This window comes from Gallinula chloropus (assembly GCF_964237585.1).
Source record: "Gallinula chloropus genome assembly, chromosome: 12".
NCBI lineage: Eukaryota > Metazoa > Chordata > Aves > Gruiformes > Rallidae > Gallinula > Gallinula chloropus.
This window is the reverse complement of record NC_140097.1, coordinates 6,736,533-6,880,711: the sequence shown is the minus strand read 5'-3', so window position 1 is coordinate 6,880,711 and position 144,179 is coordinate 6,736,533. Positions and strand designations below refer to the sequence as shown.

Here is a 144,179-nt window from a genome sequence, read left to right as displayed (position 1 = left end):
GAAGTAACAGGAAAACTTTAGCAGATGCTTCCTCTGTCTAATTTTCCCTCCTTCTCTTCTCATGTGCAGCTTTGCAGAGATTTCTCTGCTTTCTAAAACCCCTTCTGTGTGAAGGGCCTGCATTAAAACGTCAGGTTTTATTTTTCCAATAGACAACTGCCAGAAATGAAACCCTAAATGCTCATTTCATAGCCAGGAGAGGATCTCTCGGGAACCCCCGGGAATCCCACCCCGATTTCTGATTAGATTTTTCTCAGCAGCGTAGGAGCCAAATTCTGGGTTGCCCGAAGGCTTTCATCTCGATGAGAATCAGACTTGGAGGAGCTCTAAGGTATCAAATTGTATTTACTGTCTCTGTTAGTTATTGGCAAGGCGTCTGGAAATACCTTGGGGTTAGTGTTTTGATTAGAATTTGATCATAACTTTATAAAACACAGATAGAAATGATCTTGGGTTTGAGCCAAGAACCCAGCAGATTTGAGGAAGGAATAACTTTTAGCAACAGTTTATACAAAGAGCTTGGGAAAGGATCAAAATCTTCTGCTGAGCAGAGCGAAGCGATCCCTCACAATTTAGGATTAGGCCTTTTGTAGATTAATTACTCAGCACACCCCCAGCACGATTTGCTTGAGTATCCTGTAATGCTTGTGGTCATAGCTGGAGCTGGCACACCAAGGTCCATGGGTTGTAGCCCAGTTCCTGCACTTCTATGGCGTGCAGGATGTCCTTTGCTCCTGTTGATCTCAACAGCAGCAGTGGGTCAGGCTGGCCCTGAAAAATGCCACCCTGAAAAGTCCCCCTTTGGTGTGCAGACACAGTGACAGTGAGTTATTCATGTGCAGAAATTTCTAGGTGGTGGTTGGGGTGAGCAGAAAAGCAACAAAGTGCTGTAAAGTGAGGGATGCTGTAAGGCAGCAGAGTATGTCAGAGGGGCTGAAATACGCTGCCCCTCCTTGGGTGGACCTTTGGCTATGCTCTTCCCCATGTTCACCCCCCACTACCCTTTGTCTGCTCTACTCCAGCAAGTTTCCTGCTCTCCCAGCTGAAAGGGTCTTTAATCTCACACCATGAAACACAACACACAGAGGAAAAGCTAATGGATGGCAGATGATGCGAACACCCTGCCCGGTTACCAAGAGTGCTGGCCCATCCATCTAGGAAAGGGCCCTGTTTTCCAAACTGCATTTTCCATGTGTCATTCTTGGGATCTGGGAATAATTCACTTTGTTTTTTAGGGAAGCAGCGGTGTGAAGCCGGGAAGGGGTTTGGGACAACCCAACTGCTGCTGGTGGCTTTGCCCTCTGCTGGAAAAAGCCAGACCTGCTGAAGCTTTTCTGGTGGTGCACGGTCAGGAATCATTGGGTTTAGTTTTGCTTGGAGGAATGTTGCCATTAGAAAACAGTTCCAGCCCAACAAACAGTTTCAAACCTACAATCTTACTCTGTGAGGTAGCTGCTAGTTTGTGTTCAAGGTCTGAATGTGCCTAGCAGGAGGGGGTCATGGATAGAGGCTGAAGGATGGAGAGATACAGACACTGCATTGCACAACAACAAAAAAAGGGAAGAGTGGCAGGTTGTGCCTGGTGTTCTTTATTGCTCCTGTCCTTGCTTCTCTGCAACCTAATATACTCACACCAATTTCAAGTGAGCGTTATCAAGATGGCAAATCCAAAGTACAATTGAGAGTTATTGATTTAAGTAAAGCAAATCAAATACATCTTACTTTGAGACCTATTTGCAGTAACAGGATATCCCATCTGCTCCTTGCAGGGTAAAGGCCAGAGACTTCAGTGCCAGAGACATGTGGAACATGGAGATTTGTACCTGTTTCTCTTGACTGGGAAGCTTCTTTCAAAATCCCTTGGAGGGTGAGATGCTGGAAGCACCGGTGTGACATTCCCCTGGGCTGGCTCCAGCCAAGCACTGGGTTGAGTCAGTCCTGCCAGGGCTGGGCATGGAGGAGAGGGTGCTGGGGCTGTCCAAAAAACACTTGGCAGGTTGCTGCAGAGGCAGGAGACCATGGGCAAGGGTGATGTCCACCCCTGGTTGTGCTGGTGTTTTGGGGAATCATTAGAAGACACAGTGGCTGGGACCATTGTTGGGCATTTTGGCTGGGAAAGGAGGAGGGCCATTCTCCAGAAACAGAAGTTTCCTACTTCTCCTCTAATGCACTGATTGAGCCCAGCATGCTATTTTGGTTGGGTTCAGCGGGGAGGGCTGCTTACCCCAGGCACAGCAAGCACCCCTCTGTATCCATAAACAACATTTTTCTCCTTTCATTTGTACTTTAAAAGCTCTTCTTAATTTTTGGGTTCAATCCAACAAGTTCCTGAAGGGTAAACAGAGCCCTAAGAGGGTAAATGATTTATCTAAGGTCACCCATGGTGGCACTTGCAGAGAGAGAGATGAAACGAAGTGGCTCAGACCGCCCGTTTACTCCCACCAGAAGAAAACTGCAGTGACTGTGTTTTCTTATCATTCATCAACCCCAAAGATATAAACACAAGCACAGCTAGAGTATCACCTCCTTTTGACTGAGTCCAGCCCCGTGCCATTTCAGAGAGCTGCAGTGTGAAATCCAGTTACTTCACTTTGGCTGTGCTGCACTTGGGAAGACAATAACATTCATTTTTATTGTAGCAAACAGCCTTAATTAAACTTGCAAAATAAATACATGGTCGTGCAGGCTTTTTCTGTGTTGGAGCTTAGCATTAATCTTTATTATTGTTATTAAGTGTTAGGAGAGGAGAACATTTTGATGAATAATAACAGCGCGGACCCGATCGATGCATATTTAAAATACATGTTTACAAAAGGCAATGGCATGAACATATGACTTGTGAGCTCTGAGGCTGTTATGGCCAGATAGATTAATGCCAGCAATTCATCATGTGCCGCAGGGATTAGAGAGGGGAATATGAATGCTTTTCATGGCTCTCTGGCAAGCAGGCGGCAGCGATGTTCCTCGCCCATGTCCCAACCTCTCTGCTCTCACACTTCATCCTCAGAGTCATGAGGGGAAATTCAAAGATAGAGTTAACCCTGAAACTTTGCTGCCTGCTTATGGTCACTTACACAAATTGTTTCGCTGGGAATAAAACCAGGAACAAACTCAACGTTACTTGTGCCTGGTCCTCAGAAGAAATGAAGCCTTAGAGAGTTTCAGCTTGCTCTCATTTTTCAGTGATTCACAACTGGAAAAATAGGAGTTTTTACCCATTTAGTTCAAGTTACTGTTAGTAACAGCCCTGAACTGAAGCCAGAGGTCTTTAAAGTGGAAGTTCAGCCAGCCCGTGGTCAGGGTCTTGCTCAGGACTCAGAAGACCCCCTGGGTTTGTACATCTGGAGGCCATGAGGTTCCACCACTGTCACCCAGCTCAAGCTCTCATGTAACAAAGACCTCTGAAATGTACCCAGCACTTCCCAGCTTTAATGCAGGAATTTGTGGATGATGCAGAGCATGTCTAGGAGAAAGAAATCCATCCTTCACTCAGAGACTACAGTGAGCACAGAATTTACCACATCTCTTCATAAGCCATTCCAGAGTTTAATTAACTCTTCATTTACACATCTGTTGAAAAGTGTTTGAATGACTTTATAGTAAAAAAATGAGACTATTTTAGGCCAAACTCATTTAAACAATCTTGTTGTCCTTAAGGTCTGATTCAGTCCCCAGCTCTGCGACACACCTCCTCTGTCACCCTGGGAAAACGACCCCCATCCTTCACACCTCCAGGCCCATGTCCCTCTTCTCTTGTTTGATTACAGCCCTCTTCCAGCTCGGGATTTTCCTGCAGATACACAGCACTAGCAATTTGCTATCAGCTATGGCTTCTAGTTGCTATACAAATATTTAATAACAATTAAAATGCTGGACTTCATGTTGAACTTAATCTCCTCAATAGACTGGATCAAATCTAGCCAGCTGTGAGATAACTCAAATCTGATGTGTTGGTTCAGGCTCACATCTTTATCTTTTACAAATAAAATCATATATCAATTACCATATATTTGCATTCTTAGTTTTTTTTCTCGTTTCAGTTAACTACTTCAAGAGTCAACCCTCCAAGTTTTATTACACACCATCTGAAAGGGCTGGGAGATGGCTGCAATCCCTGTTAGCTCCACAGAAATACTCACCAGCAGACAACAGTAAGAGCAGGAGCTGTACAGGGACTTAAACTGTGCACACTCAGCACATCTGGATTTCCATACCGCCCATGGCTTACACCAAATTTATACAACCATGGCCTGGGAAAGTGAATAGCTCCTCTGCAGCCTCTCAGTGCATATTGTATGTATATACGTGCCAGCACCTGGGTGGCTGATGAGGGCTTCACCTGCCTTGGTGGCACATTGCATCCAGGCTCTCACACAAGGCTGATTTCGAAACACTGGCAGCACTGTGGCTTGTGGTGAGTGGTGGCACGGAGAGGAGGTGACCTGCAGGCCCTTCCAAACCTGACACACTGCACAGCTCCTCCTGTGAATGCGCAGAGTTTCCCTTAATTATGCAGGGGTGGCTTTGAAATCAGTGCACATATGACACAGCTGGAGATTGGGAGCAAGACCCAGGAGGGCAGGCTGCAGAGGTGTCCTCGTGCTGCCCTTCTGAACCCTCCTGCAGCACTGCAAAATGCTGGCTAATAAGCACATTGCTTCTCTTTCATTCTGTGCCCTTCCTGCTCCGCAGTGAACTTTTTCCAACCACTTTTAAGGTACAGATATGATGTCTTTCTTCTCCTCTTCCCTCTACCCCTGCCTATTTGGCTTTTCAGTGTAGTCATTCAAATGCTCACAGAGTTGGGGCAGGCTGGGGGTGTACGTGTGCATGTCAACCCAAGAAATCCCCTTGCAGCTGCACCATACCATTGCCTACCCTTTTGGAAAGGGATTAAACCCCCTCAGACAAGAGATAGCCTGACCTGGCCGACAAGAGTCCTAACAAAAGCAGAATGCATCCCTCAGCAAGAAGCCCCGCTGCCTGAAAACAGTGATTCATAGGGAAGGTAAAGTCACTCTGCATTTTATCCTCCCTCATACCAGTTATTATGAAGCGGTTACGCTGATGAATCTCACAAAGAATCTCCTGGCCATAATATAAATCAGCGTAGCTCCAGTGAAGTGATGGAGCTGCACATATTTATATCAGCAGTGGAGCCAGGCCTGTATATTTTCTGGAGAAATAGCAGGACTTAAGACAATGAAGCAAGGTCTGAATGACTGAGCCAGAACCAAACCCCAAAATACAGGGGATGCAGAAAGCATGAACAGTGCTGCTGGTTCTGATACCTGATCATACCTTTTGATACAGACAGGTCATTTCCATTAATTTATAACAACAGCAACACTGCACACTCAATGGTATGTAAGGAAATTTCACCACAGACGTCACTGTGGTCAACCCAGTATGATTGAGTTTCAGTAGGAAACAACAAATCCAGCTAAATCACACCTACAATTTTCTTATGGGATCTACGTGTGAATTTTACCCACCACAGGCATCCTCCCCCCGAAATACACAGTTTATATGCCTCTGGTATTTTTCATGGTTCATTACTCAAGGTAATTTATGACAAGTTTATGCTGCTACAGTACATCATTTCGTGATTTTCTGCAATAAACCCATTGCACTGACTGGTCTTGGTTCTTTATTACATTTGAGGTCACTTGAAAGGGTAATTTCATCTACTGAACATTAAATCCTGCAATAATTCAATACTTTCAAGATATTTGAAAGCAGTACTTCTCTTCTATAGCATCATGTGGTTAGCACTGAGTGTAACCATGGCCAGGTATGGCATACAGTTTTGGCTGGAAGAAACTACTGCCAAGGTTGCAAAAGGCACCTTGGTGGTCCTCTCTGAAATGCTAAACGTGGCTGAAGTACCTTGTATGGATATGTTGAATGCCTAATTTTTTATTAACAGACATACATGCACAAGGAAACCTCAGTGGACAGACTCACATTTATAGGAGGGGCTTTGGGATGGATGGACCAGACTGTGGTCCAATCTCAATGGAATTTGCTTCAGTGAGAGCTACCCAGGCATTTTCTCCATCACTTTGCACAGCCAAACCATTGGGTTCCCTTGAGACTCCCTAAACTTGATGGATTTGCTGCTAAAAAGCTGAAGGAAACATAGCTGCACAGGAACTGGTTAAGTAGCAACGCTGGGAAAGCTTTCATATTGCACCATATCCTACAGCTTTACCTCAGATGCCCAAGGACTCCAGGTTTTCCCACACTAGTGAAGAGCACTGCTTTGCATTCAGGGTGGTCAGTGTGGAGTAACAACCATTGTGGTGAAGGAAGGGATCTTGGAGATCAACACACCAGTATTTTTCCTCTGCAGAAGCCATAAGTGAGTTGTCCCAGCCCTGCCAAGAGATCCAAGTCTTCATTGCCATTGTAAAATCATGTTACCATAAACCTTTAACAAACAACGTTTAAATCATCCAGCACCTTGGGAGGACTCAAGAAAGAAGGGAATGGGAAAAACAATATGCAATAACCTCTGAGAGGTCTGAGCTACAGACAAGTCAAGCAGGAAAAGGGGATGCCCTGAAAAACCCAGCGCAGAGGTGGGTGATGCTGACTGCCAGAATGTTGCTGAGTGATGTCCCATCAAAGCGAGATCATCAGCCCATGGCTGAAGAAGCCATGAGTTCCTGCACAGGAGAACCTGGAAGTGGGATTTCCGGGGGGGGGGGATCTTCACTTCTCCCCCCACAGCTCCTCACTTAAGGTGGGAAAAATATCCTTGAACATGGACTTTTGATTCATGAAAAAAAGAACCCAAATACACTCTGCTTGTTCCAGCTGAGTTGTTAGTCTTTGAAATAATTTGTGCTCAGTCTCCAGCGACTCACAACTTCTGCTATAAAAGCCTGCATTGCTGTTTCTTTCTGAATTTCAATCAGGTGTCATTACTGGGCACTGCCCACCTTTTGCTCAGGATAGATGCTTCTCATAACATGCTGGAATTGCTCAATGCAGTGAACTTGCTCTCTTTAAGAACCTGGATCACACTAAGTGGCTTTACTTACCATCTGCTTTTTTGATTTGCTTACTCTTCTGCTCACACTGCCTGCAAGAGCCGTTTGTTTCCTTGCCTACAAATTAGTGGGCCAGAAGAAACTGCAGTGTTGTCAACAGATTACTGAAATACAGCTCTGAGAACGGACCTACAGAGGAGGTTGGAAGCAAAACCAAGCACAGAGCCAAACTATCTGTAATTGGATTTCGAGACCAAACCATTATAATGAACAGAGTGAAAGAAATAAACAGCATCATTTATTTCCTTTGATCATTAGCAAAAACTCCTCGGTTGCATGTGATAATTACTGGCAAAGATTTACATACAGAAAGTGTGCCTGAAAATGTTTAAGCCCATTTCTTTATAGCAGGTCTGCTACCAGCATACCAATTACATGACATAAAATGCATCGAGCTGGGAGAAATCCCACAAGGCTTTCAACAGCATAACCTGCTCGCCCTTCCCTGCGCTGTGCTCGGGATTGCTCGCCGGATGCTCTGAGTTAAGCAATGAATACACATTCTCAGCAATCTGTCATGTATGTTTACAGAATCATCTCTAGAGAAGCTTATAGGTTAGCCTGGAAATGAGAAGTGACACGAGATCAAGATCTTCAGTCCTTACTCTGGTAACATACTAATGGATCATAATGGGTGATTTTGTGTAAACAAGGTATGCCAGTACGTCTCCATTAAGAACCTTTCTTATCATCCTGTGTTTTTAAAAAAGCAGAGTTTATAAATTTTCTAGAGTTTGTGTCCATTAAAATAAAGAGTGAAGCTCCAATGTGTTTCCCTGAGACTGTACGATCCTTGGGGTTGATTCAAAGGCCACTGGTAGAAAGAGATTTGTTGACTTCAGAGCTGGACTCAAGTGGGTGAAGAGCCAAAGTACAGTAAGGTAGATGCAGGGAGGAAAAGACACAGCCATGCCCATGAGGATGTGGGGATTCACCTTTGGAGGAAGGGTCTGCATATGAGAAATATGTCTGGCGGCTCATTTGGTGGACTGGGTTTTGATATTAAAGGGGTTAGAAATAGGAAAATACACTTATTTTCCACTGCTCCTGCCTGTTTCTAGGCTGGCCTGCCTATCTGGTGTAGAAAAAAAGCATCCAGGCTTTGGCTGTGCAGCCCCTGCCAAAAAATCCCTTCCTCATTTGAGCACCCCTGATTCTCCTGTAGCGCAGGGAAATGGAGCGGCAAGAGGAAGATGGACGTGACAGATGTCCAAACTTGAGCCAGGCAACTCAGCTTTTGCATGAAGTATCTGGGTTACAGAGCCTGTTGCCCAGTCCACAGTCCCTCCAACTCCTGCAGCAGTTTCCAGCGCTCCAGAAAAGGAACATGTTAAGGACACCGTTGCATCTCCTTTCCCCCAGGCAGGCATGGCAGAAGCATACCCCACCCACAGGGCAAGGCTCAAGCTGGGGTTGGGTCTAGAGAGGGTGGGCAATGCTGCAGTTCATGGGTAGTTGGGAAGTACCTCTTCCTGGGGTGGGAGATGGCACTATAAGCCATAACTCCCCCAGTATTTACAATTCAACAGAGAGCCACGGAGATGCCCAGGTCTTGTTCAATTTTCCCAGTGTTTGCTCACCAAATTCAGGGGACCTGCATGAGATGAGGAGGCAGTGTGAGGCAGAAAGCAGTGGGGGAGCAGGATCAACACCACTGTCCCCAGAACTGAAGGTTTTTTCATCTCCAGGGCTAAAGATCCCAATCCAGTCACAGAAGAACATCTGGGCTGAGTTTGGATCTGATGCTGCAGGGCTGCCCACACATGAATTCATCAGCCACGCTTATCTGTAGCTAAGACCTTGCATATTGTAATGCAATGGCATTACTCAGGCTGTTACTAAGGTTGTTTTTTCTCTACAAATGTAGCATAATGATCTATTATTTGACACTGATATTATTCCCTCATTGCTGTTTATAAAAGCAGCAGGAGAGAGACGTGGATACTGCAGAGTGACTGACTGAATGGGCAGAAAGACCTTGAGAGGGAAGTGAGTCTTTTACTCTTTGGGGTGTTGAGAGTCCATACCTTGACTCTTCCTGGACCTGAGGATGTGGGTGGACCTAAGATCTCCTGGATCACAAAGCTTTTGATATGAGCTCTATGGCTTAAAAACTCCTTTTCCTTAAGAAGTTTGCAGTCACAGAATCAACTTTTTATGTATTTAGAAGTGACCTGTGACATCAGAAAGACAAGGAGAACTGGGTACCATCAGGGAGCTAGTGTGACAGGCTGGTAACAGCCAAACAGCATTTTATAGCTCGGAGACTGCTGCAGGCTTCACAGGGAGGGGGTGTGCTGACAACACTTGATGTTCCCTGCTCTGCCTGAGCCTTATCCCAGCCCCTGCTGCCAGCCAGTCCTACTCAGTCTGCTGAACACACGTCTGACCTTTCTGGAGGAGGCATGAAGGCAGATGGATGTGACGTTCGCTGAGGATGCTGCAACACAGCTTTTGGCTACTCCATGTATGTGTCTTGAACACACTGGGGTGGTGAAGCACCTAACTAGTGCTGCTGGCTGGAGTGTTTGTTGTGTTGCAAAGACACTGCACTTGCATGCCGTGAGTTCTTGTCTGATGATACCCTGGGAGAGATGGAAGTGGGGAAACACAGATAACCTTGCTAAAAACAGCATAGAAGGTCCCTGGGTGGAAAGGGGCAAGAATGCACGCAGCCTGTAGTAGTACATGCTTCAAACCCTGCCATGAGGCATTCTGCAGCCGTGCTAGGTCCTCCAACTCCCCCCCCCCCCTCCCCAACTCACAGGCATGCCTGCTTAGATGCATTAGCCTGGATCTATTTTCAGCATTCACAGCCAGCCTGGATCGGTGCTCCATCATGCTGGACATGTTGGAAGAACCACAGAGCCAAGACTCCAAACAATGGACCCAAACAGCAGGGCTGCAGGTGAACAAACCCAGCATGGCACGGACTGCTTGGATTTCACCTCCCAGCCAAACTTGGCTTCATTTGAGTCATTCCATTCCCTCACGTTGCTCTCTCTGTTCGTTGGAGAGGCACATCTTGTGCCCTTTCTCCCATTCCATTTTAGTCCTAATATTGCCAGTGGAATGGATGAATGGCACGCTATTTTCTAGTCTAGCAATCTTTGCCACAAAACTGAGTGAAAACATACAAGGAAAATGAAGACCCATTAGCTCACCCACCCAGCCGATGGCTCAGTCTGATAGCCAACGCTGAGATGAGAACAGGAGATGAAAAAAAGCCACGTTCCCTTTCTTATTTCAATACCAAGAACAGTACCCAGCACCTGTATCCATCTTTTTGACAAAGGCTGTAATGAAAATGGCAGCATGCAGGAATGTCACCGTATCTCTGTGATGGGCTGTAATTTCACACCCCTCCGCAGAAACCACAGTCAGGACTCTGTCTGGAGGTCCTTGGGTTAAAAATGCCTGTCACTCACTCTGGGTATTGCATCTTGGCATCACCTAGATGGTATTTCAAGCCATCACGCATCCTATTTTCTACTAGTTAATTGGGCAGGGACACAAAGTGCAGCATGCTTTGTATTCTCAGAGTCAGTAACTAGCCACACTCGACGCATATGTTTTTTTACACCTAACACCAGCTACAAAACTAGGTATTAAAATGAAATTCACTGCACACATCTTCAACCTTCACACCACAGGTGTGTTCTTCACTGACCTTTTCCTCTGTTCCGCCTTTTAGGCACACCACAAGCCTCCATGAAGCTTTACAGGAGCAAAAAAAAGGGTATTTATTTTCTGTATCTCCTGGCAAATCTCATCTTTACTATTCCCTTTCTTCAAGCCAAAGCCAAAGCTGGACACTACATGGTTAAGGTGTTATTATCCTAGGAAGGAGGAGAGGAGGAGGAGGTGGGTAGTCTTGGGATTGCCCTTCTGATATCTGAATGCAGCATTGCCAGCAAGGGAGGTGGCTGGCCCAGGACACCTTCTCCTCCAGCTTTGGCAAAAGCAAAACCCATCAAGAATGAACCCATCAAGATCCTGGCACTGATAGGCAGTGACAGTTCTGTGGGACTCACTCTCCTTAATAGGATGGGGCATTTGGCAGCAATTTGGGTCCCTTTGTAAGGGATCAGTCCTAACCTTTCCGAAGCCATTGGCTTACTAATCCTCACTTGATTGTTTCCTGCTCAGAGCAATTTACATAGTTATTAGACCAAGCTCCCATTCTCTTCCTTAAAATACAGGGAGGACAGGCCTGAAGGAGAGGGGAAATTTGATTGCTTAGTATTTTATCTGCCTGTTACTATTGGTAAGGAGCAGCTACACAGCCTGGCAACAGTCTGCAGAGAGCCTGAGATGCTCCAAAATTAAAAAGACCCAGATTCACACTTTTCCTGACTCCTCAGTCTCACAGGCCAAAAAGAAAAAAAGGAAAGAAAGAAAGACAGAAAGAGAAGATAATTGGTTTGCAGGGTATTTCTCTGTGTGTGCACTTTGCAGGTTTATTGGAAAGGGTGTTTCTATGCCAACGAGGGCGGAGAACAGACGGCTGAATTTGGAGAAACATCCACCCCCGAGCAGACATTTTGGATGCAGGGATGATGTGGCCCAGTGGCCAGCACATGGAGCAGGACAACAGGAGATGGGACTTATGGACCTCAAGCCTCCTTGCCTGTGAAGCTGGAGGAATTACTTGGCTTGTCCTGGTAGATCCAATGAGGGGGCGGGCTGACTGCTTCTCTGGTGGGCTTCAGTCCTTGGTTTTTGGCCCTTCCTCTTACAAGCCATGGCAGAAGTTGGCAGCACTGGGCTGAATTGGGAACCAGCAGAGGACAAGACAGGTTCTTCCCATCCTTCTCACCCTGCGCAGACTTGGTCTCCTCAGAAGGGGTGAAAGGAGAAGCTACAGAGCAGTTCAACAGCCAAGTTGGGAGCCTCTGGAATGGCTGCTCACCCTCTCCAGCAAGGGGAAAGCATCCAGGGATGGAAGTGGTTGCTCAGGTGTATGGCTCTCAGGGACTGGGTGATGTTTTGATGTTTCCATGGGGCAGCGGAGCCCTGGTTTTCACTGCAGGTTTTAGAAGCAAATGCCACAAGTCATTAACACTTTATTAATCTGTGAGATATTCAGATTATACTTAGCTGCTCCCCTCAAGCACAGACAACATTTTAAAAGGAAATAATTTTAATAAATGCATATCTGCAGATTAACTTAAAAAATTATTATGAAAATTTGGCTTAAAACTACTCAAAGGAGGCAAAGTATTTTGTGGCTCTTAGTGACTCACTTTTCATACAAGACCATAATTTAAGATGGCTTTCAGGATTGTCTTGGGAGGAAGATCCTGCTCCACACACTTTAGCATTCTGAGACATTTGAAGTGCAGATGGGGATGGAGGCGGCTTAGGCATGCCTCTGGACGAGATAGCAGCTACAAATAGCTCTGAATGGAAGTGTAAGTCATTCCTCCTGAGTTTCTGGGGTGAGTTACATCATCACAGAGGTAGACAGGTCTCTAGGACATTCAGATCATTCTCTCATAGCTGAGGTCAGTACCTTTGCACAGGTCTTCAAAGCCAAAAATAAAAAAGTGCCTTGTAAGACCAGCTGAGATCTTTCAGCTGGACTCAGCAGCATCCCTTGGATCAACACACATCTCCCAGCTGCAAGGAGTATGTTAGAGAGGAAAAGATTCCTTATTGTGAAATAAGGTGGTGAAAACAGCTTTGAAACATGCATCAAGTGTGCCCCATTATAATGCCAGAAAGAAAACCAAAGCTTTAGAGCAACTGAGTGGCACGTACCCCAGCTGACTACAACCTCACTGCAGCACCACACCTTGCCAGTTTGTAGCTGAATTCACTTGAATCATCAGACGAACAGATTTCTGTGTAGTTTGTTCCTCCTGATGTTCCCACATGATCCCACTCCAGAGCCCACAGGGAAGGAGGGACTGCAGTGAGCACACATGTGTCAGCAAGGTACCCTGGGCACAAGCTGCAAGAGACACCGAGCAAGAGAGCAACACGAGCACACACAATGCATTACCTGTCCTGGTGACACCACCACAGACACCTTCACCTCCCTGAAACCAAAGGATTATTTCCCCTGAGCTGAGTGGGTAGGATCATCACAGACCTGCAGCCAGTCCCTGCCTTCGAGCCAAACTCCTCAGGCTGCTTTTGGAGCTCACCGTGCCTTTGCTCAAAGCCATTTCTGTCTCTGCCCATGTTTGCAGGGATTACATCTACTTTTTATTTTTCCCAAGTTAATATCAAAACACCCGACGTCACTTCAATAACTTGAAAGCTGCCATTTCTTTAAACCTGCCTTGGAAAGAATTACCAAGAGATGGGAGAAGCACAAACCTGTACCATACTTAATGGCTAAGCCACTTTCCCTACGGGGTGATGGAGAGCCTTGTTGTGTGCCACAGTTGGTAACAAAGGCCCCTGAACAGCTCCATTCCTTCCCTTGATCTGCGGCACCCACTGAGCTGCCTGCCCAGGGAGCAGGGTCAGTGTGCTTCACAGTGGTAACACTTGCCAGAGGATAGTTAATCAGCATCCTTAGTGGTCATCACAGAAGTACCTGTCCAACGCTCGTGGTGTGAGCCTGTGTATCTGTTCTTAATCAACGCAGGCCCTGTCTGCTCTGAAAAGCTACACTGAGATAACTAAAACGATGGCTTAGTTTATTCCAAGAAATGATGCAAACTGCACCAGCAAAGACACACTGTCTGGAGTTACAATTTTCTCCAGGACTGAGTTATGGATACAAGTTTCACCAGCATACCAATGCTCCTTAGGGAGACCATCTTTTTCGTGACATCCCTACGCCAGCAGAAGCCACGTGGGTGCAGCTCTGCCAGCATAAAATTTCTTCTGCCAGCAAAGAAGTCTTCACCAAAAAGAAATCTAAATTCTTATGTCTCCCTGCTTCCTCAGGAAGAGTTTCTAGTGTAGGCTCAGCTGCAATTCGAGCACTGGGAACAGAGTAATGTACTACATTGGAAATCACTTCTCTCAGCAAGGTAGGCAAGAGCTTCCATTCTGCACAAGGTCGTGCTATTTGCAGTGCTCCAACACCATGTTCATTGTCTCGTTTGCTTCTACAGCCAGAGCCTCTCTGCTGGAGCTCTGCACCAGAGAAAATGTGCCAAGCAAATAATTTAGGAGATGAGGAACTTAATTTGTGCATGAGGAAACAGGGGGATGGTGCTTGGTGCAGGGTCATATGTGGTATTCTGCACCCGGACCCAGGAGCTGCGGTAGCTACAGCTGGTTCTGCTACAGCAGAGGGGGACATGAGAGACAACCTACCCCACTGCCATAACCTGGACCCTAAGCAAGTGCCAAAGGGATTTCCAATAAATACCTAAACTATGGGACCATACTGCCCAAGATGACTGGCTCTTCAGCACCGTTTACCTTCTGCTTACGCTGTGAGCTCTGCTGAGCTGGTCCTGCTTGCCTCCATCAACCCAGGGAGGGAGGGAGAAGGGAGCACTTGTGCCCTGCTTGAAATTCCTCAAGAACACACTGGGATGTGCTGCCTGTGCTTTTGGCCGTGCTATCTGGATTGTAATGTTTGTGTTTCTGCTATCCTCTAGATGCAGGGCAATAAAATTAGCATTCGCATTCAGATTTATAACCCAGTAAAGGCAAGTTCCCTCTAATAAAAACAAGCTCATTTATGAGACCAGATTTCAGGCATGACTTGCAAGAGGGAAAATAACATCCTGTGTAATTCCAATGGCTCACACCTCACCGGGCAGACACAGCAGACAGTTTTCTGCAGCTCTACTTCTGCTCTCAGCCTCCCCTCATCTGCAATGTCTGTGGGTCACTCCCAAAGTCCTGGGTGCCACTCTGAGCTGCCAGCTTGACACCAGCCCTCCACAGTGACCCCAGTCCTGTGATCTCTGCAGGTACACCCTGGGTGAAGGGGAGCAACTACAGACCCTCCCTCTGCTTCCCATCACGCATGGCTGAACACCTCATGCCCAGCTTTCTGGCTGAGCTGCCAAATGATGGCTACAGAGGCTGGGCAGGGAGAAGAGCCCATATGCTCCTGCGCTGCTGTCAGTGCCCTCACAGTCATTTAATATTAGCAGGTGGCACTCCTGGGACTGCACGTGATACACATTTGCTGTGGCATGCCATGCCTGGGTACATCCCCATGCAACGAGGCATCTTCTGTCTCCCGTGGGTAAATGCAGAGCGAAGACTGAGCTCTCACCCACCCACAAAGCAAAAGGAAGCAAGGAGCCATGAGTTTAAACCCTGCTGTTGCACGTGCCCTTCCTCGAGGCACCAGGGAAAGGGTTGCTGCCTGTTACTGAGGCGTTTCTCATGCTCCTTCTGGCTCCTGTCTGACAGATCGCTGTGAGGGACTTCACTGCTTTCACCTGCTTCACAGCTTCTGTTGTGGCCCTTCTGCTCCCACACTTTCCTCCTGTCCCTCAGCCACCTGCCCAAAAGCAGAAGTCCCTGGAAGCAGGTAGGAGGGAAGCACCTAAGGGTGGGTTTGGTCTGGCCAAGCGAGGGGAACAAGGGGACACCTCAGAGCATTCACCAGGATAGATTTTAGCCTCTGACATGAAGAGTTAGGAATGACAGGGCAGGAAAGCAACTAGAAGACTAAACGCCACCACTTCTCTCTCTGTATTTACTATAAGAATAAAATACCTTCATAGCAGCTGGCTGAAATGTAAATCCTCTTTAAGGACTAATGGCTGTGCAGGGGACCATTAAAAAAACAGCAACATCATTAAGGCTGTTGGTTGGGAGGCTGCCTGTGCTGTTACTCTGCAGGGAAGACCAGTCTGCAAGGCTGCTTGGAGCCGCACAGAGACTGCTTTGCTCTGGGCTTCACTGCTGAGCAGCAAACCGGCTCCCTGGCCCACGCACTGGGTAATTGCTGGATTTCAGGAGGGACTTTCTGTCTTCAAATCAATGCTACTCACTACAAAACAACTAAATCAGCTCATCTTTGTAACAAACGCTCACCGTGCCCTCCTCTGGCTGCAAGCTGCTTGCTGGCCATGGAGCTGGTGGTCTGCCGCTAAATACAACCCTACCATAGACTGGGAGGAAGCTGGGGGCACACAGATGGGTCTGAGCAGCACTCTGAGCCCAAAGACCTTCATGTGCTGCAGCGCAGGGCCAGTGCCGACTGCAGCAGCGTGGGTCCTGCTGAATGTCTGTGCAGTGCTTGTAACACTCTGATCGCCAGCAAACCCCTCCTCGGGCAGCCTTTTCCCCCACCAGCTCCCGAACGTTGTGTATACTTTCAGGGCCTTTGCAATGCAATGCTTTCATGGATACATGAAAGAAAATAGAATAAAAATCAGCTATCACCTGAAAAACAGTTAATTAGTTGCAGTATCAGGTCCTTTTTGAAGCAGTAATATAATCGCCTCTCTCTTTGTTCACGGGGCATCTGCCTTTAATCTACCACCTTGTGGGCTTTCCAATCAGTGCCTGGCACTGCGGTGCTGATTTCCTGGCATGCTGCATTCAGAGGATGCTCTTCTACACTGCCTGAAATGGAGAGACCCCTGTCCATCCCAGGGTAAGACTCGACTTCTTAGTGCCATATATCTTGAAAGCTGTGATGAGGTAAGCACAAGGCACGCGTAGGAGCACTGTGGAAGTGATCAGAGCAGAGAGCCAAGCAGCAAGGCTGCCCTGCTTGGTGGTTTCAGTATGATTTCCCCTGTGTAGGAGGGTATTGGGACAAAAAGCAATGAAACCAAAGCACACCTCAGGGCAAGAGCCTAGGGCACTGCACTGATCAAATAGCTATTACTTCTCTTTCTTTGAGCTAGCATCCTTCCTCAGCTGTTATTCTGAGTTTCGGGGTTAGTGTTACACACTAGGTCACACAGTGTGTTGGTATGGACATCACCCAAGCCCATCAGGGTACATCAGCCCATGAGTAGTGGGACTGACACGCTGCATCCTGGTTAACCCTCAGCTCCCTCCATCTTTTAACCTCCGGTGGGTCAGGCCGAGGCAGCTGTGCCAGATGTGATATGCTCCCTGCCTGGCTGGCAGCCCACACTCGTTTGCTTCTGCCCAAGCCAAATTAAGCATTAATATAAGATAATTGCCAGCCTCCTGCTGTGGTCGGTCCTGTTGCAGTAATTTGGGTCACTCTGCTCTGCATAAGATGTAAATTCTTTAACATTTCTGGGGTGTCCTCTCTGATCTTCAACTTGGCTGATGCTGGCCAGTGGCTTCAGGAGGTACTGGGGAGGAGAAGGAGAGGGACAGAAAGACAGTACAGTCCCTTCAATCTTGATTTCTACCTTTCTCAGCCAGAGAGGAGGCTCTTTCCGTAAAGCTATAGATGCTGTGGGGCCATGGGCTGACAGCCTTTGCAATACCATGGCTTGCACTAGTAACAGTCTGTTATTTTTCAGGCGATGGCACAGATGGTGAGCTCAGCACCTTGTGACTGCAACTTCTCCCAGCAGCTGGAGCCGAACCCCGTGAAATGGGCTGAATCTATCGCAGAGCTGTGGGTTCATATTCATGCTTCAAAATCTGATTTCAAGCGGAGAAGTTGGCATGAGGAGCATCCTCTTGCAGAATTCTGGCTGGCGGCTGCCTGGGAGAATTTAATCAGTTATGTTCATTACGTTTGAGTCAACCTGCACCTGCTGACCTTGGTCCCAAGACTTGCAGAATGTCAAATGAACGCAGGGTCATGCATCCGTTTCTAAGAGCTGGTAATAACACCCATCCAGCGTGTCTTGATGATCTTCATGCAATTAGCATACAGATTCTCATTTGTGCTTTTCAGATATTCAGAGAGGAAGAGCATCTTGTGTAAAAAAAAGAGAAAAGATCATCCATGGAAGAGGCAAATGAACAAAAGCTGCATCTCTGCACAAATTCTCTCCTCTGCTCCTTGTGTATAATTACTGTGTAGTTGGTATCTCCCTGTTCCTCCACAGGTGTAACAGAGAAGACAGAAGTCTGGGTTGCTCACTAAGAACCAAGAGCCCTGGTTCCTTCCTCTGAAGCCTGGATGGTCTCACTCCTCTAAGACCAAATCATCTCAGTGACCATCCAAGAAGGAACTGGAACAATGAGCTCAGCACTGGTGAGAAGACACAGCGAGAGCATTTTGACATGGAGCTCCTTGTAAAAAACCCACATCTGCTCCTGAGTTGGCACATCTGGCAGAGGAATGTAGCCTTTAGGAGGCGAAGTAAAGAAAACCAGAATGGGAGCGTGAAGGTAGCCACCCAAAGAGGTTTCACTGAATATTAACTACATGAGGAGTTCGATGGGCTCATATAATTCTGTTATTGAGATATCGGAGATAAATAGAATGAGCAGCAAAGGGTGGGATGAATGAAATGAATGAATGAATGGATGAAAGTCGATTTACTTATGTACATAAAGATTAGCTGAAAGCACATGGCACGCTCCAGGGCTCTGCAGCATCGCTGGGAGGAGGACAGTTTCCACACCAATGCAGGGGATCCTCCCTTCTTTTTCCAAACTCATCAGATCTTCCCTACAGATCCCTGCTTGGTGCATCCACAAACAAGAATGTCTCCTGGCTGAGTGTCCCACCTTGGCTATCGGCTGTTCAGGTTTGTTTGTGATACAGCTGCACCCAGGGGTAATTCCAGCATATATTATCTCGTGTTGACTCTGCTTAAAGTGTTTACTGCAGGGAGAGGGGATGTTGTAATTCTCTATTTTTACAGCCTACCCAAGTTTTCACCTTGATCATTAGAAACCACAGCACACAACAGATGGCTGATTGACGCCACATAATTTGGCTTTATCACAGCATTTCTTCTGACTTTTTTTTTTTGGGGGGGTGTGGGGTGTGTGAATATTTTAACATTTCAAATATAAACTTCATTACAAACTGTGTAGTAATTTTGTGACTGAAAATCCATAATCACATCCTAACCTTGGAATTAAATGTTCTCCTCAGAAGTCCCGACTTGATAAGACATTCCTACCTTCCCATGCGTGGTGAAACTCATCATGTGAGTAGGCAGCCACGAGTTTTTCTGGGTCTGCTTCCCAAGCTTGGCTAATCACATAATTTTAATAGCAATAAATCACTATTTCAACAAAGGGTTGTCTCTTCAGTGCAACTTCTGCTCACAAAGGTGTGGATTTATCATGTTTATTAACAGACATGCGCTATGGCTTTGTCTTGCTTTGAGTACTGCAGGTGGTGACTCAGCCCCCTGCCACAGGCACACAAACATTATTAATAAAACCTTATTCTGCAACAGTTAGACAGATTATGGACAAATGATAAGGAGGGGGTTGCATACAAGCAACCCCATCAGAAGTACGTGAGAAAGGATCGGAGTTTCTAGTGAATTAGATATGTCATTTCCTCTTGGGAAAAAAATAATCTAAAATTCAGGTGGTCTATCAAGAAGTGTGTTATACCCTCAAATAGGGTAAGTACTAGCTGCCAGTGTTCACTGTGGTACCTTCTTCTGTCAATAACTGGGACATGCCAAGATACTTTCAGAGGAGGATTTGCAGGGTTATATGGGGCTCACAATGGGCAACCAGGGCCATTCCTGGGAGGAGCTGTGCATGCTGCAGAATTAAGGATTTGCTCACCAGTTTTGGGCTGTAGCTATTCATTATAGGCAGCAGATTACTTGTTGGAATTAAACCCCAATCATTCATGAGTATCATAGAATCATAGAATATACTGAGTTGGACGGAACCCGTAAGGATCATCAAGTCCAATTCCAATCTTTTTAAACCTGGACTCACTATTCCCAAGTGTAAGCAAAGCTGCATGAAATAGAATTTCTTTCCTGCCCTCAGAAGTCAGACCCTATTTGTATATCTAGTGCAGTATTCATTCTTTGCAACTTCATCATATTGTGAACTCCTGTCTCATTTGCTCTCCATCACCCTCAGGTCCTCCTCTACATTACTGCATTGTAAAACTTATGATTATGGAACTGCCCTTAATCCCCTGACCTCCTAAGGGATCAGGTCTTTACAGGAGACCCACTGCTACCCCGTTTTAACCAGGGTGCTGCTGTAAGAGCTGCAGCAGGGATGATCCATTGCACAGTGAAGCATTTCACTTTGAAGCCTTCATCTGCGCTTCGTGGCAACGGGGCATCCCTGATCAAGCCCCAAATCTTGCTGCCAGCACGGAAACCCTGTGTGAAGACATCTGGCTCCACGGATATTTCCGTATTGCAGAGCTCTGCTGCCAAAGGGAAGCCAGCCAGCATTGCTGATGGTTGTCAGGTCCCCAAAAACTCTCCATATGGGGGTGCTCTCATCACTTGTCTCTTTGCAAGCCTGATAAGCACCACCAGCATAAGGAAACCTACAAAATACTACTAAACAAGGCTTCCACGGAGAGGGATAGACTCACCTCCTACCCCATCCTACTCTCTCTCTCTCTGTGTACAGGCAAATTTAGCAGTGAGCCAAGATTTACAGCTTTAATTATGAACTTTAGCCCAAGCAGTCATTCTGGCAATATCCTTGCCAGGGACCTGGGCGTGCGCAGTGAGGTGTAGAGCCATGTCCCCAGTTAATTGTACTGATTCTGGTCCTTCATTAAGATGATTTCATGTGAAGGGATTTTATCTCCCCCTGCTACTGCTGGTGACAAGGGAAAGAAAATGGGGAAAAAAAAGGAGTCTCAATCTGTCTTGTACTGTATTATCTAATAAACCAGCAAAAATTAGCCTCAGCAGCAAAGATTAGCCTCCTTCAAGCTCACACACCTTAATTAAACACGCTGAGCTCTGGCGGAAGGAAACTCCAAATATTTTACACTATTAAAAAGTGTTCATTTGTTTTACTATCCAGACATTCTAATTTTTACAGCCAAAGCTGACCAGGGGTCCTAGCAAGAACCCGACCTGATGGGCCACAGCGCAGAAACCTCCTTGCTTGTCTCAGAGAGAAGATTTCAGGTAAGGAGTTAGGTAGATTTTGAATCATTTTGCAGACCACTGCCACAGTGACCCATGGGCTTTGTGCTGAATTTACTCTGGTTTGGATAGGCATCCCCAGTTAACAGCATAGCTAGTGCAGGTTCATCAGTGCAGTGATAAATGAGGTCTGGCTCCATGCTGGAAGAGTAGCTATGTCATGACATGCTCTCTCATCACAGCCCACAGCTCAGCCATGGCCAGGGCTCTACAGAGACTGGGGTTCTGCAGGGGAGTCAAAATGGGAATTCAAGCCATGTAGAAGACCTTTGTGGTATTGCCCACCTAGGCTTGTTAATGAAATAACTCTCTGTGTAAGACCAGCATGATTCCAGAAAGGTGTTATGGTACCAGGAGGCTTGTATGAACTTACACAAATTAATGACAAGATGCTGTAATTCCCTTTTGTGAAAAATTTGAGTATCCTGAAAGCCCAACTACAGGGAAATTCACAAAATTTGGCTGCAGTAACCTGCCAGCTGGAGGCAGAGTGTCAGAGGACACCTTGCTGGCAGTCAAAGAGCTGAACCCAACCTCTGGGCTGGCCACTCAGAAGTCACAATCAATTTTTGAAACACGTTTTTCATCATATCCATTATTCATGTGACACCATGGAAAGGGGGCTGGGGGTTCCCTGCAGAGTCCAGCGTGGCCAACACCATCTCTGGAGCTGTTACACGCACACCATCCACGCTGGGCACACCGCCGTGAGCCTGATCCCAGCACAGAGGCAGAGGGGAGCGTTATGGCTGCAAAAAGACAGCCTGCTGGGAGGTTTCATCATGGTGCATTTGACCTTCCCAGCTTTCCTAATAGGCTCCTCTTGTCATCAGGCCCTAGCAAAATACATTACCTTGCTGGCATTTGCTGCTCAGCACCAAGTACAAATCTTAACTCCACTAGCCTAATGTGGGGGTCCAGCACTCTGATTTAGAAAGTAACTTTGGAGGCTAAAAGGCTTAATTTTTTTTTCCTCCTGAAAGATTACATATTAAATCTCTTTGTAAGAAGACATTTGCAGCTGAGCAGTCCTTTCAAACTAAATTTCTTTCTTGATAGGAAAGAAATTGAAGTGTATTAGAAAATGTTCAAGCAGATCAGTATTCTAAAATATTGGTGTGCAGGAGACAGGAAAAGCACCTTGTCCTCTCTGTGTGGTTCAAGAAAAGCCCTCCAAGGACTTCTGAAGCCCTTGCTCTGCACCTACCATGCACCTGTGCATCCCTAATGTCCTCCTCATTATTCTTTTAAGACTCCTGGGTTTATGTTTCAATCTTTAATGCCACACCACAGTTATCTCCTAGTTGGTGTTTGTGGCCTGTCTCACTGAAATTCAGCTGTCAGCAAGGGAGGTCATTTTTTCAACGATGTGCTGTAAGTATTGTATCACTTCTCAATGTCCCTTTGATCACAGTTTAATTGCACTGAGGATAGCTGGGAACAAGGAGGTTACTAATCTTGAACTAATTCTGTTCTCTGAAGGTTGCACAGCCCTGTCCTTCTCTCAGCCTCTCCTAAACTCTGTTAGACCCAAGACCATCCTCATGGTTTCACCCTGGGGTGGTTACATGTGTTGTGGTTTTGTGTGGCTGGGTTCTGGTGGAGGAAGGGGGGCTGTAAGGGGGAGGCTTCTGCAAGAAGCATCTAGAAGCTTTCTGCAGGCCCCAGAGAGTAAACACCAGTCAGCTCAAGTCAAACCACCACAGCGTGTCAGCAAAGAGCATAGGAGCATCACTACCACTGGTATCGATGGAGAATTATCTTCATCCCAACTATACAGCCACAGTCTCTAACCCACAGGTCCTTGACAAGCAGAGACATTGCTGGGGGAATACCTCTAAAGGCAAACATCCACCTTCACCTCCCTCGTAGACAGATAGATACATGTACTTTCTCTCTCAGTTCCTCTTTCAAGACCTGGCATGAAATTGCATACAAATGTTGTATTCCCTTTACTAGGAAAATTATCTGAGAAGAAATATTGTATCACCTGGAGTTCACTAATGCACAGCCAAAAGCCGTCATTAAGCGATACATCATGTGTTCAGGATAAAGTTATGGGCTCTAAAACAGATTTGGTAAAGGAAAATTTAACTTACACTAAATTACCTGTGGAAATAACTTAGCTAAACACTGACTTAATTTATTATGATTGGTGCCATTATAATAAATATCAGATATATTCATAATTGCATGGCATTTATCTTCAGTTAATGACCTGTAGGAAGGTTATTATATAGGTTTCATCCTTTGGTTACTGCAAATGGGAATACTCACCGAGCTGGCTTGCAGTCTCATTCTTCATCCTGAAGAACAGGTATTGCTGAACCCTCCTGCAGCGTGACTGAGCATGGACAGCTGGTGGCTCAGCACTTACACAGTGCTGACATACCCTGCCCAAGGGAAGAAGAGACTCATTTTTGGTTGCTCTGGCCAGGAGCTACAAGGAGAGGCTATGACTCCACTCCACCCTGATGCTGGTCCCTTCAGCATGGTTTATGTCTGAAGAGCAGGCTAGCAACAAGGCTACTCTTGCTTTATTTCAGGCTTGTTCTTATATCCCAAAACTTCAGTGCTATCAGTGGAAAACACAGGACAAACACATCCTACCCCTAATTAATGGTTAGATATAAGTCTACTACTGCTTTCAGAAACTGGAATTAATATTGACCCTGGTGGCAAACGGGTCCATGCAGGGTCAGAACAGTGAATAATCAGCTCTTCTTCCTGTTTCCAGGCTGTGCAAAATGACCATAAATTAGTAGAAGGTGACAGCAATCCATCCATCTCCCATTAAGCTTGACATGCAAGTCACTAATCTGGTTCTCCTTACCTACACCACTTGCACTGGAAGCTGCTGCATTGCCAAATCCTAGAAGAGAAGGGTGACCTTATCACATGGTCAGGTTTTAGGAGTCATGGTCCAAGGAGGTACTTAGCTCTATGCTGTGCAAAAGCCCTCTTCTTCCATGGCTGCTCCTTTAATCTTAGTTGTAAGTGTCCTTGGTTTTCCTCAGCCTCATGGAAGCAGAGGGTGACCCAGTGGGCTGAAAGACCTTTCATTGCTCTTAATTCACCTCCAGGTGTTTTAGTTTTCCCAGGATCTCTGTTCAAGGATGGTGGTTCACATCATCTCTGATGTGAACCACCTTAATCCAACTCTTCCTGTCTCTAATCACCATTAACACTTGCAGTGCAGAGACAGCTGCCACCTGTCTTGACAGTTAATGGCTTTTCCTTGTCTGGTGTTTCATCTATCTGCCTTTCCTCTCTGCATTAATTTTAGAAGCTGGATTCAACCCCAGCTTCACAGATGATCTTTTCATTTCGTAAAAGTGTTTGGCTTTGTTCACCAATAACTTAATTAGATGTACTCTTCACATTCCCTCCCTGCTTACATAACCCTCACACTCTTTCTTTTCCTTCTTTTCTGTCATACAGGTATGTCAGAGCTCAGAGGACCCAGGGTAATGAAATGTTGGAACACTAACAAGTCTGTGGGAGGAACAAGGGCTGCAGTACCTGAGGAATGGTTGGCTGAGAGTCTCTTCCATGTGCAGCCCCACTAAGAATGTGTTTGGGATGCTGGGAGCTTAAAGGAAGAGGGGGACAGCCATTTCACAGGTAATACAAAACTGGGAGGGCTGGTAGTACACCAGATGGTTGTGCTGCCCTTCAGAGACCTTGTCAGGCTGGAGAAATGGGCCAACAAATGCAAAAGCCCGTGTCTTGGGAGGAATAACCCCAGGCACCAGGTCTGGCTGGGTGCTGGCTGGCTGGAAAAGAGCTTTGCAGAGAAGGTCCTGGTGGACACCAAGCTGAACATTAGCCAGCAGTGTGCCCCTTGAGGCAAATAAAGCCACCCCAGTTCTGGGCTGCTTTAGGCAGAGCATTGCTAGCAGGTCAAGGGAGGTGCTCCTGCCTCTCTGTCCACACTGGTGAGACACATCTGAAGAGCTGGGCCCAGGGCTGGGGTCCCCAGTACAGGAGAGATACGGACATTTTGGAGTGAAGGACGGCAAAAATGATGAAGGGACTGGACCATCTGATACATGGGACTACTCAGCCTGGAAAAGAGGAGGCTCAGGGTGATCCTATCAGTGTGTATAAAGTAAAGGAAGCAAAGGAAGTAAAGAAGACACAACAAACTCTCCTCTGTGGTGCCTGCTGAAAGAACAAGAGGCAATGAGCACAAACTGACATACAGGAAATTCCACTTAAACATATGAAACAACTTTCGTACTGTGAGGGTGGTTGAACACTGACACAGGCTGGTCAGAGAAGTTGTGTTTCCAGCCCTCCAGATGTTCGAAGTCCAACAGGACACAGTCCTAGGCAACCCTCTGCAGGTAACCCCGCTTTGAGGAGGGTCTAGTTGATCTCCAGAGCTGCCTCTCAGCCTCAGACACTCTCTGATCCTGTGATTTTTGCTATCTCTAAGGCAAAACATCTGTTATTTCCAGAAGAGTAGACGTTATCTGTTGAATATTCCAACATTATCTGAATTTCTACCAGAACCTGGTGTCCCTCTTTCTTTTCAGGAGCAATAATCATCTGTCACAATTCCCTGAATGAAAGCTTTTACCTTCTATCAGCAGGCATGGTAGGAAAGAAACAGCAAGGACTGAAAGCAGCCTATTGTTTATTAATGTTTGACTGAGTTTATATCCTTTCTGGAAGTCTGCAGTCTTGTGTACACTGACTATTCTCCTGGATATCCTTCCTATGGGTATAAATGTCTCTTTTTTTAAGACTCCTTAACAAATTCTTGGCCTCAACAGGAATTCTTGGGGGCAAGAAGTCCCTGAAAATGTGTTATATTAATACAAAATATATTCCTTACAAAAAAGCCTGAGTCCAGGTGTGATGGATTGTGCAAAGATTTCCTTGGGTTTCTCCAAAAACATGAACCAAGGCCTTGGGATGGAGGAGGGTTGTGAGTTGACCAGCATGGTTACCTGACCCTTGACAGAAGAGTGCGATCCAGGGAGACTGACAGCAGCAGCCTTTCATTCCAGCATCACTGTTGTTCTGGTTTTATTTAAATTGGAAAGGCAAGAGGGCTTGGGCAGCTGCCAACGTTAATGCTATAGTCACTGACAAGGTAAAATGTGCCTTGAAAAGATATACAGCTCTCCTTTCACAGCCGCCTTTGCTTTAAAGTTGGAGCTAAACCTCTCTGCAGAGAGGATGGGGGAGTGTAGATTGCATCGATTCCTGGCCCTCAGAGGTTGGGAAGAGATCTGGTGCCTAACACCACTGGGTCTAGCCCTGCTGCAGGAGGGGTGGTGAAGGGACTGGCTGCTGTGGATGGCTTCGTTACCCTCAGCACTGCAATCTGCAGCAGTTTGCTAAACTATGGCTAATGTTCAGCTTTGCTTCTTTGTAAGAAACAGCAGCCAGGAACGAAGGACAGCATTTAGTCAGTGGTAAGAAATAAAAATAATTTCTTTCTTGACCAGAAAAAAACAGAAATAAAGGAGCCATAGCTAGGTGACCAGGCTCTTCTGTTCTTCTTAGAAAACATCACTGACAAACAACCCCAAACCAAGGAATTTTAGGGATTCAAATGCCCACACAGAAGTTTCTTGGTGTGACAGAGCAGGTGCTTCCCTGACTTGGCTCTGTCATCTTATGTTTGAAACTTAAGCCTATCAGGCATGCATTATAAAAGAGATTTTAGTTCTCTGCCCACGTAACACTTTCTTCCCTCTTGCTTGAGCCTCCTGCTCTTGGCAAGAGCGGAGTCTCCTACAGAAACAGATGTTTCCCTCTTGCCTATCAAGGACACACCGCTCTTGGGCTGAGGCCTTCCACTTGCCAGTACTTCCAAGGCCCTCAGGTAACCCTCTCTCCCCACCCGAGCTCAGGAAACCCCTGTCCCTCCTGAGCAGCCTTGGGAGAAGAGGCTGCAGTGGGAAGAAGTTTCCCAGAGTATGTCAAGGCTTTTGCTGTTTATCTGCTCTCAAAAGCAAGTGGGGTGTCCTGGGATGTGGCCATCCCCCTCTATCAGTGACCGATTTGGCTCTCTGTGGGTGTTTTGGCCATTTGCACTATCCTTAATGCTGTCACAACCAAAAACACCTACTAGCACCTCTTGGAAGAGCCAAAGGAAGGTCAAGAAGAAAAATACCCAGGCTGACAGCAGAAACCTGCTCGTGGCCCCACCAGCAGCTCTCACTGGGATTGGGGACCTTCATGGTCCAGCCTTTGATTGTCCAGAAAACCTTAAACTTTATGTAGAAGCTGAACCAGGTGACTGAGATGCCAGGTAAGTTCTTACTGACTGTATAGCAGCAGTTTGTAGGGGCTGTCATGAAGAGACCAAATGTCTAGGGATGCTGCTGGCTCCACCTGGTTCCTGTGTATTGACTCACTAGTTCTTTGTGTGCTTTTCCCTGCAAGGCACCACTATCAGTGTTTGGAAAGATGGTATGTACCAGTTACTACACTTGGCTTCCTCTGCTCTGTGCCTCATTAGTTGTAGCTCTTGGCATGATGATAAAATGTTATCTCCCAGATAAGCTGAACACACTGTGCGGTTGTCTCGACTTGTGCAGCAACACTTGGCCTCTGTTTCCATGGGAAATAGCTGAGTGGAAAGGGTACCTCCTGAGATGTGATTAAATTATCTCCTCAGAGGTATTGCCTGCATACTACCACTGTGAAGAGACCCAAAGACAAGCTGCTGCCAGGTGTCCCCTTCCCTGACAGGCACCATCAGCACACAGCGATCCAAAGCAAGAGCAATGGTGCAGTTTCCTGGACTGACAGCTGAGTGGTGGCAGGGACAGCACCCAGCCTGATTTCATGACCAAGTGTGCTGCACGAGACCAGGGAAGGTGAGGGCTGGACAGGGGCAGTCATGCTGAGTGGGTCTAAGAGACAGGCACCACACAAAAGTTCTCCCTGGCTTGGAGACACATTGTATGTTCCTGTGACTTGGGGGATTTGGTACTCTCTGGGGCTGCTGGACCACTGCAGCACTTAACCACTGCCCACTTTGCAGCCCATCCTTTGAAAGGATGCCCAGGGCTACCTTTGATCTTGTCTGGTTTCTGAGCAGTGAGAGTGCCTGGGGTTTCAGTAAGGTCCAGAGCACATCACGGAGTAAGATGAGGCTCACTGCTTAGCTTTGAAATGATGTTCTAGGTATCTGTCTGTATTTGTACTGTGTGTCAGTACAGCAGCACAAACCATTGCCTTCAAGCCTTTCATCTGCTTTCTCTGCTGTTCCCAGTGCAAACACACCACATGAGGGATCTTTCCTGCAAGCCTCTCAGTGATACGTAAGTGTCAGCATTAATATAGCAGGAGAAGCAGCATAACCATCTGCAGCACTGACAGGAACCAGGCTTAATCCATGAGAGCACTGGGTATTTTCAACAAGGATCAGAAAACCAGCTTACCAAGGGGCAAACCTAAAAAGCTCATTGCTTAATACCCTTGTCTTTTTACCTCCTGCTCCGGGCATGAATCTGGACCCTGTGATGTTCTGGCTTCTATTTTATTCAGCTCTCTAGAAGATGAAATGACAGAACCCCACTCCAATGAGATAAACATGGCTAATACACAGGTAGTGCCACCACCTGCAAAGGGCCCAACCTGCTCCAAGACCTCTGAGCGATCTGTGCTGGGTGAGCTCTGCAGATGGTTGAAGTGGCTTGTGTCTCATAGCAGAAGTGTTTTATGCTCTCCATAGGGGGGAAAAAGGGAGAAAAACTGCATAAATTACCAGTGGAAGCAATCTCTTCCCTGACAGTCTTCCCTGTCTGCTCTGCTCCTAAAGGACCACTATATACTGACTCTAATCAGGCTTGTCTGCTCGTGTCAGGAATTTCAACAAGAGGAGGGAGAGGAGATACTCTTGCTTTCCAACCTGCAAAAATTCTCCTGCAGCAGAGATTGCTCCCAGGGGCTTAGGCCCTTTACCTTCATTGATCAGAGGAAAAAGCTGCCCCAAGGCATTACCTACTTACCTTGGCCTTTGTTTTCAGGAGAAGCAAGACCATAGCTGCCTCCCGCTGAGCACCAGGCTTATATTTTAACAAGGCTGATTTTCAGCTGGGAGGTGCTCGGTGCTGCCTGGATATGGTGCTGCTTTTCCCACTGCCCAGGCAGGGCTGAGCATGCCCATCATCTTTGTATCACATGGCAAAGCAGCAGTGCTTCACTCTCTATTTTCATTTCAGAAAAACGTGATCATTAAAGTGTCCTTCACAGGTTTCCTGTCCTAACCCGGAGAGAAATCACTCTCATTGTTCACTGAAGTTAAGGAATTGCAGGGGTTTGTACATTCTTTAAAGAGCCTGCAAGCCCTGCAGAGGCAGTGCCTGTATTCCATGGTTTAGCACCTGCAAAAACTACTCAGATCAGCAACTTGCCAGAGCTACAGAATACATAAACCTGATATTTTTGCATCTGCTTAGTACATGTTGTTAGTGGGAACCAGCTGAGAAGGTACATGTCTTTTTTTGCAGGAGAAAGCAGATGACAAAATCCCTTTCCTTGTCCTTTTAAAGGAGGCCAGGAGATTTTTTTTTTTTCTCCACATTCTTTGGTGCAGAAGTCTAGAAACAATGATCAGGTCTGGGAAGAACTGCAGCCTATCCCCCACAGGATGCTCAGGGGACTGACCTGTCCCCTCCCGTGGTTTCAGCTGAGGGGGGACCCAGCAGCCCCTTTGGACTGGGTGCAGATGTAAAACTGTTTTCCTTGGCATTGACCGGTACTTCCCAGCCTTCTCACACGCCGTGAGCATCTGGGGGCTGCTTGGCAAGATGGGATGAAGCAGAAAAGAAGAAAACGCCAGTACTGATTGCTAAATGCTGCCTGTATGGCTGGGGCACGACTCGGGAAGGAAACCCCAGCCCACAGCTGCACTTTGGGTGAGAAGATCCTATTAAATCCTTTTCTTTTTCTACTTGGGCACCACCTGCTGGCATGGAGTTAAATCAGCATCATCACCCAGGTGCCAAACTGCAGTCCCTGAGAGGATGCCAGGTTTTTTTCCCAGATTATTAAGCAAGGTAGAGAGGAGAAATTTTTAATCACCTTGTGCGCTCCCTGTACCATCGCTTAAATGTCTCTCTTTGTACATCCCTTGTGTTAAGATTGGAGTGGAGAGTTCTTACAGAGAACATTTTTTCTGGGCATTACCCACTCCTGGCAACAGGCAAAGCCAGGCCTGTGTGTGGCACAGGCACCCAGCCACAGTGCTCAGCCCAGCTGCTCTGTAGGGCTCCCCTGGATCTCCCCCAGACAAACACAGGACTGGAAGGACCTTCCTGGGAACCAAGGCTACTTAACTTGAAGTAACCCCAAAGTATGAAGTCACATGGCCAAGAAATACTGGCCCAGGTCACCAAGCATCCTAGAAGGGGCTGCAACAAGAGCAGGACACAGGAGCCAGCAAGCTGCTCCTGGCAAGGGAGGTCTGCAAGGGGGATACTGGGAGAGGATGGTGGTCAGGTCCCAGGAGCTGCTAACAGATCGCTGTGAGTTTTAAATTCACATTTGACATGGATTCAGCTTTCTTTGGGATGTTTCATGTAGGAGTAGCAATAACCCCCATGCTTAGCAGTGTAAACTCAAGCTAGACTGGCACCATAGAGCTTAACTGCCACCTTCAGTGATGGTTTCCTCTGCCCTTGGCAAAACAAGCCCTCCAGCAAGGTACCAGTGCCTTCCTGCCAGGAAGTGGTACATGTAGTGCAGGCAGCTGCCAGGAGGGAAAGAGGGAAAGGAGATGGGGCAGAAGGAAGGGTGAGAGAGAAAACACCAAGGGAGCAAAGCACCAAATAACAGAGCTGTGGTCCCAGACCAGACAGCTGTAAAGCACAGTAACCCACCACACTGACAGGGACACGGATATATCCACTCTGTGGAGAACAGCAAGCCCTCCTCTTTGGGAAGTCACACATGCTGCTCCCTTCCCTCAGCAGAAAGGGAGGGATGAGTTTGCTGGCTGGTGGCTCTTCCCAGGAGTGCAACAAAAAGGGACAGGACACCTAACACAGCCAACTTCTTTTCCCTGATCACCTTAAATCATCTGCTGGTGCATATGCTGGTGGTGGGGTAAGAGACAGCACACAGTACCCAGTGTTCATCCCAAGATATTTCCTACTCAGTTTTTGGCTGAGAGCTTCACAGCTGGTCCCAAACATGCTGTTCTGTTTCTCCACATTGAGGGGAAAAAGGATAACCAGGACTTGGATCGGGAAGGCTGAGGGGAAATGAGAAGTGACATCCAAATTCCTCGTTGCTTGCAAGATGTGTGTACGCCACAGGAGGAAACAAGCCAAGAAGAAATCAAATTAAAAACTAGGCTTGTGAGAAATTGTGCTGAGAGTGAAAAACCTCCAAACTATCATTTTTGCTGCGATCTGCTGTTGAAGGTCTGTGGTCTTGCTGGACCCCCAGTGCTGCAAGAGAACCATGTCAGGTGGCTCTGTGAAGGGGTAGGGAAAGCCCTGTGAGACATATGGGAGCATTTATACAATATCTGTTTCTAACTGCTGCAGAAGAGCCTGACTTTTACAAATGGGGTGCTTCTGGGAGCCCTAGTCTTGCTGCAGAGAAAATATCCATCCACTTCTCTGGCTGTGGTGGCTGGAAGACACGAGAACAGCTCCCTGAGCATAGCATGCACGTGAAGGTCCCCAGAACTCATAGGACAGGTTACCATGGGTCAAGACAAACTCAAGACCTTACCCCAGGGTAAAATCCAGCCTGGATGCTTCTGCATCCTCTTCATGGGATGCACTTACAAAGCACAAAACTTAATGAGGAGAAGGGTGTATGGCCACACACAGCCCAGCCACATGTCAGCCCCCCGGCATGCAAACCATTTGGGGGGCCCTGGGACAAACACAACCCCTTCCTCAGGTAGTAGGAAGCACCTGGGAAATCTGGAGCAAGGGGAAAAGTAGCTTTTGGGACCTGGGTTGCTGGTGTCACATGCTGCTGCGGTGGCCATGGAGAGAAAAGCAATCCTGGACCTGAAATTTTCAACCCTGATGCTGACTTATTAGGACACAACTCTTTCAACAGGGCTTTACTGATTATCTCATTTACTCATTAGCTTATCAATAAAGAGCTTGAATAAAACCTCTCCTTTCAGATACCATCATGGTGCTTATTTGCCTCCCCACAAGAGAGGAAAATGGCAGTTGGCTCCCCAAATGAAGAAGTGTCAGTCTGGGGATGGGTTTTCCATACTGTGATTCAAAGGGAGCACATCCTGAGCCAGGCAGACTTTTCCCCTCATCCTACACAGCTCTCTGCATCAGTGGCTGCCTGGAGAGACCTGGCTGCCCAGTGGCTACTCAGGGATGCAATGTGCTCCCCAAGAAAGGCTTCTCCTTGCACCAGGTGGTGGGGCATGAAGTCTGGTGAGAAAGGAGGTGGTAATTTAGAGGGTCACTTGTGTTTTCCTCTTCTGATTAGTGTGTTGGGGTAGGACTTCTCTGCAAGTCACAAGTCTGGGTAAAGAAACAGGCAGGTTAACCTTACCCCTGGTGTAGAGATGGCAAACATGGTGGCATCTACCATGCCAGGCACTAGGTCAGGCTCACAGCTCATCCATGTTACCCCCTTCAGCAGCACCCTTCCCAGGAGCCTTCTAGAAGGCAGAAACCATGATCCAAAGTATCCAGAAAGAAAGATGCTCAGGTTTAATAGCAGTTCTGTTATTAAAGATTGCCATTCACTCAGAAGGTAACTTCACAAAAAGCACCATTTCCTGGAGAATCCTTTGCAAGCAGCAGAAGCTTAAGGCAATCAAAGCAGAAATGTTTCCTCCTTATCAGGCACAGGAAGGGAAAATCAGGCATTTAAAAGCAACTTCTAGGGAGGCTTTTGTGTGTGGAGCTGCAGGTGGGATTCATGCAGAAGGAACGGAAGGATGATCTGAAGTAGATGAAAGGATTTCCATAGAATCATGTACCTCTGCTCATGCCCAGTGATGGGGCTTTGACTTGGTAGCCCTATCCCTGCTCTCTGTCATTCAAAGCTGCCCAGGGAGGTGGTTGAGTCACCTTCCCTGGATGTGTTTAAAAAAGGGTAGATGAAGTACTTAAGGATCTGGTTTAGCTTAGGACAGGAATGGTTGGACTTGATGATCTTAAAGGTCTTTTCCAACCTTGTGATTCTGTATGTGTCAGACCCCTGGGTAAGTAGGGCAAAAGTTCTCCAAATGGTTAAGAAAAAGAAATTTTTCAGACACAAACCTGAAAGATTTCCTAGGCTTCTTCAGCACGTGGAGAAATATACCTCTGCATATCCTCCCTGCAGTAACAACAGACTTCCAGCTCTTAGAGATGAAACAACCCTCCCAAAATACAGCTGTACCAGCAACTGCACTCCTATAAGCAGGAATGCTGAGTTCCCCTAGTCACCATGGTTTCTTATGGGTCCAAAGGAAATAGCACAAATGGAAACACCAAGATGCAGCCCCTGGTAGACCTGCAGTTTCCCTGTCAGATTCAGCAGAGCTCAACACACAGCTGTCAGAGGGGAGCAAGCCCTCTGCCAGCCCTCCTTGCTTTGCTCAATGACTAGTGCAGGCAGGATCTCAACATGCCTCCAAGGCAGCACATGAAAAGAGTAGTGAAAAGGATTTTCAGTGTGGTTTGTGAGCAATAAGACTTTCCCCATGTTGGCTGAGCCTGACAATCTCTCCTCATACAAGTTTCAAAAAGGGTTTTGCCCCAGTAAAAATACAGTGAAAGGCTCTCTTATATGTTTTTTAAAGCCTATGCAATCAAAAAGCTCTTTGAAGCTCCAGGAGCCCTAGACATTGTCTGAAAACATCTGCTTCTATTTTTCTGCTCTATTTTTCCTCTATGGGAAATGAAACCTATCAAAGTCTCTTTAGGAAGGAGAGGCAGGATGGCCCTGTGCTGACAGCCTGTGTGCTGGGCTGGGACTGGGCTCTGCCAGGAGGGATCCGTGGCACCTGCACTGCTGGATTTCCAAGTGCCAGGCTCTGCTTCCCCTGCCACAATGGCTGGGGTTTGATTCAGCATGCTTGGGGTGACCAATACAACTGCAGTCACTTCTCCAGGTATTTTCTGTTCCCAGCCCTGAAGCCCAGCTGCCCAGCAGCTGGTAGCATCTGCAGCTCACCATCCCTGCAGGATGGGGAAGTCTCCCAGGATGGCTGATGCTAGAGAACACATTTGCCCTTTCCTTCCAGAGCCATGTCTCAGGAAGTTTTCCATCTGTGATGGAAAGGAGAGCTCAATGATGGCAATGCTGGCCTCAGAGAGACCCTGAAAAGCTGCCTAAATGATCCCTGTGTCCCTAACAAGGCAGGAAGGTGCTGGGCAACCCACAGCCATTAATCTGAGTTCACTGTGTTGAAGCAAGCTGGAGATAACAGCTGTGAATTTGTTGTTTAAAAACATTTTCAAGGGAGGAAGCCCATTTTTCAATGTGAAATCAGAAGCCCAGAGAAATATTACAAACTGTGAGCATCACTTTCTGCTTCTTTCACAGCAGGTCTGAGCCATCTCATCTGGCACATTACAAAGAAATTATTTTAGATTTCCTAAAAAAAACCCAACAAAAAACCTACCCCAAAACCCAGGAGTACTAGCACAGCTACCTTGCTGCTTCTCCTAGGAGGTAATTGGTTGAAAGGAACATCTCACTGCCTTCAAAGGCAAATAAAATCACCAGGCCTGTGGGTCTTCCTCCCCAACTCTTCTCTGCAAGTGCCCACAGCCACTGTTGGTAATTTCTAGCACCCTGGATGCTTCTATGTCACAGCTACAAAAATACCATTGTTGTGAACATCATAAGTGTAGAACAAAATAGTATTTGCTAAGCTGGAATTAATGGAACAGTAACAGCCAGGGCAACATGTCTTGGGTCCCAGAACAGTCAGAGCCGATCCAGGTATGATGACAACCAGGGCTGGCACCTATCCATCACCTGGGGGTGATGGGGTGTCCTCCAGCAGGTACCCATTCAGCTAAAAACCCACAAGCAAAGTGAGATGGGCTCAAGCATGCAAGGGGGAGGCAGCACAGAGTTCCCTGGGCTGCTGTTTCTCTTGTGCCCTGGGCCAAGCAGAAGGAGGAAGGAAGAGAGGGAGGGAGGATCTAGACTGAGAGGGTATAGGGGAGAAGCACAGAACATCCTCAAGAAGAAAAACACATTTAAGTAGAGGATAATAGGGAATATTTTATGTAGTTCTGGAAAGCCTGCTCAGAGGCAGCACTAGGGCACTTCCTCTTCCCTCACCACAGCCCCCACGTTCCCAGAGAAATCTGCTGGGATAAAGCTGGCACTTCACAGCCTTGACCACCCCTGCCCCACACATGAATCCCAAGCTCTGGAGCCCCTGGGAGGGAAGGGATCACCACTGCTTCACTCCTGGGGTTCTTCAGCCCTTTTGCCTTCCTGGTATCCAGCCCCAGCTCTCAGTGACGCTGATTTTTGCACTGGCCACCTGACTTCTGCTTTCCTCCAGCTCTTCTCAGACAACTTCAAACCACCTTTAATCACAGCTCTGACTGCTGCAGCTTGCTGCAGGGTCCCCACTCCTCCAAGGACACCTGCACCCATCCTGCTGTGTTAGGCAGGGTGGGATTTAAAACCAGAGCAGAGCTCTTGGTGGGATTTAAAACCAGAGCAGAGCTCTTGGTGGGATTTAAAACCAGAGCAGAGCTCTTGGTGGGATTAAAAACCAGAGCAGAGCTCTTGGTCCTTCCCTGTCCCCATCGTGTGCTGCCAGGCCCTGCACTGATGTTTCCCTCCCGATAGAGGTGGGAGCTGGAGGCTCCTTTCCCTGGATGCTGTCGAATGAGAAGCAGCATTGACATGTAACACCTGCAGCTTAAAAACTATTTGGGAAAATGAAATTGCAGGGGGTGGAAAGCTCAGCGTAAAATGTTTGTGCTCAGCTTGAGGCTGGGAAATCAGTGTGCTACCCATTCACTCACCTGATTCCTTCCCTCCCCATTAGCTCTGAGAGGGCCATCAAAGCAGCGCAGCTGAATGTATTTCCGTACAGAGAAGGGGGGGAGCAATGATTTGGCATTCACAATGGATACAGTTTATGCAGCAGGGAAGAAATTTGGGGGAAGAGAGACTTGGCAGCGAAATAGGAAGGTTACAAGAGAAAGATTCAGCCCCCTCAAACACACACACACCCAGAAACACAAGGGAAATCATTCTTAACAGCGAGCGAGGCTCAGCAAAATACACCCGCCCCAGCCAACAGCAGGATGCCAAAGCAGATTGCAACGCACCGAGAGCTGCATCTAGTGGCCAGGGACAGGAGCGGCTTGTGGGCTTGTTTAAGAGCCATTCAGCTCGGTAGGAAAAGCAATGCCCGAGTCCAGGGGTGGAACCGGCGCTTCCCTCCTCGCTGCTCAAGGCAGGAGCCGAACCGCAACCAGAGAGCAGCTCCAGCGGGGTCACCGGGCTCCCAGCTTCAAACAGGCCCCGGAGCTCCTGCGACCACCTCTCTGGGACCCATCAGAGTGAAGAGAGAGAAGGGAAGGCTCTGGGGACACCCGATTGTGGTCTACCAATATTTAAAGGGGTCCTACAGGAAAGCAGGAGAGGGGCTGCTCACCCGGGAGTGCAGAGAGGGGACAGGGGGTGATGGCCTCAAACTGAAAGAGGGCAAAATGAGATTGGACTAGATTAGATTAGGAAGAAATTCTTTACTCTGAGGGTGGTGAGGTGCTGGCACAGTATGGCCAGAGAGGCTGCAGAAGCCCCATCCCTGAAGGTGTTCAAGACCAGGATGATAGGACAAGGGGAAATGGCACGAAGCTGTGCCAGGGCAGGGTCACATTAGGTGTTAGGGTGAAGTTCTTCACTGAAATTGTTGCCAGGGTCTGGAACAGGCTGCCCAGAGAGGGGGTTGAGTCACCATCCCTGGATGCGTTTAAAAAAAACCCGGTAGATCAGGTACTCAGGGGTATAGTTTAATATAGGACATGAATGGTTGGACTCAATGTTAAAGGTCTTTTCCAACCTTGTGATTCTGTGATGGGGCTTTGAGGAACCTGGTCTAGTGAAGGTGTGCCTGCCCAAGGCAGGTGGGGTGGAACTAGATGATCTTTGAGGTCCCTTCCAACCCAAAGCATTCTGTGATTCTATGAAAGGCTGCAGAAAGGCAGCAAATGCAGAGCAGGGCAGCTGCGTGCCTTAGCCAAGACACCCAGAAGGCTGACAACCCAAAATGATCCTCTGCAGCTTCATATTCTGCTCAGGGCTACGTAATCCCTGGCTGCACGTTATTAGGATCCTCTGCATTTCCTCCTTTAAATCTTGACAGCATACTGACAACTCAATTTGAAAGCCAAGGTGTTTCCTTGGTGCAGGACTTTTTCTAAACAGGAAGCAGAGTACATCAACCCACAGCACGATTCATTACCCTCAGCTCGGAATATATGGCATGTCAGGGATAAAGCCATGAAGTTCTGATTTATACAGGCTAATCAAGGAGAAAGCTATTAACCGAGGGGCAATGGATTATTAAATAAAATGACAGAAGAAACATAATGTCAAAACACCTAGTTCTGACTCTTGGAACATATAATTGCTCTTCTTATCTACCCAAGTCTTGGCTATGAAAGTTAAAGCAATCCCTCCAGCACAGATATAGTTTTAAACACATTGAAGACCTGATCCAGCTCCCATTTAAGCATTTAGAGCATGGCAAAGTGCTTGAAACTCTGAATAATGTCACCAAAGGGCTTTTTCAAGGAGTATTCAGTAATAGCAAGCTCAAAGATCAAGACCTGGGCACTATCTGCCACAAAACTTTCAGTAAATTGCCCTTGACTGACAGCAGGGTTAGTTTTGGGAGGCATAGGCTGGAGGGATGTGTCACAGCTTGTTGCTAGAGCAATATATGTGGTTGCAAATATTATCTATCTTCTGGCATCTCCATCCAATCAATCCAATCATTGTGAAGAGAAGGAAGACAAGGAAAGCCAAAACTGAAGAGCAAAAGAAACACACAGCAGCTTAGGAAGCCATCAAAAGCCACATATATATCTCTATAGATCCACTATAATAACTATGTCCCTGCTGTAGTGCAGGTGGAGCAAATGGAGAAAAATCCCAACTCATGGACAATTTCCATCCCCATGCCCTATATTAGGGTAAGCTGCAGGGTCCCTCTCTCTGCAGGGCCACAGAACACCTTCCACTACAGCCTGGCTTGCTCTCAGCCCTGATAAAAACCTGTTCTCCCCATACCACTCCTGTTCTGTCCTTGAAGCCCCCACCCTGTCCTGCCCAGAACCACTGAAGCCTTTATGCATCCTCCCATGGCATGTACACAGTTCCTCCCCACCACGATCACTACAACACGTGCTGCTACTTGACTTTCCCAGCCTGCCACACTCACAGCAGGAACCTTCTGAGCAGAGCTACAGTCTGCCTGCCTAAGCCCTGTTATTCAGCAGGGATCCACTTAAAAGAGCCAGAGGATGGGGACTCAAGCAGAGTTCAGTGTTCTACTACATCAGCTTTTAGAAGCCCGACATGGATGCATGGCAGATCCTCTCCCAGTCCTAATTAATGTGGTTTACTACAGCTACATGGCCAGGGCTTCTTCTCCCCTCTTCTCATCTCTAGTTTTCACAGAATCAGGAGTTGGAAGGGACCTCCAGAGATCAAGTCCAACCTCCCTGCCAAAGCCGGTTCCCTAGGACATATCCCACATGGAGGCATCCAGATGGGTCTTGAATAACTCCAGAGAAGGAGACTCCATACCCCCCTGGGCAGCCTGTCCCAGGGCTCTGTCACCCTCACCATGAGTAAGTTCTGCATATTGGTGTGGAACTTCCTGTGCTTCAACTTGAGGCCATCACCCCTTGTCCTGTCCCCACAGAGCACTGAGAAAAGGCTGGCCATGTCCCCCTGTGTCCCACACCTCAAATATTTATAAACATTGATCAGATCCCCTCTCAGTCTTTTTTCCCCTCAAGGCTGAGCAGCCCCAGGTCACTCAGCCTCTCCTCACAGGGGAGACACTCCAGGCCCTTAATCATCTTTGTAGCCTCCACTGGACGCTTTCCAGGAGAAAGAGGTGCTCACTTCACCTGCTTGGCTTTTCCATACCCACTCCTCCTTCATGAGGCAGACAGAAAGCAGAGCCTGAGAGGCTGGGGAACACTCACCACCAAAAGAGCAAGTGCAAAGACACAACCCAGAGACACATATCAAGGCTCAACCTTAACACCACCCCTCCAGCTGCAAGCTCACAGAAAGGCATTTCCAAGTCCCACTGGGCAGCTTACAGAAAATAACTCACAGGTCACTCAGCACAAGTGGCTTGTTTGAACCATGTCTGCAGCGAGGTGAGCAGCTGCACATGGAGCAGAAACAGCAACATCAAGCTGCCTGCCCTTCTCAGCACCTTGGTTTTACCTGCTCCCATAGCGCATGAATGCTGAGGGACTCCAGGCTCGCCTGACCCCAGCCACCTGCTCTGCACTCTCTGGGCTTATCTCAGGCTGAAAAAGCTCCTACAGCTCTGCTAGGAGTCTGAGTATCCAAGCACTCCCCACCACCAATGCTTTTCTTTTTCTTTACAACATGTAAGCCATATTACAGTTGTTCCCCCTCCCATCTCTCCATTATCATTAGATACAACAGCTGCCCAACTGGCTGCCCATCAAGTAAGTGCTCACTAAAACCTAAACCGAGAGGTTTACAGTACTCTTCCTACCAAGAGTGGGGGTCACTTCACAGAGATTACACGTGATGGGAATTCCTACAGCCAGCTTACCTTCACTCCAGGCAGTTCAAGTCCAGCAACATCCTACAGTATTTCTTAAGCAAGATACATAACAAATTTGATAGCAAACCAAAGAAGTTCCATTCTGCCATCTTATTTTCTTCCAGGGTTCAACCCAGCTTTCTCTTCAGGCTAGATCATACTGCTTTGCTAACTCAGCATCCATTTCCCAGTAGCCAGCTAATGCTGGATCCTCCCTCTCTCCTACCCTGCTCCCCTTCCATAAAACCAGAAAGGACAACTCTTCCTTTACAAGGCTCTCCTACCAGCCTTTTATGGGGTTGCCTCTCCCAGCTGCATCAGTGATTAACTTTGATGTGGGATCAGCTGAGGGAGGGTGGGATCAGTGACCCATCACATATAAAGCAAAGCCCAGGCACCTGGGGGAGGTTTGCTAGCATGAGTTACAGCAGCATCTGCTCTGGACCAAAGGCTTTCTGAGCAGAGGTGCTCAGAACTGTAGCATGCTGCTTTTGGAGCATGGCTATGGAGTAGGCTGGAAATAAATAGGTAAAGTTTGGTTTTGCTCTTTAAGACCAAGATATGGGGAAGTTCTGTTTCTTGCAGCAATTAGCTTTTGGAATGAAGGAGCTGGGTGCTGCTCTGCTCACAGCATTGAGTTTTCTTCTCGTGCAGTAAGTTGATCTTAAGTTTTGTTTGGGGGGGTTTTTTAGGTGGTTTTTTGTAGTTGCTGTTGGTTTTTTTTTCTAGTTGCAAGGCTGCCTGTGTTCTAATGGGCTGCTAACATCCAGACCTGCAGTTTAAGCCCTAGTTGCTCATATAAGACAACTTCTGTTCCCCAGTTTTCCTAGATACCTGAACACAAAGGTGAACACAAGTACTGCCCTGGCCACAGCTGCTGTGAACTTACCCTGAAAAACAAACACTCATTGTCTTGAGCTTCTGCAAGATGTTCAAGGCTCTGAAAACGCTCTGTACGTGTTCCTACGTCCAGGGAAGTAGTTTCTACTTAGTATAGTATGTGAGCACTTGGTGCCTTTGTTTCACAAGGTTTTCTGCTGTCACAGGTGGATCAGTGCCCTCTGTCTCTGCTTGGTACCAATTTTCTTAACTTAGCTGCCTGAGATCTGTTATTTTATGTTCTGAAGTAACCTCCTGGTGTGCCTAACCTGAGCAGCTGTGAAGTTTTTGAGGGTCCTGGGAACTGCAGGAGTGGGGTCTCCTTTGGGTCTGTGTAACGAGGACACTAACAGGTTGAAGGAAGGAGAAAGGGCAGGAAAAGTCTGTTGAAATCAACTGCAGGCTGGTGAAAATCGCCTATGAATGGCCTCTCAGCTTCCCCTGATTGCTGGATATCTGTGGCAAGGGAAAATACTGGTGACAAATCTGCCAATAGAGTTTTCTCTTAAATCAATAAAAATGCTTCCACCTAGAAGGGATTTCTTGGTGCTGCCATACAGTTAGCATTGAGAGAGAAAAGAGCCATCAGGTTTAGATGTCAGCAGTGTCAGTTTAATGTTAAAGGGAAGGACATACCTACTTACCAGTCCTCAGTCATTTCCTCCTGTTGTCAGCCAGGCAGGCCAGAAGTGAGAGGGGCCATTGCTTCTGCCCTTCTTTGCTTCTCTTCAACATTGGCTGACCAGAGGTTTGCTGCTGACACACTGTTCTCAGCTGGCAACTGGCTTCCTCAGGCCCATGGTGAGATCTGGGCATGTATCTCAGTAAGAAAGCAACAGGACTAGCTTGGGGACAGGCTGTTCCCACTGCAGAAACACCACTTGTTCTTTGGCTTCTCTTCTTGCCTTTGCTGTGACAAAATTTGGGGTGGGTGCTGTAGTAATCCTGGAGCTGCATTAAACCAAACCTAGTAATAACTGCAGAAACCAGACAGGTCTTTTTACACATCATTTATTTTTAGTAGAGATCTGTGACAACCACTTTACAGCACTCCCTACCCAGGACTCTGTGTCCTTTACAGAACCACCTCTTCCCATTGCTGGAACAGGCTGTGCAGAGAGGGGGTGAATGCCACATATCTGGAAGTGTTTAAGGCCAGGTTGGATGGGGCCCTGGGCAAACTTGTGTAGATCCAGGCTTGGAGGTTGGTGGCCCTGCCTGTGACAGGGGGGTTGAAACTCTACGATCCTTGGGGTCCCTTCCAACCCAGACCATTCTATGATTCTCCAGGTGGGATAAACTGAGGCAGAGGCCCTCCTTCCCTCTGCAGAGCCAGGAAGAAAGTCTGAGCCCTCCAAGCCTCCTTTTCCTGCATATATGCCAGCCCTGGCTCTATCACTGGGAGCAGGCAGAAGGTTTCTACCAGTAATGATCTTCCTCACTGCCAGTGCAAAGGAGCAGAGTGCTCTGAACACCATGTGTCCATGTGCTCTGCCTGGACCACTTCATGTCAGGAAGGGTTCAGTGCTTGTCCTGGGGCAGCAAAATTCCCTTTGGCCCATATAACTGAGTAGTTTTATTTTTCCAACAGCTTTATCAGTCCGAGAAGGAGGCTGATTTACTCCTGGTCTACTGGAGAACGTATTTTAAGTGTGCCAAAAATGGAAGGCAGGCACTGTGAAAATGGTTCAAGGGCTTTGATGCAGCAGCATGAGGGTGTCCAGACCCCTTACAGCATTGTGAAGTTGTGTCAGTAATCTGAAGAAATTAGATGCTATTACAGCTCCATCATCAGAAGTGATGGGATGGCTCTTTGCTGTCAGTGGGTTAAAGGTTTTCTCTGAACTACAGTGTTTTCAGTGGAGGACATATTTAACAAGCCTGGCGCAGTGTGGTCTGTCCCAGCCCATTCAATACCTGCAATAAGGCAGAGCTGCCTCAACACTCCCTAATGCAATATTTTTCTAGTTGAAAATGCTTTTATAGCACATTGAAACTGTAAGTGGGGGAACTGGGAGGATTTTAAGGCAACTTCTTTTGGAAAGGCACCAGAGTTTTCTTAGGTCAAAGGGAAATTTCTCCTCTTTTTCTGTTTGTTTTGAAATTGTTTTGGAAATTATAATAGTGAATGGTAATTCAAAGAAGTCCAAAATTGGTAAGGGCATTTATTTTTTTTAAAACCTTCAGTGTTTCAGTTGCTTCCATTGTGCCTTGGCCAGAACAGAGTCCTCTTCCCCCTCAAGCAGCCTTGTAGAGCTTGAGGATAAACTTGATATCAATTTGGGCTTGATTTTTAGGGTGGGCACGGCAGGCAAACACTGTCACTTAATTAGGTTAATATTCCTGAAGTCTCCTGCTCCTTGCTGAAGCAACCAGGGTAGCCAAGCAGCTAAGCTGGGGCTCCAAGAAGGCACTTGATTTGGGAGATCCATCTTACAGGAGCATGGTCTTTTCTGGTAACCTGCTCTAAACATGCTTGTTGCCCCACACATCAAAGTGTCAAGTGTCCTGAAGTGGGGCTGGTTTGGCAGAGCTGTCATGAGCTTCTCCAAGGAGGGTTGAAGATGCTGCCGAAGCAGCAAGAGAAGCTCTGGGAAACACTGAGCTTTCAAGTTTGACCTGTGCCATCTCTGTTGAATGTCCCCCGATGTGCTAATAAGGCCATTAACGTGTTATCTCTTTTACTGGACCTTTGGAAGAAAAAGATGGAAATGAAACATATCACTTAGATTTCCTGTGAGAGCTACTGTTGAACCACCTTGGTGGTTTGGTTTTATTTTCCCAGGATCATAAACCTAGTTGACTTCTCTATTCTAATTCAAGAGGGAAAGTAAGATGGCACTGTGTGGCCTCCAGTCCCTCTCCTGTTGGTATCAGGGATGAATTATTTATGATAATGTAATTCTAGACTTGAACAGAAGTGCATTGTACACTTTCCCCTCAAAGAAGCCGCAGTCTGTCATCAGAACACTAGATGGTAGTCTCTGTCCAGAAACATTTCGATGGATGCTTGGCACTGCAGTGACAGTAAATCGTGGCTGTTTCACTGGGGTTGGCTCCTTGTGACACAAGGTTTGAGGTGATTCAGTCGTGATGTGGAAATGTTATTCAAAGCTGAAGTCCTGGTACTTATCTTCAGGGGCTAACTAATTCTCAGCTGATTTCCAGAAAAAGGAGATCTGAGTCTGATGATGTTACCATTACTGATCTACCTGAAAACCCGTGTCATCTCAGTTTCTGATGGTGTGGGCACAAATTCTAATTAAACAAGAAACCCAGTGCATGGGTATCTCAATTACTGCAGTCAATTGGATGTCAAAAACCTGTCAGTCTCCCTCTTTTTTTCATTCTTCCCCATCCCCAGCTTAGTTTGGAGCAAATGTATGAGCAAGTGTCACCTGAGGCCACGGAAATGTCTGAACTTGTAGGCTATTATATGAAGTTGTCTTGTTTCATGTTTGGAATAGACAAACTGTGACCAGTGATGCCATCGTGATTTTATCACATGTGATTATGTTGGTGTCTTCTACTTTGCATAAATCACGAAGTACTCACTGACTTTCATTTCTTCTTGTCAGAGCTCAAATAATCTTTCAGTTCCAGCCTGTTCTCTGAAGGAGGTGGGCTAGAAACTTTGATTTGGGTCTTCCATAGTCAAGCCCCAACATGCTGTACGTTCCCTTTCACCTGCTTCTCCTCCCCTGAAAAGTCAGAATTTTTTAGGCTTACTTTATAGTTATTGCAGCTGAATTCATAAAAAATCCACGTATGCCATTAAACTTTAAAGGACAGAAGAATACAGAAGAATTCAATAGCAGCACTGGAGCAGAAGAGACTTAGTTGACATCATTCCCCGCTGACAATTATTCAGGCTATTTCAGATGTGCTGGCTGGGGAGGGAGCTTCTTCCAGCTTTCCCTGAATCAAAGAAAGGATTCCCTTTGACACCAGTGATGTTAAGGAAGACTCACAGCTGTGCTGTGCTTGCTTTGTTCAGTTATGCTCCAGCGTGAGGCTGATTAAAAAAAAAAATGTGTGCAGGATGTGGAAATAACTGGGTTTAATTATTAGATATCATAGATTGACTTAGAAATTAATCCAATTCCCACTCTGCTGAGGGCCTGGGAATAGAGTGCAAGGCAAAATCAGGCACATACGACTCCTAACGTGACCATTTTGGTTTCAACAAATTGCAAACTAGTATTGATTTCTATACATCAGCTATGAACAAACCAGAATTACAAAACTTCTCAGCAGCCTGAAAAGCCAATATCGACCAAACTAGAATGGCATTTAGGAGAGCGATGCTTAGCTGATGAAAATAAATAGCAGTAAAATAGCTTCTCACTTGTAATTTTTATCTAATATTGTATCAGGTCTGTAATCCTTTGCCAGTGTCATCTAATGCATCACCAGTGACCGCAGAAAGGTGTGGAATTAATAAAGAAGGAGCCTGGATGTGGAGTAGCTACCCACCTCCAATCTTCCTGAAAGATTTCAGTGTGATGTATGATATTCCTCTGTGGAAAGTATGAAAATCTATTAATTCACAAAGTGAGTCTCATTCTTGAGGTCCAGCAGCAGAAGCCCTTTGCCCAAGGCCTCAGTTTCACACCTTCCTTTGGTCTTTATCCCAACGTGCATCTTCAGCTGTGTCACTGGGTGGTCACGCTAGAGCACTCCTAACAGGAGTGGGCATGGGGTTGCAAGCACATGGATTAGAATCAAATCTGGTTTGCTACTTTGCTACCTTAAAATAAGTGAAGCAGAAGGAGTAATGGATAGGAGATGGGTGTGAATCGTCAGGCTGCACATGAAAGAAACTCTGGAAGGTAGGGGAATAGAGCGTGGATATGGGTGACTGGGGTGCTGTAAAATAAATGGTAATGCCAAAAATATGATGAAAATTCCCCAGAGGAGTGTTGGATTGGTTCTCCTGGAGATCCTTTCTCCTTGTCCTGCCCCTAGAATGTCGCACAGCGTGACAGGAACATCAATAGTTTTTAAGGAACAGAAGTGGAAAGTCTTTCTTGCTAAGACAAGCCCACAATCATTTTGCATTTAATAACTTTACTTGACTATGCTTTGTTTTCTCTGTTTTATGGCAGGGGAAGCAGGGGTGGGTGGATGGGGAAACCCAGTGGGATGGACATCAGAGCTCAGCACGTGAGATCAGTCTGTTGAAACATGCAGGTGTAAAGACAAATTCTCACATCCCTGTGTCAGAAGCAAAGAGCCTGTGGAGCAGATATTTGGTCTCTGAATGCATCTGCCCAATGATTAATGCCTTTAATGTTAATCCTGAGGCTTTTGGTGCCTCCTCCCTTCAACAGGTCCCAGGTTTCCTTCAGGCTCAGCAGAAAGTGAGACCCATCAGGATGTTATTGTCTCCCAGGAGCATTCCCCAAAATGCAAGGTTCTTTCTAAAGGGAATTTAACCAACAATTCTTAGTTGCTTCAGTAACCTACCCTACTGAGAGGAGAAAGCCCTACTAAGCAAGTGCTGCTGTACCTTTTAGGTTCAACAAGTATAAAACAGTTTCTTAGATTGATTCTGGAAGGATGTAAACTCTTGTTAAGTATGGAAGGTTGTTGCATGCAGTGGGATATTGGTGAAGTGCATGTTGAACTCCAAACACCAGCCTGGAGCTTGAATCTTTTTCGACTTCTGGCCAACTGCAAGCAAGAGTGGCTCCATCACATGGGCGACATACTACTGTTTAACTGCTCTCATAGTTTGAAAAGGAATTAAACTGAGAAGTGGGGGTTGCATATGACCACACAAACAATAAGTTTGGGAAGTCTCTCTCTGTATCTTCAGAAAGATGAACTTTGATAAATTTGATTACTAAAGAAACAAACTTTTTTCTTTTTCTGACTTGCAAATAAAGCTAAACTCACATTATCAAGTCTGATTGGAATTTCTTTTCAGCTAAAGAGTTCACTGCAGACTTGAAAGACTAAAGCCAGGATCATAATTGCATATTGTGGGCTGCCCCTGCTGCAAAAGTTTTCATGATTTCAAAGCAAAAAATCTACTTAGTAAAAGGGGGGTTTGTACTAAATGAACAGTTAGAAATGCAGAAATTGATGTTTCTCATTCAAATGCAGAAAGGATTTTGATTCGGATCCCTCCTCCCTCCCTTTGAAATGCTATTTACCTACACCAGAGTCTAATAAGGTTAATATGTTAGATGTTCCCCCAGTGTAAATTGTATCAGTGGGAAGAATACTGCCTGAATAGAGTCCTCCAGCTCTATTCATTTGCTTTCAATGTGTCAAATTAGTTTTGCCACATGGGTAATAAAAGCTGTGCTTCTGTGTATTTATGTAAACATTGTACGATTTAGAAAGTGTTTATGATTTCTTTCAACAATGAAACTTAAACTGTGCGCAGTCCAATATCAGGGAGTAATTTCAGAAGCGACTGAGCCATGTAATTGAGTTTGTCAGTGTAATTGTATTTTGGGATAGATAGTGGTATGGGTTTTTTTTAGTCGTTAGTGAGTCTCGTATTTAGTGTGCTGATTAATTCTATTAAAGGAGTTAATTAGACTGAGAAGGTGGGGGTTGAGAATGGATACAAATCACTTTAAAGCGCTGCGTTTATCCCAAAGTTGATTATTCTGTGCACAGAGAAATGCTGCCTCTCCCCGTTCTGAACTCAGGGCTGTGATTAGAGCTCATCAGTGCAGCCCCGCGCCAGCCGACGAGGGCAGACAATGAGTATGGATGCAATTCTCTCTCCTTTCAAGTGTGAATTTCCAAAGTGAGGCACTGCAGGGCACAGAGCTGACCTGACTTAAAAATAGTAAGCTCTTGTGCATACTCTGTAATAATAAAAATAATAATGGCAATATCTGTATTTCTGGCACAGCCTCCCCATGTTGTTTCCTGAGAAGAATAAAAGGCAATACGGTGTAAAGAGGCACCACTTAGGGCACACTCAGGCTCTGCTGACTCCAGAAGAGCTTGGGTTCAAGTCTTGGCGTGGGAGATCTGGATTTTCCCCTGCCAAAAGAGAAGACTTGGATGCTGGAGGTCTGGCAGCTGCAGTAGCTGCCCTGGAGGTGCTTGATTTGGGAGCTGAATGCAGAGCTTTTGTTGGCATCTCCAAGCAGGAGCAGAGCTTGCCCAGAGGCAGCTGCACGGGCCCTGTCTGCACCATGGATGAGTGCTCTGCAGAGCAGCTGGTTTGTCTAGAAGAGGGAGTTGAACTTCACAGAATCACAGAACTTGCAGCTGAATTAGAAAGATTCATAGATCTGACTCAGAGCCTGGTCTGGTGGTAGACATGAACTGTTTTTGGAGAGCATCTGTAGCTCTGGGATGGCAAAGGCAGGAGGATGGACAGACAAATTCTCCTACCTGTTGACTGGGTGCTGTGCCAAGAACAGGACAACTTTAGGAGTGGTCGTAGGAGAGATGACCTGTCTGTCTCCTACATCTGACCTGGTATGAAACAAGCCAGCTCGAAGCGTGGGCAGGCTGAGCTCAAGCCCTTCTGCACCTCTCCATCCTCACAGTGTACCCCAAAGCACTTCTAGGTGTGAGGCATGAGGGACCAAGGAGAATTTGGATTAGAGAATTGGAATAATCTCCTCTAAAGCCAAGAGACATGAAATAAATCCATAGATTTTTAAGCAGCTGTGTGTTAATCACCTGGAATACTTCCAACTGGATAAACACAAGACACTGTCAGGAGAGCACTCAAACAAGACTTGAGGCAACATTTGAGTTGGACAAAAGTCAGGTCCCTTTAGAAACCAAATGTACATGTTGGAAGATGGTAAAATTTTCTGGAAACCAGTCTCAGTGTGACTAGACATGAAGGAAGGGTACTGCTGAATGAAGCACCAGTCAGGGCTACACAAAACCCAGGTCACCAGCCTGGACATTTTCAAGAAACCATGATGCTGTGTCAGGAACTGCTCCCAGGCAGCCTGGTCAGGCCATTATAGCACTGTTAGTAAAAGTGCCTGTTATCTTCCAACTCCTTCCATGTACAGATAAACTGGCTGTGGTCAGCATACAGGGCATATTTTAATAAGATTCAGAGTGGTAACATCTGGCAAATTCACATGTCATGTGCTTCTCTTTCCCCATGTAGAGCCTGTGTTCCCATGCTTTTGTGTTTCCCTTAGATAATGGCTTTTTCTGCAATAGAATATGCAGGATAGGTTATCAGCCAGGAATGGCAACCTGTCTCACAATGAAGAAATGATCAGAAACTTTCCTGGTTGGGAAAATTCACATGGGAAGCCAGCTCTGATAATCCTATCGAGAGGGAGAGGAGCTGGCAAGTCTCTCTCACTGCGAAACAGAAGGAAAAGGAAGAGGGCCCTGGAAAGTCACAGGAGGGTGAACAAGAACTACTTGTCATCAGCCTCCTTCCGCTGTTCCTGGGAAGGACCCCTCGGCTGCCTCTCACCAAAGGGTTGGGCTCCACAACGTCAAAGAAAACACAAAGGATGTCTCCCAAACAGGACCAAGATGTGACTGAAGTATGTCAGTAAAGATTTAGAGGTGCACAGAGAGGGAAGGCTGTGGGAGCCTCCTGTGGAAAAGCAGCGCTGTGGCTGCCCAGGGGTATCATGTTATTGGGATAAAATGACATCTGTTAGTGGTGGCGAATCACATCCTATCAGGTTTGAGCTTGGCTGCTGGATTTGGTGGCTGTTACAGCAATGGTCCAAGGTTTTGGGTGTCAGCAGATGCCTCTAGGGATAGTCTAAAATGCCTAGAAATATTGTCTGCAGTCAACAACCAAAAAATGTTTAAGCATTGCTGAGACTCCCAGGATACTGTTTTGTCTCAATTTCTATCACTGTAATCCCAGCCTCATTTGACTTTACACCTTAGCCCAACAGTAAGACCTATAATTACTTTAACTGCTTCTTGTGCTTGATTATAATCCAAAAATCAAGCATTATTGCAGATGGGTTTGCACTTGTCTAGGTGATCCATCCCCTGCTCTTCTGGAGCTGCAGTTTCACAGCATTCCAGAGGCATCACTGAGGGTTTGACGTGTAAGCAGTGACTCAGTTACTAGAAAATGGAAAAGGAAGACTGAGGTTAGGCAGCCTTCTTGCCCCACCGCTGACCTCATCCTTAGGGACAGGGCAGCACCCCCTGCCTCTGTTTAGGATGTAGGGATGGGACTATCCATGGAGCAGTCACCTCCATCCACTTCATTGCTGTCCCTGGCCCTGCAGAAGGGGAAAATGAAGCAGGACTTCACATGGTCTTACAGGACATAGGCAGCAGTATGGAGTGGTGGCAAAAAGGGATGTGCAGGCAATGTGCCCCAGCAGCCCGTCCTTATGACAGTCTGTACTCCCTTCAGCCTCTGCTCCCTATCCCTGCCCTGCTATCCATATACTTTGCTTTCCTTGTCCTTCTCTGAGTAGCCAAAGCAGACTGAGGAAGGCTTTTCTTTGAATTAAATGATACTAAAAATGAATTACACCAAGTACACAGCGCCAAGCACACAGCACAGTTTTTTTTAAAGCAAGCTTTATTATTTTTACAGTTTAAATTTAAAAAATCATTGTAGTTTACATGGTGGAATTCAGCTGTTCAGATAAATCCTTGAGCTCCTTTCTTCAGTGGTGTGTCCCAGTAGGTGGATCGTTCCGGCTGCGGTGGCTGCTCTATATGTCACTGCAAGCACTTCCCATCAGCTGTGCTCCCTGGGAGCCAGAGAAGGAATTCAGCAGATAAAAACTCTGAGCTGAGAAAACAACTGGCAACGAACTAGTCTTATAAAATACTGCTCCTTGTCTGCACAGAAACAACTGCAGTTTATTTCTGCCAGGAGCTGAGATGGTGGAGGTGGGGGTCACTCTTGAGCTGGAGCCACACACCTCTGCCAGGGCTCAGGGCTACCGTCCCCTCCGGGCACCTGATGAAGCAGGGAAGGGTCAATGCCCAGTTCTCCGAATACATAAAATTAAAGGAAACCCAATTTTAATTGAGCCTTTCCTTACAGTGGTCCAGCAAAATAACCCAAGGGGTCATATGGGCCTCCACCAGGATGGCCTTGGTCTCCTGATGGTCCATACCGGGTGGAAGGGGAAGGACAGTGGGTTCAGCGCTAATGTTGCACCCACTCCTTCTCCCAGGAGGGGACTACCCCGCACCCTGTGCTTCATTAACACTGGCTGCAGCCTTTGGAAGAGTCCAGGTCTGTTAATCTTAGAGGAAGACACTAAATCACCAGAGTGACTGAAGCCATTCGGCAGCCGAAGTAACCTGGTGTCCCAGTTCCAGCCGCTCTGTGGGAATGTCAGAGATGATCCTCTGGGACCATTTGGTAACACACAACTGTCTGGGCAGCTTATGGCCATCCTGTTGCAAACTTTTTCTTAACTCTGCTTCCTGAGTCAACTAAGTCATTGCATCAGCCCACAAAATGAGGTGAGAACAGATGTGAGTGATTCCAGTGTCGGGGGTTTGGACTAAAACCACAAATGCAAGCATAATTAAGATTTTCCTCCATTTCTCTTATGTGCTAAATGGAAATACTAGATTAACTCATCTATGTTGTAAGACTAACTGCAAGGAGTCTCTGGAAGATGAGTTCACATGGAAAAGGTCACTATGGTGCCACTGGATCGTTATTTCAGTTACTTTACCCAGGAGTTGAACTGCACATTTGCTGTCTTTCCTGGACCATTCATCTTCAATTGTCCAGGCAGTCAATAAGACAGAATAAATGAGGATCATTGGAAAGTTGTACAGTCTAAGGCTTTCTATCATTATGCAAAATCTACATCTTCATTAATCACTTTTTTCCTTAATGAATTTGGGGACTAATGTTTCTGCTGCTAAGTACTCAAAGGAGTTATTAAATCTCTGGCTGTCTGGTTCCCCCATCTGTTTCCATAAAAATTTACTGCAATTAGTATTTCAGCAAAACTTCTAAAAAACTGCTAGATTTCTTAAGAACAGGGAATGCTGCTCTAACCATGAGGGAGAGCTTACAGTGTCGGAGTGGCAAAAACATATATAAACCCCACATTAAAGCAGCAATCCCTATGGTTTTCAGGTAGGTTAAGGCATCAAAAGTGACATCGATAAAATGAGGAGAGGCTGGAAAAACTGCTGCCCATCCCAGTCCAGCTGCCCACTGCTGGCTAGATGTGAGGATAATAGTTAATCCATTTTCACTTCTCTGAAGGATGCACATGTAACAGCCAAGGAAGTGGCAGGACGGTCTGCAGCACAGCTGCTGAGCATGCAGGGGGACTATGGGGCAGCAGGCAGTGGGCTGGCAGCTGGAGTCCAGTACCAGTCCTGGCGGTATGTACTGGGCATGAGGCTCTGCTGCCTTGGGAAAAAGCCCTTGACCATTTGGTGTCGGGGAGGGGCCTCTCAGATTTTGTTATGCTCAAGCACTGGCTAAGAGCATCACTGCCCTGCCCCTGGCAGAAATAAACTGCACTTCTGAGGGAGTATGGCAGGAGCCTTCATCCTAGTGTGTGCACATATCCGGGGTTTGAGGATGCTGGTGACAATGTTGTCTCCTGGAGAAGGGCCAGAGTCATACCTTCCCGTGCATGGACCCACACCACTCTTCTGTGCATGGAGATGGCCTCAGGGAAGGCCCTCTGCTCCACACTAATTTCACAGTTCTGCAGCTGTTTGTAATAAAAGAGGACAAACAAGTTTTTGATGGCCACAGTGTTGTTTTGTTCCTGATTTCTGAGTTAGCAGCCCCTCTCTGCCACGCTGTGCTCCCATGGTACATCAAAGCTGCTTGGATGCTGTATGTGGCCCTATCATTGAAATGCCCCCTCAGATGGCCTCTCTGGACCCATTATGTACCTGCTTAGTCTTAAATTAAAAGGCTCCTAAAGTCTTTTATTTTCACTACATTTATGCCAGCATAAATTTTTGCAGCTAATAAATTTCCATCTGCTTTTCACAACAGTGGGACGGGCCCAGTTTCTTAGGAAGGAAGAGTTGCAGGGTGTTGTCTGAGCTGAAGCAAAACCAACAATCCAAGATGGGCTGACTGACTGGAAGGGGTTGGCTCCGACGTGCCAGAATTGCCCAGGAGAAAGATAACAAACAGAATGAGGAGAGCAATTGCTTTAATAAATAAACTGGAACATGTGTGCGACTGATATCGCCAGGGGCTGATATATGCCAAGAAGTCTGTTTTTAACATCTGCTCCTCAGCAGCCTTAATATGTTATGACCAGATCAATATATCTTCTGCTGCTGGTGTCAGACATCCTATAGAGACTAGAGACAAGGGAAGGGGGGGAAATGCATGGAAACAAGCATATAGACATGCCTACATATACACATGCAGGTATTTTTGCAGTGTTGTGCCAGTGGGAGGATTAATAATGTGAAATCAACTCCAAATGGTGCTTAAGTAGCCCTGACAGAGGACCCATCAGTGGCCAATACTCAGTCCCTGTGATATCTCTTTTGTGCAGAGTGTAAGCCTGGAGGATTGTTATGATATCACCAGCCCATATCCCACCCCGTGCACCCACAGACACAGTATGTTCTTTATCATACTGTAGTTAAAAGGCTTTTCATCTCTCACACGGGCTTTTTTATGCTGCAAAGGCTGAGGGAAGCAGGTGAGATGCTGTAGGCGTGATGGTCATTTTAAAAGGCACTCTGACCAGCTTGCAGCCATGGACAGGGAAAGAAAAAGGAGGCGAAAGGAGGGGCTGAGTGGGCTGAGTGAAAGCCTGGCAGCCACCAAGCTGCTCAAGCACTGGCACAGTCAGCAGTGGCAGCGGCACAGCCACAACTGTCTACTCACTGTTTCTGCTGCAGGTTATTGTACTGGGGATATGCACCACATGGCTGGTCCTCAGCATCCCCAGCTCACCCTCCAGGCCCTGAGCTGCAGCCACAGCTGACAGCAGGCTTGGGAGAAGGCACAGGACTGTGAACAAGCTGAAAACAGGGTTAAGCGAAGATACAGGACCACGAACCCCTGTCACTCAGGCATTAGCTTTGCCTTGTGGGGTTTTTCTGCTCGGCCCATCTTCTTCACTTGTAGCAGAGATGCTGGGCAGCACCTGCAGTGTTTTCTCACAAAGAAAGGCCTCAAGAAAACGGATCTCTCTCTTTACTCAACTTACTCCTCAAGCTCAGGGGGAGTCCATTGAAGGACTTAGCACAAAGATTAATGTTTGGCCTGTGGCATGAAGCAGAACTTGTTCATTTAAGACAGGACAGTGGCTTGGAAGAACAGGAGGTTGTGACCTCTCTGATGCAGCAGAAGTTCTTCTGACAGAAGGTGATAAATAAAGGAGTCACTGCCACTGAGTGGATCTGAAAGCTTCACACTGAACAATGTGAAAAATGCTTGCAACGACCCTGAGAACCTTTACATCAAGAGACCTCCTGGGCACACATGGGGAGTAACGTCTCGTTTTAAGCGCTGCCATCGGTGGGTTGTGTGGGGATAGCAGTAACTCTTAAAAGCATGCTTCATTTACTGCAGATGTCAGACTTTCCCCTCTATATCACTCCAAAGTACCTAATTTAATGACAGACGTGGACTCAGAAACTGAGGAACTTTCAGGTTTTGTGTTTATTTAGCCGCTTACCAGAACACCAGCTGGAAACAGTAGATTTCAGATGATTTTTATTTCTGTCTAAATGGTTGGGTTCCTTCAGAAAGCCAGGTTCTCTGCTGGGTGTTACTATAATAACTGCTCACACTCCAGTCCTCACTACATTACAGCTGACGCATGTAACCAGAGCTCCTGCTTCTTCCAGGAATCAGAACCTAAGGTTTTGGGAATTAATTCCTAAGCAGCAAACTGGCCTGCCTTAGGCTTCATGCACTTCGCAGGCTTTGGAGGAAAAGTGGCCAGCGTGCCACAGTGGGGACAGGTGTGCTGATAATGTCAAAGAAGTCCACTTGTTTGATCATGTCCTGATACGAAAACAAGAAGTGATCCTCGGTAAACACAACAAAACCTGAATTAAAATGAAGTACTGGTAGCCCACCAGATTATTGTAAAAACTGTAAGTTAGGACCAGAAAAGCAAGGTGGTCTCTTAAAAATCAAAAGGATGTTGAGAAATGTAGTACATTAATCTTCTACTTTTGCCTGCAGAACTTTGAGATTTTAACTGAAATTAAAATGAATACTAAATTAAAAGACTACTGTAACATTGTCTGTCTCTGGGGACTGAGGCAGTTCAGAAAAAAATCACACCATTGCAGGACAGCTGTAATGAATTTGCTGGAGTTGGCAACTCTGCTTTGATGCCCATCACTAGGCTGCTGAGAGCAGATGTTACAGGACAAGGCGGCATGGTGCTTCCCACCTGCAAACATCCTTTGCAGCTTGATGAAGAGGAGCTGAGCTGCCTGAAGGTGGTTACTGGTGCTGAGGATGTGAGGCAGCGTCACACCCTTGGCTGCAAGGTCCAAAAATCATCCCAAGTGATATGCTGACAGCCAAGGAAATCTTGAATTGAAGCCTGCCCCATTTCCAGCTCTGCATGCACTACACTGCTCTCCATTTACCCTTAATTCCGCCCCTGGAACCACATTTCTTATAGTTTCAAGTGTGGTTTCCTGCTGGGTGAGGATTGGGGGGGGGGCTCTTTGCAACTTTTGAACCGCTGGGGATTTGAATGCCCTTTAGCAGAGGTGGGAGCAGCTTCAGGGCGACGAATACGAAAGAGAGAAGCATTTCTGATGGGAGTGAGCAATGGTGTTTTACCTTCCAGGGAGCCACTGGCACAGAGATGACCCTGGACAGGCTGCTTTAATCCTCCCCCTTGGCTCTGCTCCCAGCTGCTGCTCGAGGAGCAGCCCTGGGGAAGCCTGTGCAGGGCGGTGCCAGCAGGACATGCACCGAAGCGCCTTGTGAAACACCTTCCCCTCAGAGCGGACATGGGCGGGAGCAATTGGGGTGGCCACCTGGGCCTCTTCCCGCCTTTTCTGGCGCGGGAAATCATCCTGAGGCAATAACTTCTGCTTATCGATATGTACCCCTGCCCTGCCCGCGCAAACGCCTCAATGTCAAGCTCAAGGCTTGGCTGCCTGCCCTGAGGGCAGAAGGAAAAGCTGAGCTGCTTGCAGCAGCATCACTGCCCGAGGTGCGCATGCGCGGCTCCCGTGCGCAGGCGCAGTGGCGACACCTTCCCGCCTGACCGCAGGTCAGACATAGCAATATGGCTGCGCCCATGCGCACGCTGGGGACACGGGGAGAGTTGGGGGTTTAGTCCTGTCCCGTGGCAGGGAGGGCTGGTCTGCGTCGGTTCGTGTCGCTGCCCTGTTTCGGCACTCCTCCATGGAGTCGCGGGAGTCCTGGGCGGCCTTGACGGTGAGTGCACAGGCCTGGACCTGCCCGTTGCCAAGGCGACCCCGCAGGCCTGAGGCCGGCGCCTTGCTTCGCTGTCCCTTCGGCTTCAGCTGCTGCCCGGGGCTGCGGAGGGGCCGTGGCCAGGGCGGCAGCCCGGCTGCGCTGCTGAGCCTGTGCGCTTTGCGCTGCGTTTCCCTCCCCCAGCGCTCGGGTAGAGCCTCCGGGCCCCGCGGCTGGGGGCTGCACGGCGACACCCAGCACGCAGCCTGGCTCGGCGGGCAGAGCAAGGACCTGTTGCCCTGGGCTGGCGTGGGGCGAGCTGCCGTCCTGTGCCTGCCCGGGCCCTTCAGCTCCTGGCCCTGGGTGCTCTGGGGCTGCCAGCTGTGAGGGCGTGGGCCAGTGCGTTTGGGTTTGGTCCTGGTTCTAGTTATTTGTTTTGCTGGAGTTAAGTTTGACAGGTATCAGAGGCTGGTCTGGGTTGGAAGGGACCCCAAGGATCACAGAGTTCCAACCCCCCTGCCACAGGCAGGGACACCAACCTCCAGGCATCATCTAGATCAGGTTGCCCAGGGCCCTTTCCAACCTGGCCTTGAATGCCTCAAGGGATAGGGCATCCAGGTATGACTAACTCCCAGTAATGGTTTTTCAGCAGTTCCACTTCTGATAATGCTGCTGTGACTGAACGGTGGGTGAGAAGGTGCAATTTAGTTGTCACCATCTAAAAATCGTTACTGTTTTGCTGCAGATGGTGTAAGCACGCAGGTATCATTGCCCTCTGGCAGGTGCTCTGTTAGCTGCTTCATGAATTTAAATGACACTTAAGGTACAGAACTTTGAAAACTAAAGAAGCAATTAGTAACTTTTGATTCATGTTTTAACAGATGGCTAGATTAAATCTGGGTAAATCTGATCAATGTTATTTTGAGCAGATAAGGATTTTGATGAAAAAGAGTGAAGAAAAAAATCAATGCATGCAAAATAGCCAAATAGATTAAAAGAGTAATTAACTTATTGATTAAAACTTTAATAGTAGATAGTGAGCACATCTCTGAACCCTGTTAGCACTGAAGAAAAATAATTCAGAGTAGCACAGGTGTGATTTGCTTTCAGGGAGAGTTACAAATCCCTGCAGCTGTTTCTTGTGTGGGGTTCTATATAAGACATACCTCAAACTCTGTTTTTTGTTCTGAATAGCAGTGCATATTTTTTTTTTCTGTTTTTGAAAGGAGTTTTTCTACTTCTTTCAGACTCTTCCTCCTGTTTTTGACCAGTAATTCTTTTCTGCAGGTCAGTCATGTTCTGGAGACTTTAATTTTTTTTTTTTATATTAAAAAAAAGTAACCTGGAAACAGAGACACTGTGAAAAGATTGAGCTTTAGTTGAAACTACTTTCAACTAAACCTTACTCTTTCCCTTACTACTTTGAAAACATCTTTGCTTAATATGATCTTTTTTTCCCCATGTAATTTTGTCAGCAAAAGAAAATAAAGTGCTTTGACTTTAGGCTTTGTTCAACAATGGAAATTGGGAGGAACAGTTTAAATTAAGGAGCTTGCCAGGAAAATGTGAATATACTTTCTAGAGGTGCTTACAGGGAAGCAGAATTGCTTCTGTCTCTCCCTGATGTTATCACACAACTTCCTGCAGGCGTTGGTCATTCTGTGCTGTGTCATTTTGATAACTGGCATTCACTGCTGTGCTTTTAGGGAGCCAGTGTTGCATTGCTTTGCTTGTGCTATTCAAAGTACCAAGGTTAGTTTGAAGATACCTTAAAAAAAGGTTTAAAAGTTGTATATTCTATTACTTTCTTTTGTTGAAGCTTCCTTGTGATGGCTGTTGAGGTCTCTGTAAGGCTACCAGTTTATAATTTGATTTCAGAAAGGATGTGGTCAGCAGGTCTAGGCATGTCTCAGTTACATAAGCACCACAGCTTCACCCCAGTGAATATTGATACACTTAATGATTTTGTCTTGAAGGCTGGTGGAGTTGCTGGCGTCTTTGTTGACTTGATCCTCTTCCCCCTGGATACTGTAAAAACCAGGCTGCAGAGTCCCCAAGGATTTAGGAAGGCTGGTGGCTTTCGTGGCATCTACGCTGGTGTTCCTTCCACTGCTATAGGATCCTTTCCAAATGGTAAATTTTCTTTGGATTATGCTTTATCATCGTTAACTGGGAACTTAAGTAGCATAGGACTTTCATGTCTGTGGCTTCTGCTCCTGTAGGAAAAGCAGCTCTTATTCCTTGGAAGCACTGCTGGGCACATCTTATGAGCCTGCCCCTTATAGGGGCACCCTAAAGCATTTCCAGGTGCCAAAGAGGGCTTGAGTCTTGCTTGCTCTGGACACTTTTGTCATGACCCACTCTTTCATGGTATTGGAAATGAATCAAAATTCAAAGTGCTTGAGCTCTCTAGGTCTTTGAGCTAATTTCCATGGGGATGCTAGTCCCATTATTTTTTCTTCCCTGGAAACAACTACAACACTTAAAATGAGGAAATACTGTTTTGAAGCTGAGGCTTTACAAAAGTAAATGCTTGTAGTCCCTGCAGAGAAAAGGCATCTAAAATTCCTAATGCCTTTGCCCGTTTTGTCTTTGTAAGGGGACATAAAAAGCAGCAAGTGATGCTGTCAGGAGTAATGTTAGGAGAACTTTGGTGGCAAATCCAGTGACACCTTCAGATGTGTGATGTCCTTCATAAGATGATATTAAAAAATTCAGTTCTTTATCTTGTCTGCTCTGTTATCTGCTTTTGAGGTGATAAGCATCTTTTGATTAGCAGAAGGCAATTCACGTAGCCCTTCTTCACAATTAAAATCTGTTCCCCCTCAAGACATGTCATTTTTTTTTCAGAGTTTATGCCTTCAAAATCTGAACTGTAGTTTTATCTTTCCAACGTATCCCTGAGAACTGAAGTTATCTTTAGGAGAAGGAGTAACCCTTAAGGTGCAAGTGCCTTTGTAAGTGACTGCAGTGAATAAACACAGCTCCTGTTGCAATGCTTTAGTTCAGCTTTGTGTGTTTCATGTCTTTCATGAGTCCTTTAGCAGCTTGGAAGAATTTTTTATGGAGCTGAAGTGCAAAATGTTAAACTGATGATATTCATGACTAATAAACACATTGTTCCTCACCTCCATGCTAAATATTGCTGTAAATCCTGATGATTTAATATTAATGGGAGGTCATCAGGAACATGAACTTTGAAGGAGTTATTCCCCAGAGTCTGTTGATACCATTGTACTGGTTTGAGCAAAAATATCCTGTCTTCAACTACAGTTGCAGAACAATAGGTAACAAAACCCATCTGTAAATGTTTTTGTGCTACCTCCATGGTGGAGGAGCAGTCAAATGACTGCATGTATTCTTGAATTTCAGCTGCTGCCTTTTTTATCACCTATGAGAATGTGAAATCCTTGCTGCACCATGACTCTACATCTTACTTGACTCCAGCAGCACACATGGTGGCTGCCTCACTTGGGGAAGTGGTAAGCAAGAAGTCTCTGTATTGTGTGTTTGTGGGAGGAGAGGAAACAATTCAGTTATGGAAACTCCAGTTTGGTGTCAGACCTTTTTTTGAGTGTTGATCATCCTTGTGCTTGTGACTTATTACAAAAATAGTATTTTTTTTAAAAATGGGGCATTAGCACTTGTAAGGGTTATTTCAAAGTGTGTAAACAAGTGAGTAACAGTTCTCAGTGGGAATATTGGCTCATCTTGTGGAGCTGGTTGATTGTGGAAGTGTGTGTTGTTCTAAAACATGGATACACCTTATCCTTGTAGTAACCATGCATTGGTGTTACTGTTCAAGAAAGGCTTTTACAGCCTTCCAGCTTCATCTGGGGTAGACATGGAAAGGATTTGTTATTTTAAGAACAGCCATGAGATAACAATGTTATATGTAAAGTAAGTCAGTGCCATCATCTGAAACCTGTGCACCTTGGTGTGTAAGAACCAGTGCTAACTAACACATCCTTTTATCTCCCACCTTCCCTCTGTGCACTCACATTCAGCCAACACCATTTACCAAAGTATTTTATTGTATTTATAAAGAGATGTTGCTGGTGGCTGTACAAAGTGCTGTGGCAGGGCAGGGTGACTGGTGCCTGTGTAACTTCACTTACCCACGTGTAATGCTTTCCTGATGAAGTCTGTCTTGCTAAAAAACTTCACAGGTAATACAGTGAAGCCTTTTCCCTTGGGGTGGACATCTGTGTATATTTGTGACAGCTTTTCACATGACAGCTTTTCACATGACAGCTGTAGCCCTTACTTTAGTGTATTGGTTGGGTTCTCACGGGATAAACATACATGTGAGTAACAAAAACAATAGCCACATACAAACATCTTGAAAACTCTCCTCCAGCTTTTTAGAAAAGTTACTATGTTTCTTATTCATTGAAGCCATTAGTTTGTTTATAGCATAGTTCTGGAGCTGCAAGTAAGGACTTGCTTTGCCTAGGTTCATACAGTGCCTGGAATAATTTGATTAAATTTGGTCAAAAGCTTTAGATGACCATTAAGGAAGGTTACAAGAGAAACATCTCTTATTTTAATGTCTAGGTTGCCTTTGTTTTGTTAACACTGTGGACTTTGCAGAAATTAATCGTGTGCATGGGTGGGTGTTTTCTTGATTGTTTGCTTTATATTCTAAATTACAAATGAAACAGCATTAACCTACTAAATTCAAGGAACAAAATGCTTTTTGCCCTCCTGTCTTTCCAATCTGGTACACCCAGGCTGTTTCCCACCTTATTTGTCCAGTTCTTAGAATTTTTTTGAGAGAAATAAAAGTTTTATGTACTAAGGAAATGTCAAGCCTGTAATTGAAAGTGACTTCATACTCCAGTTTAAGATCATAAAGTTAATTTTATTGCTGACATGGGATGCCAGGATGACTGGACAACCTGTAGATCTAGAGAGTTGCAAGTTTAGCTCTGGCAAGAGTTTGTACATGACACTCTGTAACAGGAACTTCTTGTGCAAATAGACTGTAGCAAGTGTTGTAAGAAAATGCTACTTGTGATCAAAGGATGACTATTCCTGTCTCGTCCAGACAGAAACTTCTCTACAAGTAAATACTGATGACTTTATCTATGTGTCTTATCATAGAAGCTTGAGTATTGTGCTCTTAAAAGCTGTTTCTGAGGTTATTTGCAAACAAAAGAAGCAAGGTTGCTTTGGGTTAGCTGAGTGAAGCACATTCCCGGTTCAGCAAATTCCTTCTTTCCCCAGATACTCCTCTTGTTTTTAACTGTGGAGGTGGCTGGCACAGTGCCTTGGCAGTGTTCAGGGCTGGGTGTTCAGCTGTGAACAGTCCCTTGCTGTTCCTGCCAGCACTGTCCACCTCCTTCCTTCTCCTTTTGTCACACTGGGTGTTTTTTGGCACTGCAGTGATGAAATGGAGTGTGAAGAGCTGTGTCCTCGCAAGGTTTGGGGAGGGAAATGGGCTGTATGAAACTAGCTTTTCTGACTTTTCCAACTTAAACTTAGCCTGTGATGTGGGGCAGAGAAATGTATTGTGTCTGTGGTTCCATATTCTGTTTCTATTAACTGGATTTTAGTCACCTCTCCTGACACTGGCTTCTTCCTCTCCATTACAGGGAGCTGTGTACTGATACTCCCCATGGTTGCTTACCTTTCTTGTAGGTTGGGCTCACGTTGCAGCAGTGTGGAGGGATCTATGCCATTGTAGCTCAGCACCAGATACCTCACTATTACAGCAGCATAACCTAGCTGCTTCCCATGGGAATGGTTCAGCTCTCCCTGCAGGTTCAGCCTTGATTCCCAAGTAATTTTTATTCCTCTGTGGAAACAGTACTGCTTAGATTGAATGCAGCATAGCCAGGGAATTTAATTTAACACACCAAGTGCGTGAAGATAGGTGAGTGCAGCACCTACTAACTGCTCTGATAGTGGTTATAGGCAGGAGTAGATAGAGAGTGATGGATTGAGGGCTGGCTGGGATATGCTTGTGTTGCTGCTTCAGGCTGATTCTTTTTGACCTTGATTAGAGCTTGTACTTAGGACTTCTAAGGTAAGGCAAAGCACAGAATTTATTTCTATGGAAATTCTGGAAAGGCTGCTAGAAATCAGCAAGAGGTTCTTCCCCGTTAGGGCAGTCCATTAGCCCTTAAAGTCCTGATTTGCCTAATATCTCATGGAACAGCAGATCCAAGAGGTGTTTCAAGCTTCTCCAATGCCTTTTCAGACTCAAGCAAAACGACAGTTGGGCTCATGAAGAGTTGGCAGTGCTCTGTGATAAAATCCACTGGAAAGAAAAGATCTCTTTTTGCAAGTGGTTATTTATAGTATGTTTCCTCTGCCTGTGAAGGTTCTGTGAGAAAACTGTAACTGGGTAATCTAATCATCATCAGCCAAAGAACAGTTGGCTGCAGATGACTCCTTGCATGATTACAGAACCTGTCGCCTGTTTTTTCCAAGGTGGTCTGTAGTCTTGTGACACTTAAAGCTCAGTCACTTACTGATTGGATTTTCAGGCTGCTGGAGATGCAGCATAGTTAAATGAGTTGCACAGGGCTGTCTCATGTGCTTGGCTCTTGCTACTTGAATATATAGAAATAATATTTATATGTATATATATTGAAAATACATAGTGATATATATAGAGAGAGCAGAAATGGCAATCTAACCTTAAAATGTGGAAACTGCACTGTTGTAACAGCCATTTTTCAGCTAATAAGATTCTGCTTTCTGCTAGATTCTCTTCTCCTCTTGGTGTGATGGGAGAACTAAGCTGTAAAATAATTGAGATGGGGATTTAGAGATTTGCTGCAGCAAACCTGTAATAAAAATAGCACAAAGCAAGATCTTCTCACATTTGTTTTATATAAAAGTCTTAGCAGATCAATAGAAATATATAAACGATTCTAAATTGCATCAGGGTGAAAGTTACAATTATAGTTTTATTGATTAGTCATTAAGTTTTAATCAGGGCATAACCACTGGGACTATTATTTTGTCAGTAGTTTTTTTACTACGTACTTTTCTTCCTTTGTACCCTTTAGTAATTACTGTGATATAAATGGCTTTTAAATGTGAAATAATAAGCCAAAGACTCTGTCATGTTAAGATTTCCAAGGCATCTCTTTGTGTTTCCAAACTGTCTTTTTACAAAACAGAGAAATTAAGATTTAGAGCAAGAAACTGATGTTGGATTTCTAGGTTTGCTGCTCCTTCACTGGTGAGCACAAATGAGTGAACTACCTTCTTGTGCATCAATAAAATGTGAGCATGTGCTAAGCGTAAAGGTATGTTAATGCTGACTGATCTGTGTGCTGAATGTGACCCAGTAAAAATAACAAAATAGGTAAAAAAGAAAGAATGCAAAGGTTGCATCGAGATATTTTAGAATATATGGGAGAAATCAGTCAAATGGGAGCTCTTAGTTTTTATAACAGCTGTTCTTCCATGTTGTTTACAGCCTGTGTAAATTTATGGGAAACAGTCCCCTGGAACTAGTTTGGTCCAATTTCCCAGCTCCAGGGAAGGAGTTACAAAACCAAGCAGTGGCTGTAGGGGTTTTAGGGGGGGTTCTCTTCAGCAGGAGGAATATAGGAGGCAAATCTCATCTACCAGAGTGGGATAAAGTACATATAAAATCTGACCCTGTTAAACATCATTATTTTTTCCTATAGCTTTTTCTCTATAGGGATTCTGAGTATCCCATAATACATGCAAAATTACTTACAAAGACAGCCAAAACTCTAGAGGGCAGATACGTGCTATCTCATCAAGGAAGAAAGTTGAAGAATACCTGAGTTACCAAGAGGGGAAAACCCTTATTATACCACTTGTGTAACTGAAATTTGGAGATAGGAAACATGCTTACTGCATCCAGGGCTTTGGAATTTTTCATCTTGACTCTACGTTGCCCTGTATGTTTAGTCTGCCTGTATCTTTACGGTGAGCTGCCAAATGTGCTTGGAAAACATGATATCATAGGGAGTGGAAAGGAAAACCAGATGTTCCAAAATCTTACTTTTAATATTCTAAGGCGGTGTAAATAACTAAGAGAAGGAGCAGTATTTTTAACCTCATAGTGCCCATTTTAAATAGTAACCAGGTGCCACTTGCAGATCCAGAGTTAATTGTCTAGCTCCAGCTTGATTTGTAGAGAATTTTTTTATGCCAGTTTAATATGACAGCTTATACTATTAATTGCAGGAATCTTTGCTAAAGAGAAGTCCCCTTCTGGGGCTCCCCCACCAGCCCTCTGCAAACATGGTTTTATGGGACAAGTTTAAGATTGTCCCAGTTTGACCGATGAGGTTTCCTTCACGAGTGCCAAAGTGGCTGGACTCAGCTCAGTTAATTTTGCATCCTGCTGGCTTTTCCGTGGAGGTGAGAAGAAAGTCGTTTGGGTCACACTCTAGAGAAGCTAGCTGACAACAGGCCTTTTCCATCTAATATTTAGATATTGTTATGGTTACAATCTGAGCTCTGCAAGATACTTAGTGAAAGTTTTTTGGCTGTTGCTTGTAAATACCAGGGTCACTCTTATCTTTCTGACCTTTTAGTTTTGATTGGCTATTTCTGGTCACTTGTCTCTCTTTGTTGTGCTTTGTTGGGCAGGCAAGCTCACTTGTGAGAGAAAGTGTGGGGCAGGACTGCAGACCAGCATGGGAGGTGGATGTCCTGTGTTTTGTCAGTAATGAACATGCTCTGGAAGTAAATTACCAGATGAAGTTATTGAGCTGCTTTTGTCCTTGTATAAGTTCCCAGTGTGCTTTAGGATTACTGGAGGTGTGTTCACACTGCAGTGTGTGCCCTGGGCTGCCAGGCCCCAGGTTATTTGCAGTGAAGTGGTGTGTCTACAGAGTATGCTGTAGGACCAGAGTGACTTGGATCCTGAGAGCTGCCCAGTCATATTAGTGAGGCTGTACCTGCATTTGTTTGTCCTGTTAAATTTTTAAGCTGATGTAGCCATGATACTTCAGGTTTCTCACCTGGCTGGCTGGAAAAGCTCACGGGTCTAGAAGGTGTTTCTGGTCTGGCTGCAAGACTGCTAAAATTCGGGGTACCTACTAGGCTTTGGTGGAGCATGAACCTCCTAGGAAAAGCTGGGAACCTTGGCTGTGCTCTGAGACAGCTCTGAATGCTTAGATAGGGACTGCTCCCTTTGAAGAGGACAGGCTTGGCTGCCCTCAATGAGAAGAATTTTGGCATGTCCTCACACTTAACTTTTTTCCAAAATTGGAGGATGGAGGAATGTGGAGTCAACTTGAAGTGAAACATCCAAATGTTTGTCCTGTCCCTAGGTAGAGGGGACCATGTGGCTCCCCTGGGCAAGGTGAGGACAGGTGCTTGCAAGGTGAAATGCCGAGCTCATTTGTTATCCCACTGTGGTGCCGCTTAAGACACTTTGGTGATGAAAGCAAAGTTTGTGGCTCATCTGTGATTAGCATCTGACCCTCACTATTAATAACTGGGGAATTTTTTAATCTGCTGTTGGGATGGATCAAATAGGGAAGCTTCTTAATGCAGGAGTTATCTTTCTGGGGATTTCAGCTAGTTTGCTCTACTAGTCCTATCTTGTTTCTTAGACAAAGCAAGCCCAAATGCAAGCAAGTTTACAGAACATGATTCTGTAGAATGACACTTTGAGTGTGATTCTAATTCAAATAAAGAAGGAAAGTTCATGTTTTGTATTATTTTCAGGATAGGGTTTTCTTTGTCTGGAAGAAAAAAGGCATTTCAGTGATTTTCTGCCCACAGTCAACCTCTTCTTCCACCTGGTCTGGCAGTAACTTCTGGAACAGCTAACCTGCTTCAGTTGAATAAAACAGGAGCATCCAAAGGTGTGTTGTTATGACTGCCATAAGAGTAACTGGCTAAGTCAGGAAAGAAAGTTGCTATTAATGCCTGTTCTGAGGAAGAGGTGGAAGCATGAGTTGGATAAATTGACAGTAATGTCATGAAAGCTCTCCAGCAGGATAAGTGCTCAAGGCTTTGCACCATTATAAGCCCTAGAAGATCAGCTTGCAGGAGTCCAGTCTAGCAGAGATGAAACTGCTGCTCACATCAAACATGGAGTTAAGATTTTAGCTATTTGAAATTCCAAAACTTGCATGTTGGAAGCTGTGACTCCTCAGTTCAACAGCAAGTTAGATGCCCTAGGGAGATTTGCTTCTAAATCAACAGTTCTCTGCTGCAGGGAAGAGGTGATTTAGCACTTAATTGTGTCTAGACTTTGGGCTAATGGCTTTGAATTTTTAACTATCCCTTTTCTAAGAACTGAACTAAGAAATGGGCAAAACTGTTCAAAGCCAGAAAACCTAATTTTCTGCTTTGTATACTGTCTCTTCTCAGTCAGAGTAGCACAGGCTGACAGACCACAGTACTCAAAGTAGTACCCAAAGCCTGACAGCAGGCAAAATCTGGGAACTCTTCTACAGTATTTAAGCTTTTTTTACTATTTTCATTGATTGGTGCCTGTCATTTTGTGTGTAACTCTGCCTTTTGTGTTGAAGGGGAATGTGCTGACCCTGGGAAGATGAGCAATGGTGGAGAGTGCAACAATGTAGCTGGTGTTTTGAAGTCATAGTGGTGGATTTTGAAATAATCATAAATTAATCTGGGTGAGGTCAGGTCTGCAATACAGATGCTGCAGAATTTTTGACAAATTCTTATGCAGAAGCATAGCTGAGCAGTGCTTGGAAGCTGGTTGTGAAGGTGAGAGCGCTGCCATTAAAAGCTAGTGGAGTAGGAAGCATAGTTAGAGTGGATGGAAACTCAAATTACAGCTGCAGCTGGAAATTGCTTGTAAATAAAGATGAATGGAGGCATGAATCCACAAATGCTGCCAAGAAATTCATCATACAATTAAAGGCTGAAGCAGCAAATTAAGAACTGTCAAGCAGCTAACCAGCCACCCACGCTGGCTTCTCTTGTATGCTCCGTGTTAACTGCCTGTATTGCTGCTTCATCACCTGACCTTCCTAAGCTGTGTTAGCTACTCAGTTTGGGTCTTGGAGGATGTGCTGCTTTGCAGCATAGAGTAGCAGCTTGATTGTTGTTGTCATCTTTCCTTTCCGTCCTAGGGTTGATATTCCATTGATTTAGAAATATTTGTAGCTCAGAGTGTCTATAGAGGGAAGATAATTTGGGTTAAAGAGTGTAAGTGAGAAATAAATAATTTTAAAATATTTCCTGATGGATTTCCTGGCTTGCAATATACTCTAGTAGAGTCAGCTTTGGAAATGTCTGAGATAGTTTAAGGTAAGATTATTCCAAAGGAAGGTTCTGTACAGGGCTTGTCAGGAATAACTATTTCTGAATAGCTCCATATGTGGACAAGCCCATAATTCTTCAAGTGAAAAGTGGAAAGAGTAAGGGATCAATTAAAGGAAAATACTTGATAAAATACAATGCAGTTGAAATTTCCATGTTCTGGGCCAATATAACCCCAAGAGACTGAACAAACTGTAAAATACCAGTCATCTTTCAACAGGAGACTTCATGTGTTTTCTGAAAATATTGCCTGTGTTCTCTTGCCTGGAATCTCATTAACATTTGTCCTCCTGTAACACAGCCTGACCCCACTTGGCTCCTTGGAAACAGTTTTATGCTGGATGAGATGCACCATGCTACTTTTGCTGAAAGAACAGTTTGGCTGGTGGTTGTGATTAGTTTCTTAAGCCTTTTAAAATAAGTTTAACAGACTCTCAGTGGTGGCAGAGTTGCTGCAATAGATTGGATCCTGCAGACAATTCTGCAGTTTGAATTAAGGGTCTACTCTTCTTTGGCCTTAAGGCTTTCTGTGTTTAAATGTAGTAGCAATTTATGATTCAAGCATCAACTAAGATTTTTTTTTAAGCTATTCCTCTGTGTCGTTTTTGCCACTTGAGTTTAAACCATCTGCTTGTGACTGGACTGAGGAACCTCAAAATCTGTGGGACACTTTGTGCTGGAACACAACAGAGGTGTGTGTAACAGCAGGTCACTTCTAGTAAGTTTTAGGTTTAGTTTTAAAAAGGAAAGAATACACTGATTAAACTTTTAAAAGACCAATTTAGTTATGCAAAGCATGCAAACTTTCACAATGTCTTCGGGGTGAAGCACTTTTGTGTTTAGTGTAAGCTTTGTCACCTTCAAGGACTTTCTCTGTTCATTGCCTGTTAATCTATATAATTGGGGTAATAGTCTCCTTGCTGTGAGGAGAGCTCAGCACAAATTTCCACTGTTTGAGGACAAAGTTTTCCAAGGTGTACCTGACGTGGCTGATGGAGAGGTAGGCAGGGAGCCCACAGCAAGGTACAGGGCATGTAGCTGAGCAACTGAAGAGTCACACCTGGGAAGGGAAATCTGAGAGAGGGTCAGATGCCCATGTTGAGAGGGCTACTGAAGTGATGGACAGGGAGCCAGCTCAAGGCTTCAGGCAGCTGGAGTGAAAAGGCTCAGCCAAAACGGCTGTTTTGAAGGGAGAAGTGTGTGGTGGTGCAGATGATGCTCTGGAAAGCAGTAATAAGGAGCTGGCTTGGGTTTGACAATGACAGGGTGAAATAATGCTCTGCAAAACAGTTCTGCAGGTGGAGTCATCTAAGGTGGTGTCCTGGTTCTGGCCAGGCCAGAGTTAACCTCCCGAGCAGCCAGCCCAGGGGAGCTGAGTTAGCCCAGGTGAGCTGAGTTAACCTGGGCAGTTTCCACACCACCTGAGATCACTGCCCCATAAAAGGGGGTGGTTGGGGAGGGGTGCTGCTGGGTGCCTCCAGTGCGGGCTGAGTGTGGCTGGGTCTGGTCAGCCCTCTTGTGGGTGCAGCGCTCTGCGTTATCATCTGGTTGGTAAGGTACCGTTATCACCGGGTGCGGGTGAAACTTGCCGCAGGCTGTTATTGTTCCCCTGTCACGGTGCTTTTGTCAGTTAACTGTCCCTGTGCCAACCCACGGGGGCTCTGGCTGTTGCTCTGGGGGTGAGTGAGCAGCGTGTGGTGCTCAGCCACTGCTGGGGGCTGAACCACCGCAGGTGGGAACTTGGAGGAAGTTGAAAATGTTTGTGCAGAAGCTCTGGTTTTCCAAGTGCTTGTGATATTCAGGCCCCGTGAACGGTCTCATCTCTGAAATAGTATGTTTTTAAGCTCAGGGAAGTACTGAGATCTGAGGGGTCTTGCTGGGTGAGATTGCTCTTTGAAGAAATGTTTCCTGCCAGCATACAGGGGAGCTGCAGTTAAATTAATGAAGGCTTTATTGTGTCATTCAGAGGAAAAGATGGGACAAAGATCTTGGCTTTGTCTAAACTTTCCCATCCAAAGCCCATTAGTCAAAACTTGTTCTCTCCGGGGGGTTTAAATTAGGAGTGGAGTCACCTGTTCATGACCCCAGCAGCTTCACACAGGACTGAATTTAACTGCTGCAAGGGCCCATCAGTGCTGTGCCTGAGTGTGGGAGGGGAAAATAAGATTAGCATATTCTGAGGTTTTACTTTGAAGATGAAGCTTTTTCACTGGCACTTAAAGCAGAAACTGATAGCAGACAGTACAACTCTTGGGCAGTTTCTGTTGCTGCTGGATACAATTTCCTCATTAAAATAGGTGCTAGTGCTTCAGTTCTCCACTTCAGTTGTGCTGTAGGAGGTAGCACAGCCTGCTGACAAACAGGCGTGGAAGGGTTTGTTCGCAACTTGAGTTGTGACCTACAGCAAATTAGAGACTACAGAATATTATGCTTTTGTTCTGTCTCGGTCAAAAGGGCAGCAGTTATTTAGATGATGGTTTATTGGTGTTTGAGCTGTTATAGGTCTATAATTACAGCAGTTTAGGCTTCTCTGTTCAAAGAAAATATGCAATCGAATAATGTATTTCACGTTTCCACAATTTTCTGTTAATTTTCCTGGTGGCGGAAAGGGTGAGGCAGTTAATCTTCTGTCTACAGGTACATCTCATGCTCTCCACCTCCACTGCTGTCTAACATTCTCAATCCACAAGTTACAACCAGAGTTTAGAAACAATTATTTGGAGGATGAAATACTTTGCTAATCTCATAATACTGCATTGAAAAAAATCATTTCCCCCTCCCCTCTTTTGTTGGAGAGGGGAATCACTGTGAGATCTGAAGAACCAAACAGAAACTTACAGAGTTTGAGGTGTGGAAAGCTGTGATGCTGAATACGAGGTTTGTTGAGAGCTGACTTGACCCAATAGGGAAATTTTCCCTTGTTTTTCAGGATCCAAAGAAAATCAGTGCAATTTAAGATCTCTTAATTTTAAACTTGCCCATTATTTTAATCATTCAGTTTTATGAGGAATGGAAAATGTTATTTTCCATGTTTCAGATTAAAAATAGTAACTTAATTAGAAGGGAGCATCTGACACTGACAATCTGAGAATTTCAATTTCTTACTTATTGCCTATTTTGGGAAGCAGCATTTTTTAATATATAAACCAAACAAAAAGCATCAAACCAAACCTGAGCTGTAAGGTAGCTGTTTTCTGCAGGAGTATGGCCAGGGTTAATGCAGAGTGTACTTAAAAAAAAAAAAACAAACAAAACAACCCAAACACCCCAACACACCAGAAACATCTTTACTGCTTCTTCTATTTGAATGGGGTTTTAAAAGTTGCTCCATTTTCTTTTCTACCTTATGTTGGAGCATGCAATCCTTCTGACTTTCAAGAATGGAGTGAGACTAGGATTTTGTTACTAGGTCAGTAGCATAATCATACATCCTTTGATAGTGATAGCCTGCTTGTCATATTTGTGCTGCAGCTTTTTTTTTCCAGATGGGTTAGTGGTTATCTTGCACAGGTATTGTGAGGTTCAGTTTAAAGTCTTTGTTCTCTGGGTAGAAAGTTGTATAGTGTCATAAATTAGATTCTTGATTAAGAGTAAACGTATTTAAATGACACTTAAAAGTAACTCTCCCCAGGTATGTCCCTTTAAATATTAAATTGTGTTTAACACAGATTATAAATGTGTTAAATATAAAGTTATATTTATATGGTGAACACCAATTAAAGCTTCCAGCCTACTCAAAGTCATTAAAACGCAGCTCTTGCACAGGAAATTTAAAATCCTTTAGATAGTGTTCTAAGGAGTTTAAAGCTGCAACACAGAAAAATGTGATTTTGAGCTTACTGTACATTTCTATCCTCAATTTTCAAAGTAGGTTTAGCTATACAGTCTGGAGATTTGCTCCCAGTCACTGAGTGTCAGGTTCCTGAATCATCAGCCACAAACATATTCCAGAACAGTTCTCTGTCCTTAGACTACTCTTCTCTTGCCCTGTAATAGAATGGCTTGCTAATTACTAAGTGGAAAAAACTTGGTCTTGATCCTCACCCAAGCCTAAGTTAGTGCAGATAATAAATCAACTTGTTAGGCAGCTTCTCATCGGGTGCCAGCATCTTAACAGAACTGGCTCATAGTCTTTGCCCTTCAGTGACCTGTTTTAAAAGCATGGGTAATTATCTGTCTCTTATTAAAGATAAGAAGTGGTCAGACAGTGTGGTTGTAGGAGCTTTTGAGAATGAGTCAGACGATCATCTGTGCAAGGTGCATGCCAGGTTGTGTAAGGAAATGCTTTCTCAAGCTGCTCTCCTTAGAGGTACAAAGCTGCCAATAGTTGTACCAGCTGCCTCCTCCCCAGTTTGGAGAAAAACCTGCCATGCATCTACCCAATGTAAATACCCTGTGTAAGCCCTTAGTAACAACTCTAGCACCTGCCCTGTCTTCTTTCAAATATTTCTGGATACATTTCATGCACAGATCATGCCTGAAGCCTTAGTGGTCAAACTGGAGCATAGCTGCCTAAAAACAAATGCTTGTGTTATCTGTGAATCTCTACTAAATCCTACAAAACCAGTCATGTAGAAAATGGTTAGCCTGGAGCACAAAGGATGGAAGCAAAAGGTTGTTAAACTAAATGGGATATGTTAATATTTGGATTATAGTACAGCTCTGAAGACCAGGAGGAGTTGTGTTACTTTCTAAAGATGTCGTTGTCTTATGCTTGACATTGCCTAAAGAACAGAACGTACTGGATGGAGGAGCACGGACTTGCTGCTGAACTAGAAGTGTTGTCATCGTGGTTGGCAGATAAATGCTTACTCCAGAATTTGCAGTATCTGTACAAGGGGGTCTTTCTCCTCCGACCATCTACTGTGACAAATTCCTTGTCACATTAACCACAAAAGCATTTAAAAAAAACCCACAACCAAAAGATTCCTAAAAAATGTTTTGGTTGGCAGTTTTCTGCAGGGATTTTTGTGGTTAGGCTGTGTTTGCTGCTGCTCTTCCCTGAATGAGCCGTGAGCCATGTATGTCAGGCAGCTTTTGCACACCCAGGGGGGTGTGGAGTCTCCTTCTCTGGAGATATTCAAGCCCCATCTGGATGCCAAGCTGTGTGACCTGTCCTAGGGAACCTGCTTTGGCAGGGGGGCTGGACTTGATGACCTCTTGAGGTCCCTTCCAACCTCTGTGATTCATCAAGGCCTGGATGACCTCCTTGCACCAAACCCTTGTAAGCAGAGCTATCCCCTCCTTGTTCTTTTGCATTCTGTGTTGTGTCATTGCCTAGAGCAAAATACTCAGTAGCCATGTGCTGATGAATTAGAGGAGTATTGCCAAATTCTGAACAGCTGCTCCAGCTTTAAGTACTTCAGGGCTTTGAGACAAGGTGTTTCCAGTAACTGTTGGGGAGCCCAGGCCAAAGGCTCTGTGCTGCTTCCTGGTGCCGTTAGCTACAGCCACGCAGGAACAGGCCTCAGATACACCGAAACGCTCTGTTGAAATAGGTCTGTGAGAAGAGGCTTTGTGTTGAGTTAAAGGTGCTTTTGAGGCTTCAATTGAACCGGTTTCTCTTCGTGGGGAGTCCTGACGTGGATCAGAACCGGGAGTCTGGTTCCAACATGAATCCGACCAGGAGATGGCAGCGTTGGTGCACGCAAGGAGTGAAAACACCCTTCCCCGAACTGACAGAGGGGAAAAAATTGCTTTCATTTAATCGGAAGATAGACTGTCTTAGCAATACATAGATAAATGTTAACAAAATAATCCTGTCTTCAGCTTTTGTCCCTAACTGGCTAATGCAAGTCAGTAAAGTAAAAATGCACTTAATTTCCTCTGTAAATACTGGAGTTATGCTTTGACCTAGTAAAGATTTAAGACAAGGATTTTGAAATTCAGTACTCTTTTGTTCAGAAGTAATTATAGTATTAAAAGGCTGGAAAGATAATAGAATCTAATACTGTAAATTCTGCATAACTGCTTTGTAAACTAATACCAGACTTGCTTGTTGCTGTAAAATTGGGGGTTTTGTTAAAGCTTAAATCTAAAAATCCTGTGGCCTTTGGTTTCATGTTATTGTCTTCCTGCCCTCCTGGCATGGGGACAGTCTGAGAACTGGAGAGATGTAGTACCTGACCTGGTAAATAAGGAGGGAGGCTACAGGGCAGTACCCATTTTCCCCTGAAATTGGCTCTGTCTTCTGCTGCTATCAAAAGATGGGAATAATTTCTGGCTCAGGTGCTTGCTTGGATAAATGAGCTTGGACCATGTCAATAGGGTGCTGTTTTATGCCTTACTGTCTGTTGAGGTAGCTGAGGTCCCACTGTTGTACCCTCTCCATGGCTGGCTGTATGGATGCTCAACAGAGAGCTGATTTATCACAAAGTCACCACCAGAACCCTAGGATGTACCAGGAACAACTTGAGTTTGTCAGGCTGCATCACGCTGTTCTGTGGCAAGCCACAGCCTACATCTATGTGAACAACCAAGAGATTAAAAAGCAATTTCTTATGGGATCTTGGTGATTAGGGAGGTGAATTGGCTCCCATCATGCAAGGTCACATTATTGGCTGTCTTCCACGTCTATTTATCTAGCAGTCCTTGCCACTAGAAGCTTATACATGGACAGTGACTGTGGAGCAGCCACACAGTGATATCTTTCACCCTTCCTCACACAATTTGCTTACAGCTTTCAGATGTCTGAAAACTTAAAGATGAATTCCCTTGGTGTGGTGTTATATACTGGTGCTGCTTGAACATACTTAGCGAAGAAAGCAAACTTGAGATGTGCATCGTGTTCGTTTATCTTCAGCAGTGTTACCTTGAAGGCACTGCTGTGATTGAGATCTGAGAATAATAGATTGGAGATTTTTTCTGCCTCCATCCACCCATCCCAGGTTTACTTTTTTAACCTGGTGGCCTAGTAAGATAACATGTGAACTTAATCTTGCATATTTCCCTTTAGAGACCCGTGTTTGACATCAAAAGACTGCTCAGGTTGTTATTGATGGTAAGGTACATACATAGGAACAAATAAGGTAGCACGCTGTAAGTTCAGGTGTGTGGCAGAAATGTCACTGTTCAGTCTGATGTTTGCAGTTGCAGCTCGTGGCTTTTTTTAGTACCACAAGTGCCCCATGGAGCCAATCTGACAGCACAGCCCAGGTGACACGAGCCTTTATTTCCTTTCATACCAGCACAACATAATCACTGTTTTTGTTCTTGTGCAGCCACAGATCCCCTCGTAAGTGCAAATTCAAATGGGAGAGACATCAAAGTTAATTTGAAATGAAATGCACCCCAAGTAGTCTGGGGGAAATGGAGACATTACTTTGTAGCCACCCTTCTCCTGCCAAAACTGCAGCACCCCAGATGTCAGGAAGCCACGCTGTGCTCTTTGTCTGGTCTTGATTGACTAGATTGTTTTCATCCAAGCCTTTTTAAAGCTTTCCTCCTGCCTCCGTATTTTTAAGGAATAAAAAGCTAATATAAGGACATGGAGTGTTATGAAGCATGAAGTTCTATAAATATTTATGCTGAACTATCAAAAAACTTGACAGTTCTTATTTTCTTGACAGATTGGGGTCATTTGTTATTTTTGACCCTGAGAATTGAAGAGCACATGGAGTTAGATCTGTTTGTAATGACTTTTGGATTTTGTTGTCTGGTAAACTTGTAGGAATGTAACAGAATAACAGACTTGGTCTCTTTGTGAAAATGGAACTTAGAGCTTGTACTGTGTTACCCACAAATGTCCGCTTCAGCTACTGTCTCTCTGCAATCTGGCAGTGAATTCCTGAACTTTCTTTGGCACGAGTGGGATTCTGAGTTAGCAGCATGGCTTGCCACTTCAGATGGACAGCTTTCACCAAGGCTGCCTTTGACTTGAAGTACTTAGTGATGACCTTTACGTTTAGGAACCATGGTGCATTCCTAAGTCTGGTACAGGATGGGATCAAGATGTTTTGCTACCAGTTCCAGCGCTGCTTTAAGTATCCTTGCGGCCAGCTGAAGAAGCTTAAGTGCTGGTGAACAGGCATTTTCTAAAGAGATGAATCTTAGAACTCTCTGACACTTCAGGATCCTAAATCCTTAAAATGATGTGCACACAAGCTGAACTCCTACCTGAACCTGAAGCTGAAGGTGAATGTTTTAAAGTGAGCTCTGCTTTTTCAGCAGTACTGGAGCTTTGTGGTAGCAGCCACATTATTACATCCAGCTGCAGGGGCTGGCTTTGCCTGGTAATTTCATTGTGTAAGAAAGAATTGATCCAGTGCTTCACCTTAAATGAAATCTAGTGTTGAGTTTTAGGGTAAGCCTCGAATACATTGTGCGCTTCTAAAGCGAACTGGAGCGTCTCTGGCTATCAGTCACTAGAGGGCAGGAAGGAACTACCTAGGAAAGAAACCTGTTCTTTAAGTGGTGAATCTCCAGTTAAGAACTGAATATGGGGGGGAGTGTGTGTGTGCATGTAATTCCTGTGGCTGCCAAAAGACAGGATGGCTTCAAAATCTTGGTTGAATTGGTGATTTTCCTCACCCAAATCTACTTCTGGTTTGGAAGTAAAAAATTTCAAGGGTACCTCTGTTTTTCTGTTAGTACAGCTTTGTGTTCAGAAAGTACATAGCTCTTGGAGAAAATACGTAAGCAGCTTGTAAACAGCTTTTAAGTTTAACTCAATTACACAAATAATTTCCTCATTTCTCAGGTTTCTATACTTGGAACGATCTCCAAGTGCAGAATGAGGTAGCAACAGGAACTGCTCTCTGAACGTATGGTTCTTTCGCAGGTTGCGTGCCTCATCCGGGTTCCATCTGAGGTTGTCAAGCAAAGGGCCCAGGTCTCTCCTTCCTCAAGTACCCTCCGGATCCTCTCCCACACCTTGTATCATGAGGTGAGTTCAGAGAACAAAACTTCAGAGAAGTTGCTTCATTCTTCCCTCACAGTGCCATATGCGTCCAGAAGCATTCTTACAGTTTTACTCCAGTTCTGTGCTCTCCCAGCACTCTGTCATCTATCCTTCTGTTGCTAAAGGCAATTGGCATGTTATGCTTAAGGAAACCAAACCCCCACCATGTGCATGCACTTAGAAGCACACTCAAAACAACTTTTTTCTCCTTTTTTTCATATGGAGTACCTTTTTCTAAAATATTCAGCTTTCCAGTTTCCAAAGCTCTGCTGGTATTTATGCCAACAATCCTTGTCTGTGACAGCAGAACCTCGAGTTTCTGCTGCAGCTAGAGTTTGCTGAATGCATTCCAGTTTTTGAAACAGGCTTTGGAGGGAATGTCCTAAAGGCATGATTTCAGAGAGGGTCTGTAGGAACTCTAGAAATGAATGCTCATCCAGCATTGGTAACTTCTGAAAAATAAGGGCTTTTGTCATCTTTTCAGTAGTCATACTGCTCCTTCCTGTAAAAATCAGTTCATCGCTGTTTTTGAGTCTTGCAAGGGGTGTTTTTAAGGGTGTAAGAGAAAGTGGCTCCTGAAAACACTGTGGGGAGAATTGTTACACACATTTCCATGTATAAAAGCCAGGAAAAGGAAGACACAAATACGACCTTTAAATGATCCACTTGATTTTTATTAAAACTATTGTGGTGACCATGCACAAGAGGGTTGCTGGAACCACCTTCTGTGACTTGGTGATTTGTCTCTAAAAGCCGGTGCTCGCAGAACTGTATGTTTTTTCCTTTCTTTATAGATGGCCAGAGAACAGTAAGATTTGCCAAACACTGGAGTAAACTGTCCTATAAGATATTAAACATAACTTTCTATAAAATAAAAATGTAATTGTTTTGAATGTTGCAAACTGGGTAAAAAACACAAAATATTTGCTTGATAAAAGCTCTGAGTCAAGGCTAAGAAGGTGGACATAAGGAGCTGTCATCTTGTAGCTTTGTTTTACGTGAGCTATTTAAACAGAAGTGTGGTGGTTCAAAATGTTTATGGGATAGTGGATACTTCTGGACTAAAATATTGTGCAAGCACAGTTTTGAAGTAATATTTTTGTGCCTTCTTGCCCTTTTAACTGTAAGGTATATTTTCTTGTCTACAACTGATTATTCTGAACAGTGGTTAAAATGTTTAAAACGAGCATAAAACCCTCTGGCATTGTAAATCTTGGGATACAGTATACAATGTTATAATCAATATTGTCAATTTGCAAGATGTTCAGGTCTTGCCATACAGGACTCAGTGAGGCTGTAATGCTTGCCTTGTAATCACCCATAAATTGTGGTCTTTGGCAAACTAATTCCCTATAGCTGATGCTTTCTTTTCTTGGTTTTACAGGGTATTCAAGGACTTTATCGGGGTTATAAAAGCACAGTATTAAGAGAGGTAAAAGGCTTGTCTCTTTTTTTTTTGGTAATTATTATTAAATTGATTCCTTTGCCTTACTTAGTTTTCTAACAAGAGATAATAGTGTAACTGAGATCAATTGCTCTAACCATAAGCTCTATATCCTATTCGTTCTAGGTAAGTTACGAGAATGTAGTTTAAATGGAATAGGGATAACGGGCACTGAGAGAACCTGTGATACGTGCAAAAAGTCATCTGCTATCCTGTCTCTCAGTTCTCTTGCTGTTAAATTGTAAAAGGATGGAAATGTATATGTTAACATGATTAAAACCGTAAAGTAAAGTACTGGAAACTTTCTCAAGTCTTGTGATTGCATCATGTGAAGTATGTATGCCAACAATGGTGAACTGGTGGCATCAGGCCAAGTTTGGCACAGACAGATTTAGTCTTTCTCTAAATATATTTGTCAGCAGATGCCAAGAGATTATCTGTCATCTGTATATAGGGGGGATTGTGCTGGCTTTTTTTTTTTTTTTTTAAATGTGTGAAAGAAATGCATTTAGTCATCCAGTCTGTAGATGTGATATGGGATTGCTTAACTCTAAATCAGAAGAGCTTCACTGCTGGAAAAAAACTGGAGCTAAAAATACTTTGGCCTGCTTGGCAGAAAACAGTTCCTAAACTGAAATTTCTGTGTAAATGTGCTGTGAATTACAGGATTAGTGTTACAAAGTGCTTGTGCTTTGTGGACATGAAGGCAGGTTATAAAATGTAATTTAAAAAAAATATATATTGCTGAACTCCCAGGGGAAAACTGCTTCAGAATCAGATCCCAGGAGGTCGTCTTTTGGTGGTGCAGAGGTTGCACCACGAGTACCTCACACAGAGGCTCAGTTCCTATGCAAATATAACCACTGTTGTCCAGGAAGAGTTCTTTAGTTACTGTGTTCAGTGCAATATGTATGGGTTTGTCCTCTCCTTATATAACTGAACTGAGTAAACTAGGTTTGGATCTTTGCAGCTTTTGGTTTTTAAACACAGGATCAGATCTACTGGCTGGGTTGCCTTTGGTAAAGCCAGTTGCAGGGGCTTTTTAAGCCTTCATTCAGTAGGTCTTTTAAAAGCCTTCCTTCATGCTGAAAACAGTTTTTAGGACAGTTACATTAGCCAGCTCTTGTTACAGAATAAAGACAGGTATTATCTAAAATAAGAAATACCAAACTTAGTGTTCTTTAAAATGCTGAGAAATGATAGGGCACTGCAGTCTATTTTAGCAGTTTTGAGTGTTTAAAAAATTAGTTGTTTGTGCAGAGATGACACCTGCTTTTCTGAAATGTAACCCCCACCATAGCTTCCTCCTGTACTTATTTTCTGGCTCACTAAACACGTGTTATTCACTCAGATTTCATTTGGAGACGGGCAAAAAAGGCCAACGAATCATTTTGATTTCTCTGAGGAGTTCTGAATAAATGAATAAATTTAGATCCCATTGAGTACAGATTATGCATACGAACAGGTAGATAAAACACATGGCTACTACTGGGTGCTATTCTCCTTAAAATTTGTTTTGACATATGTCAGGGTGGTAATTAATTTGCAGACCATATTCATGGCATTGCGTGTGACCCAGCTGAGATAACTTTGTTTACTCAAAATGGCAGCACTTTGTTGGAAATTTAATGGGGGTCCTCTCCATTATGTATATTCATAACAGATCCTTCAGAACTGATTTCAGTTGAAGTATTGCTTTTTGGAAGAATCTGTCCAATAGAATGAGAAATAAATGATTACCAAACGAAATGTGCTTTCTTTTCAACATGAAACAAATCATAGGTGATGTTTTAAAAAAAATAATAATCTTTGAATTGAACACTGTTAAGACTGTTGCATTTTTCTGATACTAAATACTGTAAAGCAATGTCCACTTGAGTAAGAACAGCATATTGAACATTCAGCTGGAGCTGTTGTAAGCCTGATGTTTAATCTTAGTATTTTCTCTTCTTTTTAAATAAACTTCTTCCTTTAGGGAAAGTCTTTATTTTCAGATGAAAATCGATGTTAATTCATCATCAGACACATCCAGGTAGCTGCATAGTGTATATAGACTGATAGTTAATTTCAACTGGCTTTTATGCTTACAGAGTTCGGTTACGTGCTTTAGGTCTTTACTTACACAAACCACTTTAGTAACGTTGGAGCAGGGTTTTTGGATGGGGGGCTTCAATGCATGATTTTTCCTTTTAAAAAGGAAGAAGTTTGGAATATTGATTTTATTTTTTTTTCAGAGGATGATGTTGCATTGGCATAATTCTTGAACCAGAATTTAAGAAAGGTTAATTTTAGCTGTTGTATCAAGATAAAATTTTGCATATATCATAAAGTAGATTTCAGTGTCTGGCTAAAGATCTGCTTGCTGATTGCTTGGACTGAAGTGAGAATGAGTCTGATTATAAAGGGAAACTATGTCTCTTTACTATAACATAGTACATATTTTCAAGACAGCCTTATTCTTCTCCATATAATTTGCATAGCTGCTGTGCTGCTTCTGTTCTGGTGCAAGGTAGGTGCTTCATCCTTCAATTTTGATTCTTACTCTTTCACTCATTCCCTTTATCTTCTCATCAGAATATCTTCTGTATAGATGAATACTAGAAGAGAAAGAAAATGACTAAATATGTAATGCTTTTGGAAACTGAGTGAAGCTCAATGCTTGAATGTTTTGGCAATGACTTTCTCCTAACTCCTTTTTGGTGCCTCTTATCTCACATCTCCATTACATTTTGGTTTTCACATTGTCCTTTGATGTAGTTACACTGAACTAATCCTAAAATTGAAAGGGAAGCATGGCACAGAGCATCATTCTGTTGGCAGTAGTAGCCGGAAAGACATCCATGCTCCAAGAGGAAGGCTTTTATAGTAAAGCATAAAGTGGGAGTATGGTTATTAGGTTGCTGAATGGGGCTTTGAATAAGTGGCAGAAATTGGAGGCTGTGAAACGATGTGGAATTCCCATGATGTCACTTCCAATGCAAATCCAAGTGGGAATTGTCCTTTCCTATAGTTGTAGTGTACCAGTGTGCATTGGTGTGGAAACTGGATCATGCCACTAAGAACAGTCAATGAACAGGTAAATTTATTCATGTTTTCCACAGCAGAGACGAGTTCATTTGTAAAGTCTCCAGCCATCTTATAACAAGGCAGGAGCAGACTATAAATCTACTGTAAATCCTCTAGAATTTCTTAATGGGAATGTAGTTCTGCTGCTGAGATCTTATATAAGCAAATGGAGCCAGATTTTTAATTCCTGCATAATTCATTTTATTAACTATGACCAAGTAGAACATCTGTTAAAATTCCATAATGTTCAGTTCATGGGAAAAAGAGAGAAACCCCTGAGTTCCCATTGGAGCTCTTCCATTTCCATTAATGTTACAGGACTCTAACAGATGTCTTAAAGGACGGTATTATGAATGAGAGGATAATGCAAAAGAAAAGGAAGTGCCTTGTCTGGTTTCCCTGTGTACAATAGCTGGCTGTACAATGAGTTATTTCACCGTCTGTGTGCAGGTTGTGGCTTTGCACAAGCAGTGCCATGGTTATCTGTAGTGTCCCTGCTCTTGTGAGTTCCCATAGGTGGGAAGAACTGAATGAGTCCTGAGTGGCTATTCTGTGTATATTTAAAGTAATTTTTTAATTTTAAAAAATACTGCAGGTGGACTGGGCCCTGGCCCGGAAGTAGATTCAAAAGAAATTAACATGAGTATTAAACTCTTCCTTAAAGACAAAAGTGATTGAGAACAAATGACTCTGTAGTTCACAAACGTTGTGAAAGGAGACTGAGAATCTATGTCAAACACCAGTCTTTGCTGTGCAGGTAGCTGAGTAAGTTTGTCCTCCCTGTTGCCTTAGAATCTGAGACAGCACAGGCTCTCTGCTTGCAGTGGTCTCCATTCAGGTAGAGGTGTCAGTGGTGCTTTACCTGACAATGTGGTTTCAGAACTCAGCTCTGAGTTTGAAAGGAAACTACTGATGAAACAAACCAAGTCTTGTACAGCATGCTATTGATTTACTTCCAGTGAGCCTACTCATCATGTTTAGGAGTCCTAGTTTAAGTTAGAACAGTTGTGAGTTGCTTTTGTTTGTGTTGGGTTGGTTAGTGTGGGGCTTTTTCCTTCAAAGTATGCAAGTTGGGACCCTAAGTGGATTAAGGCAGTTACCTCTTTCTGGGAGGGAGAAAGGACTCTATGCTATGTTAATTTAGGGAAGAGAAGTGCACAGCCAATTTAAAGTATGCTATTGTGTTAATGAGTGGCAGCAGCGTGGCAAACAGGCAATAAATTCAGGCTCTTCCCAGTCTTGGAAAGTTAAGAAGGAATGATGTCTCCTGAGGAGGGGGAATAGTTTGGATATATGCTGCAGAACTAGTGTCCTGTTCTGCTGTGTGTATCAAAAGGGGGTGTGGAGGATGCACAGTGTAGCCCATGCAGATGAAGGAGCTAGCAGAAAAAAGCCCAACAAAAAATCCCCTTCTGAAATGACTTATTAGCTGGAAGAGGGAATCTAAAGCAACTAGCAGCAAAATGGGCCTTAAAGGTACACTGACTGACCCTTTACATTTAGGAAAATGCATCAAGCAAAGGACACTGAGATACTTCTATAGAAACGTGAAGCGTGGCTGAGATGTGTTAGCTGTGCTGGCTGAGGGCGGGAAGGGATCTCTCAGGGCTGAGCTGGGTCGGGAACAGTCTGCAAACAGGCAGCCTGGTTTGTTTATCCACTAGAGGTAGTTCTGCATGCTTCTCTTTTGTTAGGACATCTTTATATAAATATCCTGTTCTCCTAGCTGTTAGAGGGGTTTTGTTTTTAGGTTTATCTCTGTTGCTGTGGGACAGAAAGAATGTTATTAATACATTCTTTCACTTGCACAATTAAAACTTTGATCTTCTATCATTCTCTGTGTATTACAGAGCAGATGTCGATAGAAACAGGCAAACAGGATGCTATCTTAATACAATATTTGGAAAAACAAACATCTTCCTTAATGAAATATGTGCAGTATCTGTCTTTTGTTACCTTCTGGAAAACTGAACTGCTGCATTTTGTTTTGTAATTCTAGATAGGTTAAGTTTAACCAGCTTGGGTGTTTCCATATAGAATAACAACAGTCTCATGAAAGGAATAGGAACTGTAAAATGGATTAACTAGCTAGTCCCTGCCATGTGGAAAATTGTGCTGAAGTTGTGTGACATGATTAATGGGAGGAAAGTTGAAAAATAAGTCCATGTTTTCTCCTGCCCCCCTTTCCCTTAATGCTGCTCTGGCTTGAAAAGCCTGTCACTGGAGTTGTCACTCTTGTATTATTTGTACACCTGTATCCTTCTGGGTATCTATGTTTAAGGGATTTTTCACTGTGCAAGGTTTATAATGGTTAAAGGTAATTCTTGTGGGGTAAGAGAAGGAGACAAGTCCATGCTCTGGGGTGAAGGCTTGGGCACACCCCAGCCTGTAACCAGAACACTGATAAATGGACAAAAGGAATCATTACCCTCAGATTGTGTGGGTTATGCTCATTACCTTCTCCCTGCAAACACTGGAATAGTACTTGGAAATGAGACTGGAGAACTCAGCACTTAAAAATGACTTTTACAGACCACAAAACAACTGCTTTTTCTAGTTTACCAATTGTGGGAAATAGTTCTTGTAACATGCCTGAATGGCAAATAAACAGGTCAGGGTGGACAGACACCTGAAGCGAATTCTTCGTTGAAGTTTAGGGAGGGATGTGTGCATCTCTTCCCCCCCCAAGCATGTGCAGCAGTCTCAGATTTCTGGTTGAGTGGTCTCATTCTCAGGCTCGGTGCAGTGTCCACATGTGCAGGTTAGAAGCAGAGTGCAGCCATCCTTGCTGCCATCGATCTGCAGTCTCCCAGTGGAGCGTACAATATTGCATCTGTCTGACACCAGTGGGCATCTTCAGATGAAAATAATTTCATGTATGCAGAGTATCTTTGTATTTTGAAAGCTACAGCCTTACATCTAGGCTCTGTGAGCAGAAAAACCGCTTTGAACACACTGAACTAAAACCAGCTTAGGTGATTTGATAATGCAGAGCCTTCCCAAATGAATGTGTCTGCAAGCAGGGTCTTGCAGGAAGCGTATTCACCACATGCTTGAAATAGAGAAGATACTATTTCCATACATTCTGTAAGCAGCTTACTAAAGCATTTTTGCAAGTGATGTTTTCTGCAGCATTCAGAGCGTAGGAATGTGTTTTGTGGCTCAGTAGCAACACTGAGCAAGAAAAAGTTGGGAGGAAGAAAATGCCTAACTTTGTTCTGTTTTTCTTCATGTTGTGCTATTTTTGGTTTTTTCTTGTTTTTTTCCTCCCTTTTTAATTTTAAAGAACTTAACTGTATTCTTTACAATGGCTGCTTTTGATTTTTTGCATGCTCCAGTAATGGTTTGAATAGCAGATTTCACATGCTGTTTCCAATGGGGAATGTGAATTTCCCACCTAAATAAAATTACCTGTAACAAGGGATCAGGACGTAGAGAACACACAAAAAGCATCCCTCTCACTGATTGAAAAGTGAGACAGTAACAACAGGGGAGGACAGGCACTGAAGGAATCCCCATTGTAAAAGGAGGAGAAAAGGCTTAAAATAGTAAGAAGCAAATAAGTGATTATAAGGGGTATTGAAAAGAAAAAAAAAAAAAAGCAGCTGATAGTGTCACTGGATGAATAACATCTTTAAAGCTTTCCAGGGCATGCTAAGGGCTTTAGAGTTAATGGAACAACTTTGAACCTTCAGTTATTGTAGCCCGATAGCATGACCGAAGCTAGGGAAAGCTAATGGGGTTAGCCAGTTGTGCCTGCTTCTCCAAAATTTGGCTGTCCCTAATACTTGTGACTGTTTAAAAGCAAAAAATAAGGAATCAACAAAAAATTTGTGGAATTTTTGGCCAAGTGGTGGCTTTTAGTTATAATTCCACAGCTAAATTCTGCTACAGGCAACTGTATTTTGTCTGTCTCAGTTCTTTCTGTAGTTCTCAGTGGGAGCCAAGGTTTCCTCTTTTACTGAGCTGCAGAGTAATCCTGCTGATGGCTGAAAGATTGCTGGGCTGTGTCTGGTGAAGGCTGTTTTGTTCATGGGTGGAACAATTTCTGTGTGTCTGTGCTGAAGCAGGTAACTCCAACCCTAAAAAGGTCTGTGCGTGTGGTGTGTCTGTTTATATAAACTCTGTACAAAGAGACACAAGGATACGTGTATGTGTAGAAGAGGGTGGTTTTAATAATACCTTGTCAAGGGTTTTGGACTCTCTGAAGCAGCTAGTCCTGTTAATGTGTGTGATCAGTCTGGAACAACAAGCAATTTAGCAATTTTCTGAAAGTACATGACAATCTTTCAAGGGTGAAATTCTTCCCTGAAGTAGTCTGAGACATGATTTCTACAGTGGAAGACTCTGACCAGCAGAATCACACTGCTGTCAGTATTAATAGCAATTATCTTGTTTTCATACTTGGGCTGCTATTACCTAGTTTCTCTACATCTGCTGAAAACCACAAGGAGAGTTTAAAGAACCAGAAATCCAAGATCAAAAGCTTTTTTCCCCACTGTTCCTTGTATGATGTTATCTCAACCAGTGGCTCTGCTTTAACACAAAGACCTGAGTGCCTGCTCTGGCCAAGAGCACATTGGGACCTGGGGGCATAGTGGGACTTCTGGGCAGCAGGACTGGTGCGGGACCAGAAGCCCAGGCTCTGTTTTCTGCTTGCCCATGAGCTTGGCAGTGGCTCAGACTTTAGCACTTGGGGTCTCCAGCCACAGATACAGTAGTGGCTTTCAACTTTTTATTTAATCAGAAAGGTGATGTTTTCATATTCTATAGCTGGATGAGATAGTTCAGCATGGGAGAGGTCTGATGGCATTGACGTGTGCGTTCAATTGATTTATTTGGGACAGTCCCCTTCTCTCTATTGCAGGGTTAGCACCTCTGCAGCTTCAAGTAGTAGGAAGCAGTGGGCTTTGAGCTGAAACTCAAGGGGGGCCTGATGTATGCTGGCTGTTTCTGGTACAGGGGAAGGAACCTCTGGCAGGGAGGGTGAGGCAGGCAGAGCTAGGGAACATCTCTTAAATCATCTTAGCACTGATTTAAAGAATTTGTCATCCATACTCTCAATAGGCAAATTCAAGTCTGCATGTCCATGATAACATGCCTGCTGGTGGTGTTGGTTTTGGGGGGAGCCTTGGTGGGAGCCTTAATGCTTGGATTACCATTTGTGCAGATTTCTGGAGGTGGTAGTGATCATGATCTTCCACCTCGAGGTGCAACAGCATTTTCGGAGGGGTGTAGCTAAAGCATGTAGGAGAGAGGAAACTGATTTTAATCTAGGCTGCTGCTGCTGAAACCATGCCTTCATTTGACTGTAAATAATTCCACCCTACCCTGACATGTCACTAGATTATATGTGTATATGTTTAGCTGTGTGTATCATGCTTTCTCTGTTACTTGCTTACATTACATGCAGTGTTTATGTAGCAATATTAGGCATCCACTGAGAAATACGAAACTGAAAAGTTGCATCTGAAACCCCAAAGTTATGGTGAAGGTGTGAAAAAGGAAAGATTTGTGTCAGAGAGCTTATGTAACTTATCACAGGTCTGATAAAGCTTGGAAGCATGGCTAGGCACGCACTGCTGAGAGTCTGCTACAAAACCAGTTCTTCCAAGTGCTTAATACAGATCGGACTTCAGTTTCTCTGAAAGACTACCTTACTGGCTTGCAGGAAATAGGAATTGATTCCACTGCTTTGAGCGTGGGTACTGACCCACCAAACAGAAAATCCTGAAGGTCATACCAGGCTTCAGGAGGGTTTAAGGACAAGACTTGGCTGGTTTTAGCGGTCAGGATAGATGGAAACCTTTTCTTAGCTCGCTTCAAGGGGAATCTTGGGAGTGCACTAAGCAGTCGGATCTTACAGTAAACACTTTGGACGGTTAAAGGAGAAGTTAATTTTGGGCTTGGGAACTCTTGCTACTATTAAAAACATTAAAAACAAGTCATAGCACAGTGTCCTCCCTACTATCCCTTCCCTGCACGGCGCTCGGTGCTGCGAGCGGTGCTGCGCTAGAGGGCACACCATGCCCGCGACTGCTGCTGTGCCTGTCGCAGGGGACCTCGTCCGAGGGGCACCTGCGGATCTTGGAGCTGACTTTGCTTTAGTCCTGTCTCTCCACCCCGTTGGAAAGGAAACACGACATTTGAAGTGTTATTAATTTTATCTGACTCTGAGGACGAGTCCCATTGAATTTCCTGGGGCTAACTTGTGTGGGTGAATGGAGTGAGATCCAGTTTGGGAATGATTTGATGGATTCCTATTGTTTAACTTTGGGTTTTCATTTTATGTGAGTTGACTGCATAAGGTCCACAGGCCTGTAGCATTCCCTGTGTATTCCTGCCCAGCAGAATATTGCTGATATGGTTGTAAGAGAAAGGAAGTCGTGTATCATGACATGTTACAGCATCCCTGCTGAAACTTCATAGGCTATACAGTAAGCAGCCTTAAACTGTATTTTAGCATCAATTTTTGCCAAGATTCTGTAGCTGTTATCTGCTTTCAAGAAAAATACAGTAAGCTTTATTATCTTTGGGCTAATGCCCGTGTGGTGTACGCCTGGGTTTAAGAATGCCATGTCCCTTCATGTGCAGTTGGAAATACATATAGGGGATGGAGGAGGAGAGAGGGGTGGTAATGTGATTTTCATTATTTTTATAGAAATGTAGGCAAAGCAGGCCTGGTGTATATACCACAGATGGAAATAATGCTATTAAACCAGGCTCTTATCTAACTTTTATTTTTCTGTTAATTTTATAGAAGCCAATAAAGTGTAAGCTCTGCAAATTTTCTTTTTATGCTGCTTGAATATGTGAAAATTATGTTCCTGCTTTTCAAAGCCAGTAGGTCTAGCTACAATAAAGCAGAGCTTGGCCTGGATGTTTTGGCATCGTGCTGCAGATGCAGCACTGCTCAGGTCACTCTGCCAGATCTGCCTATCCCAGGCCTGACCCTTCCCCAGTTAGAGGCTGCTAGTGACACACCATGTGGGACATGGATGAATTTCTGTCATGAGTAAACTAAGATCTCTCAACGCTCTTTCAGACAGAACAAACCACCAAAAAAGAGACAGAAATGTAAACCAGGATACTACCCCTGCTTTCCATGGGAGAACAGCTAGTACGTTGTATTTTGTGTTTGTGTTCAACACTGTACAGTCTCTTAACTTAAAAAGAGGAGAACAAATAAAGCAGTATCCGTGCATATCAGAATAAATAACATGCTCGTACCTCAGTGGGAGGTTATCTGCTCTCTTCTTGCTTCTGCTGATATGAAATCCTGAAGTGCAAGAAAACATAAGACCACGAGGCACTTAACTAAATCTTGTCTTGCTGACTTTAAATGTGCTAAATGCCAATTAAAGCAGAATTTGGCCCAGTATAATTTTGCCACTGGCTACATACCACACAAGTTTTGGGTGGGTTCTTCCCCCCCCCCCCCCTTTTTTTTTTTCTCCAACCCTCTCAGCTTTTTGCCTTCTGGTCTGTACAGCTGTGCTTCTAGTATACTTTCTATTTCTGGAAATGACCCATGCAGTTAGGTCAGTTTGTTTTAGCCTTGCTCCTTGTTGCTGAAGTAGAATAGCACATTTCCCTTAACTGCATGAAAGCTGGGGCAGACAATCTTGATAAATATGATTAATGGGCCTCTTTGCTATGCTCTGTAGCTGAAGGCTTCCTGAGGTTCTGTGTCAGCTGGACTGCAGCTCCCCAAACCAAGTTTTGCATAGAAAGTATGCCTTAGGCTCAATTATGTTGTTAAATATATTTTTCTTCACAGCTTTTGCTCTAGGAAAGACTTTGCTATTGAAATATGGTAATAACAGTCTGAAGAGGTAGTGTTGGCAGGAGAAGCTGTTCATAAACATGGGGGAGTGTGGATTTTTTTCCCCCTCTGTCTTGTTACCTACACATTTGTAGGTTAGGTTGCCTGGGAGTGAAGTTAAGTCTGGGGTTAGTGAGATGTTTGATTCCTTGCTCTGATCAGCTGGAGAGTAGCTATGATAGGAGACAGTAGCGAGTGCTGGTAGCTTTGAGTCAATGATAACTTCTCTGTATGTGGAATGTATTTGTAGGTTACCGTTTATTTCCAGTGGTGTGAGTTTAATATGATATACACAGGGCTTGGCACAAAAGATCTTTTGTGCTGTCACTTGTATGAGGAGGAAAAACAAAGGATATATCACATTATCTTGATGAAAAATGCTATCCAGAGAATCCAACAGTTACGTGAGTGCTTCAGAAGTAGAACTAAAGGAATATTGGGGGGAAGACACATTGATGTGAGTGATAACAAAACAAAATGCGTGATTGACATCAAGGAATATTCAGCCTATTCAGTAATTAATGAACACTCACATTCACAGGGTAGTCTTCGATTGCCCTTAAAATTCAGAGGCCAGGCTTGTGCTCTGCATGCCTGACCTGCTGGCTGCAGCAGAGGCTGAACCCATCCAGCTTTCCCGGTGACTGCTGTGCAATGGTAATTGCAGGAGCACATCAGCATTCTCAACAATCGAGTACAAGTCTTAATAGCAAATAATCCTCTTGAAGTTGTTCCCCCCTCTGCTGCAATCAAAGGAGAGCTTTGTTAAGGTATTAACTAACAAATTAGCTGCTAAATACTGGTAATAACCTATTTCCCATAGATTGCTTTTTAATTATAGCCTAAGCTGTGTGATTCCTCAAATCGCTGCTTTGGCAAACCAACGTTTGTGGTCATTTCCAACCACTGTAACTAATTGGCAAAAGTAATTTTTAAGTCTTTACTGATACCAGAACACACTGTGATTATATATTCCTGCCTGCAGAAATATTTTCTCAGTGCTTCTTTTAACTGTTACTAGTATTTGAATTTAAATGTATTGGGCTGTGCTGTGAAACTCTTCTAATTTTAGTTCCATGTACAATATATATCTGCTCATTAGATTTTTAGATACCATAGAAATTTTCCACTTACTGGTACAAGAAACTCTTCCTATGGGGGGGGAAGAGTTAACCACTTTATTTTTATGTTTGATTAATGCAAACTACTTATTTTGCGAATCTGTGTCTCAGTAACCATTTAGAAAAATGAATGATGTTTTGGTTCTTGGAGGGAGGGTTTTTTCTTAATATATTCATTGCTTTTCCTCCCCTGATTTCAATAAAGCCTGTGTGTCTTCCAGTATATCAAGCCTGACTCTTTTATAAGAGAACGCAGCCATCAAAATTGGCAAGCGTTAAGCTTGATAATTAGTTCAATATAGTGACCAGCTCTGTGAATTATGAGTTCAAAGCAACATATGGACATGGATGAAATCAGATTTTGGCATTTCTCACTTAGATTGTTTCGGGACGCTGCTGGAGCTTCTTTGATCTGTAAATAACGACTGCACTTCAGTGCCTTGCTTAAAATACATCAAACGCATTCATGACTTTCACTTTCACAAACAACCCCCCCACTTTTAGTTATACTTTTGAATCAAATTAATAAAGCTGTTTGTATTTTGAAATTTCATGGAGAAAGGTACCAAAGATAGGTCTCGTCATTCTCAGGTTTTATGAGCAGCAGCACCCATTTCTCTGAGTTCATGTGCACCCCTGACTACATCAGCAGATGCTTTTGACTTCATAAAGTCAAATCTCTTGTATCGCAAATCCTCTGCAACCTTATAGCAAAGGGTGTCTTCCCTCTTTCAGTGGTATAAAACAAGTGAACCAAAGGTTTATTTGTGTTGCACCATACAGTAACTTACTTCAGTAACTCCTCTTTCCCTTCCCTAGCTTGCACGTAGCAGCCCTTTTCCTAGTTCTGAGCTCTGCTGTGGTTTGCAGTGTGATGCACTGTCTAGCAGACAGTAGCTGGAGATAACCTATTTGTTACTCCTTAAAGATATGCACAGGTGCTGACCCAGTTCAATAAGCAACACTGCCTTTCAATAGCTCATTAAATGCACTACCTCTGGGCTTATCAGTTAGTTATGAAAGGGCTGTATGGCTTTGTGGTAGCAAAGGAATGTGGGGTATTATGGCTCCTCAGTGTTTTGCCATCAGGTTTCCAGCTGGGTAACTCGATTGCTTCTGATTTAACTTCCAGGGTTTTGCTTAGACAAGTTCAATGTTCAGCAGTAGTGTGATGGTTGGGGCTTTTTCTCTGCTGTGCAGTTAGTGTAACACCTGAGTCCTACAGAAATGCTTAAGAGTTGTTTACAGTATGTTTTAGGGTCTAATGAGATAAAGTTTTTATTTCTAGTATACAAATTTGTACTCAGGGAAAATTCACTGCAGCCTTCCATCCCCCTCATCTGTAAGTTTGAAATTAGGCTGAAAGACAAGCTGCTTTTTGAAGCAACCTTTTCCCTTTTCTGCTTATATACCCTTGATAAGATGTCAGATACCTCATACTTGGAGCATTTATTTCAGTGTGTGGCAGATGAGAACATGAACAGGCACATTAGACTCTTTTTTACAGCATCAGACCCGTGTTCTGTCCAGTCCAGTCTAGTACCTTGTCTCTCCTTAGGGCCAGATGTCACATCCTTGGGGAAATCAGGAGGTAGGAAAGGTGCCCTGCTGAGTTTCAGGCTTGCAGCTGGCAGCTGTTAAAAGGCAAGTATTCAGCCTCCCTCCAGTGAGCCCTTGTTCCTACCAGCACCCCCAACAAAAATGACCTTAGAAGTAGGTACTACAAATCCCAAGCTTTTAACCCTTTTAAATGGATGCAGCTGGCTCAGGGATTTTTTACACAAATGACTGATATTTTTTGAGGGGTAATATATGTTTATTATCTGAAAAGCAAATTACCTTTCCCACTTATTCCCCAGTTATCTTTCCCTTTGTCTCCTCCAAAACACCCTTATTTATTTCTGTAGCCTGCCTTGCAAAACACTATCTTAGAAAAAATGTTAATCCTTGTGGGACAAATCATGCTCCCATCAGTTTTGTCCTGCTGACTTCCCTCTTGGCAGAATTGTAAGCTAACAAGTTGGGGCACAACCCAAGACCATTTGTTTCCCAGACCTGTGTTGTGGAGGCTTTTCCAGGGTGACTGTGTCCTTCACCTTTGTTGCAAAGCCTTTTGAACACTGCAGTTTGTTGTCTGAAAGGTAATAACCAGAAGAACAGCTAACAAAGCTGTGGGCAGAGAATATGTTTCACAAAGGGAAATTCACACCATGAGAGTTCTTGGCAGCTTTGGAACAACTTCACCCCACACCTGCTGTGCTTGGCAGAGGATTTCTCTTCCATGTTGGGAGTGGGGGAAGCTGTACAAATCCAAAGAACCCTCAGGTATGTAGATAGAGTGTGATATGAGAGAAAGAGTTGACACCAAAATTCAGCTGGAGCTGTCATGAAAAAGAAAACAATGGCAGAGGACAAGGAAAACCTGAGGAGTGGCAACAGTGAGAACAGTGAGGTACAATGAAAGGAATTAGCGTTATGTAAGGTCTTGTGTTTCATTCCAGACTTGATCAGTTGTCAATGGGAGGAAGAGTATTCAACTGATTTTGTGCTTTCTTATCTCCATTTATTTCCCTGTGGGATCAATGCATTCACTCATGGACATTTGAGGAGTGTCACTGTGTGCTCTGGCTGGCTGTGAGGCCCTGTTTTGCTGAGGAACACCCTGGAAAAGGGAATGGGCAGCGTGTGTAACTTTCAGTGGGATAAACTCTTGTGGATGCTTTGTGTGTGATGTTTTTTCTTGCCAGTTCTAAAGTCCTTTGGTTTCTGTACTGGCTTTTAAAAACAAGGAGAGAATGCCACTGCAGGGACCATCTGTCCTTGTGTTTTTAATACTTTTAAAAGTTTTGTAGACTCTGAGAAACAATTCAGTGAAATTTTAGCTTCAGCTTGAGCAGTTTTGTATCACTGAGCTGCTGAATATTCTGCTCAGCTGGTGGTTCGAGCTGAAGGTTCTGGCTTGGCCAGTTGGGAAGGGATGGGCTCCCTGGCCTTGGAATTGGCTAAGAGTATATGATGAGGAGCAAAAGGACTGTGAGGACTGCTCTGAGAAGGTAAAAGGGGTGCCTCTGTGAGGGCTTTGGGATTGACTGTTAGCAGGATGTGTTTTGGAAATTTATACCTGAAGCTGCTGGGATTTAGTAGAATTAGATTCTGAAGAATATTATTCCTCTTTCAGCAGTCCCCAGTAGTAGTATCAAAACTGTATATGATAAGATTATATTTTACGCATTTATTTTTTAGCTATTTATTATTTTCCCCAATTTACTTCCCTTTTAGGTGCTCTGACATACAGACGTTTTCTATGAGCACTAACACTGCTTCTTAAAGGAACGAGTACAAAGTTTGCTTTGGATTCACAGCTCTGTCACCAATGCTCCCTATTATTTTTTCTCTTTGGTTGTAAGTCTAGGTGTGTGTTTGATATGTTAATTTTGAATTTTAGATAGAGATGCTTATTCTGACCATTTGATGCTGCCAACCATTATTTCCAGAACTGGTTGTTTCTGAAAGAATGCAATTAGAAACTAAGCCCAGGAATTTCTGTGGCAGGTCAGGCACTTCTGGCCTCAACTGTCATTGACTGGAAGAAGAATAAAGCTCATGGTGCCTCTGCAAATCACTGAAGCATTCCCTTCCCTGATGTTATGGTATATGTCATACACTCTGTTGAGAGACATTATAAATGTGCCTGGTGGATAAATGTTCTCTGGATAAACTTGGATGTTACTGTGTCTTCTCACTCTGCTTTTTATGATCTGTGTCTCCTAGACTGATGTGAACATGTAAAATATGAGCTGCTTTTTAAAAACACACGTGTGTATACATCTAATATCCATGGAAAAAATGTCTGAGAAGGGAACAGGATGCTATGGTGAAGTTTCAAACACCAGCCAACAAAAGAGCTCTGATGTGTTTGTTTTCATTCCTGTACTTTTTAGAGCCTATTTCACGATTGTTGACTCAGAATTTTAGGAGGGTGTTTGAAGAAGGCAGCGTCATTGTGTAATTTAAGAGGCTGGTGAACCACCATGGCAGCTGTGAATGGTGACTGAGAGCAAACTCACCTTGCTGAGGTATTCTAGATGCCTGTGAGAGAAAATAAACGGGGGGAGAACATCAACTATTTGAGGGAGGAAGGAATACTTGAAAATAAGTGTTTGGGGGTGGCAAACTATGCCATGTTCAGAGTGGTAAAAGGCAAGATACAAAAGATCTGTGGTTCTTTGTTTTCCTCCAATATCTGAGTCAATATGGTGCACAGATTCACAGGTCAGGGGAAATATAAACTGCTGTTAGAATTTATCTGGCCAGTAACTTAACCTCTGACTCACCCAGGTAATGGTACAGCATTACAAATGTCATCTTCAAGGAAGGATGAACAAATTTCTTAAGCCATTGGGCACAACAAAACCTTCAAAATAAGTCAAGAATACCTCCTCGTTCCACTGCTCCATCACCCCTCATGCCCTGGGATATACTTATTGTGGCTAACTCTAGGAAAATTTGATCTGTCTGTTTGTGTTCTGTGCTCAGAGTGACTCAAAGTACCTTTCCTCACTTTGTCCAGCTGATGTTTAGTTCTGTGTCCTGTTAAAAATTTCCAGACCACCAAGTGTGATGACTCTTAGGTAAGCACACGAATATCCCTGGTTTGACAAACTAACCTCTTTTGTTAATATACTTCAACAGAAGGGAACATAAAGAGGGGAATGCAAAAGCAGGGGTTTCTTGACAGTCCCAGCAGTTTAGGAATTGACTTATTCAGGCCACAGGAATCCAGTGTATTACTAAAGGACCAAAAAAGAACATGTCCTCTCACCTGTGATTTCATCTTAGCTTCATGCTCTTCCCTAAACCACCAGACACACAGAGCTCACACTAACAGTGGGAAGGAGCTTACTACTTCCAGAAACAAATAAGGCTCCTTAAGTGCTTAAATCCGGTTTAGCTCTTTAACTGTTAAGTATTTGAGTTGGAAGCGCCTCTCTGGTGAGTTAGGGAAGTATTCCCATTGCTAAATTTCCTTTCTCTGTAATCCCCTCCTCCCCCCCCCCCCCTTCTTAATCAGAAAAGGGAGCAGATCTGGGTAATGTTGACAGGAAGAAGCCAAATCAAGGATCCAGTATGAGTTTTGTGCTAAGTGGGTAGCTGGAAGATCCTGCCTGGGTTATGGGGCAGACACTGAGACGTGGGACCACTTGCTAAGGTTAATGTTTGATCTCTTGGTCCCCTTGGAAATTACAGTCTTGAAATGGGACAACTTAAAGTATTTATTTTCCCAAGGTCTTTGAATTGCCAACACAGGGAGTACTTTTACTGTAGCAAAATACTGTGCATTTAAAGAGAATTCCTTCTTTCTGAGAAGAAATGTGACCTTGATTAAACTATTTCTATTTTTAATCAACTCTAAGGTCCCTGGAACTTCTAAAGTTCTCAGCAGCTGTTCCTCAGATGTCTGCTGGCCTCACAGATTTCCCCATCTCCTTGGGAGGACTGAGGACTCTGAATACATCCTAAACAGCCAGAGATAACATTTTGTGTCCAAGAAAGACTAAGTGGTGCCCTGAGCTTGGGAAAGGACTCTGTAAATGGTCTCCAGAGCTTCCCCACAGAGGCTATATGTTGGAGGACCCTCTTAAAGCACTTCAGCTTCAATAGTTGTACACTGATCCCCAAGTACTGTATCTTCTTTCTGCTGCCAATCTTTGTTTTGTGCATTACGCTTCCTTTGAGAGCAGAATACAGGCAGAATCTCTTAGGCTCTTGCTTTACTTTTTAATCTGGGACCACAAACCAGAAATCCTTGGGGTTTAAAGAGCTTCACCATTTATTTACACAGGTCTGGAGTGGCTTTTTGTTTTTCATTGTTGTTTCATCTGTGGTTTTCCCCCCGCTGTGTTTTGGAAAGTTCTGTTTTCAGCAGGAAATTCTGAGGGGCTGTTTAGCTGTGTGCATACTGCCTTCCTGGTACACTCACCTAGCTGTCTCTGCACGTGGTGCAACACACGACCAGCACCCTGTTCTCAAGGCCATAGTACCTTTTCTTTACTGAAGTAGTTCTGTAAACAGCAGAAACATTTTCCTATGGACTTCTTAATCCACAGCACCTCTGCTTTCCCTGTTGTGCTGCCTCAAGCTCTGCTTTCGTGGCCCCAAAACTCCTTTCTAGACCCCTGACCTGTTTGTTGAGTGGGTGGTAACAGATTCTGGGGTACTTCCCCAGGTATTCATGTGCTCATTAGCTGCCTGTGGGTACCCTCTGTTTTCCTGGCCAGCAAATACACGATAATTATTGAGTTCCTTCTGCAGCCTTTCCTGCAAAGTGGGGTTGTCAAATTGAGTCTCTCAGCTCAACCAAGATGTGTTTCAGATGTTTACTTGATGTTCACAGAAATTTTAGGAGCTTTGTCCCTGCCCCTGTCTTATTTATGTAAAATCAGATGGTTATTTCTAAAGCTAAGGAGAAGGAAAAGGAGGAGAATTTAATGTACTGCTTCAATAGCAAACCAGGCTAAGAATGTACCTCTAGTCAGAGACAGAGGTCAGTAAATATCCTATTGAATAGTTCATGTTCTATTACTTACTGGTACAACAGTGAAATAATTAATTTTTGGAGTTAAATTATAAGCATGTGGTGGAGATGGAAACCTTAGCACTGATTAAGTGTTATTGTCCAAGTGATTAACTAAAATGTCATAGTCTAGACATCGTGTAGTTAGAGCTGGTGGAAGACAAAACCCAACAATGCCAGTGAAATTTGGATCAGGACCATGTTATGGTATTAAAAGTTGGCAAAAGCAGTGGATTTTACTGTACTAACCAAATATTGTCATTTATCCTGTCTCAGGTACCCATTGAAAATACATGGGCTGCAGTCCAAATACCTGTGGAGATTAACAAGTTGAAGGTTTAGTTCAGGGCACTCCTCAAACCACTCAGGTATTAAAAATGAGGAAAAAAATTCCTGGGACAGAATGTCCTCAAACTTCATCAGTGCAGATGTCCCTTCAGTGGTTGTTGTGGGTAGTCTGTGAGTAGCCAAACCATGATGCAGGTTTGAAGTACCACTTTCCTTTTCCTTCTGGATATGAGACTGTTTAATTGAAGATTTAGTTATGGAATTTTCTCTATGAGCAGAATTCCATAGTTTATTATAGTGAAATTCCTGAAATAGCAAAAAAAAAAAAAAAAAAGCCTATAAAGGAGGCTCAGGGACTTTAAAGCCAAGGTATTAGAGTTACATGATGCTGTGTGTGTGCACTGGGCTGTGATGGCCCTTACTGGTCGTGATCAGACTTGCAAATGCTGTGTGTTTGCAGGGTGGAGTTTTGCCATTGTTGGTTTATTTTCAGTCAGTTGTAGCCATACCAGGTGACTGTTGCAGGTACTTGAATGGGCTTAGAACTCTCTGTTCTTTTGAGATATCTGGTGTTTTGGTGCTTTTGAACTTTAGCACTACTAGTCAGGTTTTATGTAAATATGCCATTAGTGATCTTATTTCTGACTACAAGGCAGACTGCACCTTTTAATTCTGTCAAAGGTGTTTCTGTAATTAAATTTACAGTGCAGCTTAATAACAGTTCAGAGAGCATAAAAGCTCCCAATGTGTTTTAGTTCAACTTGAAAACGGATACCCAGGCTACAGTTTGGATCAGAGACGGTAAAATTGGATAGTGTTTTGTGACCCTAAATCTCTTCTGTTCAATCACACCTTAACATTCCATGTTACTGGAATGGAAAAGCATGTTTTAAAGTAGGTTAGTACAGTAAAGAACAATTACAATGAAATAGAACTGTTGATGTTTCTGTGTATTAAGAGCTGTTCTGCTTTCCAAGCTCCTGTTAACCTAAGTGTGAACTGCTTAAATTAGATGTTTGCATGGTCAGGCTGCTTCCAAGGAGCTAGATGGAAGATATCCTGGTTTCTTTACTTGATGAAGCATGTTGAATTAACAGGAAATTATTAGTACCTTGTCTCTTGTATTTTTCCATGAGAATAATCAGGAGATGGAAGAATTTTGTGGCTTAACAGATAAATCATCAAATGGTCCTTTGACAGTCAAGAAATGATAACACTAGAGAATCCTATTGACCCAAAGTATTCTGTGTGTTTTGGGAACTGAAGTATCATCAATATGGGCCAAGTGCAGATGCTACAGCTTGAATAAACTTCCTGGCCAAGGGTACAGGATGAAAGAATATGGAGTTGAGCATTGCTCCCTCTTTAGCATGAGCCTTACCCCTGCGTATCCTTTAATGCCTGTGCTTGTGCTAACTGAAAACTGATCACCAGTGTCTATAAGGAGCAGATGGTATCTTCTGAATGTGTTTTCATATGAGAAGGTATTGAGTATAGATTGAGACCATGCATATTTTAAATCAACTGTGCCTGTAAACTCTGTTTCAGTGTTACCTGTGCTTTGAAGAACTTAAGATATTTAATATGTCTACAGACATCCCATAAATTCTTACTCACCCCACCTGCCTCCCTGTGCTGAGTTCCTGCTGTTACAAGTGGAGCTTTGATGAATATTTAGATTGCACTATAAAGTCCTTTCCTTCAAAGATATGGACTTTTCTCATGGAAAAAGCTTTGATTATGTTTAGAAACACACAGGAGAAAAGGATTGCCTTATGTCCACTGCTCACCAGTGTTGCAGGTGTGGTGGGAATGAATAGTTCTTCACTGAGCCATCCAGAGCAGAAAATACAGTTTCCTGTTACCCCAAAAGCTTGGAGAAAAACCAAGTTTAGTACATACGTAGGATTTTTAGTATTAAAGCCATGTCATTCCTTAGTTCTGAAATGATTGCAATAATCATCTTCTTGATGGATATTGTTTTGTGTTTGCTACATGCTTGCTCGTCTTGTGACCTTCCCTCCCCCCTTTCTTCCACCTTTCCAACCATTTATGAGAAGTTTCAGTCACAGGAACCTAGCTGGGCTTCCTTTGTTTTTGCTCTTCAGGAATCAGGTATTTACTGTGAGATGGGGTTTTACATCTGCAGCTGTCTGAAATTACAGCTCCCTTTTCTGAAAGGGGATGTTTACTGCCTCATTAATACCAGTTAGAAATCCTTCTTTACAGCATTACATTAGTAGGAGCAAGGTGGAAACATTTATGGAAGGTTGGGGTCTGAGATTTTCATTAGTGCTTTTGAGTGTCATTATTGTCCCTATAAAGCTACAGGCAAGCCAGTGTTCTTGTGAGAAATCTGTGCCCCTTATCTGGCCAGATGGTTTATAGAGCTTTAGATTTATCATTTATTATCTTTCTTGTCTGTCTTCATGAATGATTTCTCTGTGAAGCTTTCTAGTAGACAGCTGTTTGATCGAAGTTGACTTTGAGAAATCTTCCTTAGAACTTCCTGTAAGAAAGTTCATTGTTTAATTTTATCTTGAAGCATTTGTTTTCCATGGAAAATCTCTTGTGTGAGGGCACCTACAATGCTGATGGAGGGCTCCACAAGAAACCTGGATCATGCACATGCTGCTTCAGACTTCACAGCAAAATTGGAGATGTTTGGACATAATGTGAATGTCCCTTGTATTGGTGGAGAATAACATCCATAGGTGAGATGTGTTCTTATGGAAATTGCTTATCCTTCAAAGATACAGCCTTGTGTAGATCCAGGCCTGGAGGTTGGTGGCCCTGCCTGTGGCAGGGGCGTTGGAGCTCTATGATCCTTGGGGTCCCGTCCAACCCAGACCAGTCTATGATTCTATGATTCTATGATACGGACTTTCCTCATGGAAAAAGCTTTGATTCTGTTCAGAAACACACAGGAGAAAAGGATTGTCTTATGTCCACTGCTCCCCTTCAGGGAATTTATGCTTCTGAAGGCAACAGTAATCACTAATGGAAAGAGGCTGTGCCCTCAGGTGGACTTCATGTGTGTTATCACCACACATCTGAGCTGGCACATCATGTTTGAGTACTTCAGCCACTGCTGTAATATGAATAATCTATATAAAGCTGATCAAAAGCAAAGCCTTACTGTTTTACTCACTGTCCTCTCAGCAAAAGGTCATCTTTGAGCTGATGACCTTCTAGCCCAAAGGACAAGATGAAGGGCTAGCATATTTTTCCAGTTGTCAGATCCAGAAAGATTGAGTGCTTTCCCTGAGGTTCTGATCCTAACTTCCTATACAATTGGGGAATTCTCCTCATCCCAAGACCAGTTTCAGAAATGAAAGACCATCCTACTGCCTCACTTAAGGGTTTTTGTTGTGAACTAATAGCTGAGCACACGTGGCACTTTGCAAGCCGCTGAGGGTTGAGACTGTCACGCTGGTTGACTTTGCTAATGATCTACTGCAAAATTCAGTGTATATATATGGTGACATCTCTCCTGTTGGCTTTTGAGCCCCACCATACCACAGTCCTGCAGCTCAAGCTTCTGCACCACGGCATGCCTCAGACTACACAGGCTTGCACAGGCTCTTAGGGTTATACTTGTTTCCCACAATTTTCTGCGTGTTTGTCTCTAAACGAACCATGAAATGATTCAGTGCCCACATGTGGCTTTAATAACAAGCGTATGTGGGCAAATGAAAAAAATACAGACCGCTCAACTGGAAGTTTCCAGCGTGAGATATGGGTTAAAATTGAAGTAGATTTGTAGTACAGTGTTTGTCAGAGTTGGTTAATTACTTAGGGGCTATATGACGTTTTAGATGAGACTTCTCTCTATAACCTTGTAACAACTGTTGAGTGGTAGAAGGTTTCATACTTAATCAAGGGCAGATTTGGAGCAATAAGCTCCAGTTTGATCTTCAGTGGGATCTAATTGTTTTTCTGAGAAGTTTGTGTGGCGGTGTCGGGTTTTACTTTGGTTTTTTCGTTGGTTGGTTGGGAGGGTGGTGTGTGTCTGTTTGTTTTGCTGCTGCTGGTGGTTGTTGGAGGGGTTTTTTGGTGTGTGTTTTTTTTTGTAATAGTTGTTGGGTTGCTTTTTTTCAGGTTGTTTTTTTTTGAGAGAGAGAAAGTTCAGCAAGTAGCTTTCTAATCTTGTGTTAGTTGAGGGTTCTATTAAGGGCTTATACTTCTTTCATAGAAAGTCTCACTAAGCATCCACATCTCAAACTCCAGCTGTAATAGGTACATTCTGGTTTCAGGTAGTTTTTTCAGAGTCCACAGCAATTCTTCCCTTTGCCACATATCCTCAGCTTTGCAAAATGCTTCCAAAACAGCTTTGTGTCTTTAATTATTGCTTTGCTAGAGAGCAGTAAATTCTCAGATTTTTAAAATCTAATTTTCTATTGTTTTCCTCCCACCTCAGACGTGTTCAGCTCTGGTGTTCCTTCTTCCATGCATTCTGAAGGGAGACTGTGACATCCCACTAGCCTGAAATCATAAGAAGAAATTTATTGCTGTCAGATGAGAGAATCTCTATTGGACTATTCTGACTCTGTATTTCCTTTTGCTCCCAAACCTGAAGAGTTAATGTGGGTTTAGACTTAATCAGCTTTCGCTAACAGTCTGGCTTAAGCTTGCTGATTAAATACACAGTGAAAATTGCCTTTGTCAGTCTTTGAGACTGATGTCCTTGTGCATGAAAAGGAGGAAAAGCATTGGAAAAGCCACAGGGAGGAAAAATGATAAATAAAGACGAGTACTTGAAAACTTTCTGTGAAGGAGAAAAAAAAATCTGTTCCTATGCCTGTGATGAGAAGGTGGAGTAGTGATGACTTAAATTGCTCTGGGGAACTATCCAACAAAGCACCTGAGCTGGTCATCTGTGCAGCCCATCCATCAGGAGAGGCTGTTAAAATAGGTTAGACAAACATGTTGGCAAGAGGCCCTGCCCTTGGTCAATGGCCTTTGGATCTTGTTTTCACCAATAATACTGTAATTCCTGGGAAGAGCAGCTGTAGTTGTAAGAGAAGGCGAAAAAGAACTGTGAGGGAGCAGAGCTATGCTTGTGACAACAGTGCTTACTGGGTGGAATAAGAGACTTTGGTTAACTAGGTGGGTAAAGCCTATAAAATTTGTTAAACTCTGTGTTTCTCCACTTGTGTATTGGAAGAGTTGGTTTTCTGTGGAGATTTTGTTCAGTGTCTGAATGCTGTGTCAAGGTGACTGCGGTGTGTGGAGGTACCTTGGTGCACAGATGTGCACATATCTGTGCTGGGCTGTGTTGGTTTCCTCTCACTGAGATCTTTGGGCACCAAATTTGGCTGCAAAGAGGAGTCACATGGCACATATATAAGATCTTTTTGCTGCACTGTGAAGAGTGTAGGACTGCTGGAAGCTGTGGTCAGTCTAGAGGTCTGAAGAAACACCAAGGAAATGGTGGTAAAATTTGCTATAAATCCTGCCACCTCTGTAATTGACTTATGTAAAACTTACAGAAAGTACTTTTAGCCCAGAAATCTGAAACCAGTTGTATATCACCAAAGCACATAAACTGGAGAAGGCCAAGAGATCTGTGTTTTGGGGGTACAGAAGATGTCAGGAGTACTGTGAGGCTGAAGGAAGAGTAGTTCCCCATGGCTGTTCTTGCCTCCTGCCTTGCTGTGGAAGCAGACCCAACCCTGGGCAGCTTATTGGACTTCTCATGAAGCAATGGCAGTAGCATTGAGGCAGATATTTGTGTGCTCTAGAGGGGAAATGCATTTCTCCAAAGCACAAACATCCCAAGGTGTTGCAGATGACAACACCTGTATGCAGTTATTTTATCTCTGGGCTCATCGGGCTTTAGGAGCAGAGCAATATCTTAGAGGAGCTGTCACAGCAATCCTTGTTTGCCTCCAAGGTGTCTCCTGAAGTGCTCCTGCAGGTAATTAATGACCTAATAAAATACACTCTTTGACAGTAGGTGGAATTTGGAAATTAATTTGCACCCCTTAAATGAGGCTTCTAAAACTATAATTATCACGAAAGGAAGAAATGAGCTGTGTCAGGTGTATAAATGATTTATTTATCAAGAATAAACTGTCACCAAAATGGCACTTAAGCTTACAGCGTCTGTGCTGCATTTCTTTTAACTGAATTAAGCAATGACATTTGTCTCCCCTCCCATATTTGCAGGTCCTGTGGCAAATCTTCAGTTGTTAGTGAAGTGTTTGGTACAAAAGTGACCTGAAACAAAATGATAGCTGCCTTTTCCACATTCTCATTTTGTAATGTGCGGTCATTTCTTGATGCCCCATCGTTCCCTGGTCAATGCTTTGTCACCAGGAGAGCCTCTGGCCTCCCCAGAGGACACCACAGACCTTGTGCTGACCAGTTGGCCGTTCAGATTTCTCATTATCTTTCCAGATGGTGGATTTTGGGAACTGCGTGTTGGTAGCATCAGGCAATAGAAAGGGGAAGAAGTTTTAACTAGTTGGCTGGACTGTGTATGGTGTAAGTTACCTGGAATAAGAGAAAAGCCAAGATATCAGAATTATTATTTTTTTTAAATCCAGAGAAGTGTGAGAACAGCAACGTTTTAAAAGTGAATTGTTTACCAAAATACTTATTTTCAACATGAAGTGAATACCAAAGTGTCTGACCTGTGCACCAGAGCATCTGCAGACTGGCTTCAGCTGTGTGGGCAAAGGGGACATGGGCTCCAGGGCAGCCTTCACTGAAGAACTGCCATGAACAAGTCTTCCTGTTCCTACATCTGAAATATATTTGCTGCTGACAGTGTAATTTGCTGGCTTCAAAGTGCACGTGGTGAGCCGATACAGTATGTGTAGCTTGTGTGACATGGAAGAAAATTGCCTCATTATTACGTATTAATCTGACATTATTGGTGCATTAATTTCTGAGAAAGCCCAAGAGGGTTTCTATTCATTTGTGTCAGCCTGACTTCTCTAATTGCAACTTTTGGGAATGGCTGTGCCTGATTATTTCCCCCATAGATGTTTGTCTGAAGTTAAGTTGACTTGAACAAAAAGGATGAGGGTGCTCAGCACCACTGGCTTGATTCAGAAGTCTTTTGTACACAGTGAGAAGATTTCTTGAGTTGAAGCCCCTTGAGAACAAACGGAGTAAGAGTGAAGTCATTTAAGTGCCCTTTTTATTTACATTGTAGTGAAGTCTGCTACACTAGAAGTGGCTTTTGCTGGAAAGCATCACAAACACCAGCAAAAGACTGCCCTTCAAAACCCCCATGTGATGCTATTAGATAGGAAATGCCATGTTTTAGTTGTTTGCAATCTGTCAGCTCCCATAACTTGTGTGAACAAAAAAATAGTTGTGATTCCTACTTTTTTTCCTTAGGAGTGTAGGTTGGGATAATGCAAAATCCTTTCAATATAAACTAATGCCTTTCTTTTCCCTTCTCCAAAGTTTTACCACAAAGTATTTTTATTGGATTGCAGAATTTTTTGGAAGTGTACTGGAAATATTTTTCATGAAAACCGAGTGGCAAAAATTAAATGCTCTGGAATGCAGCTGAAGGGGCAGTCCAACTACCCGGAGCATGTCCTGGTTTGCTTGAAATATGGTTGCCCTTTACAGGCACTCAATTCATCTTGAGGCCAATTTTAACAGTGCACAGTGCAGAAATGACTAACTGTTATGACATGCCCTGAACCAGCTCCAGTTCAGCTTGTGTAAATTCTACATGTGGGGTGCTTTTGGAGCTGACAGGTGGAATTTTATTGTGATTGTATTTAACTATTCTGCCACAGTAAAGACTTTTGTCATTTATCTTAACTGAGTTGCTACGTGTTGCAGAGCAAAGGCACGAGCTCTTTGCTTTTTGTGGTTGGTTTGGTTTTGATTTGGGGGGGGATTTTTTCAATCAGCACATCTTGTAAAGGCTGTTGCTTGGGGTAGGATCTTCTGAGTGTTCAGCTACACTTTCTGAATGGGAACTCACCAGCTGGTGTGTGGGCATGGGGCATCATGGCAGGGTCTGTTCTGGGATGACTGCTGCTGGGTGGTGGTAGTAGCTCATCCTTGGTCTAATCCTGAGAGTGAAGTCAGCCAACATTGCCTGTTCCTTAGGCTGTGCCCAGAGATCCTCTTCTGGCTGTGCAGTTACTAGTTGCCATTTTTAACCTGGCTCATCTGGCTCAAAGTGATAATGGAGCAGCTCTGTGAGCAGCCAGAGCAGCACCTGGGGAAAGCAATGTGTGACAGTGGTTGTGATAACCACTTGGTTACCAACCCCTCCATCCCCTCAGCTGCAGCTGGAAGGGAAGCACAGGCAGACAGTGGAGGGGGAGCTCATTCTGTCTTGTATTTGTTAGTCTGTTGGAAATTTCTCTCCATTGTAGCAGGATGTTTTCACCATGTCTGTCAGCATTTCAGCATGAATTTGGGAACCTCACCACGTTAATTCTAGACCTAAGACACTGATAATACTCACTGCAGGACTTTGAAACAAAGGTCATTTATTGGCATCATGAGAGCTCAGCTTTTAAAATTCTAGGTGTGAATGCAGAATCAGCACATTGTTCTTCAGGTTTCTTAATGCTTTTCATGATCCCAAAGAACACTGCCAGCATTTGGTGGTAGTGCTTAAGCAGAGGTGTTAATGGTAAAACATCTTTTGATTGAAAGCCACAGTTGATTCTTGCTCTTGTATGAGTTACATGGATTTTGGTTGTTTTGTCTGAAGTGGTCTATTAGTACTTGCACTGAGATAAAAATTGTGTTTTAAGTGAAGAAAGCATTCTGGCACAAATCAGAAAATCCTAGGGGAAGATAAATGAAAAATGTAATTAAAATGCCTTGAGGATGAAACATTATGGGAATTGTAATGTATAGCTTGCTAATCTCATTAGAAAAAACCCTGTTTTAAGTCACCTGGATATATTACATACTGCTAACATGAGTCTGTTCCTTTTCAGTCCAAAAGGTTATGAACATTACACTGGAAAAAGCATTTGCTTTGAAATCAGCTCATTCTTTGTTTTAGGCAATAGCACTGCTTGCTTGCTTTCTTTCCTTTTCTCTTTGGTCCTTAACTTGTTAATTTTTCTTTATTGCGCTGTGTGTTGTGCAGTTCTTTGACTCCAGCTCTGTGCAGTGCAGCCTCAGGGACATCATGACTTTGATCAGGACCAGTTTTGTTCTTTTTTTCTCTTTTATTCTTCCCTCAGACTCTACCTTGTAATTTTTTTGAACTAATTTGGACAGATACATCTCAGTCTCGGGGTTAGCTGAGCATCGTGCATGCATTACAGGTCTATGGGTGGCACCCAGAATAAGTCATCCAATTGCTTTAGGAATTCAACAGTTCAGGAGACCTACCTAAGGGCAGGTTTCTCAAGCAGATACTAAAATACTGTCCACTGGAAAAGTAGAGATTCCTCAAGGTCAGGGAATGTCTGGTTATTTCCCCAACTAGCATTTTTGTGCTTGATTTTCTTTCCCCTCAAGTAATGCTTGCTAGCATGAAAACTCCTTCATTGCTGATTTTCTACTTCCCAGCTGGAAAACAGTTGGAAGGACCGTGGTTCAAATCATATATATGTAAATCCTATCCACTCCTGTGTATCCCAGACAAAAGCCTATTCCAGGCAACACAGCCTAAGCTGTGGCACTGTGAGGTTTATGAATGTACCTGTGACAGCAGGGAAATGGCAAATCTGCCACTTGGCTGCAATGGGCATTTGACATGCCTGCAAAACCAATGAGGAAAAGAAATCATTGCAGTGGAACCTTCTGGATGTGAAACGGCCTTTAAATGAATTAAAGCTGCGAGAGCAGCATTTCCCAGCCCTTTCCCTCTGGAGGCCACGCTGCAGTGGGCGTGCAGTTTGGCTTTCTCCTTTTGGTGTCAATGTTTTCCACAGAAGTACGTTTCTTAAAGAGACCATCAGTGCCACAGATGCTCTGCTCAGACCTGCTGAGTGAGAGAGGAAGGAGTGTACTGGAAAAGGTGGGATCTGATCCCGTCCTGGGGCCCTGGCAGTTACAGGGACTGCTTGGACATTTCTGCTGCTAGTTGTGATGCTAAAACCTCTTGGTGGAGCTGCAGTTGTGTTGTTACCTTGGCTTATCCTCTGTTGGGTGTTTGAGGTCACTTTGAGTTCTTTATTGTATATCTAAAGTAACCCACAGAAAAGTTTAGACTATTTTCTTTGGCTTTTCTCTTCATTCACCACGTTGGTTGCTGCCTCAAATTAGCAGAAAACTTTGTTTAGGCGTCAGTTCAACAAAACACTTTGGCCCAGCTCCAGCTCTGGAAGAGCTTTTAGATTAGTGCGAAGTTGGGAGTATAAAGAAGAGTGTGGAGTCTAAAAAGTTGTTTGGGTCTGGTCTTCAACGTTTTTAAAGTGTAATCTTGTTCCTATTCAGCAACAGTGAAAGTCAGGCATGTGCTTAAGTGCTTTGCCAAGCATGGAGGGGATGATTTATACTGGTAAAGTGGAAACCTAATAGTTTCTACTTTGCCAATCATAGCTATAGCTGGAGTGAGGGGCTGTCGTGCTCTGCAGTTCAGTCCCCATCAGGGTCTGGAGACAGCCCAAACCTATGGCTGGGATGTGTGGACAGTCCTGCAGGGTGAGCAAATGAAGATAATAAGGGTTTGTGTGTGTCTGGGGTGTTGCAGTCATTCAGTTCTTGCCCACCAAAGCACCTTTGTTCCTGTGGATCCCGTTCCCATGGTCTTGTAGTCGGGCACACGCTCCTCATGTCCAAGCTGGGTAACTGAGTGTGATATGATTGTTTTGTGGCTTAGCATTGTGGTTGTGATAGATCCTCAAGGCAGATGGAAATGAGGTGGCTGTATAAAGACATGCAAATGAATTCAAAGGCTTATGGTGAAAGCATCTTTTCCATAAATGAATTAAATCAAATCACTGAGAGTGGTGGCTGCTACTGCCACAGGTCTTACAACGGTGGTGCCGTTGTGCAGGCAGGGTTAGACTGCTTTGAGGAAGCCTGCAAGAGAATCTTGAAAGCCAAACCCCCCCCCCGCTCTGTGCACGCTGGATTTGCCTCTGCAGCCAGCCTCATCTAAAGCTTTTCCCAGCTTGCTGACAGGCAGGAAGTTGGGGGATGCCGGCAGAGACACGGCTTTCCCAGGGGCTCCACTGCTGCGGCCGGGTCTGCACGGCCACACCTGGGAGGGCAGCGAGTCCCAGGTGGCCTTGCCTGTCCAACCCGACACTGTGCAGCTGCTACCTTTGGGTGGGGGTGGAAGAAATGGGCCATTAGAAGCAGAGTAGCTCTCCAGCTGCATGTGCAGGGAGGTCTGCTGGGTCCAGGGGGCTTCCTGTTTAAATAGTTACGGACTCTGTAGAATTGGTTAAACTGTCAAAAAAAAAAGAATTTAGAGAGTAAAAAAAAAAAGGAAAGGAACCATCCTTCCTGTGTCTGTGTGTGCATTGTCTAACTGTTCATTTGGGTTCCATCAAATGCTTGTTGCCGTTTTTCAGTGCAATTTAATGGGTTTTAGATTAGGTCTCTTGTAATGCAGAATCAGATTAAAGTTTGTGGAACTGTAGCTGCAGTTGAGGAAAGCCTCTGCTTCAGTACATGAAAGCTAGGAGGGATCACTGTCCTGAGCTAGGAGGTCCCCTGATTATAATGTAGGCAAGTTGTTTCAATCAGTGACTTGAGCAAAGCCATGTCTGGTGGTTGGGCTAAAGCAATGCTGCTGCTGGTTAAAAAAATACAGGTAGATGAAGGAAAGAAAACAGTCCAGTCTTATTTCTGCCACATGGGATGGGTGGACAATTCAATACTGAATTTAAGGACATAATTAACTGCTCCTCTGTAAAAAGGTGGGAAATTAGGCATGTGTTTTAGTGCTTTGCAGAACCAGCTCCTATTCAGCTAACACCAACAGACATCACACGTGGAGAGCGCTCTCAAAGTCTGTGAAGATCAGTCCTTTGACTTGCCATTTGGGTTGCTGTACAATGGACTGCTGGTCCTGGCATGGTGATGCTCCTGCTGCATTTCACCTCAGCATTGTTCCATTGACACCTGCTGGGGCATTGCCTGTGAGACTGAGTGACATGCAGGACAAGGCTGTTTCTTCTTTTACCTGTGGTGTGCAACGCAGATATGGCCATATCATATAGCTGAAAATAGCAGCCACTGAAGGAACAGAGCAATGCCCCTTTTTGTGAGTTACTCCAAATTTTGAATGTGTGTACTCCAGATTTTGAATGTGTGTACACCTAAGTGTGTATACTTGTGTGTAAGATAAGTAAAATGCCTTTATAAGAATAGCATTTCCTAAATTTGACCTTAATCTGCATTTTTTCTCTCTGCCACATGATGGAGATAATGGTGTAAGATATATAAAGAGCACTGCATGGGTCATGCACTTCAAAGGGAGAAGTTTCAACTTGGTGGTTTATAGTAGTTGTTCCATTAGTGTTGGTTTTGCACTAACCTTGACAGAAAAATTGTCTCATAGTATATATAGAGTGTCTTGTTTAAAGCAACATTTGGTTTCTTGTCTTGTTCTGTTGCTTTTTGGTTTTTTTCACAGAAGGCAAGTAGGCAGGAATACACTTACCAAATCACAAACCACCCAAGTTGATGTTTGGTAATACATTCATAAGAATTTGCTTAGTTTGCATTGAATTTATTTGGACTTTTAAGTTTTACTTACTTACTTTATTGAAGTTTTACTTAAATGTACATAGTTTGAGCTGAGATACAGCTGCTAGTAGGGTTGCTGTGTTCACTTCCATAAAAATAGGGAATTGGGAGCAGTTCCTGCTTAGGAATTTAAAAAGAGCACATCACAGATCCTACTCTCACCAGGAGTCCGAGCCTGTGCATCCTGGGGAGGACACAGCAGGTTCTGAGTTGGTTGATCCTTGTGCTAGAAGCCTGGCATCCATTCTCTTCTCTTCTTGTCTTTGAGCATGGGTCCTGATCCAGAAGCTGTCCAAGCCACACTGCAGAATTCCCAGTGATTTCAAGGAACTTTGGACCAGGCTCACAGGCAGAGATGGATTTTCCCATGTCATTTTTTTTAGTGACGTTCAGAAATCTGCTGAGAAGTGTGTTTAATTTTTATGGTGAGAGCTGCTGCGTTATGTTTGTAATCATAACGTTGTAACAAGACACTTGTAGCAAAACTGCTATAGGTTGAGATACATACAGGAAGGGAGAAACACATGGTTCCAGCCTGTTAACTTTTTGTGGCTGTTACTCTGAGGACTCGAGTTCCTATGCTGATGTCAGTGCAATTACAGCTGCACTGTTGTCAAGTTTATTTGGCTGAATATTTGCTGGATGAAGCAATAATTTCACCCCTCTCCATAGATCCACCTGCCTTGTGAATGAAACATGCTGCTTGTTAATTCACTGCGCTCGGGTCCTTCAGTCTTGTGCAAGAACTTCTCTGATACTGCAGACCTGTCAGTCCAGTGTCTGCCTATAAATGATTTCTTTCTTCAATTAGATTTTTATAGGTTTGTTCTTGGAGGCTGTCCCTTGACAGTGGCCTTTTAGAAAAGGCATTTTACATTGTTACATGTATGTAAAATGTACATGACAAAGTGAGAGAAGCAACGTGCTGCCTGGACAGCCCTGTGTAACCATATGTGTGTGTGTGTGTGTGTGCACCCACGTATTGCTGTAATGGTTTCTCCAAATGTTAAGGTTTTTCCTCAGAAGACTTTTCTTTCTCCAGAAATGCTGTGCTCCATGCTCTGGGGTTCTGCTCCTATGCGGTTGGGTTGTTGTTTTTTTTTTCATGAGAACAAAGATTAGTCCTTCATGGTCCTAAACTCAATGCATGTGCATGACTTAAAGGCATTACCTACCAATAAATAGGAGATTAGCTGCGGCTTGTGTATTTCCTGATCAGTTCAGGTTTTTTTCAGATGGCTCGTTGTTATCCCGTTTCCTTTAACGATGGGACACTTTAATGAGTTTGCCATCTGACATACATCTGCTTCCTGTTAAACAATACCTTCATTCTTCTAGAGCTGCTATATTCATCTTTTACCCTACAAGATTTTTATCTGTGCCTTGAAAACAGCATGTACAAATTGATGTCAGCATATTCGTTTTCTTCTTGAGCACCTTTTTTTAATGTGTTGCTTTGGAGAAGGAATAGCAAAACGAGCATCTCCTTTAGGGCTTGTTTGCTGGAGAATGGGAGAACATGGATATTATTTGTCCAATTAGGGGCTGGGCAGTCAAGCTCCTGTTTGAAGTTAAATATCAACTTCTGTGGCTAATATTATACAGTTTCTAATAGATATTCTGTCCTGCCAGCAAAGTAAGGGGCTGTTGGAAAAAGCTGGGGAGGAGGGGGGGATTCAAAGTCTGTTAATTCTGTTTCTTGGAGGAAAGAGCCTTAAATAGCCCGATGATGGTCTGTCTCACGCATGTGCAAAGTTATTTCTCTGGGATCATCAGGCTCTCTTAAATCCATCCAGCCTGTATTGAGTTTGTGCATCTGCCTCAGTGCTTCTCTTTTTCCCATGTGTTGGGAAGACACAGTCATGCTGGATCTCTGACTGCATCTTTCCCCTTTGCTGGTCAACAAAAGGTTTTTCTAGTGGAGGGGAAACTGGATCAAATTTTCCTTGTATTTCTCTGTCTCCACATAATGGTGCAATGCTGTTTAAAAAAGCCAAGCCTGTTGTATGTGAAGTTCTGCCACACAGGTTCAAAGGACATCTGTGGGAATGGCTTGTAACCAAATTAAGCAACCCTGTGGGGCACACGATGTTTTGTCTCAGAAAGGAATTTAGTTCCAAACATTCGCACATGCCAGGTGACAAATGGAAATACTTTGGAATTAGAGCTGGGGAAACAGAGGAAGCAAGGTGCAAATATTTATTTCAGGGTTAGTGGATGCTTGAATCCGAATAATGAGAATAATTCAGGAATTTTGTATTTCTTCCATTTATACCTTGCCTCCAAGCTCACACAGGATTAATGTTATTGGCTTGAAAATGAGGGAATTGCTGATTACCTCAGGCTGGTGGTGCTGCATGATCTGAACCTTTGTTTCAATTATACTCTTGGCACTGTTGAGACCAGTGTTTCTACCAACCTAAGTGCTTTTCCTTTGTCTCTGGCCATGCTGCAGAGCCATGCATTCAACTCGAGAGCTCTGAGAAGTTGTTTGGTGCAATTGAAACTTAATAGTTTTATCTGTGATGGCCCAGGGTCCTGTGGTGTTCCATCTCTTTGGCTTTGTGCAGCCTTATAGGAAGGTGATGTATGTGAACTTGGTTTTTCACTGTGTCACTTAAGGAATGGAGCCAAGAGAAGATCTTCTCTGGTCATTGCTATACCAGTGTTGTCATACTTGCTGAAGTGTTTTGGTTTTAATTGCATCAATGTTTATTAACAAAGCCTTCCATCATTTATTTAACATAGAAACTTACACCACGCTTATACCTTCCATCTCTCAGAGCAGCAGGAATTTGGCTGATGGCTTTGACATTCTTTCATTCATGTTAAGATTACAAATTACCTTCATTAGGCTGCTTGTGGAGTCTGCAAACTATCAAGTAGCATCTGAGAGGCAGTATTAATTGAAGCTTTGCAAGAAAAGAAGTCAGCTTTATCAGCTTTAGGATACTGGTGGCTGTGCCAAGCTCCTCCACCTTCACCTTTAGTCAGTACTGTGGAAAGCTACTGGTCTTCATGCCATCCTTTGTGTAATGGTGTGTACTGCTATGGCCTCTGACGTGACCAGGGGAGGCTCACTCCTCTTCATGCTGTCTTTTCAAATCCCATCATGGGGAAAAGCACATTATTTATAGCTGGAACATCAGTTTATCATAATCCAGATGCATTGGGAAGCGTGTGAAGAATTTTTGGAGGACAAGACACCGAACAGAATTTATTGTGATTGTTAATGGAAATGTTTTGATGTTAATTCCAGTAGGCAGACAGGGGGTTTATTCTGTTGTAACTTGAACCTACTTGGAAAGAACCATCTTTTATAAATAAGCTGATAAAATAATGTAAAAGGGAAGCTTGTTCTCCTGAAATCTGTGTTTTATGTATCCTTGGAAAACAGGGTACTTTTTGATACTCAGAGTCGCTTGTTAGATTTTTCCTTGTACTTACAGTGGAGAAGGCAGAGTTTGGCACCTGCAGCTCAGAAGCTGTGGTGGAGTACCCCTTCTAAATACAGGCTTCAACAGTGATAGCATTTCTCTAAGCCTTGTCAGAGTACATTCAAGTGAGAGGCTTGGTGCAAGAGTGAGAACTGCTCCACGATGACTGCACTACATTCTACCTGAAATGAGCAGATGTTCTTGCCGTTGGCCTTCGTGATATTCATACTGTCAAAATCCTTTCATAACTCTTGGCTTTTCTCCCATTGCTGTTAATGTAGGGAACAGTGGAGGAGGTATGGGTGAGAGCAGTTTCTGGGATGGAGACACAGTTTCAGTTGAGAAAGCTCTTACAAGGTGAGCCTGTTTTCTCCTCTGGCTGTTTATGCCAACCTCTCCTTCAGTATTTACTCTAAGTTTGTAAAAACAGATAGCTCTTCTGGAGAGCAAAGCCCGCTGAACTGGAGACAGAGAAAACCTGAATAAACAAACATGTGCCACAGATTAGTAAGAACATCTGTAGGGTTTATATTGTTTTGAGAACACATACCACATAGTTTTTCATTTCTTGTGCTTTTCCAGTTTCTCCCTTTCTTTCTGTCTTGTTTTCTTCTTCTTTTAAAATATATTGCCAATAAAGGTTGGAGGTAGAAAGCACAGCTGGACTCTGCATGACATGCCACTGTTTAATTTCTAGCTTGGAGGATGAGAAGAAGAGTAGTTTTATTGTATCCTAGAAGAGAATAAAGCCACATGCAAATTCCAGCCATGGACATCTGTTTCCTCTTTGTGTGAAAGAATTCTCATATTTGGAAGGGAATCCCAGTTCTGAGGCGGCTGATGAGGGTGTTTTTTTGGTGGTTTTTTTTTTTTTTCTCCTGGTTCTTCCCCCTCTTCTTTGCCACTCCTTCAGCATGCTCTGCTTGCTCCCTGACTGCTGTATTTCTTTAGGGACAATATCAGCTTGCAATTTAGCATCAGATATTGAACGGGTGAATTTTGAGTTACTTTAAAATGCTGTGCTGTAGTGACTAAGCTCCTCCTTAAATTTCTTTTAATTACATGGTATTTAGTGGGAGGACTTTCGCTCTGTGATCAATCATCAGTGCTTGCAGGCTGGTATTTTTTTTTAGAAGTGGACATGTGTGCATCTGTTGCTCTGGCTGTGAAGTGCAACTATTTCTAGAAGGAACATTATTAAAAATAATGTTTTTAAACCCTTCTGTATCAGTGGAATTAAGTAGATATGTGGAAATAAGAATCTGCAATGTTCATTACATTAAGTTAGGCATCAGGTGCCAAGAACTAAAGGGTTCAGAGTTAATGATAATTTCACTAACCTATAAACCAGTTTAAAATAATGATTTACAGCTGTCTGGGGGCTTTAAACTTTTTTTTTTTGTGTGTGTGTAAGAGTTGACTCTGTTGAACAAACAGCACAGTTATATAACGTTAGGCCAGACACAAGAACTGGTACTCTGTGTCTATTTTATATTAACAGCGAATGAGAGGTTGGCTGAGCTCGCCGGGGTTTCATATTTGCTGGCAGAAAGCTACCCGCATGTGTGGACCACATTTTTATTGTTGCCTCAGCCTATTTCAGGCATAAATATCGCTGCCTGGCAGGGTGTGATTCTGGTCGTTGCTGAAGAGCTTTTCTTTTAAAAAGCAAAATATGAAAAGGAATGAAATGCTGTAAATCTTCACATGAAGAAGAAGCGTCCCCCAGACTGCGAGATTCTGTCACGTCTGTCGTGGCAGAGGAATGAAGGGCAATAAGCCATCTAAAGGCTTTTTCATTGTTGGATGTGTTAGCCTTGCAGAGCTATTCCTTTTTTTGCATATATTAATCCTGCTTTTGGGTGTGGGCTGTTTAGTCTGGTCTCTTAGGGAAACAAGGCTTATGCAAACAGGGTGTATGCACACGCAGCCTGAGCAGCCCTTGGACGTGTTGGCCACGGAAATGTGGCAGAAAGGCCGAGGCTGCAAAGATAAAATACAAGTTCCTATATGTTTCTTGAAAATATGCATGTGAGGAGAGAGTAAAGATCATGAAGGGGCTCGAGGAAAGGTTTGTAACGGGGACTGAACTTTCAACAGGGGCTGTGGAATATACGTCAGGAGGAAACGTGATGAAGATTGCCGGAACTGGCTTGGAAATTATTTGGCTTCAGAGAAACTGATGTCAAAACCCAAATCCGCAGGAAGCCAGACTCCCTTTTGTTCCAGTACCCGTGAAATTACTTCTGTGGGTTTTAAGTCAGGATGTTGGCAGGCTCCAATGGAGGACTGCAAGAAATGAGGCCATCTCCTGTTAGGATCTTCTTGGTGCGGGCAAAGGTGCTGCTCTGCTTGGCTTTGGTGGTGCTTCCTTGTCTGGTTGGTTTTTGCAAGTCTTCAAATTCTATTCAAGTAGGACTTAGGAATGTTTAGGCCCTTATCCTGAAGGCATCTTGGAGAGGAGAGAGCCCATGGCTCTGCAGACCCCACTGATCTGCACCTCAAACCTTCCCAGGCACTTCGGAAGCCTGTGGGGTGCACGAGGAAGAGCAAAACCTATAGCCCAGTTCTGGTCCCTGCTGGGGGGGACCCGGGAGGCAAATACTATTAAAGCTGAAAATCAAATGGCAGTTGTGAGCAAATTTCCTCTTTGACTGCAATGCTGCTAGCTAGGAGATAAAAAGGGGGTTATGGCAAAAGCTTCCCTTGTTGTCTTATTAACAGCTGCATAATTTAACCAGTCATTCACGCATATGAAAAAGCAGAACTTGGAGACTGTGTTTGAAAGGTTGTTTTGTTTGGTGTACAGCTGGACATGCAGCGTTTCCTTTTCTCTCTTTTAGCAAATTTGAAGAAAATGTAGTGGGTGTTGTTTCTTTTGTTGTTGTTGTTGTTGTTCCCCTCCTATTTTTGCCTTAGATAATAGAAAATTATGTTGCTTTCCATTTTACATTGCAAAGAAATAATGCCATTTAACTCCAATTCAACAATGATGCAGCAGCATGTGGAGATATATATATCTTCTCATAAATATATTACCACACATTACTGTCAAATAGCTGGACTTTTCCACCCAGTATTAAAACCAAAATTTAATTGCTACACGAGACTTTCAAGGCCCTGATAAATAAGAGCCATGTCTGACCTTTATTGTGGGGCTCTGAGATGCCACCAGGGATATTGCTCATTGTTCAAGATGACAAACTTCCTCTGAGATTTCAGTTTGTCAGCTCAGTGTACAGCAGTGACATTGATTTCTTCTCACTGCCATTTCCTGCCTGAATAGATAACAAATTTTCTGTGGCAGGTGTCTGTCAAGCTTAGTTTTGCCTGGCAGATTAACTTAATAGACTCATTTATTAATCATTAGTTGTAACACAGTGAAGCAGACAATACTCTTTAACTCTTGTGATGTTGAATGGATGTACCATTTCAGATTCCTTTGTGTAGCCTGAATTTGGCTTTAATAACCCGTTCATGTTTCTGTAGTGAATGGTTTTAACCTGACGTTACTCATGTTACGAAGAGATTTATGTCTTGGTTAAGTGTGACCCATTTTGAATGTGCACCACTTTGCATGGCAAGAGGGTGCCTAAGTGCTTTCTGACACCAATATAATGATGCACAAACTACAAAATCAGCCTACATAAAAGGGAAAGATAATGTGACATGCATCGTGCTTGGGGAAGGAAGATAAGAATAGGAGAAGAAAAGAGATCCTTGGAATAAGATTTGAATCTGCGACTCACTGGCTGTTGAAGTGGAAGAGAGAACTGCAGAAGCATTTAGGAAGGGGCAGAGCATACCTGCAGAGCCGCAGGGCAGTCCTTTGGGGATGGGACCCAATGATCTCTTGAGGTCCCTTCCAACCCCTGCACTCCTGTGAATCCTGGCACAGGCTAGTGTTTTCACAGGTACTCTTTCCTCCAAGATGTCATGAGACAGATACCTGCGCTGCAGACTGCAAAGGCAGGGTTGGCACCAGAGATGGATATTGGACAGAGTTTGTCCGAGTAGTCAATGAGGAGGAAGAGTTGGAAAAACTTAGTGGAGAGATTGAAGGAGAAGAAAATAGTAAGGAAAGGCAAAACCATGGAAAGTGATGTTTCTTGTTGGAAGGAATTATGCAGTGAAAACTGTTTTACTATGTGTGTTGGCCCTCCACAACCTGCAAAGCTGAGGGAGGAGTTTGTTTGCTCTTTCCCCCTCTGTTACAAAGAGAGGACTGTAAAGGAGCTGGAAGTGCACGGGCACTGCTGGGGACAGGTGGCAGCAGCAATGAGCCTAGGTAGAGATACAGGCTGTGCTGGACAGGAGAACCTCTCAGAGGTGATGAGAGGAAAAGAACCAAGCTTCTCCCTTGGCTTTTGGTTGGGTTGTGGTAGGTCTTCACAATCTGCTTTTACTTCTCAAGGGAGCTTGTTAATATGAGATCAGTGGGAGATGTTCAGGAAAGTTTCTGCAGCTGATGCAAAGCTGCAAAGCCCTGGTTGGAGCACAGCTGTTTTCAGCTCAGCACTTGTGAGAATGTGTGTTGCTGAAGATGGTTTTTGCCAAGCTGTGCTCCTGGCCTTGGGAGCGTGTTTCCTGAACCATCCTCAAGGCTTTCTTGGCCGAGCGTCAAACCAAGAATGTCCCTGCACTAGATCATAGTGCTTATTGCTCTTCTAGGCCACCCTGGTAACAATACATTAACCTCTCAGCAGGGAATGTGATAAACAAAGTAAAACTGCTTTAGTGAAACCAGTCATTTAATGGCAGCCTCCATAAAATGTCCTTAAAGATTTGTAAGTGCAATAAGCTGCACTTCACTGAGTAACTGCTCCTAATTTAACCAGCTGAGGAACACGCCAAACTAATTTGTGTTTGTAACATTATGTTGTGTTTTTTCTTTCCCACCTCTCCAGATTCCTTTCTCCCTGGTACAGTTTCCCCTCTGGGAATCCTTAAAGGTAAGTCCTCTTTAATGATAGAAATGTAAGTCATACAGTTTGCAAAGGCTTTTCATGGTAACTTGCCTAATGTCATTATCACAGTTAGGGGCACATCCAAGAACTACTGAGTATGTACCAACCTCCCTGCCCATGTGAAGATGATTTCCCTTAGTATCTGAGAAGTAACAGAATATCTAACCACTCATATGTGGGGCACGGTCTAAATTTTACTCCCCAGCGTGCCAGAGATCTTCTCTTCTGCTGTAGTTTTTTACTGGTTGAAGAGGGAACAGGCTTGTGTTGTGTGATTACTATTTTTTATTATTATTTTTATTTTTCTAATTTAGTGTTTTATCTTTAAGATAAAGGGAAATTGCAAATGATACAGAGAACTGATTGAGCCTGGTTTTGTAGATAGGGAGAGACTCTCAGCTCATCTGTTTTGATTGGCTTCACGTACTTTATTTAAAGGTCATTTAAAGATTGTCAGTAGATGATGTTTTAATAGTCTTTCAGAATGATGAGCTGTTCTCCCACTGGCTGGTTGATTTGTTTGTTCTAGGCAGAGTCAGGGTCTAGATTTTTGAGCACAGAGTTGGATTTGAAGTCATGTAATTTCTCTCTCCCTCTGGTTTTCCTTTAACTCACTGCAGAAGATGAAGAAAAGTCAGGTTCTTTCAGGTGCTTTTTTGATCCTGGCTTGAAATCACAGAAAATTATAGCAGGTCATTAAAAGCATTGTAGTGAAATACAGTATTTATGAGAGAGGAGCTGGAGGAAACTAGTTTTCCTCTCGATAATGGTGCTGGACTTCTCAGTAAGCTTGGCATGGAGACCCAAACTGGCCAGAGGTACTGGGAAGGATGGGATCTCGTGATGATCTTCTTTGTTCCTTACTGCTTTTATTGAGGGAGGAGGAGGGCTTAAGTTCTCCTTGGTCCTTGTATGTTTGCTTGGGACAATAGCTTGTCCTCTCACCATGTGTCAGTGGCTTGGGGTGTTCTGGAGGGACGAGCCTGCAGTGTGGATGTTTGCATCTAGAGGCTTCAGAGAGTCAAACAGAAAGGAGGAGCATGAAATACATCAAGAGTTTTCACAGAACTGAGCTGTGTTTCACAGAGGATTCTGTAGGTGCTTCGTGAGCTCAGCCTGACGTGGTGTCTGGGTATTGTCCCGTTGCACAGGCTAGCTCTGGCTGCCTTATTAGGAATCTGTTTCCCTGCCAGTGTCTAGGAATGGCTTTCTGTAAACTCTTCAGCAGCAATGCTGGCCCGACCTGCTAATTGTTAGTACTGCAGCCGGTGTGGGGAGCAAGAGGTGGCAGTGCTTAAAGAGAAAAAGGCAGGGTTCTTGCCAAAACCACATAGAACAGCAACACTGTGTAGGCTGTTTTCAGAATGTAAAGTTGTTTTAACTAATGTCCACCTAGCTGTGACAATAAAATGTTTTGTTTAGATTGCGGGCTTTAAAGAAGACAATTTGAATTTAGGGAATGACTACAGGAGTGAGTCACTTAGGATGAGACATCATGCTTAATCTAAAGAGGTCGGTGCAGATCTGAGGAGAAACTAAACCCAGTTAGTTTATTCCACAGACCAGTTGCAGTATGTTCTGCCTGTGAAGCCAAGGGTAGGAAATGGCAAAAATCAGTCTTGCATGCTCCAGTCACTTTGGCTCAGCACATGGAGAGAGCTCAAGGTTTGTCACATCAAAGCCAGGCAGTGAAAGCAGAATACTTTATCTGACTCAAACTCTCAAAAAAAGATTGTCCTGACAGTACAATAAAGGAAAAAAAGCCAACCATTATGGTCCCACCAGCAGGCTGGATGTGGCCAGTAGCATCAACAGGAGTATGATTCAGGGTAGGGCTTTGCATGGATCCATGAAGGGACCACGAAGAGATGTCGTTACAGAGGAGTGCAAAGGACAAGAATGGCACAAAGCCTGAACATAGATGAGTTTACTGAGGCTCTTGCTTAGATAATGTCTGAGGGACTATTCTGCACTGTATTAATCAGATTACTTGAGAAAGTAAATGCAGGAGCAGTTGTGTGTGGATCATCTCGCAGAAGAGAACGGAAGAAGTGCTGTGGTTATGTAATTTTAAAAACCATTAGTAAAAGTTACATAAGATGATGGATGGCAGACTCAGTGTTGTAATTCCCCAAACAAGCTAATCACCATAAAAATGAGGAAAAATATCTTTCCACTGTAAGAGACAACTAATAGGGCACCTGGAAGAAGAGTTTCCTTCTTCTTCTCGTGTGCTGGCTTTAGCCACATAATTTGCATACACAGTTTTCTTCTGTCCATGAATGTAGACCCACTGTCCTATGTGAGAGTCAATTTGCATATCATGCACTAAACTAAGTTAGAAGAAGAGAGACCATCACATAGATTACTGAACTACAATGTTACATTTGCTGTGGGTTCTAGCAAAGGGGGTATTGCAGTAATTGGCAAAAACCAGATACTGCTTCAAATGCAAGCTGTGCTGCCAGTTACTGAGGTGCACATACAGTTTGGGAACAGTTAACAAAGTCCTGTCTTAGTTCATAGTGACTCAAAAAAACAACAGTTAAAAATAACATAGTGGTTGTAGCTAGCATCCTTTGCTAGGATGCATGCTTAATGTCCTTTCTCTTCCCAGTTCTTCAGGTTTTGTTTTACGCACAGATATTGATATAAACCAAAGGGGAGAAGGAAACTGCATCAGGTTCAGGACAGATACTGTAATTCTCTACTAGGGTGAGTTAGTGTAGCACCGCTTTGTCTTTTTGGTCCAAACCTTCTGGCTGAATCAATTTGGAATTCTTCTCAGAGGTCAGGAAAAGAAGAGGCATTTTCTGCTGTACCTCCCTTGGAGGAGCAGCATGGCCAATTACTACTGTGCCAGTTTGGTTCCTTTAGGCCAGGCTGATGCTTCTGATCCCATCCTATATCTGCTGGCCATGAAGAAAGGCAGCAGGACATAGATGTGATGTGCTTCCCAAATGCCCTCCCAGCACACTACCTTCTATATTAATTAAAATTTTGGAATGACATCATAAGATACAGTTCTCTTGTAGCTGCCCTGGACTTTCCAGGTTGCCTCTGGATCTTGCTTTGCAAGTCCTTTATGTGTGCTCTTCCTTGTGAGGCTTTCAAATCACAGGGCTGCCTGTTTGGCATGAAAGTGGTGTGGGTTGCAGGGAGTCTAGAGCAGCTCTCTTGTTTTTACCCTGCTGCCAGCAGTTTGAATCTCCACTCAGATGACTGTAGCACTGTGGAGTTCATCCCTTCTGTCTTCTGTTCTGCTCTGTTCAGGCATTTTATTCAGCCAACATAATCATCGTATTGGAGTATCTACCAAAAGCACATAAATAATTTATCATTTGTTTCATCTAACATTTTAATTCATATTTTCTTTGCTTTTTAGACTTAACAGAGAAAAAAGACAGCTTTAATTTCTGCTGTGGGGATATTGCAGAAATACAGGGCATCACTTTGTTGCTTTCCTGTTTTTTTCCAACAAAATAGTTAACTGCCCCCCTTCAAAATCAAAAGCCTCTGGCTAGGTTTAAATCCAGCAACATCTTGTCAGAAATGCCTGCTGCTTATGTCTGAGTGGAACCGGTCTGCTCCCTCAGAGAACACTGCTGTAAGATAAACCCATCTCAGGTGAAACAAGGCTCAGTCCTCTTGGGTTTTATATTTCTGCATGTTGGCTGTGCTTCAGAGCCTCTGAGGATTACTCCAACACAGCTGTACATGGAGAATGCTCTCTTTATAGACCAAATGTATTGTGTGTCTGGAGAAAAGGCTCTTGTAGCTGGTGAGAAGGGGAAGGAACAGGAGGGACAGGGGGACATGGGTTTCAAATGAGTAGACTTGAAAAATAAGGGGGTTTTTGTTTGGTTGGTTGGGGATTTTTAAGGAGAGAAAACAAACCTACTATCCTGGGAAGCTTTTGTCTTTTTCATTAGATGCATCTGATTCTGAGCTGAGACATTTGGATCTTGCTAAGACTATGTAATGTCAAGGTCAGGCTGACTTCAGGCTGCAGAATGTGTGTGCCAGCAAGTCCTGCTCTTGCACACACAGCCTCCCTGGGAGGACTAGTACAGACTGTGCTGCTCTGCTGGCCCAGGACCTGTAAGGAAAGATAAAAATCCTGGCCTGCCCATGCTCAAGGTGATGTTATGGATCTCTTGGTGCTCGGTGGGGCCAGGATTTCCCTTTTTGACTTGGTGCTGGGCAAAACCTAAAGCTCTTAAACCTTCTGCAGCTGTAGTGAGCCCACATGGTTTTTTGTCACTGGGTTTTGCAATAAGATCATTTTCCCAAATCTGTAGATCTTACAAATTAGCAGGTGTTTTACAAAGAGATATTTGGTTGGACCTTCAGAGGCGATAGCTAGAGACAGGGAGCTGAGATACATGGGCAAGTGTCTCTTGTGGGATTTTATAATGACTATGGTGGCATGTAATAGTGGTGTAAGATGCTGAGCAAGCAGAGGAATGCTCTAATGGCTTCAGGAGAAGAGTGGTTTGAAGAGTACACAGTTATGTTTCCACCCTGTGAAATAAGCAGGGCACTGCAGTAGAGAGAATGGGAAGAGTCCAGCCATTCCCCTGTGAGACTGAGCAGTAGCAGAAGGTTGGTTGGGTCAGAACAGAAGTTCCTCATGTTGCTCCTAAACTGGTTTGTGCCCACACAATGGGCAGCAGGTTTAGGATTGGGCTTACCCTTAGGTCTCTTTTTGTCTGTCCAGGTTCAGCTGTCACCCCAGGTATGTGGCACTTATGTTGACAGGAATGGAGCTTGGGAACTCTGCTGGTGAACCAAACTATAGATTGACAGGAAGGCACTGGCACATGTATGTACTCATTTGCTTGTTTCTCTTAGATCCCCACTTTGGAGAGCTCAATTTCTGGGGGCTGGTGTAAGGCAGCATAGGGTGTGAACAAGCCTGGTTTGAGGGTGGGCTCAGCCTCGCTTGTAGCTGTCAGTGCAGGTATACATCTGAGATGTAACCTGGAAGCATGCTGTGCAAAGACAGCTTGGTGGGGAGGGCAAGGACTCTAATCTTGGTTGGAGCTCATTGCACCTGAATTTTAAAGTTAATAAGAATGAAATGTTTACAGAAGGCTTCTGCCCAGGCAGCTGGGGTTCTCAGCAGTAATATGTGTTTATAACTCCACCACTGAAACAATAAACCACATGCTATTTCCCTCCTAAAATTTACAATCAAATCTGTTGCTGTTTAACAGGTTAAGTAGAAAGAGGAGGAATGTAGCCTAAAGTGGCTCTTTCCCTGCTCTGTAGGTAGGTGACAGCTTTCCTTTTTCCTGGAGAAGCAGTCTAGTATTTCTTTTCTGCTGTGCTCAGCTGCATCTAAGCGAAGACTAAATGAAACCCAGGCCCAGCTTTAAACCCATTTCCTTGCGAGCAGTGTAGTAAGTGTTCTACCATCCCTCACTCCCTCTTTTGGGTAACGATTGGTCTGATTTAGGGATTAAGCCCTAATCATGAAACACCACTAACGTGTCTGCCATTTGCTGAGGTGCTGTACCAGGAAAACAGATTTGCAGGGCGGTGTTCGGAGGCGTGATGCAACTGGCGGCCAGCGCGGCATGTGCATGCCATTAGCATAACGGCTGCATTCTTCTCACAAAAGAACAATGTACCCAACAGCTGTTCAGCAAACAGCCCTGGCTTTATTAGTGTCACAATAAGTGTCATTCACGCAGCCTTGAAGCACGGTCAAAGGAATGCTGCGCGCCATCTGCACCAGAGAGAGAGAAACAAATGCAATCCTGACTTACAGCACCGCGGACACGTTTGGGAGAGTCAGATGGCTTTAGATCGTCAATGCAGCTTTGAAAGCAGCAGAAGTAAAACAGGCTCACGCAGTCTGTAGATACAGAGCCAGATTGTGATGCTCTTGTTCGTGCCCAGAGCACAGGCGGTTCTCTAGAAGCTGCTGAGCTTGCCAATGACGTCTGGGGATGTTTGGTAGAACACAGAAGTGATCAGTGTGAAGGGCTCGCTATTTGATTTGGATGCTTGCTTCTTGCTGAAGAACCTTAAAAGACTCATGTAATAATGGAAGTTATTCACACAAGCCCACACGAAGCAGATTTATTAGCAGGTAGTAGCAGTGCAGATGCTCAAGGAAAGCTGTCCTAACTTCAGAGGGATTTTTCAGAAGTATCATTTCTTTCCCTGGACACATATATGGCCCTTTGTGCCTGAGTGTGGATGGCATATTGTGTTCTGCCTGCCCATGGGAATGCTGTTTCAGAGACATTTTCTTTAACCAGGATTTTAGCACATGCATTTTGATTTACATCCAAATGGGTCACAGACATCAGCGCAGTGTTATATGGGGAGAAAAAGGGAATGAAATGCTTCTAACATGAAAAATATGCTGTTGCATGTAGGCCAACTTTTGTTCTCTTTCTCTCAATTTATCTAGGATTTGGGTGGGTTTAATTCTAGGGCCGAATTCAGTACTGGCATAAGTGAGTACAACTCCATTAGTGCAAATGGAGTCTCAACATTTATGTCAACAGTGAACTTAGATCACTGAATTTTTCCCATGTTTGGGCTTGCATGTTTCCTGCAAGATAATATACACATGTACTTGCACATATGCTGCACACATGCACATAAAATTTCACTGGGGAGGATGTTTGGCTCTATGCTCTGTGTTTGACTTTACGTATAGAAACTGACAGATTCTTTTTGGCTTCTCCTGTAGCTAATGTGCCATACATCTGTAAGGATCAGCCATGAGGAATGCCACGTTGCAAGTAAAACACCTAGTAGCAAAGGCAAACCTGAATATTGCTTTTCTTTCCTCAGTCTTCAGGACTGCACATGCACGCCCATCCATGTGATTAATTTGGAGAGATTTTACTCCCCTCTGTTATCATGAGGTCGAACACTGCCTTGGACAGAGGGGTGTGTAGAAATACTACAGGTGCACATCACTAGAGTGAATTGTAATACTTACTCAGCTGCAGGCCTCAAGTTTAATGTGTGCTTTTAAGTCTGCTTGCCTCTTAGTGCCTGAAGAACAGCAAGGCCAAGGCAGAGATGTCTCGTTCTCTGTGATGCTTCCTGCAGCATTTGGGCTGTTGGTCTGGTCATCAGGTTTGAGAGAGATGCCAGTGTTGCACTTTCCCAGGATCGCCCTAGCGTAGGAGTCCTGAATATAGACCAAAACCCAACTGCACAGGGACCACAAAGCTGACAGATGTTTTCTGCCCCAAACTTTTACCACAAGCGTACGGTAAAGGTGAGGCATGTGTAGCTGAGGAGTTGTGTAGACCGGCCAAAATTGTTCATCTGGAGGCCAGGTGTCCAGGACATGTTAGGAGCCCATGTCTGTGGGCACCATATACTACCCCCTTGTATTTAAAAGCAATAGGAATCTTTTCTTTTGTTGTTATCTTTTTAGATTGAAAGGCTTTTGGTATATCCTAAAAATCACTCTTCCAATGCTCCTTCTGCCCAGCAAAACGGGGTGTCCTTGTAGCCTTGGTATCAAAAGAGCTGAATAGCTTCTGTGATGAGAAGAGAGTACACTGGCCTATGGGTCAGTATGAAATGAGATCATTAAGAAGAAAAGTAAGGCTCTGCCCACATATAAAACTTGACCCTTCTCTGTGAACATTATCCCTGTGAATAATTGGAAATCTGCATTCAGGCTTCCTACTGTGTCCCATCCCTTGAGGACACACCCGCTGTATTGCTTTACATGGTGTGGCAATGCACAGGGAGATTTACATATATATCTCATAAAAGTGTTTACAAAAAAAATTAGCATGTGATTGAGCTGGGAAGCTGCAGAGGGCCCCAACTGTACGAGTTTCCATGCGCTTCAGCCAGAAGATTTATTTCCAATTTGTTATTCATAAGGGAAGAGCAAGAGATTGGGATGGGGGTCCTTTGATGTGGAAAACAAAGTCTTCTATTCAGCCTTCAGCTTAATAGAATACACATGACACAGGCTTGGCATGGCGGCCGCTTTCATGTAACGTGCTCCTTGTCATTTTGCTTTCCTGGGCTGGGAATACTGGTGGGAATGGGTATTGCCATGGAAGTCGTGTTATCTCCTGCAGCCCTTCTGCAGGAGGAGCACAGCGTAAGCAGGTAGGAACGTTTTGGTGATGGTGGTGGTGAAATCAGGCTGATCCAATCGTTGCAGTTGTGTTGCTTGTAATTCCTGGTTTATGTTTCCCATGGCAAGACTGTGTGTAGAAAAAGCAGTGTAGCTGCAGGGCTGCTGCAGGCATTACATGGGTGTTTGTGCCCTGTTTGGGTTCCTGAGCAGGGAGCTGTGACCCATGGGCTCTGAGCCTGTCTCAGTGCCCGTCTACTGCATGACCTGAGCTCTTGCTGTTTCAGAAGGCTCTTGTGAATTTGTGCAGTGTATGGGATGGCAGAGTGTGATCTAGGCACTGTATCGCTGCAAATAACCACCAGTTCTGCCCACAATTGGTGTTCTGGGCAGATACATCTGAACCCTGTATTTCTTTCCAGGAATAAGGCCCCACTTTTAACTGTGGTGTACAAGCCTCTAACAGCTTCTGTGCTTTGCCCTGCGTGAGTAGCATTAAAACCACACTCAGAGCAGCACAGAGGCGAGTCTTTTTCAAGAACATTCATGCCCAACTTACCACAAAGCCCTGTTACTTCATGGATCTGTGGGCTACGAGAGGGAAAGTACATGACCTTCAGCACACCAGCTTGGCCTGCAGTGTGAGTGTGGTTAGAAAGGATTTGGATCGGAGTCCTGCTGGTCCTCTTGACCCTGTGACACTTGTTGCTCTCTGCTTGCTCGGGATGGTGTCCTCGTGCCCTGCTTCTCTGTTGCTCTTCTGCTTCAGGTTTGGAGCTCTGGGTGAATCGCTGAAATTAGAGATGGAAAGAAATGCATGAAGTCATCTCACCCTGCCCTTGCCAATGCAGGATTATTCCCCACAGTACAGTCTTGACTGCCTTCTCCAGTCTATTTTTAAATGACTTGAAGAAGAGGGCTTTCCTCTCCTCCCTGGGGAGGCTGGCTCTGCTGTTCAGTAGACCTCACTGTTGGGGAATTTTCTTCCTGTTCTCCAGCCTCCATTCTCCTTTTCTCTAATTTAATTGAACTGTTCCTGGCTCCACCCTTCTAAACAATTTTCCATATTGCATGGCTGTTGCAAATACCTGTTGTCAATTTACAGGCATAATGGATGGGAATTCATCACCCTTTGCCTTGCTTGGCAAAGGCTCTTTGTGTAGAACTGTACTGGGAAGCCAGGCTTTTTCTGAAACTAGATTTCAGAGCTACACGTCAAGAAATAAGAATGACCTTTTCCTCCTCCTTTGGACCATGCCATTAACGTAAAACCCCATCGTGACTGAGAAGAAGCTGTGCTTCTGAAAAGCTGTGAATGACTGTATTAATGTGCTGGTTTTCCTCTTAGTCCTTCAGCAGATCTTCCATAGTGGGTTTTTTGCATGGCAGAAGTTACTGTTCCAAGCTCTTGGGTTTGCTCATAGATGTACAGACCTTTGGAGAACGTGTAATGAAAAAATATGGTAATTGTGTTTTTTATCAAGTGGCTCCAGCAGTTACATTTCCAAATCCTGACTTTCAATTTGAGGTTTCTTAAGCACTTAAGTTGTTTTGAAAATGGGTTTTGAAGGCGGGATTTATGCTTTGGCAATACCTAGATGCTTTAGAAGGTAACACCTTTTGTCTAAGGGCATGTGACCTTCATCCAGCAGGATGCAAGAAAACCACGTGTCCAAAGAGTGTAAGTTATTCCAGAAAAGTGTCTTATGGGTTTGAAGAATTATGAATCCCTATGTATTTATTTATGAGATGAAAATCAGTTTCTGCTGTGGGTGACAGCAGAATAGAAGCCCATACTGAAAACACCAGGAAAAGAATGGCTAGCATTAGAGAGACTGAAATCCCTTTAGTGCTTTCGTACAGCAGAGCTGCAGCTATTTAGCCATGGCAGGATACCAAACAACATTGTGGCTGGCCATTGTTGCTTGAACAGTTTGATTTTTAAAACATTCAACTGAAATATAACCACCAGCCAAGTTGGAAGAAGCGAGTCACAAGGACGGCGTGTTAAATGAAGAGTCAGCAGATGAGGGAAGCGGCTTCTCGTGCCCCAGTGGAAAGTGGCTGTAGTGCAGACCAGCAGTGTGACAGCAGTATCTCAGCCTAGCACAGCTATCTGGCAGCTTTTAAGAAAATTTTATAGTATAGCAATAATACAGCTTTAAAAAGAATGAGATAGTGCCACAGCTGTAAAGTAAAATTCCTGGTTTCTCTGCGGTAGGCCTCAGCAGGGCCGTGGATCCCATCCCTGTTTGCTCAGCACTGATTCTCACATCATAAACCAGAAACCTCTCCCCCAGAGAACTTCCCATGTTAAGCATTTCAGGAGAGAACTTCCCATGTTAAGCATTTCAGGGGATGGCAAAAGGGGTGATGGAGCACAGTGGAGGAGAAGAGAGCAAAGCGATTGTAGCTGGCAGGATGAAAACTACCCCAGCACGCATCGGCCTTTGCTGCTGATACCAATCAGACTCATAAAACTGTTTCACGTGATTCTTGGTAGGTGTTTGTAAGAAGACACTGTTCTTGGTGGTGTTTTTAAGTGATGCTGTGAGTTAATGGATCGGAGCGTGGTGTGGGGGAACAGTGGAGAGAGAGAGAGAGAAGGGTGTGTGGTCCTTAATGATGCCAAGTGAAAAGCAGACACACACCTGCTTTGGGATATAATGAGACTGATAAGAGTAATTTCTTCATGATAGGGGGTTTTGGGGAGGGCGAGGGGAATGGTTTGATTAAGAAATATAAGGGGGCAAACAGGACTTCTATCTCATTGTTCTGGGGCTGTTCATTTTACATGGGAGTGGTTGGTACATCTGGGCTGAACTGGTACTGGTTTGTGCATGCCGCCCCCCTGCTCAGTGTTTTGCTTTGCAGTGTTTTATCTGCCAAAAAGAAAATAAATTCATAAAATATTTGTAAAGTTGCATGGCCACAGGCTTAAATACATACATATGAAATCCCTGAAAGCAATTTGCTTCAAGCTCTCCTCAGTTCCAGACATCTTTCTCACTCCATCTGCTCGCTCGAGTACACAAGTTCCTTGGGAAAAATCACTTATTACATCATTGAAAAATGCCACAAAAATAGCTTTTCACTTAAGTTCCCATCCTCAGAGTTAACTCACATGGGGATCAGATAGATTCAAATATTTAATAACTTTTTATTTTCCTTTCTCTTTAAACACAGGATCTCTGGTCATGGAAGCAGGGTCACGTGGTGGATTCTTGGCAGTCAGCAGTCTGCGGAGCTTTTGCAGGTGCAAAGGATTATATGTTACACTGGGAAAGACTAAAGAAGAAAGGGAAAAATGTGCAAATCTATTAAGTATAGCAGAACAACATTCCTTTGTAATTCAAGTTTGTTTAGAAGAAAACGGATCCAGTTGTTGTTTGGAAATGGGAAAGTCAGCAAAGGAAAAGGGGGGGGGGGGGAGACTCAAACAGGGTGTCTGTTTGAAAGACAACCAATTTGTTTTTGACAAATTTCTGTTATTTAAAAACCAGGGGCCTGTCAGTCAGGCTTTGCGATTATTTCAAAGTTGATTTGTAAAATCCTCATCCAGGAGAAACTTTGCTTGGGTGGGGGGTTTGTGCAGCTGTCTGCTCCGAGCACTTCCCCAGGGGTTGAAGTGATTGCAGCGAGAGGCCGTGATTCACCATTCATGTGACAGCTCTGACAGCCATGTAGATTAACTGGAGTCAGGAGAGCAGGGGCTAGTGCTGCACAGCCTGGAGGCAAAAGCCTTCCGCAGCAAAAAAAAAACCCAACACAAAACTGAGGACGAAACATCTGGGCAATCTCCAGACACTAGAGCAAGAATAAAGAGTGGCAGGATACAATACTGCACTATTTATTACCAAACAAGCCAGAAGTTAATTGAATTCTTCAGTAGACTTCTTGCTTGATTTTAGCCTACTGTAGTTGCTTAAAAAAAAATAATTTAAAAATCAATTAATGACTCATCAGTATAGCTGACAAGTTTGAGGGAGGAGAGACTCAACTGTCTTAATAGAAAAAACAGATTAAAGAGAAAAAACATATTAGTAGTTAAGAGAGGGATAGCCAGAGCTTATCCCCGAGGAGCTGGAATATATTTTGGGACTCCAAACCAGTAAAAGAATATGTGGAAAAAATAAATCCTGTTTAAAGAGAAATTATAGCATTTCTTGAAATAGAGACTATCAAAAGCAAAGCTTGTTCTTTGATGACTTACAAAATCAGGGCCATTACATCATATGCAGTTTTTTTTTTAAAACAAGCTCTGTTAGGGGAATTGAACTATTAATAGCAGCAGAATTCCAGCAGAGACTGAAGCTTCGTGTCGATGGGCGCTGGAACTGCACACAGTTCAGTACACTGGGCATGTGGGCTGTGAGGGAATGGTTTAGGTACAGTTGAATCTGGGTTGGGGCATGGGATGGTTTTTCTTGTCGCTTTCTGTTTATGGGATGGGAAGTGAGTTTTGTTCTGCTCATTTGGCTGCTGGATTTTCCACTGACTTCATAAACTCGGTGCAAAGATGATCAGAGGGATTGAAGCAGTTAATTTTTGTTTTGAAACAAAACAAGCTATCAGACTAAAAATGCTTTAAAATGCAATCTGTGCGTCTGCAGGTGTGATGTGGGATCATTAATTTAGCTCTGTTCATTTCTTTACAGCCAGATTGATACAAAAACCTGTGCTCAGGCATGTTCAGAGAGCTGGAAAGGTTATCTGATTTACCCAAGGCCTTGCAGAGTAATCTCCTGAGGTCCGATTTGGTGCCTCAGTTGGAAATCTAGTGTGTCCACTTCCTTCTCTCTGTGTCTCCATTCTGACCAGCTGTGCTTGGACTTCCTACCATTCAGTAGTATCTGCTTGCTCTGTCAGAAATACTGCAGAAGGAGCTTTAGGAACTTTTGGGGGCATGGTTTTGCATGGACACTTCGCTGCACTTTGGCAATTGGGAAGACTTAATACACTTTGTGCTGGAAGAGACACCAGGTCCTAGGGCAGCACAAAGACTTCCAGGTCCATGGTGATGGTGGAAGAGAGAATCCAGCCTAGCTGTCTTCATAGGCTCTGTTCCCAACACAGATCTTTGCAGAGCTGGAGTCCTGTTCTGTAGATCATGTTGTAATTGGTGATGATAAATATTCTTTGAGTTATCATTCCAGCTTCACTTCCTCCAGCCTGGTTTTTCTTCTCTGTTCTTTGTTTCTCTGTTCTTTCCTTTTCACCAGTAGTATTTTAAACTTCCTTTCTCATGTGTCCTTGGAGGACCTGCTTCAAAATTCATGAGGTTCAACTCTATTTGCATCAGAACCTTCCCCTTCCATCTCCATTACTTCCCACTGCAGACATGGAACAGTATTGATCTAGTCAAGTACCACATCCATTGTATTTGACTGAAAGTATTTAGCTTTCTTGCTGAATGGAGGCAGTGGAAAAATAATTTCCTGCTTTGTGAAGATTGGATTCCATGGTTAAAAATTATTAACTACCTACATGTACCTTCAAACAAGGAAAGAAAAAGCAGACCAAACTTTTTATGCCTGCCTTTCCACCCCAAAAAACCCCATAACCTCACCGCTACCCTGTGACTAAAATAAGATGGATGTGTGCATCAGAGTGATTTAAAATTATCATATTCAAAACCTTAAAAGGAGAAAACAATAACAATTAAAAAGTCTTTAAACACAGAAACTGTCAAATGCCACCATGGTAGTAGTGGGGTGGCAAAATTGCAGAGACACGCTCCTCCCCTGTGTTCTTTGCTTGAGTTCAGTACTTTCCACAAACATGTTAGAGGTCCTGAGGGGGGAAGGGTAATAAGCTGAACCAAACTGAAAGACAACTCCTGTTTGGCTTCCCTTTATGGCACACACACATGTATGTATCTCTGTGTTTCTTTGTGTGTTGGTTAGTTCCTAGCTAAATTATAATGGATTATTTGGCAAAGACAGAACAAAGAGCAACAACACATTGAATTCCATCCCCAGTGCCAGTGAAGCAGCAGTGATTTCAGCCAGAGTGCTGAGAGAGGCTCAGCTCTTCCTCGTTGAGCACACATGTGTACGATGTATGTATGTGATCCACAGGCTTTTTATAGAAGCATAATAGGCATGAGCATAAATATCAGAGATTTGGAATCCTCTCTGTCTCATCTGTTGTTAATCTAATCCCTGGAGGCCTTGTCCAGCTGCTTCATTATTGAATGTGTGTTAACTAGAGGTGTTTGGAGTAGTTCGGGAGTGAGGGAAGGTGATAGCTGAGCAGCCAATGGAGAGGAACCCAAGGGTAGATCTACATGGTATTTTAAGCTTGGGCTTGTATTTGAACCAAACCTGTCCTCACATCTGAGCTGTTTGGACACCAGTCCAGATTTGGGCACAGGGCTTTGGCAGGCTGGAGGCAGCGGAGGGAAGCGTGTGCCCATGCTGCAGGCAGGCTGAGCAGGCTGAACATGTGGCTGTACTCCAGGTTCGAGTTATCTTAGGCTGCCTGGCTGGACTACTGCACCCCAGCCCTGCACTGTGTCGGGGCAGGCTGTCCCAGAAAAGCTCTGTGTGGGTTTTCTGAGTCCTCCATGGAAGTGGGCTGGTGGCAGGGAAATCCTGTCATTGGGTATTAGCTGTTGGGAAAGTAAAATACTGCCCTGGAGCAGTGAGGTGCCCTGGAGCTTGTCACAGAACCTGAGTGTCCATTTAATGTGATTGAAAATTGCCTCTGTTAAAGATGTCTTCTTTCTCCCTACTGTAAAAAAAAGTGTGGCTTAACGTTAATAATTAATGCTCTGTGGTGACAAACTCATTGGGAATGGAGGTGCAAGTCTAGTGAATAATAAAGCACTAAGGAGTGCTCTTTGCACATTAGTAGGGAAGGCTTCCCATCACTGTTGTTTTGATCTAATCGGCCCTGACAAGATTACACTCTGTGTCTAAGAGCCTCTTTAACTCTATACCTCTGAATACATTTTTGCCTGGTTCTCAAGATTCCCCTGCAGTGTCTGCTTGGATCATGCTTCAAACCCTCAACTGGTTAAATCACTGGAGGACCAGTGCTTTGCCTCTTGGTACTTCTGCTGAAATTCACAGAGCTTCTTGGGTCACTTTGCTGTACCATTGGCAGGTGTTGTTCCCACAGCCATGAAGGAATAAACTTCTCTCTTAAAAAAAAAATTAGCATAGTATCAATACAGTAAAAGTTCAAATAAGAATACATTGATTGAAGAGGTCTGAAAAAGACTGTGAACTTGGAAATCGGTGAGTGTAAGAGGATGCTCTGAGGTTTAGTGTTGGACCTGTGCAACTCAGTTTTTCCACCAGGATTTGGGATTCAGTCCTGAATCAATCTGGATAACCTTCAGATGTCAGTACAGAAAATAGTAATGAAGACAGACAATAATACAGCTCAATGTGGATTTTTTTCTTTTCCTAAGGTAGGCTAATTCAAACAAGGACATTAGTCAAGCACAAGTTCTTATTTCTTGAAACAACCTTGACCTTGGGCTGGTGTTGCAGAAGAAGATGCCAGGGTGCAGCCAGATGACATGAAACACTGAATCAGGAGGAGCCCCTGTGACAGCCAGAAGGGTTCCCTGAAGCCTTTAGAAAGGGTGAGGAGAAGTTAAAATGGTACAGTGGGGACCAAAGAAGCACTTGTCTTCCTCTGTTCATAGGATCTTATTTGAGGAGAGCGTTAAAGAACTGTGAAGCATAGCATCAGCCACCTTACTGTGAGGAACTGAGGTTATATATTCTTCTCAGGTGAAGTATTTCACTCTCTTCTGATGCTTCTCAATTTTCATTTTGCTATGACAGCTAAGAAGAGTAGGAAATGCCAGCAGGAACCTAGGGGAATACCTTAAGTCTTCAAGACTTTTTATTCTTACTGCCAAATAAAGGATAATTGTTCTCTGTGGATGTCTGTCACTACCACTTCCATCAAGAGCTGGTCACTGGGAAAGTGTGAGTCGCAGAGGGATTTTCTGTTTAACACCCAGAGCTTGGTAAGCTGTAGCTGCTCAGCTGACGTGTGAACACGCAGTGTCCATTGTAACTTCTTGGGAGACAGGTGATGAATTTTCCATTACTGTGTGAAGTTTTATTTTCCCAGTAGAGGAGTTTGTCACTCTGCTAGAGGTATTAACGAGGCACAAGCCTTCTCCCATGTGCAAATCCATCTTTATGCCTGCTTGCTGAGCATGAGTCATTACCAGATCCTTCAGGGCAAGGGAGGAAAGAGCTTTCTCCATGAGTGGGTTGGTGAGTCAGTGGGTCTGGCTGGGTGCAGGCAGTACCTTGCTAGTGCTGTAGCCTGTTCTTGGATACCTGTGTGCTAAGGCTGGACAGGTCGTTCTAAAATTAGCTTGGACATTTGGGGTTAAGGCTGGAGTAAATGAATTTTGTCAGACTCATTGCCTTCAATGAAAAGCAGTTCCTGACAAGTGCCAGCTTTAATCTCATGTTTTTGTCAAGCATATACAATCTTGCATTTAATTTAGCCACTATCCTGCTGCTTCATGTGCTTATGAAGCATTTTATTGTTGCTGTTGTGAATCTAAATTGATGGGGAAATCTGTACCAAATACTTCCCAGTGATGGAAAAAGAACCATTGAAAAGTTAATAACAAAAGAGTGTGGAAGACCCAGATGCTGGCTGGGGGGAAAATGAAATCCAATCAGCCTTGATTAAACATTTCAGGTAAGAATTTGGGAACATTGTATCAGGATAAATTGTGTTTGTTTTAATCACTTTGTTAGCCAAGATTGAAGCTTCTGCCAGTAAGAAACCATAAGGAGCAAATGCTTTAAAAAATTACTGGAATCTGATAAGGGAAATAAGTGCTGCCATCGACTCTGCAGCTGAGATGCCTAGAGGTGTTTTCCTTGATACAGGCCTGACAGCCCTGGGGTTCACTGCTTAATTTTGTCTTGGTCTGTAGGCAAAGGAAGGGCTTCTACATCCAGATTTGTAAAGCCACTATTTTCCATGGAGATGTATTTTTAGAACATTAAAAATAATCGCTGACATGAGTACCAGTTTCTAACCAGATCGTCCTCTCAAAGCCTTTGGGTCATTTGCTCAAAAACTGGCTCACCATAAAAAGATTTTTGACCTTAAAGAAGGTCCAAGAATGGGCTGGAATTTAGTTTAACTTGCTCATAGTTTCTGCTTTGGCTTTTTGAATCCAACCCATCTCTCTGCTTTTCAGTGAGGTATCACTCTAGGAAGCTTCCACAGAGGGACTCGGGTGGGCTGACCTTACGTGAGCAGCCTGGCGTCTCGGGCTGTTCACCTGCTGATCTTGCTTGAGATCCAGGGGGCTGCATGTGTGCCTTACTGCATCTCCTGAACTTATTTAAGTGTCAGAAGGCAGTGCAGGGTGCCAGCTGGCATGACCCCTTTTTAACATAAAGCAGAGTTTTAATACATTAGAGTTCAGGTGGTTCAGAGGAAGATACACAGGTAAAAACACCAGATGGGGGGGAAGATGGATTTTTTTCACTACTTCACAGATTTGTAGCAGCAGTGCTTTCCCCCTTCCCATCACTTGAAAACAGAGATCAATTTTTCTACATTCCATAAAACTTGGACCAGAAAATAGATTATTTTTAGCTTATTCCCTGGGTACTGTGTAGGCTTCAGTCTTTGGAGTCACTTTGTTCCCTGCTGTAGCAGATACAGGATTTATGCAAGCTCCAGAGGAAAAAGAAGGAGGAAGAAGCAAGAGAGATTTCAGAACAAGTCTCCCTTTCTTTCTTCTGCCCCTTTCTTCCCCTTTGTTCCTTCACTTAAGGCTGGCCTGCTCCTGCATTCTAAAGTTTCCTTACTTCGGCTCTTCCTCAGCATGAATTGCTTGCTTTAAATTCTGTGAACAGAGGAGGGAGAGAGAGATGAGAGTTAACTTTAGATGGGGAAATAAGGCAAAGGGGGCAAGAGCCTGGGAGAAAAGGCAGCCAAGCTGGTCCCTAGGTAGCACGAGAGGCCAGGCTGTTGCCACAGGGTTAAAATAGGGAGGCAGACACTCATGTGTCTGCGGATGAGGCCTGCAGGTGGGTAAGATGAACATCTCTGGCTTTCAAAAAAAGTTGCAGAGGAGCTGGCTGCTCCAAATGAAAGTGATGAGCTCCAAGTTTGGGAGTGATGAGAGAGGATAATGCCCATGAGGAGAAGATGGCATTTGTGGCTATGGACTTAGTTTCCCATCCAAAATGGAGCTGATTTTGTTCACTGGGGCTGAGCTCCATCCCACACACCGGTTTATCTTTCTTTTCCCCTTGAAACAGAGTCCCAGGTCTAACAGCTGAAGTCCAGCTCCAGCCTGTCTGTATTTGGGGACAGCTTTACCCCTGTGTGGGTGCCTGTGTGGTTCAGATGTATCTTTCTGGCATTTGAATGGTCAAACTTGAATTCTCAAGGCAGGGCACGGTGTGACAAGCTTATTTTCTGATCTCTGCAAAAGAGCAAGCAGGTTCTTCCTTTCAGACTTGTCTGTAGGTGTTGGAAGCGGAATCCAGTATCATTATGACCCTCATATGTTCATATAGGTATAGAATCCAAAGCAAAAAGACAGTAATCTCAATGGGAATATTTGGATTTACAGTTGACTAGTATAGAGCTGTTTCCCCTTAAGTCAACACAGGAATAAAGCACTCTGTGTACAGACCTTCAACAAACGTACCTGGGCTCTGACGTGAGGAAACACACTGGAGGCATTAATAATGGAGCAGTGTTGACCACAGCCATGGGAATTATAGGCAGTGTGGCATTTGCATTCAACCAACAATGTCTCACTTGTGTTTGGTGTTTTAATTTGCTCAGGTGGATTTGCAGCTGCGGTCACCACACCTCTCGACGTAGCCAAGACGAGAATTATGTTGGCAAAGGTAAGGGGGCAGGAGGCCAGCAGGCATGCAGGTGAATGGCTTTGGTAGTTCCAGAGGTTCTGTATGGCTGTTACAGAATGGAATCCAGCACCTATTAATAATGATTTTTGCTCTTGTCCTCGAAGGAAGGATTAGATATCCACAGGTACTATGTGCAGAACTAATGAAACTCTGTTACTCTGCTTGTCTGGCTCTTCTGGTCCTTTCCCAAAGGAGCTGAGAAGGGCCCACTCTTCTGCTGGACTCCCAGAGGCTCGTGCTGTGTCCTTAGGAGAAATTATCACAGTTGGGTGTCTGGAGTTAAACTTCCTGTCAGGGATTTATTCCTCTGGTTTCTGATAATAGTTGGGCATGTGTGTGTCTGTCTGTGCTGTTTCTGAGGAGGGGTTGGCACTGCGTTTTCTGTCCTAAAATTTTAAGGCACAGACATCATGATGGCTGACATCTGCTGCCCAGGGCAGAAAGAAGGTGGCTAAATCAGTGAGTTTAGTAAGTAGTTAAATTGCTAGTAAGTCTGGTGTTCCCATCATCATCTTGCTGACCCCAGAGCAGAGTTAATCAGCTACATAGCTAAAAACCATCGACCTTTCCCTTCCCTGAAAAGAGCTGTTGTGTTGGCAAAGGTCAGGCATCCTGGAGTTTCTGTGGCTGGTTTTTACCCTATTGCTGGTGTCCTTCTGTGTGGGGACATTTCTTGTTGATGACACACAGCTCCCCAGCCGAGTCACGCATATCTGCTGTGTCATGTTCCTCCTTGCTGGGTGTTGGACCTGCTGCAGCTTCTTTGCCTTTGGATATAGTAGGGGTGATAAAACTGTAGCAATGGGGGTTCATCTCTGTGTGCTGCTGCACTGGGCAGCCAAGTCAGCGTTGGTAAGGGAGCAACAGTGCTCTGTCGTGTTCTCAGAGCGTTCAGACACCATCTTTATATTAGTCATCTCTCACTAACTAGATCACACGTGTAATTGAATTGCCTGAAGTCCTGCCATTTGTCCTCTGCTCTACTCTCCAGGCAATTTTCACAGGCAGTACACTGTGAATGTGATTTTTTTTTCTTAAGAAAACCTCATGTAAATCCCCTTGCAGTGAGCAGCAAAGTCACCTGTTGGTGCAGGGGTTTTTATTAAATTCTTATTCCAGTGTCAGCTGCTGGATGTAGAGCTGAGTGTAGCACAGAAAGGACAGACACAGTTCTGTGATCTTGAAGTGATTGTTTTGTTCTTCTGTGTCTCAGTTTCCCTTTCTGCCCTTTGCCTTGTTCCTAGAGACAAGGAGCCAGTGCCTGGGGTAAAGAGGTCATTAGGGTGTCTGTGGTCGCTGTAAAGTAGCGCTAACTAAGGACAGGGAGCTCACTAATTAACTAAACCTCTCTGCCAACAGTTTCCCATCTCTCTCTTTCTGTGGTGCAGGCTGGTTCCAGCAACGCTAGCGGGAATGTTCTGACCGCCCTCGGTGGCATCTGGAGGACACAAGGCCTGTCAGGGTAAGGACATGCTGCTGAAGCACATCTCATGTTGTGTCTCTGTGTGTGGTGGGGGTCGGGAGATGATGGGATGGTCTGCTTGTGTTTAAATCCTGTTGCACAGAAAGGCTGTACACATGGCCAGGGAGCAGGTGTCAGGAACAAGAAGGTCCCTTCAGGGAGGTCCAGTGTCCTGGCTTTAGCGGTGGCTGTGTGCACAGAAACAGGGTGTTATTGGGGTTTGCCTGTGGTACAATCTCTGAGCTCAGCTCCAGGCTTTGGAGGGAAGGGTGGCTTTGTATGTAACGGGCTCTTCTCCATGAACATGTGCATTTGTGTTCTGTATCCGGTTAAACTTCAGGTACACATGTCGTCATGGGGCAGTGAGTGCCACAGGTTGATCTTGAGGTGTGTAAGTCACCCCTCCTGAGATGTCAGGGACGGTCAGAATAGGAGCCATGTGTCCCTTATGGACAGCCTTCTCCTGGAATTTTCCTATGGAAAACACCAGCAAGGTCCCCTCTATACCTTGATATTTGTTGTTCTCACTGTGATGGGAGCACAGGATGCCAGAGTGATGCTGACAGAAGGGACAAGCTAGAGCAGAAGGGAGGGAGCTGTGTGCTCCTGACCTGTGCTCTGAGCCTCCCATCAGGCCTGGGCTTGAGCAGGTGCCTGCTTGGATTTCTCTAGTGAGCTTTCTGGGACAGGCCTGAGTGCAAAGAGTAATGCTGAGTAGTAAGCTCTGAGTAGCAAGCTCTCTGGCTGCTTCCCTCCTGGGGCTGGGGAACTGACAGTTCTGGGCTTTCTGCTGACTGGTTGGGGAAGTTTGGGGTGGTGATAACTGCGTTGCTTACCTGCCTTGCTTTACCTGTTCCTGAGACTGAGAACTGCTCTTCTGACCTTGGCGTGGTGTAATGAACAGATAGTCCTCTGCTAGTGTTTGGAGAACATGTGGAGGTGTCACAAGCTTATGAATTATTAGTGATTTTTACAGACACTTGCTTCATTTACATCGCTTTGTCCTCTTTGAGTGTGTGAGTTGTACCAGTTACTGGCCATTCATAGTGAACAGACCTCTTAACTCTTCTGGCCCGCAAGGTTCAGCCTTGTGCTTCCTTTGGTAGGGTTTGTGTCCCACCAGCCCTCAGCCCAGAAGAGAAAGAGGCTTTTCTGAAGCTTTTCTCAGGGCTTTTCACTGTGATTTCTCACAGGTCTTTAATCCTCTCAACCTGGCCAATACTTCCAGGGTGCTGCTTTAACATTTGTAAACTCTCACCCGGAGCAGCCCGCGCGTCGCAGCTTTGCAGGAGATAGTTTTTCCCTTCACATCTGATCCCTGCTCACCCAGCTAATAAAAGTTCAGTCCTCTCCCTCTACACATGTGGGAAATAATTCAAAACAAATTGCAGGAAGTTCCTGAACACCGACTCCAGGAAGACGCCCAGCTGTGCCCCCCGGCAGCGCTCAGAGATGGGTTGTCTCAGGTTTGCTCTTTGAGATGATGAGGTGACCCCGGTGGTGGATGAGTTTTGAGTCCTATGTGGCTCGTTGGATTCTAGGATGTGTTTTGAAAGGGGCTGGGAGAAGCGAGGCCATGTCTGTGGCTGGTGGGAGTTGAGCTCTGAAGGGTGTTCAAGAGGCACAGATTTGGCTGGGGAAACTTCCCCCTTTCCCCAGCCAACAGCAGAAAATAAAAGTTGTATGCTTGTGCTCTTCTTGGGGTGTTTCAGCACTGCCCTTTCCCTAACAACCCACAATTAAACTCTGCCTAAAGATAGTTCCCGTGGACTAGGACCAAAGGGAACACAATTCAACTGAAATCAAAACAATAAGTGATCTGGAGAAAAAGTAACATGTGAAGGAGGCCAAGCTGCGTCAGCTGCAAGGAAAAGGAAGAAAGTCTTGGGAAAAATAAACGCAGAGGCTGCCATGCCTGCTGCCAATTATAAATCTATTAATCAAAAACAATAAAAATGTCGGGCTTTTTTGGCCAGTTGCAACATGAAATGATTTATGGCTCCTCTAATAAATCTCTTACTTGAAGAGGAGGAATTCTGAGGGCAGAAAGACGCATTGCTTATTGCCACCTTATTAAAACCAGAGTGCAGGGCTCAGCTTCCTGGTCTGCACCTAGTAAATCCCTCTGCTTCACATCAAGAAATATCACATCCCTTTCTGTCCAGGGAGAGCCAGGCCTGTGCTGGGAGGCAGGGTAGGGATGGGGTGAGCAGATGATCCCTGTGCCTCTTTACTCTTGTTAACGGGGTGGAAGAGCCACTTGGTGAAAGCAGGTTTACATCTTGTCCAATAGCTTTTCCTTGCAAGGAGGTGGTGGTGTTTAAAAGCCCTGGATGAAGCTTTACAACTCGTTGGTGAGAAAGAGGAGTTATCTAACTGATAACTCCGGTGAGATCCGGTGAGGTGGCTTGTCCCAGCTTGTGTGTAGCTGGGAATGGAGCTGGCAGGTTGCACTGGGTGTCCTGTTCCTTGGATGAGTTTCCAGGTTGGGGTAGGCACAGGTGGGCACTATCCACTGCTCTCTAGGACTTGATCTCACCGATGTGAGGGATGAGAGCAGCCCCTGTGCCCGGGGCTTGCTGCCCACAGGAGTGAGCTCAGTGTGGAGCTGCAGTCAGATAGAAGCAGTGTTTTTTCTCAGTGTAGCCACCTCTTTGGTCTGAGGCTTAATACAGAGGTTTTGTTGCTGAGCACTCAGTGCCTTTCAGCACTGGCCCCTCTGCTGTGTCCAGGCACCACAGTGCCTGTTCCAGAGGGTAGCTTTGGGCAGGAGTCCTGGTTTGTCTCTGTTGAGAAAGAATTTGCTTTGGTTTGCTGAGTTGTTGCCCAAAAATGTTTCCTTTGCTGCTGGAACTGTGGGACTAGGGGTATCCCTGTGCTGGGAGCCCTGAATTGAAGAGCTGCACCCAGGAGGGCCTGCATGCAGCTGAGGGGAGGGCACATGGGGTGGCTTCGACCATGGGATTTAAATGGGGTTCCTGATGTGTGAGTGCTGCCGAGCGGCTCCTCGCACGGGTGGGGAGAGCACAACGTGTTTGTACCCAACTTATTGCAGCTGCTGTGATGGGAGGGGGGACATGAAGCCCCCCAGCCCTCGGTGCCAGACCCCTCTGGTAATAGGGAGAGTTGCTGAAGCAAAAGGGGAACCCCAGGCAGGGAGAGTAGAGTGGCAGGGTGCCAGGTGAAAGCCCTGCAGGCAGCTGATACAAATGGACAGCAGACCTGTGCCCACCAGTTTCTGATGGGGCCAGCAGAAAAAAGCCCCAGTTGATCTCATTTGCCAAGGAAGGTGCGTGTGGCATTGGTTTGGACCAGGCCTGAGGCAGAGCTCCGCTCTCCAGATCTGCCCTGGAGCGTTCACTCTGCCCTCCTGCAGAGGTGAGCCTGTGAGCAGAGCCTGGGTTGGAGAGGGGAGCAGGGCCAGGATTCTTGGGAGTTCTGGGTCGTACTCGAGGTTGCCAGGGCTGCAGGTTCTGGGTAGTTGGGTTCTCTGCCCCACTGGTGCCATAGCTGTGGGCTGTGCTGTGACCAGCCATCAGCCACTGCTGCTGTACCCCGGGCAGCCTGATTCGGCAGGCGGATGGTGCGTGTTCCCAGAGCGATGCTGCACCATAGGACTTACCCTATCAGCACTCTGTCCATACATGCCTTGTACAAATTACTCTGTTTTAAAGCTGTCATTATGGTAATAGACCCAATTGCTGTCTAGTAAAGCCATAAAATGTTTCCATCTGCGTGTGTGCTCCAGGCTCCTTAGCAAAGCTCATTACAGCAACAACCGGAGTTGCTGCAGCCAGAGGTTTCCCCAGCGCGGTGTGAGAGGCCGGGCGCAGCCCAGTCTCACTGAGAATCACACCAAATCCTGCTGTGGACCCTCCTACCAGGGACTGTGCGGCATTCCCAAAAAGCCCAGGTCAGCATCCCGGCGGAGCTCAGCCGGAGCGCGCTGCGAGGGGCTCCTGCAGTGTGGGCGATGGATCAGCGGGGGGGATGCCAGACAGGTTGAAGCCTAACGCTTCATCCTTGCTTGTGAGGAAGGAAGCTGTAATCCTCTGGGAGGGTGTGCTGGCCTGTCCTGGCGCTGTTAAACCAGCTCTGAGCTGCCATGTGTCGTGCAATTGGCTTTGCACGAGTTTCCTGTTAACTTTCAAGAACTATTAGGATCAGGCACCTAAAAGTTGTGGCAACTGAACACGTGGCTGTTCTTACACCAGCCCTGCTGGCCCCGTTGGATGGGAATGAGCCGCTGTGGTGAGCGGGGCCATCTCTGCAGTGGGGAAGCTCCTGGCTGAGCGAGGGTCCCTGTGCCGAGGCTGGTGGAGGATGGACACTTCCCATCTGTCTGCTGCCCTGTACGGGGACATGTCTGTGCTCCTCTTTCTGCACCAGGAGAGGGGTTAGAAATCGCAAGGCTTGGGAGTACTCTGTTAGGGAAGCATGGACAGGTTCCTCACGGAACAGTGGGGTGGGATTTAAGAAACCAGTAAGAGGGGATTTTTCTTGGCTTAGCTTTCCGAAGCCCCTGCAGCCAGCCGTGCAGCATCCACTCAGCCTCTGAAACCGCCTTTCCTTTGCTTCAGCTTGTTTGCAGGTGTTGTCCCACGGATGGCAGCCATCAGCCTGGGAGGCTTCATCTTCCTGGGGACATACGAGAAGACGCGGCAGCTGCTGCTCTGACCCAGCCCGGCCACTCTGCCCTGTGGTTGCCAAAGAGCTGGAGAAGCCACTGAGGAGAAGGAGGAGGAGGAGGAGTCCGGCCGCGACTGCAGCTTCCTCCTGCCGCCCCTTGCCGTGCCGCAGCAGCTGTTGGGTAGGCTGAGCGCCACTTTCACTGTTAAAGAGAAGTAAATCCTCCAATAATCCAATTTCCCAAACATGAAATTTTCCTGCATGGAAACTGAGTGAGGTCATTGGGAGCGTTGTGCCAAAAAAGGACTGGTTTGGGGGGGGTAAACAGCTAATTATGGTGGCTGAGAAAGGCGTTGTTAGACTCCTGCTGGGGAAATGTTTTGCAAGCCTCAAGCTTGGGGGCTGAGAGGGGAGGCTGAAATAAAGCGAGTGTTCATAATTCGGTGGCACCTGCCTGAGAACGTGGGGAGGGTTTTCTGGTTGGGGAAGCGGCCGATTGAGTTACAGCCTGCTGCCCTCCAACAGCACTGAAAGTATTCCAGGCTGGGAGAGGTCTTTGTAAAAGACAATAATCCATTTGTTCCTGATTTGAGCCTTATTTGGGAGAGTTTTTATATTCCTGTTTATACCTACAGGTGCTCGGCAAGCATTCCTGTGTGGTAACCAGTGCAGTGATTTAATTAGACTCACATTTCTCCAGTAAAAGCACAGGCTTGTATTATTTTACAGCTGTGCTTGTGCACAGACATGCAGCTCTCCCTTCTTTGGGTCCTCTTCCCTCAGCAGAGGAGGGAGCGGGAGGCTGGGAATGCCAAAGCCCGAGGGAGGGAGATTGGGAAGGCAAGCACAGGTTCTCCTGTGATGGCTCTCAGGGGGTGCTGGCAGGTGGTGTAAAACCTCTCCTCTTGCTCTCATGTCAGGAAAGAGAAGCTGTAGGAGCCATGCCTGGGGCAGCACCCAACGTACCCCCAGTGTTGGTGGGTAATGGGGGGCTGTGGTCACACAGTTGCCCTGGGCCCAGGCTGAAGTGCCCCTCAGGCCTGGGCTGAGGCGGTGGGTGCTGGCGGCCATGCAGGCCTGGTGAGCAGCCAACACTGGGTGTGAGAGGGGCAGCAGAGCCCTGCACTGGGGCAGCAGAGCCGGGCGCTGGGGCAGCAGCTCCAGCCCGGTGTCATCGCCTGCACGCACCGGCTGCTCTGTGCACGGTCCTTCCAGGTCCACTGATGTCACACCTGCCTGCTGCGCCGGGACGTAACAAGGTGGTTCTCAGGGAGAGGAAATGCCAAAGCAGGTTAGTGATGAACAAACAGGGTGTTGGTGGGGGGACAGACACCCACGTGCTAAGCCTGAGCTCAGGCTGCCAGGCCAGGCTTACTAAGGCTGCTGGTTTGGTACAGTCAGCCCCTGACGTAGCACTAAGAACTACTTTTTGAGGCCAAAATTTAGAAAGTAATTGGCAACCAAGTAAAACATACAGAACAAAGGAGATAATTCTTAAAAATAATCTTCAATTACAATGGGGACTTTCAGCCAAGTCCCAAACTGGTTGGTTCATTCTGCCCGTTTCCATGGCACGGTGTCACAGTGCTTCTGCCACTTCCAAGGGTGTCTCTTTGCTGAGGTTTTTATATCTATCTATAGATGTTTTTTATATATACATAGCTATCTATACACATC

At 44.5% G+C, this 144,179-nt stretch overlaps 1 protein-coding gene across 1 annotated transcript; it reads left to right on the top strand.

Annotated features, from left to right (window-relative positions):
* Window positions 1–55,817: 55,817 nt before the first annotated feature.
* On the top strand, window positions 55,818–142,848 carry SLC25A26 (solute carrier family 25 member 26). Its single transcript, XM_084269489.1, has 10 exons — window positions 55,818–55,944; window positions 57,900–58,056; window positions 59,296–59,405; window positions 75,950–76,054; window positions 77,454–77,501; window positions 117,383–117,427; window positions 128,706–128,775; window positions 136,326–136,390; window positions 137,800–137,873; window positions 142,454–142,848. Exons 1-10 carry the CDS (start codon window positions 55,912–55,914, stop codon window positions 142,548–142,550), a joined length of 804 nt encoding a protein of 267 aa, XP_084125615.1. The 5' UTR covers window positions 55,818–55,911; the 3' UTR covers window positions 142,551–142,848.
* Window positions 142,849–144,179: the final 1,331 nt, after the last annotated feature.

What these genes read in the sequence shown, in the direction of transcription:
- SLC25A26 (XM_084269489.1), top strand. Translation starts at nt 55,912, where the DNA reads ATGGAGTCGCGGGAGTCCTGGGCGGCCTTGACG. An exon ending in CCCTCTGGGAATCCTTAAAG is followed by an intron (nt 117,428 to 128,705) that starts GTAAGTCCTCTT and finishes CTTTAAACACAG; the next exon opens with GATCTCTGGTCATGGAAGCA. An exon ending in CGAGAATTATGTTGGCAAAG is followed by an intron (nt 136,391 to 137,799) that starts GTAAGGGGGCAG and finishes TCTGTGGTGCAG; the next exon opens with GCTGGTTCCAGCAACGCTAG.